The sequence below is a fragment of the Protopterus annectens genome, chromosome 10.part0 (genome assembly GCF_019279795.1).
Source record: "Protopterus annectens isolate FY-2018-M chromosome 10.part0, PAN1.0, whole genome shotgun sequence".
NCBI lineage: Eukaryota > Metazoa > Chordata > Ceratodontiformes > Protopteridae > Protopterus > Protopterus annectens.
Window position 1 is genome coordinate 404,585,033 of NC_056744.1, and position 144,179 is coordinate 404,729,211.

At 40.2% G+C, this 144,179-nt stretch overlaps 1 protein-coding gene across 1 annotated transcript; it reads left to right on the forward strand.

Annotated features, from left to right (window-relative positions):
* The first annotated feature begins 20,618 nt into the window (after positions 1–20,618).
* On the forward strand, positions 20,619–80,335 carry LOC122813159 (toll-like receptor 2). Its single transcript, XM_044085315.1, has 2 exons — positions 20,619–20,839; positions 77,581–80,335. The coding sequence occupies exon 2, from the start codon at positions 77,645–77,647 to the stop codon at positions 80,057–80,059; it is 2,415 nt and encodes an 804-aa protein (XP_043941250.1). The 5' UTR covers positions 20,619–20,839; positions 77,581–77,644; the 3' UTR covers positions 80,060–80,335.
* Positions 80,336–144,179: the final 63,844 nt, after the last annotated feature.

Sequence of the window (144,179 nt, forward strand, 5' to 3'; positions counted from 1 at the left end):
TAGATTTTACTCTAAGCATGACTTTTTTTTGTGAACTGAACACAATCAGATTCACCAATGTCCCAGACTGGGAGATAAGTGCATGAAGGAACAGGGCACCCCAGCTTTTTTGCAATCTAGTTTGCACCAATGTGGTATACTTGGCTGGTGACCATGGAGGCTGTTTAGATTACTTTTATTTTATTACTTTTATTGATAAACTGTGGTTGCATTTTCTGTAATAGGATGAGCTTCTTTATTTCTGAGAACAGACTCCGTTGGGCATGCACATACCAGTGCCACTACCAAAAGAAGTGGACACTAAGTGATCTTGCATCACCTTCTCCATGTTTGTCAGCATCGCTTAAAAAATATTGGAATAATGTAAAAAATAATGCAAGTTAAAGACGTAAAATATAGCAGCTTATTTCAGGTAGTAGACTGTCAGTTTTGATATTTTACTTTGTTTTTCAGTGGAAGATTTGTAGGCACTAGACATCAAATAGTCTGTGAGTTTGAATACATGGGTTGATGCACACAACAGGTGGACCTTGGAAAAACATGTTTTGTGTATATTAATGCAGATGTAATTTTACTTTAAAGATTTGTTTCAAGCATAGAATATTAGTTGAGTGTAAACACTCCAGTGTCCTAAGCAGGTTATCAGGACATGAGTGTCCCTTTGAGTTGTATTAGCTGCTGTTATCCAAACCACTAACATTTAAGCAAACAGATGCAGTGCATTGGTTGAAGAGGCAGGAAAGGAGCTTGTGTCCTGACATTATACTTTTCCCTACCCACCGGTGCAATGTTATATGGTTGCTATTTGCACTGGTACAAAATGATATATAAGGGCTGCCTGTAATTTGTTTCAGTCTGTCGCTTTAACTAAATTATTTATATCGGTACAAGTAACCTATTTTAAAAAATACTATTTTTGGCACAGTGCCTTGTTTAAAAAAAGAAACACGTGCACCTTCGCACGAATGCCCTGCTTTTTATCCCCACCCTGGTTAACACAATAACCTTTCACTAAATAGCTACAAGTACTTATGCAAACAAGTATCTGAAGTAATTTCACAATAGTATGAAATTAGGAGTGGCACGGACCTCCATAAAACATGAAGTACAGGGATTCACAGTTCTGAGAAGGTTAAATGATCAGTTTTCATGATTATCTATGAAAATATAGCTCTCTGTCTACTTTGACAATAAAGGGAATCAGCATAATACATAAAGGTTTCTCCACCCATCAGAGAGAGAAAGAGTATATGACAACTATGCACCACTATAACAATAGATGACAACCATAAACAGTGACTCAAAGGCAGGTTTTAGAAAACACGATGGACATAAATACTGCCTGGGTTAATCTGAAGTGCCTTTTATCGCCCAAGACCTGACAAGTCCTAGAGGAACACAGCCTGTGATTCTTTCTTTATAGGTGGAGAATTAGAGGGCATTGTAACCCTTTGCCTGTCTTAACAGCAACAGACAACATCACAAACAGCACAGCTTTATATGGTTACACTAAGATGACATCCACAGAAGCTGCTTACTTATCAGATTTGAGTACAATTTATGGCAGTCTGCTTTCACTGCTTCAGAGTCCAAACATCCTGGCACTCAGTGTCCTTCCGTGGGACTGGTGTGTCCTGGATTTCTGGACACTGAGTCACTGGTAATTTATCTTATTTGACATCCTCTACTATAGTGTGCAGTAAGTAAGCAGTTATTACTGGAAAAGTGCAGCATGTGACTGACAACATAGATAGGTGTGGCAGATTTAGTACTAAATGTTCCACTTTTATGTATTACTGTTGACTCATGCTAGCTGATGGAATGTGTATGCTGCGGTAGCTGTTTATCTCTTACCTGTCTCACACCGGAGTAACAACATTCATTTTACATTTTTTATTCAATGTTGTTCGATATCATGAGCCATTATAAAAAAAAAAAAAAAAAAGTATAAAGAAGAGGTTGGTGCTGAGGGACTGAAGTGTAAAAAGTGTTTTTTTTTTCTATCAGATATGAAATGTTACTTGAAAAACTACACCTGCATAAGTTACATGTTATGCAAATTCCCAGTTTTAAGTTGCAGGTTCAGAAACTGTTGAGAAGTTGCTAACTGAAATTCAGTTTCAGTGCTGAAGCAATTAAACAAAAATAATTCAGTAAAACAAGTATTTGTCAGTACCAAATGATGTGCTTTAGTACGGATGCATAGCAATAAGATGTGAGAAATGACATAGCAAGAATTTATAAAGTGCAGTATGTATGAGATGTGTTGTTTATGTATTCATGCATTCTGGAGAGCTGTAAGGCAAAATACTTTCAGGTCGTTATTGTTGAAAGCTTTGTAATGTTGGATTGCTAAAGTGAGACAGTGAGAGAATAATCACAGATTTAAAAATGGACATACAGAGTAATAGCTTCATTTTTGGCAGCTACAAGTAGTATTTTCCATCTTGACTTGTCAATTTCCATTCTTTGCATGAACTAAAGGGGAAAATGCCAGTTAAAGGAAAATTGGAATAGCATATTTCTTTCTTAGTTTGCTACATATTGAATAGGAAAGGAAGGCATGATAAACTGGACAGTAGAGGAATTAGAACAGGATCAGGAGAGTTGTGAGGCATGATTCCATTGTATTCTTTGCACTAAATTGCACTATATTGTCACCGTGTACAAGATGCGATTAGCACCATACATTGTTGGGCACAGGTCAGGATGTACAGGTTGCCATGCAGTGCTCGTCACCTACACTCTAAAACTGACACACTTTGTGTTTGCATGTCATCACAACTTCTGTTTTGGAAAAACAAAAACTGAAAAATGGAACCAATTCTAAAATATAATTCACTGAGCCTGATTGGCTTAAATAAAGAAATAGGTGTAACCGTTTTTTATATTAGGATTGTTGCATGTATTTCTTAATTATAACAACTTAAATTAATGCAGAAAAGTGTCACTGCTACAATATGATGTGACTGACTGCCTGCCCAACTTTAACCGTGCAGTTCTGAAATAATATTTAAATCCTTCTTTGCATTTCCATTGTATCACTAATATAAAGTGTCATTAAGCTGTTAGGTAGCAACAATATTTTTTTTATTAATAGTAATATACTGATCTTTGCTTATAGACCAAATGCTATATGATCAAACGTGGAATTTCTCATGATTGTGACTCTCAGCAGGCAGTGTACCAGTTGTTACAAGCCAGTCTGAAGGCAACCCCACCACCTCCTAACCCCCATAGCCCTCTAAATAGCTTAAGCAGTCTTCAATCATCCTCAGATAGTATACCAATGATGCTTCAAACCTAACCACTTCTGGAACACATACAGCAGCTAATAAATTTAGCACAAAGTGTGCAATTATTTTCCAACTTTGAATCACTCCTTGTGTAAAGCTTTATATATATAACAAAGACAGCAGCGACTGCTAGTGACTTCAAAGCATGAGGAGGCTGCAGGAAGTAATTGAATGAGTGGGGCTTGTTGGGATGGGGTGAAGCTCCATTACAACAGGTCCATGACCATTACTCGTAATCAAACAACAGTGGGGTTCATCACTTTCATCCACAGACTATCTCAATACCCACTTATTAAAGCCACTTTATGGACTATAAACACCTCAGATATCTGACTGCGATCAACAAGGCCAGTCTTATGGAAACTTGTATGAAGGACTCCATGGCCTCCTGTTCCATGCTGGTGACTCCCTGCACCACCTCAATTCCTCTTCCTCAGTTCCTCCATTCTGACCTCATTGCATCAAGATAGAGGACTTATTTCTTATTTTTACACAGTTTGTCTTACCTTTTAACTTATTCTGCCACCCTTTTAAACTCTCAAACTAGCTAAAGTTTCACTTTAATATGTAGAGGAAGAACTGAATTAAACCAGGACCGCAGAGGCCTCTAGCCTCCCAGAAGTCATAGGGTTCTAGATGCTCTTTTTTTTAACTCTTTTGATCCAATAATAGCCTGAACAAAAATCATGGGTAGATAAATAGTAGATAAGTTCAGTCTTATTTTTGTTTTTAAGAAAATGTTTTTCTACGGCTTCATGTTTAGAGCTAAAATGTATTTATTTATTTATTTATTCATTATTTAATTTGAATTTCTTTACCAGGCTGGAGCACCGATCAGTTCTGACCAGTTTTCAATCTCAGCCTCTCAGTTTCAAGATAGTAGTTACCAATGAACAGAGATGATAAATGCTTGCAAGGATATACAACTCCTATCTATGATTAGTGCCTGCTTTACCACATCACCAAAAAAGATTGTTACCTCATATGTGTCACTCTGATGTTAGATTTGGATGAAACTAAGAGCACAGATGAGAGTTGGGGGAAGAAACCAGAGCACCTGGATAAAACATACTCAGAGTCAGGGAGTACATGCAGACTCCACACAAGAGACATCACAGTCACAAACTCAACCAGCTTAGCAAGTACAACAATGCCTCCTGCTGTGCCACTGTGGCGGTGTTTACACACACACAGCTTTTCTACACAGCTGCACCCAGTCAATTATTGTGTACAGTGCTGTTGTTTGTGATGCAAAGTGGAAAAAAATGATGGCAAACTTACTTATGGAGCTACTGCAATCCCACACATACTCATGCGTGCATGCACACACACACACACACACACACACACACACACACACACACACACACACACACTCACACACACTCATATGCATACACACATGCGTGTACACATGCACACACACACACACACACACACACACACACACACACACACACACACACACACAGATACACAAACGCATGTACACGCGTGCTTGCGTGAACACACACACACACATGCAGACACACGCATACACACACACACACACACACACACACACACACACACACACACACACACACAAGTGCTTGCATGCACACACACACACACACACACACACACACACACATATGCATACACATGCGCACACACACACACACACACACACACACACACACACACACACACACACACACACACACAGTCTGGTACTCAAAAAAAAAACACGCACACACACACACACACACACACACACACACACACACACACACACACACACACACACACAAACTTTATGAGGAACAGACCAAAATATCATGAAAAATCAGCAATATTCTGTAAAACTGCAGACAGTTGAGTGGATCTACACTCTTCATCCACTTATATATTAGGAGGGCGCGTGTGTGTGCACACACACACACACACACACACACACACACACACACACACACACACACACACACACACACACACACACACACACACACACACACACACACACACACACACACACACACACACACACACACACACACACACACACACACACACACAGTATGACTATCAGTTACAGCTACTTGAATGGCCATCGATTTCAGCCATTTGTATGACAGAACTTTACTTTGATTGTGATCAAATAAATGAATAAATACATTCGTAAGTGACAGTTATTTGTGTATCTTCTCAGCTAACAGCTATCAGAATACAGTGTGCAACCTATTGCCCCCACACACACACACACACACACACACATACCTTTATATCTTAAGAATCAAGGGGAACGCTAAAAAGTAATGAGAGTCAAAGGAACCAAAGTGGGGGCGATAATGCCATTATATATTTAGAACATTGATAAAATAATAGACACCACATTAGAATGTTTTTTATGAATGCAATTAATTCTGAAACTGAAAAGTCTGATATTATTTAGTGACTGTAATCTTCACTGATTTGCCAAAAAAGATTTTTACAAAGAACAGACACAAAATATGAAACAAAATAAAAGACATTCTGTAAAACCAGGGATGATTGATATTGAGTACGTATGCCCTCTCCCCCCTCAAACACACATATACATAGTAGCATTGTGACTACATTGACCAGCATAGCTCACAGTTAGGAAAGCAGAATGGATGCACAACTCAGAGAGACATTGTAAGAAGGGTTGTGGATTAGTGATTGTAATTATCCAGTACAGTAGTGTGCATTAGTCAGCACAATGATCTAGTGTAGTAGTGTATATGCATCTGCCAGCAGATAGTGTCACCTGACTCAGTGCATCACTGTGGCTGGGTTGTGTGGCACTGACCACAGTGAGTCAGTGTAGCAGTTATACTGCACAATCATCCAGTGTGGCAGCATGCATGCATCTAACCACACATCTCTCAGTCATTCAGTGGCGCAGTGTGGCTGTATTGGCTGACACAGCTTGTAATGTGGCTACATTAGTTTGCACATGGAGACAGTGTGGCAGTGTTAATGCATCTAATGGCACAGCTTCCAGTGGTTGCATTAACAGGCAAAGTGAACTGGTGAAGTAGTAGTTGATGCAGCTCTTGACACAGTTCTTAGCTAATATTATGGGTTTATTAGTCTGGGTTTATTAGCTGAGATAGCTCCCTGCGAGCTAGTGAAGTAATGTGACAACATGAACCAATGTAAAATTTACTGAGGCAGTGTAGTAATGTAAGTCTTACTAGGTGTATTTTGCCACATTCCACACCAACTCTAGTCCATAAAACTCCACTAGTCCTACAAGTTAGACTCACAAAGTAGAAAAAGACTGTTGAACAAAACACAATGATGAAAAATTCAAACAAACTGTACTGAGTCCAGTGAAAGAGATATCAAAACAGTTTGTGTAGTTTTCCATTTTATGTGATGCCCTTAACAAAAGTCTGTTCATATACTTACTTACACATGCATATGCACATGTTTGCACTCACACACCTGAGCAATAAATATTCTGAATACTGGAAGATAACTGAATTACTGGCACTGCCAGTTAAAAAAAAAAACATGTATCCTTACAAAAAAAAATGTTCCTGTACTCATAACAAACCTGTTCAGGTGCCCATTACTTTTTTTCTGTCACTTTTAGTCAGGCTGCCTCAGTGACTTGAGAGAGCCTGAGACATCAGAAATGGCTCCTTGCTGCTTCATACAGCAGGTCAGTGTGCTGCTTTTTGTGCAAAGATTCTGCCTTCAGTGAGAAGTAGGATAATATAATGGCAGGCTATTTCAAAAACAGCCTGGCAAGTGGAATAACCTGATTTCTTTTCTCACTCAGAGAAAGATTCAGAAAGCAAAGTGCAAAGGAAAGTGGCCAGGAAATTGAAAGCAAGTTTGGAAACAGAAAAGCAAAATAACCAAAATAAATTGTTAATAAAATTTATTTTGGCTTTATTTTCATGAGGGGGCTATAGACCAGCCACCAGTAATATAAGCTGCCCCTGGAAGGCAGAATAGAAGAAAAATAATTCAGAACATGAAACCCAGAGCATTACAATGAAAGACTGATCACAAAGAAGTAAAAAATAAATAAATAAAAATAAACTGAGTAAAATTTCTTATTTAGATATGATAAAGCCTACAGTTAGAAAGAAGACTTGCCAAATATGAAATGTGTGAGCAATTTGTAATGAAGGAAGAGAAAGAATGACAGAACAATAATACAATAGAATGAATGACAGGTAATAAAGAAGAATTTTATTTATTTATTTTCATTTTGATTTCTGGGAAAGTCCAACTGAGTTGTTACAAAAAAAAAAAAATTCAGCAGAGGCTCAAGGAGAAATGCTGCATTTGCAAAAAAAACACATACTAGCCAAACATCACTTACAAAGAAATAATAATAAAAACGTGCAGACATCAGAGGTTAAAAGTATATCAGGATGGAAGGGGGGAGTTTAGTTTTTAGTTAAGTTAGAGTTAGAATGACAATGGAAATAAGTAAACGTTTATAGTAGAGTATGTGGACAAGATATATTTTGGGAGAAAGGGGGGGGGGAAGTAGATAGAATGAGCTGGGTTAAAGGGTGAAGTAAATAAGATTGAAACCAACATTTTCTGACTATAGTGAAGCTTACATTTAAAAGGGTTATTCAAAGGTGATTTAAAACACATCAAATTAGAGATACTATAGGGAATATGCTAATGAAAAAATCTGAGACTCAGACTACAAAAGGTACATACATTTATATAAACTAAAGGTAAAATGACTTTTGATTTTGACATGAAAGTAAAGGAAAATTAATGCAAAATGATGCAAATGTACGATGAAATGAATCATACTATGGAATGAAGAAAACTGACCCATCTAGGCTAGATATAAATAATAACTATGTACTGATGTTGGTAAGGAATGGAAATATTAATGCACATGATATCAGATTGTATTTACAACACAGAAGTAAGAGTTCAGAAGAATTAAAATTGATTTTACCAATTGTTTTTAAACAATAGGATGTAAATTTAAAGTCTGTTGAATTGTGTGATAAAGCACTCATCATCCAAAGTTTTTGCAACAAACACGGATCCTGGTACCCCAACAAGTCGGCCAGTAACACAAATCGGAGTACGTAAAATAATTTATTTAAATAATAATAATAAATAATAAATTATTTTACGTACTCCGATTTGTGTTACTGGCTGACTTGCTGTGATACCAGGATCCGTGTTTGTTGCAGAGAGTCAGTTTTATTTTTCATCAGTTTGTTTTAGTGTTTATCATCCAAAGTTTTGTCAGGGTACTTTAACAATGCATTATTTTAAAAAGGCACCCAAAGCAGTGTTGTGAATGTGGCAAAGAAGGGAACCAGTGAAGAAGTAAAGAAGGGGCAATGAAAGAATATGTGAAAATAAGTACAAAAACTGTGCAAGTACAAATTTAACGTGCTGTCGTTAATCTTTAATTAAATAAAGGCAACTAAGAGACAAAGATGTGCTTTAAGTTTAAGATGACATTTATACAACTTTTATTATTTTCCAGGGTGAAATATTTAAAATGAAGGGAGTGGAAGGACTAGAAAGAAAGTGAGGTGGGGTAGATTATCAATGATACATACAAAGGAAAATAAACATGCATGGGAATATTCCTAGCAATAAATACAGAGGTAATAACAACAGAAAAACATATGGGACTTGTGAAAAGATGCAATTTCAATAACAGAATAAGTGAAAATGTCAGGAATCTGCACCCCTACAAATGTGGGGAGCACAGAACTGAGTGTTGGAAAATGTCTGATTTTACTCTCTGGCAGTCAGTACATAGGTTTAAGGCTATGAGTTATTACAAATTGCTTCCTGTAGTCCAGGGTTTAATTCCTTTAACCTTTATTTGCCTAATATGTGACTTCAGCAGGGTACTTATACATTGGTCTGGAGCAACTGGGAAGCTGGGCTAGGCTCCTCTATGGTTTCCTTGACTACATGTCTACTAATAACCAGGGAATCAATACACCTGAAAATAGGATGAGAAGATTTAACTGTTATGTAAAGAATACAAGAAACAAACAGAATAGTGATCATAGAAAGTTAAAAAAATATACACTAGCAGTCAGAAGAGAGCAGGCAGTAATAACAGAAGAACAGTGGGAACTTGCACATAGTTAACATGGGCAGTGATAAGTAAAACAGAACAGTGAGATCTTGCCAAGAGTCTACATTTTCCCTCGGAAAATTAAATGCATTCAACATTATAGTGATGAAACTTGTTTTCTCTTACAGTTCTTTTTTAATTGAAACCAGAAAGGATGATAGTGAGTGGTGTGTGGAAGTATAATGTAAAAAGATATTCTTGAGACTGCTGCCAGAACAGATTGCTATGTGATGAAGTCTGACATTGTTTTGGTTTGCAAATTTACCATTTTTTTTATTGAGACATTTTATTTAAATGTGTTCTTAAAATATTAAAAATTATATGTTAGGTAGAAATTAAATGTGTGTTTCTTTGTGTAAGGCCTATAAGAAATGAATAGGTCTACTTCACGATGTCGAAAGCTGACAATATCGAAGATTATATTGTCAGCACCACAACATCAAAAGAGCAGAACATCGTGCAGGTAAATGAAAATCTGCATAGGGGGAGATTTCCATTTACCTCAATGTAGTGCGGTCTTGGAGTTGGAATATTTAAGTAGGGAGGTGTGGGGGGTACAGGGGGCTTGCTCCCTACCTATACTAGTTAGTTTTAATTTTTGTTTGCTTTTTGTTTTTTAAGTGTTATTCGATGTTTTACTAAATCGATCACTAGAGGTCAACCTTTAGTGCTTTGATGTAGTAAGATTTCGATAACATGATATAGACGCAAAATTAATTGCTTGCGAGTAGTAAGAGTACCTGGACAGTGATCACTGTATTTAAAGTTACAAGGAAGGTCAGTTTAAGTTTTTCTAAACAGAGATGTTAGAAAAGGCCGCTGTGAGAATAAGCCTTTATCTATCTATCTATCTATCTATCTATCTATCTATCTATCTATCTATCTATCTATTTTTACATGCTTTCATTGTTTTGTTCCATTGTTCATTTGTTCTATTAAAGTGTTATTTTATTTGAACATTTTATATTTTTTTTCTAGGAGTTGTAAAGGTTCCATTTTGGGCAAAAGGAAAAGGTGCTTTCTTTCAGAGATTAATTGTTGATAATTAAGATAACAAGGAAAATAGTTCAAGATTTTCTTCACATAATTTCCAGACCACACAATGAATAATGAAATCTGCTTCTTTTATAACATACTTTACATTGTTGTCTTTTTGTTTTGTTTTATTACTGTACAATTTAATTTGCTGTTTTTCTTTATGCTTTTAAAGGTTTTAGTTTAATGCAGAAAGAATTCTTGAGTTTCTTTTTGTGAGACATAGGGGAAATAAATGCTTGTGAAGTCTGGAGGAACTGAAAAGTAGTCTTTATTTTACAGAACCCAGGTAAAAAGATGTTATGGCTTTCTTCAGCCAGCTTCTAGAAATGACTGTTGTATCTGCTTACTTGCTGGTTTCTTGTTTCATGTTTTACCATGGACAGTGTTATATGACATTTCTTCCATTGACTGTAGGTTGCAGATGGGAGTCCTTGGCTCAAGGGCATATCTGGAATTTATTTACTTATGCATTTATTTATTTATAGCTTAACATCTGGGTAGGTGGGCTGGTCAGAAAAACATTTTCAGCTTCAACCCAAGCCCATTAGGGCAAAAGTATCAAATTCCAATACTTGTGGTAAATTACAATAATAAAAACAATTGAAAAGTATTTACAGAAAAATGTGTGCAAAATCTTGGGCCGGATTCTGTAAAGCTTATAGAATCTGGCACATTATGTGGGTATCAATGCAAAACTTGCAGATGACATTGTAATATGTTAATATATAAGTTAAGAAACTCAGAATAGCTCAGCATACAATGCAGTATTGCATTTGCAATGTCACACTATAAAAATGCATAAGTAAACTGTCATTAATAAGAACTGTTTGTCCAATCACATTGTACAGTGCCAAAGTAAAGGAAACATGATCACAAATTAAGAATCTTGACAGTTGTATAGAAATATAACAGAATCTGTACAATAAGGTTAAGGACAACTGCTGAATGTAACTGTCTCTGTTATGATAACAAAAAAAAACATTAAAAATGCCAACTATCCCAATATAAGCCTCATGTCATTTGTGACATACATTTTCAGGAGTAGACACAGAAATATCTCAGACAACAATGGATATTTCCATATGTCATCCACTAACTTACAATATGTGCTTCAAATGCAATGCTATTTGTAGTATATATTTATATCACTTTTTACAGAAAACTCAGCGACAACTATGGTTATCTACATAATACATGTACTATTAAATTATATTGGCTTGGACTTAAGGATTCCAATGGAATCTATACATTTTCTAATTAAACAAAATAAAGAAAAGGGGTAATCACAGCCATACCCTCATAGCTAACACTTGCTAACAGTGGATTTGGAATTTGCGTGGGGAACACAAGTAATGCACACACCCAAGGAAAGTGGAAGATAGAAAAGAAGATCTGGAATATGGGTGAAAAACAGGGACACACAAGAGGAATATTGGAATTGGAAAATCTGAGGGAAAGTCAGAGGGGAATGGATTTTTTTTAATGGGAATAGGCCTCATTTAAAAAAAGAATTGAAGGAAAGATAAGCATAAGAAAAGAGGAGGTGAGGGTCACCATAACAGGTACACCCATAGAACAAATAGCACAACACAATACAGACAAAGGTTGGAAGAAAACAATAAGAACAGGTACATTACACAGCACACTGCACAACACGGGCAATGGAAAGTTGTCATACCAGGTGAGGATGCACACTAGCCATGGGTAAATGCAGAAAAACATATCTACCTATGCACTATCATGTTACAACATGTCACAGACTGTGCAGCAGTCATACTTGGATATGTATGAACAATGGTAGATGTGTGTTCCAGGGTAATAAAGTAGGATTACAGTACATATTGTATAAATAAACACATATCCAATTAGTCTATCAGCAGTGCACGTGTAAGCCAAGCAACATCATAGATGAGCAGATGCAGGTCTAACAATGGTAGATAACTCCACCAAAGGACAGAACCAGACCTACAACCATGCATGTGAAAGGCAAACAACCAAGCACAATGCTAAATAGGAGTACTGCAGAAGAGCAACAAACACTGCTATATACACAAGTAAGTGTACACAACCAAAACAAATGTGTATATGTTACACAGATATGCCATGTCAAAGGCAACACATGTGTAGATGTGTATGTATGTCTGTCAGTGGCATAAATGGAATGCACATGAAATCAATGTTGATATACATAAATGCACCAATGACATGTAATAATATGTTAAAAAATGTAACAGGTCAGCGTAATGAATTTAGTAGGTTGTGGACATGGATGTGAACAAATAGACTGAATAACACACAAGTGCAAAGAGAATAAGGATGTATTGCAAGCATAATGCAGGACTTGTGTGCACATCTTGCATTGTGCAATGCCCATGCATGTGCCATATGTTCACTTTTTCAGATTAATAAATGGCAATGGACAGTAGTTTTAACAAAAGCAAACCTCCTTCTTCTTTTTGGCTTTTCCCGTTAGGGGTCATCACAGCGGAGCAATGGTGTGCAGAATGATTGCAACTGCAAAAAAATAATAGGGAAATATAAATGTGGAGGGAGGTGGACAACCTGGGTCCTCATCAGGGTAAAGCAGGACAAGGTAAGTTGACACAATGCAAATGCATGCATAAAGCATACAGGGTGCTATACTCATAGAAGCCACACAGACATACATTTAACAAAATGGAAAATGTATTTCAAACGGCCAGATCATCTGTTGATGCCCACAGAACTAAACATGTATAAAACACACATACACAGTAATGTGCAATCATGTCACATCAACATTCATATGTAAGCAAGCTAAAAATTAAAAGGACATAAACACATACTGTCATGCAAATGTCAACTAAAGAAACACATGTATGTCAACCACCCTGGTCATTGTGGAGCAGAGGACACTCCTGTGAACAGCAGTAAATAACTGAATGCTCACATGTCAATGGTACATTTGAGTGTCAGTATGTATCCGACTATGTGCACACACACATACAGTCACTGATGTCCCTAAGTCATGGGTGTGGAAATGCTACATAGAACAAACATGCAGTAATGTAATATAATACTTTGTACAGATTAACTTTACATTGCTGTTTGATGCAGTCAGAAAAAGGAGGACTGCACATAGTCAGGATATACCTATATATGATCACACATGGTATCGGTATCGCCAAACCATGACACAACACCACATCATGACAGTGGGACATCATGACAACTGTCATCCAAAAAACATGTGGAATGACATGTCTCTCTGTTGCACATATCTGATATGGCAAAACACAATTCCAAGGCATATGACACTGTTAGTGATGGAGTATGGACAACATATGTTGTCTGTCAGTTGTCCCAATAATACACGTCTACAGGCTACCTCTTGCAGAACTAACCGCAGGTTAACTGCCACAGTGCATGGACAGTTTAATGTGTTAATGTGTATCCTGCACACATTGAAATCAAAGTAAATGTCACACGAGAATAACATACAAGTATGACAGGTACATGGTATGCATGCACAAGAGGGCATATAAAGTCCAATCAAGAAATAGGAATCACCATGTTGGCAGCATACACAAGTGGAGCGCACAGACAATACTTACTGACTGGAGGAGGGTCTACTTCATAACACTGAAATTTCATGACATTGAATTTCATAACATTGAGATCAAAACATATAAATCCCAAAACATTGAAAACACAAAACAATGAAAATTTAGAACATTGAAAGTGTGCTTCATAACATTGAAAGCTACAATGCATATGTAAATAACATCCTCTCCACCTATAACAACACCTAACTAACAAACTAACTTTTTACTACATTTCTGCAAGGGGGTAAAGCCCCCCTGCCCCCCATGTGGGGAGCTCTGCCCTCCACCCCCCATAAATTACATATACCACCTCCAAGATCACACTACAGTGGAAAAAAGTTAATTTCCTAACCTCACTGTATCCATACACTGAGGTTAGGAAATTAACTTGTTTCCACTGTAGTGCGAGCTTGGAGTTGGTATATTTAATTTACGGGGGGTATATGGGGAGTGCAGGGGGGCTTGCCCCCCTGCAGAAATGTAGTAGAAAGTGTGTTTGTTAGTTAGGTGTTGTTGTAGGTGGAGGTGATATTATTTACTTGTGCAATGTAGTTTTCAATATTATGAAGCACACTGTCAATGTTCTGAATTTTCAATGCTTTGGGTTTTCAGTGTTTTGAATTTTCGATGTTATGGTCTCAGTGTTATGAAATTTCAATGTTATGAAGTAAACCCCTAGAAGGACCAGGCCTATGGAGATAAAACTCCTGAATTATCTGATGAGCTATTACCCTGTATGAATCCTGCAGGGGCCGTCCCATATCCTCAAAGAAGATCTACATTATGTTATTCATCTGTGTTTGGAACACATCAGTCATGACCTCCCGGATCTCCTCCTAAAACTCATCTTTAGCCTAGTCATGTCAATGTCTCCTCTGGGGTGCAGGCAGGATGGCTCAAGCAGGGTTGGGTCCAGGTTCTTGGCATCTTTGTCATCATCCTTGGAAGACTCTGGCAGTGGCCTCACATGTGCACGTCATTGTCTTTGGATCAGAGAAGGTTCACAGTTACCATGCTCTATAAAGATTAATTTCAAAACACAACAGAAAAGAAAAGCATGTCTGTCATGCAAAACAGTCCCATGAATATCATAGCACAACACAGTATGATTATGATGACAATTTCCATCGGGACTGAGACACGTCAGTTATGGACAGAGTAGCTATGGTCCTATATGTTGTACTCCTTAAAAGGAAAACAGTGTTCTTTTCTGAACAATTCTATATGCTTAGACATACACACACATGGGTCATTAGGTTTGTAAAAATGTATGAATGCACAAATCAACATAGTGTACTGTCTGCACTCAATTATTTATATGAGCAGCCACAATGTGTTATTGTCAAATTGAGGAGAAAGTGATCTGACAATATTGTGAACAAAAGACAAGTCATATGACAAGCATCTGAAACAGGCAGCAGGATATTTAGCTGAACACACACCAATATAATAAGTACAACACTAAAAACAATGTGATATGTTTAATCAACACAACTGTTGACATATGAGAATCTAATCTATCTGTTACTAACAGTATGGTATGTATACAACTGTAAGCATTATCTACAAAAAGAATTAGCAATCAGTAGTCTGAAAAAAAAACATGAATATGCTTGCTAATACTGAACTGCTGCAATCAAACGTGTATCTGCTCAAGTGTCAGACAGTGCAATCCTAGAAAATTCCCTTATTTAACTTTAGCTGTACAATATATATTTTGTAACACTATTGTTTGTCGTTCAAACCTGTAGACAAATCTGTGCTTGTTCACAACGAAGTGCACTATTTTTAATATTTGTGCTTGTCTCAAAAATCAAATATAAATGATGTACTGTTTTCTGGAGCTTTTCTCCCTGGGCCTCTGCTGAAAATGAGCCACAGGCCCAGTCGGACTATTTCCGGGTTAAAAAAATGTAATAAATAATAAATAAATAAAAATAAAAAATAACATAGGCTATAACAGTGTGTTTAAAAAAACTCCCAAGGGGTTGGAGACAGATGCTAATGTTGACCTGCAGGGTATGCTGAATATGAACTGCTGTAATCAATTGGGTATTCAGCTGTAGTGCTTGTTTCACTGGCTGCTCTCTGCCAGACTACTGCTGATCTCTGTCTGCATTTGATTTTGGACTGAGGTTATTCATTTAGGGTTTGATTACTGCTATTTTTGGTACTTGCGTATTATCGCAACCAGATTTTTTCACGGCAATAGCGGTTGCTGTCCGATCCTGAATTATGTTCGTTAATGTTGTGAAAATGTTGTTTTGTGTGTTTTCTTCACCACTACATCTTCTTTTCTGGGGTGTTATCAATTAAATGTGAGAAACAGAGTGTTGCTGTTTATGTATGCATTTTACCCTGTCTTACACAGTACTGCATTGACAGGGACCTTTTTATCCATTCCCAAAAAAACTCATTTCCCGAGAGTCCCAAGGATGTCATAGTTCTTTGGTGGTAACCCTATTAGAAGGGCTGGGGAGGTTGACAGTGGAGTGAAGATGTCGGATGCCATGATTTTGGAAATAGCGGTGGAGCATGAGAGAATTCTCAGGGAGATAGGAAGCAGTGACACAGTTTGTATAGAACCTACATTGAGGAATGTTGCAGTGTACTGCACCTACTTGCTTTCAACAATCATTTTTTTATTTCTTTATTTTGAGTGGATGAAATTGGGGGGCAGCCTCTTGACATAGTTTTGCATAGGGGAATGCAGCCTTGGCCACCAGTACTGTGCTATGTACTGGTAAACGTACAATTAAATGGCATCATTAATTTATTTATTTATTTTATTTATTTTTATTTTACATTTGTTGACCGGCCTAGTCTAACTGGATATATTTCCATTTTCAGTAGAGGCCTGGGGAGAAAACTCCAAAAGTAGCACAAGAAGTATCATATTCAGTTATATAACAAAGAGTAGAAAGGAAATTAGAATACAAGAAAGGAATCTTTACGAGAAGTACTTACAGTAAGAAGGATTAAATATATAGGATAATATAAGTCATTTTAAAACATGATATCTGAGGTAATTTAAAGTTCCTTGGTAGATTAAATAAATACTGGAAGTTATATTAATCTTACTAGTGACAGTTTCTGCTTACAGAGGGGTAAGCAGTATAACATTAGGTGACAAGAGGCAGAGTGTGGAGATAGAAGTAGGGAAGGCAGAAGATTAGTCAGGGTTACTGCAAGGACATAACCAATGTGTTTTTACGTGTCTTTTGAGCTTTTATTTAAAGAGTGTCAGTGAAGGTAGTAGACTTAGATCAGTTGGTAGAAGGTTCCTGTTTTTTTTCCAGCAGTGTTGGAGAAAAGGGAGTCACTTGCCAAGTTATTGGACTTGCTTATGCTAGCAAGCAGTTTGCTAGATGAGTGTAGGGAATTGATATTATTATAGGGGGTAATTCTGTCAGTTTAGACTTGTATCACTCTGAAAATGAAAATGTCATGGTTTTGAGACAGCAGGTCTGAAGACAGTCAGTGCTAAAGTGGAAATGAAATGTCAGTGATTGAAATGTGAAGTAACTCATATGTTTGCACCCTAGCGACTGCACTACAATGCAACTGAGCATGCCTTATAGTAAGTACACTGAGAAGCATCATTGTCAGTTAACAGTCACGGTTGCAGAAGTTAATTTTGAAAGAATGATGGTAGCTGTCAAATTTGTTCATTCACTTCTTGTTTATATCTTGGGTTAAACAACACTGGCATGAAATTGTTTTTTGGGGTATGCAAACCCCATTATTATTAGTCTGTGACTGTTTCTCATCTTCCTACCTCATACACAATGTCAATAGTGGTTGCTGTCCGATCCTGAAATATGTTTGTTCACTTGTAGTGGTCAGTGTAAACTGAAAGTCAAACATCCTTACTGTAATGTATGCAGTGCATGTCTGTCTAGCCTTATTTCAGATGACAATATTATTCTGTAAATCAAATTTACACTTTTAGGGAAAAAATGGGCATGTAATAGTAAGAATACTAAGAATTAATACTTTACACATGCTTTTACCGTTAACAGGAATATTTTCGGACCAACGTAATGAATTAGGGCAGGTTGGAAATCTGGTTGCAATAATGCGCAAGTACCCTATTTTATTTATTTATTTATTTAACATTTGTTGACCGGGAATGTCCGACTAGGTTCCACAGAGCCTGTTTTCAGCGGAGGCCCGGGGAGAAATGCTCCAGATGCATGTCTTTGGTATCTTTTTCCTATATTGTATTTTGATTTCTTTTAATATTTTTGTTCTTTTTGGAGTTTTAAGAGGTCTTAGTTAGTGTCAGTAAGAAAAGTTAGAAAATAATTATTTTGCAGACAGTGAATAACAACCAGCTAATTAGTGGGAGGAAATGAGAACTTGCACTTCTCATTTAGCTACAAATATTTAGTGGCGTCTTTATTCAGCTGTAGTGCTTGTTTGACTTGCTGTTCTCTGCCTGACTATTGCTGATCTCTGTTGGTATTTGATTTTTACCACTAACCCACTCTGCTGCTGTTGTACTTTTAAACTTGGTGGCTTTTGAGTTGCCCATCCCTACTATAGATCTGATTTTGGACATTACTCCAGGATATCTATCTATCTGAAGAGTAGTTTCTTTGCAACTGCTTGGTAATAAATGTCAATAAAATACTTGCAATTTCAGGTTAGTCAGCCATAAGTGACTTTTCTTATACACTGAATGTCATTGCAGAACTTTTCAACTTACCAGATACCCAGGTGTTACCCATGGCTACTATATAAAAAAATAAGGCTCATGGTGTACCTGCTTATTTATAATAACTTATGGGAAATTAGATGTACAAAAGGTTTACCTACACAAACATAAAGCACTGTCTTTTGACTCACCTTTCATCACAAATTATATAGTGAAAAATGAAATGATGAGCCAAAAAATAATAAAAAAACACAAAAAATCTTTTTTGCAAGGGGACCCTCCAATGTGGGTGGCAATCCCCCCCCCAAAAAAATTATATATATATATATATATATATATATATATATATATATATATATATATATACACACACACACACACACACCAACTCCATGGTTGCACAACAATGCAGAAAAGAGGGAAAAACAAAAAAATTGTACTACTACCTTGCACAATACATTACACTACAATTAAACTCACCATGATGAAACACACTGTCACACTAAAAACACACAATGGTAGAGTCAGCAATGACTCCCAGGTACACCTCTACAAAATGAGGCAGCAGTTTACCTGTTTATTTTCTTAACTTCTTATTCAAATAGTGTGTGTGTGTGTGTGTGTGTGTGTGTGTGTGTGTGTGTGTGTGTGTGTGTGTGTGTGTGTGTGTATATATATATATATATATATATATATATATATATATATATATATATAGCTATCCACCTGAAACCTAGGGCACTTTGTGATGTTGTAAAGTGTATATTCTATTTTCTATATACATAATTTGTTGTGTATTTGTGCCCAGATTTCTAGAAACAGAATGCAAGAGCCTCACTGGGCAATGTCTGGTTACACAAAACTAGCTAAAAATAATTAAAAAAAAAAATAAATGTCAAACAAACGAGTGCCACAAGTATTTCTGCAGCTGCAACTGGCTTGATGTAAGATTTACAACACAGTGTCACTTGTTTGGTAGTAAAGTGAAAAATATACTTTAGCAAGTCTTGAACATTAGGAAAACTAGTATGATACTTTCCATAACAAAAAGGAACACTTTACATCACTTGATATTTTCTGAAAGTTACTTTCTCAGTGTGCATTTAATACAACTATAGTTTATAGCAATAACTATACACTTTGCATTTCTGTTTTGATTTAGAACAGTTTTAGGTTAAATGTATTGTGGTTTTAGTGACTAATTCACCATGTTATAGTTTTTTAAACTCACACTATAACATTATAAATAAATCTGGTTCTCCGTGAGGTAAAAGTAATGCATTCTGCAACAGTTCAGACACTGTGCAAACCCACAAAAACCCACAAGGGAGGCCCCTTTTCTCCCCGGGCCTCTGCTGAAAGTGGACCTACGTCCAGTCGGACACTCCCGAAAGTTAATAAGCTGGGAAGGAAAGCTAGCTGTACCAGAACATATATGTCATAACATTTATAAATATGCTATTTAATAATATTTATAAATATTTCATAAAAATGGGTGCATGAAAAGCTGAAAGGTCCCCAACTTATTGAACAGAATTAAACACCGGGATGAGAAAAAGGAAAAAGGCTGGCCCAAATATTATGCTAGTCTTGTTACTAGAAACAGACTTAACAAACAAAAGAAAAGATTGGACTTTTGTATAAAATTGCACTGGGAAGGAAATAAAGCAGAATTCAGAATGATGTTACGCAAGTGATACTGTCTCAGTTTTCAGCAATGGATACAAACAAAAGTATATTTAAAAATATTTGATGACAGCAACCACACATCATGTTTTCAGTGTGCATTATCTTGGAAGAGATGACTGTGGTTAATGATGTGCACTTAATTCTTGTGGGCGGACAAGCTGGCGTTTTAAACTAGTCACATGATTGGGATATAACCTGAAGCAATTTTGGTTAACAGTGTAAATTTTGTTTTAGAGAGTTGCATTTCCTGTTCACACTGTCAAACAGCTTGGTTATCCTGTTATACTGTACAAACAATGAGACTACTGCCAGTTATATAGGTGAGAAAGCTTTTGCAGACTCATCAGAGAACGCAGGTGAATGCTACTTGTCTTCTGAAATATATCACGGAACATGTGTACAGCACGGATTTGTAAGCATTATACTCTGTGATGGTATCCTCCAGCTAGCTCCTGCACCTTAGCTATCTGTAAGTATATCTGTTTAATACAATGCATCCTCTTTTATTTTTTACTTACTATTTATTATTTATTGCTTTGTAACCACGATAGAGAACAAATACAAAAGGACCATTTCATCTAAAACAATAGCTTTCTTTTGAAACTGATACAAATAGATTTCCAATGCAGCTTTCATCTCATGCAAACCAATTCTTTTGGATATTTATAATGTTGTTTTTGCAAAATGTTATCTTGGCATGTATTAAAAAGAGCAGGTATTAAGACTTTCTAATATTTCAGAACTTTTTTTATCTTAACTTCACCCTTACCTGTCCTCACATCTGTGTATGCATGTTTATTAAGAATAGGTTTCCACACAATATATAGCAGTCCTAGACACAAACAGTATAATGTTCAAAAAAGACTACTCTAATATACTTAATCTGGTATTTCAGATCCAAAGCTATCATGTTTAGCTCACACGCAGACTTTAAATTCTCTGTTGATATGCATACACAAAGGATGATTCTTTAGAGCTAAACCATAATATTTATTATGAAAGTCTCATCTGAATTATGTACTTTTACAATGTACAATATGCCAACATAATACACAATTCCAGACAGGTAAGGAAAAGCTATACTATACTACTGGAGTCTTAAGCCTAACCTTTTAAGATGAACAAATTGTCTCATTCAAGTTGTTATTCCATGAAACTCTTTTTGTGTTTTTTTTTTTAATTCAAGACATTTACAATTTGGTAATTATTCTAATCATTAAAGTAACTTTTCCATCTACAAGCTACATCTGAGTTTAGATGAAATTTTGTGATCCTCTTCTGAATTCATGTGCGCAGACAACTGAAATATGACAGCTCTCTATGTGTCCTGCTCTGTCCTGGCCTTCTGACATTCACAGTCCACAAAGCTGAAAGGTTGTCCTCATCTAGAAAGTTGCTTACCTGCTGAAGGAACACATTTGGGGTGCACCCAAATATGTAGTGACCCCCAAGAAAATGGAGCAATAGAGCATATGAAAAGGTCCAAAGTCAGCATTAGCTGACATCTACAGCAAAGTGTCTTAAGAACCTCACCACCACCAAGCTGCAGAAAATATATGTCTGTCCTACAACTCCGTGGACTGAGGTTCAAGCCTGGCCCTCAGTCAGTGTCTGTGTAGAGGTTTACATATTCTTCCCTTGTTTTCATGGGTATTCTACAAGGAGTCGCTTTTCCTCCTCAAATCATGCTGTTTAATGGCTACATTCAATTGCCCATAGGCATACTATATTACCCTCCTCCTTATGATCCGGGTTGTAAATGAAAATGGTGCGAGAGGGACCAGTTCACTTACCCATTTAACAAATAAATACAAAGAAAATATATAAAAATAACAAATGTATGTGCTGTGTACACCTTTGTATCATTTATTTTCTTCTTCCAGTTCTGTGGCTGAAAAGGGTACATCCTAAATGATTTTACTCACCTAGTTGACAAATTAATAAATAAATAACATATTGTTCTGCATTTCATAGATTTATACTAGGCTATCTGCCCTTTTGAGCCTAGTCAATTATCCCTTGTAAGCCTCAAATTCTGCACCTTGTTTGCAAGGCAAACACTTTAACCATTAAGCCACCATCCTAACCCCTTTTACCATTTCATGGGTAAGACTCTGGCATGAAATAGAATAGTGCACTTTCAAATTCATTTGCAGCGTACTCACAGATAATAATTAAAAATATTGTATGAGGACATTGTTATTCATCCCTGTTGCACAAGTAACATGTACTCAAGTGACATATTTCATAGGCCGATCTGTCGGATACCATTGAGGAACTGCAGAATTTTATTTTGCTACAGTGTTTATTATTCAACTATAGTATATGTTTATAAGGAGACCTCATTAGCATTCATTTATTTTTGTGGTTTTTGGCAACCAGATAATATTGGAGTTCCTTTACAGAGGAAACTTTGGAAAATACCTTGTGCACGTGGCAGCTAATGGGATTCAAGTTTAGATCTTTCTGTTATACTAAAAAAATAAAAAGCAAAAACCCACACTGGAGTACAACAGAAATAAAAACTGCTGTACTATCTTTAAGTGTTCTAAACTTTACTATATCCAGTTTTTATCTAAAACAGACCATCAGAAATACACAATATTCAAACAAATCCCACTATTTAAATATAAATACACCAATCACATCATATCCACAAGTAACACATCAAAAATCTATTAATGTTAAAAAAAAACTCAAATAGATACTCCCCCGGATTCTCGATGTCCTGCATGATTAGTGCAGGAGCCCTAGCAGGCAATATGTCTGCTGTGCGATCCAGGAACAGCCTGCAGGGCCGTGCACGAGAGCTCCTGCACTAATCATGCACGAACTAAGGCCTGGTTTACAAATCACCTCATTTGCAGGAGAAATTCATGCAAATGAGGTGATTTTGCAATCCAGGAAGCTAGCAATAGTGCGTGCAAGACAAGTGCTATCTGCAGAAATGTACTCGGTTAGTAACCAAGTACATTTCTGCAAAATCTGAAATGGAGCTATGACAGCTCCAAATAAAGGCTGCATATCATTGAGAAAGCATGCCAATGGCCAAGTATAAGACCACTGGCATTACAAACAATAAAAAAATAAAAAAAAACAACTTTTAATTTTTTTTCGCCGATCTCGGCTGTTTAAGCATAGTGCAGCAGCGTGCAAATGGGATCGGGGGGAAAATAATAAAATAAACCTAAAATAAGCATTCTAACTAAAATCAGTATTCTGCCATGCAAGTCAATGGCAGGCAGAAGACAACCTGGCCAGTGAGTAATGGTTTACCAAGAGGGGAGGCTCTGTGTGAGACATGTAACTATGCATTAGCAGGCAATCCTATGCAAATGAGGGGAAGGACAGTGAATCCCAGTTTTCCCCAGCATGCAAGGCAAGTCCCAACAGTGTAGGAGTTGAATAGCTGGGTGTAAGACTAAGATATAGGTGACATCATGGGGGGGGGTGTCGGGCATACTGTAATCAGATTGGAGCCCTGTGGCTCGGGATTGCTCCTAGCTTAGCATAGCTAAGCTAGGGGGTGTGTCTAAACCTGCCTCGCACTCTTCACAAAGTCTAAGCGGGTGTGCACACCGCGCACTGGGTTCTAAAGAAAAAAAATGTAAACCAGGAAATAGCAGCTCTGTCCACATTTGAGCACTCTGTTTGCACAGCGCACCCCTGGCCTTAAACAGGAAGGCAATGGTAAGGGAAAACAACAGTAGGACAGTAATCAAGGAGAACTAGCTTAGCTGGCAGGTGAAATGTATCAGAATCAGCCAATTACACAGGCAGCAGACCAGCCCAGCCCAGAACACTACTATAAACTAAGCAAACACCTTCCCCTCTGTTTTTTTCCCACACTCTACACCATTGGTGTATATAAGCAGGGAAATTTAAACAAACAAACCTACAAAATGAGAAGGGTTGCAGCAGGCAACATAAAACAACATGTGCAAGAGCCTGGGGGTGGTGAGGATGTGAATGCTGCTGAACAACCCACAGTGAGGAGACGGAGAAAAGTGTACAGACCCAGGGTAACCTACCAGGGGCTACATGAGCTGGAGATAGTGGAGCGCTATAGGGTAGACAGAGACCTCCTGCAGCAAATTGTTGAGCTGTGACAGCCACACCTGACACACCAAACTGACCGAGGGGAACCCATCCCAGTGGATACCAAGGTATGTGTAGGCCTAGGCATACTAGCCACAGGTACCTCCCAAAGCACAACTGGGGATATCATGGGGATCTCACAAGCATCAGCATCCAGAGTATTCCACCAGTTCCTAGATGCCATGCCAGCACATGCCAGTGAGAACATACATTTCCTCAACACACATGAGTTGTTGACCAGCAATATGTGTCTCTTCCACCAAATAGCAGAATACCCTGGGGTCGTGGGTGCTATAGACTGCATGCACATATGCATCAAAGCACCACCCAGTGAGCAGGGTAGGGCCTACATCAACCACAGGGGCATCCCCTCCATCAACTGCCAGGTCGTATGTGATGTCCAGGGCATTACAATGAATGTGTGTGTTGGCTGCCCTGGAAGCTATGACGATTCACACATATGGCATCTGATGCAGCTGTACCAGAGATTTGCCAATGTGGACATCCCCTATGGTCACCTAGTGGGGAATGCTGGGTACACATTGGAGCCGTGGCTGATGACACCCATCAGAAATGCACACACACCTGAACAACAACGCCATAATGAGGCACACAGACAGGCCAGACATATAACAGAGCATGTGTTTGGGATGTTCAGGTCATGGTTCTGGTGTCTGGACACATTTGATGGAGCCTTGCAGTATTCACTAGCTACATGTACCCAAATTGTTATGGTATGTGCTATGCTACACAATATGATCCTGTGGAAACAGCTGCAGCAGGAACAGCATGGGGCAGGGCCACACAGCCCCCCCCCCACCATTGCCAAGGCCTGCACAGGCACAGAGTGTCTTGAAGGAGGAACAACCTGAGCCTGCCCCAGTAGTCAAAAGGAGGTGTGCCCAGTATGCCCTGGCCTTGGCAAAGAGGCAATGCATAGCACATGCACTGACACAGTAGGGACCCAGGGAATGACACCTCTCTCTGACATGCACATACAGTAAAAGGGATGCCAAACATGACACTACCTGTGCTCAACCATGTATAGGGAGTGTACTATGTGCATCTGACATAGGCAGCACTCTAGCACCATCCGCAAGTCTGGCACACCCTCATGCTAAGTCAATCAACCTACCAAATGCCAAATGGAGTAGAATGTGTTGTTACCTGAGGCTATGGTATGGATGTGAGCATGCAAGGGAATTGGGTGGCCGAATGTTATGGCAGCAGACAGTAGACACCCATAGTGGCACCATGACATCTGTAACACATACTGGAGTCACCATAGTAGCCAGTACTACACATGGTGACAAAACCCACTGCAGGAAATGGGCTGAGTGACATGTGTGTCAATAAGACCCACACATGCCAGTCAGGAAGGTTCACATACCCAACAACAGTCTCAGCCAGCAGGACAGGTGTAGACAAACCCAGACCAGAGCCTGTGCCATGGCCCCAGAATGATGGCTATGGTTAACCCCCCCCCAGGCCTGCACAGACAGACCACAGCAGGGCAGGCAGTGGAATGTTAGTTCTGAAGGGTAGGAAGTCAGACAATAATATGTAGGGCAACCAAAGCCACGATCTGTACACTGGTATGCCTCTAGTCAGTATGATAGTTAGCAATACAGAATGAAATAGAATACCTTACATACCAGTACAGTCATAGCAAATGTGTACAAGTGTGAAGTGTGCCCCCCACATCCTACATAGTAATGCAATAACAGTCAGGTGTGCCACCCAACCCTGTGTAGAAATAGTCAGGTGTGCCCCCCATCCTACATAGTAATGTAATGACAGTCAGGTGTACCCCCCACCACTCCTGTGTAGAAATGCAGAAACAGTCAGGTGTGCCCCCCACTAAGCAGAAGTGTAGTAACAGTCAAAGCCAAATGATCGATGGATACCCTGCAGAGACAGCATGCCACCTGTCGGTGTACAACACAAAGGTCAGCACTGCAGCACAAACTACCTGGACATGATCCAGACATTCAGTACAGATGGCCATACTGGGCATGCTCACACACAACACAAATGAAGGCAATGTCAGTCAACAACATACTTAAAGGTCATACTGGGCATTCTCACACACTTAAACACATGAAGGCCATGACTGCAAACACCAGTGGACCAGACATATCTGGCAGTTGCAGTTGTTAGTGCAGACACTCATCAGTATGCACCACTCATGCCTTGCACACACAGTGGATAGGAATACAGACATGTATGTCAGGGCAACACACTATAATAAGCCAAAGGTAGATGTACATAGATGTGTGGAAGAGGGTGACTGTGACAAGGAGCCATCCAGGCCTGTTCCACCCAGCACACAGCCAGAGGGCCCCAAACACATGAGGTGCAGATGCCACTCACTGCAGATACTAGCCACTAATATCTGTCAGCATTACAGACTATGTGGTGCACGTGCCAGCTGTGCAACATGACTGTACAAGGAAGTAATCATCTAGCAGCTGTATACACGTACCAGTGACATATGACCCTGTGTGTGCCCGCATGTGGCGTGTCAACCTCTAGATGAATGGGTTATGGCCCATGCACACACCGCCCTCCCCATAGCCCTATTATGACAAGCCTGCTGAGGTCATCCAATGTGAAATACATCTTTGGGAGAGTAGTAGCCCAGTAATCTCTGTAGAGTGTGTTGTAACTGCATACTGCTGTAGTGTGATAAAGTACTTACATAGGAGTTTTAATCCCAGACTTGGCAAGTGTGTGTTTGTGTGTCTCTGACTGTGTAGAAAGCAATGCTTTTTAGGGTACTCACTCTCCTTACAATTCATATACTCAACTTTGCCAATGCTGCTGATGTCACCAACCTAGAAATACACCTCTGGGAAGAATGTAGCCCAGTAATCTTTGGAGCATGTCCTCTAATTGCGTACTGCTGTAGTGTGATAAAGTACTTAGGAGTTCTAATCCCAGACTTGGTAACTGTGAGTGTGTGTGTGTCTGTCCATGTCTGTCTGTCTCAAGGGCAGTGCCTTTTTAGGGTACTCATACTCCTTACAATTCATATACTCAACTTTGCCACGGCTGCTGATGTCAGCAACCTAGAAATACACCTCGGGAAAGTTGTAGCCTAGTAATCTCCATAGCATGTCCTGTAACTGCATACTGCTGTAGTGTGACAAAGTACTTAGATATGAGTTCTAACCACAAACTTGGCAACTGTGTGTGTTTGTTTCTGACTGTGTAGAGAACAATGCTTTTTAGAGTACTCACACTCCTTACAATTTATATACTCAACTTTGCCAAGGCTGCTGATGTCACCAACCTAGAAATACACCTCTGGGAAGGCTGTACTCCAGTAATCTCCATAGCATGTCCTCTAACTGCATGCTGCTGTAGTGTATTAAAGTGCTTAGATAGGAGTTCTAACCCCAGACTTGGCAACTGTGAGTGTGTGTGTCCGTGTCTGTCTGTCTCGAAAGCAATGCCTTTTAAGGGTACTTAATTCATATACTCAACTTTGCCAAGGCTGCTGATGTCACCAACCTAAAAATACACCTCTAGGAAAGTTGTAGCTCAGTAATCTCCTTAGCATGTCCTGTAATGGCATACTGCTGTAGTGTGATAAAGTACTTTGATAGGAGTTCTAACCCTAGACTTTGCAACTGTGAGCTTGTGTATGTCTCTGACTGTGTAGAGAGCAATGCTTTTTAGGGTACTCACACTCCTTACAATTCATATACTCAACTTTGCCAAGGCTGCTGATGTCACCAACCTAGAAATACACCTCTTGGAAGGTTGCAGCCCAGTAATCTCTGTAGCGTGTCCTGTAACTGCATACTACTGTAGTGTGATAAATGCTTAGGTAAGAGTTCTAACCCCAGACTTGGCAAGTTTGTGTGCATATTTGTCTATTTCGGGTACTCACACTCCTTACAATTCATATACTTAACTTTGCCAAGGCTGCTGATGTCACCAACCTAGAAATACACCTCTGGGAAGGTTGCAGCCCAGTAATCTCCATAGCGTGTCCTGTAGTGTGATAAAGTTGTTAGGTGTTCTATCCCTGGACATGGCAATTTTGGGTGTGTGTTTGTCTGTTTCTGACTGTGTAGAGAGCAATGCTTTTTAGGGTACTCATGCTCCTTACAATTCATATACCCAACTTTGCCAAGGCTGCTGATGTCACCAACCTAGAAATACATCTATGGGAAGGTTGTAGCCAAGTAATCCCTGTAGCGCATCCGGTAACTGGGTACTGCTGGAGTGTGGCAGTTCTGGATGTTTTGTGTGTGTTCCAATGTCTGTGTATGGAGCAATGCAGCATAGGTTAGTCACACACAGTACATTTGAAATGCCCTAATTTGGTAATCCTGCTGATGGCATCCATTGTGAAATACACCTTTGGGGAAGGAATACTCCAGTAATGTCCGTGGCGCATACTATAACTGTGTAGTGTAATAAACTAGTAAGGTAGGGGGTTCTACTCCAAGGCATAACAGGTGTGTGTGTGTGTGTGTGTGTGTGTGTGTGTGTGTGTGTGTGTGTGTGTGTGTCTGTGTGTGTGTGTGCACGTGTGTGTGTGCATGTTTGTAACTCATATCCTATGTAGAGATGGGTGTGAGTGTGTGACACCCATGGCCAATGTGGAGCAGGTTTTGCATATTTCTTATATGGTGGCCCTACTATATATCATAATGTCAACTTTTCTGGGATAACAGATGTAAAATAGCTGAGAGGCTGGGGTGCAAAGCCATACCCATACATGTGACATCAAGGCCAGGCAATGACAGTTAGCAACCCCAGTACTACTCAGATTACACTCTCTACCCATGTGTCATACAAACACATGCCTAGGCAACAGCCAATATGTGGTAGTACACTGCATATTGGCCACCAATAGTGACTATGGAGTGATAGCAGTGGGCTACAGAGGGCATGTCACCTTGCCCATCTGTCCAATATGCACATACATGCAGACAGTGCACCCCCCATATTCCCCAATGGACACCTGCACCACCTGTGGTGCCTTCATATGTGACCCACAATGAACATACCATGCCTGACGACATGCCCTGTATGGACATATGCCACTGGTATCAGGAAATGCTGTTAGCGTGCTATCAATGTAGGTGCAGGGTAAACCTGCTGCCCATTACCAGTTCCTGCCACAGGTGGGCAGGACTGGCACATCTGATGATAATCCGTGTTCACAACATGTGCCTGACACCCCATATACAGTTCCACATGTCACTGTACATGCATGTGGGAGGTGTACACATCCTGGACATCATCCATGTCATGGAGTAAGGAACACATACATGGCAGGCAATGCACAGCATTGGCCACACACAATAGTCACCCAGGTGACTGGATGGGGGATACAATACCCACCTGTGTGGGCAAATGCAGAAACTACAGTGCTAAGCCACAATGTAGACCATTGTCATGTGGCCTGATGCCAAGGTATAACCATCACCTACCCTTGTATAACCTGCTGGCACAGTTGACCACCACACACCCGTGCAGACATGCACCCATGCATGTCAGTACTGGCACCCAGTGTGTTTGTGTGTGTGTTGTACGGTGCGTATGGCCACATTCACACTCACTACAGCCCCCATGGGCATACTGAAGCATGCTGTCCAATGTCTGACACCTCCTCATACTCTTTGCCCTTACGACCTCCGTATGACACCGTGTGGTGCATGTGATACCTGCACAGTGATGTGATGTGGCAATCCCACTACTGATGAGTTGTACTCCTGGCCCAGCCAAGTGTGTCAATGTGTGTGTGTGTCTCTGTGAGTCTGTGGCTGTGTTGATGCTGGCACCTGTTCATGCAGACAGGCATGTGTACATCACCTACCTTATATGTACAGTATCCCTGTTGCAGATGTCACTCACCATCACATATATGTCCTGAGTGCTCTACAACAGGTACCCCATGTGGAGCATCCAATAACTGCATTGAACTGTAATAACACTCCATAGTTGTCAGGGGTTTGGTACCCTGTGCTGGTAGGTGTGTGACACAAACATGCTACAATTTTACTCTCCGACCCCTCCCTGACAGGTATTTGCCTCTGTCTACCTCACTCACCTCCTCTCTGGTGGATGTGGAGCCCCACACCTGCTATGCATAGGCAGCAGCATGTGTATTTTAAGTGATGCTCATGATCAGCTAATGGCTTCTGCATGAATTGCAGCCTTTCCCTAGCTGATTGCATGTGGGACAGCTGTGGTAACATTCCCATAGCCAATTGCATGGAAACACACTCAAATATCTAGGAACATCATGGTGGTGTTGGCCCTTTTCATTCACTGTGAACAGGAACTAGATCTGTTGTTTGGCAAACAGCATCTCAGATGGATTGTGGATTTACTTCTAACAACATACACTGTAGAATAAGGGCAACAAACAGGAGGAGGATGTGCCTGACCTGACTACAGTAAGTGCTGCTATACTGCATTTGGAGTAATGTTGGTTTAACAGTGTTTGTCTGGATATGGATGTCGTACATGTTGCAATACCTGCCATGTCAGTTCAATGTTTATGAGGAATCCCCATCTGCAGGGTCATCTGCAGACTGGCCATTGTTATGCCTTTGGTTTCATGTGTTATCCACGGAGAATCTATCTGTGGACTGCAGAAGGTAGTGTGAGGATTGCAGTCTGTAGATGGTGAAGGCCATGACAGTTACTGACTTCATATCCCTCATAGGACATATGTTGTAACAACAGTAAATGTATGAGGGTATCACAGCAAAATGTCAATAGTGGCCCTGTGTGCTTCCAGCCACACCTCTGTCAACCTTTGTACATATGTCGTGCATGAAGTGGTGCATATGTGCCATACACCATTATTAGTGTCATCATATCTGATAACAAGCCAGTGATATATCAGACTTCTACACATGTTGTGTACAGTAGGGGTTATATTTGATGACATAACCTGGACATTCTGTGGATGATTGTACAGTACTGAGGTCTCTGTACTTATGGTGAATGTCAGCAGTGTGTGTGTTGTTAATATGTACTTTAGCCTGTGTATAGACTGTGGTAGATGTCATTGTTCTAGCTCCCCTCCTATCTGATATTACATGCTGCTCCACTGCATGGTACCGTATTGGCGTACATGTTCATACAGCCATACACACACATGTCTATATATATATATATATATATATATATATATATATATATATATATATATATATATATATATACATGTCATATATAGATATGTTGTATCTGTTTACAGATTAATATATTTCCACACATACATCTAGATGATGGTATACATTCTCTGTATTGTTGCATTACTGGACTGGATGATATGTTTGTGAAAACAGCAATGTTATGCATGTATGCCGTGGCTTAGTGGTAACTTACTTTGTGTATAGTTTGCAGGGTCCTTGGTTTGAACCTTGCGGGAGCTGTTTGTTTTGTTGCTGGGCAGAACACGACCCGTTAGATACAGACAGCTTAAGACAATTTTTAGCAGTTGTAAGTACTGTCTACACAGGTTAAGCAATATAGAAGCTAACTGACTGTAAGTTACTGTAAAGTTAAGTTGACTGTGCTTAGCTCCACACAAACTCACACAAACCCGCTTACAACTGCTTTAAAGTATTTTAATCACTCTGTATCCAATGGCCCATGTTCTGCCCAGCAACAAAATGAGCAGCTCTTGCAAGAGCTTGAAACCAGGACCATGCACACCATACAAAAAGTGATTTTCCACTAAGCCATGGCAGATATGCACAATCATGATGTTTTCACAAACATATCATCCAGCCCAGGCATTCAACACTACGGGGAATGTATTTCACCATGTAGATGTATGTGTATGTGTGTGTGTGTATATATATATTTATATTTAAATGGATATAACATATCTATATATGTAGATATAGATATAGGAATATATACATATATGTATGCCAATATATACATATATACCTAGATACGCATACATCTATAGATATATATGCATACATCATATGTCCACATATATACAGCAATAAATATATATATATATGTGTAAGAATATATATGGTTCACCTTTCAAAGGGGGAAAATAATTTCTCCGAAAGTTGGAAGGTTGAATGTAGGTTTTCAACATTGCACAGTCTTGGAATAGATGCATTGAATGTGCAATGAGCGAATGTTACTATGCATTCGCTCACTGCAGATTCTGCATTTTGTGTGTGGATTGCACTATAGTGGGGATCAGGAAAATGTCACTTTCCCCACTGTAGTGTGATCTCAGAGTTAGAATATTAAAGTGGGGGGCACAGCCCCCAGATGGGGTGCAGGGGGGCTTTCCCCCCTGCATTCCGATATGTATTCCAACTTGTAGTTCGGAAATCAGTGAATCTGCTTTTCGATTTGCTGAGTTTTGAACTTTGGTGCAATTCGAAATTACTGATTCGTCCTTTCGGTTCGCAGAAAGGGCCGTGTGGAGAAATGATTGTCTCCCTTTCAAAGGTAAACCCATATATATCTATATAGGTATATATGGACATACATCTGTAGATGAAATTGGGAACATAACCAAAACATATATGCCCACGTGCACCATTAATGGGTTTGTGAGACCCAAACAACATACGTCTGGCACGGATAGGTACCCCTGCCCCCCACACAGCCAAACATGTCTGGCAGGCAATACACTACCAACCTCAGCAGATCCCATAACCAGGACCCTACATGACAAGGGCAGTACATGTTAACAGTACTCCATCCCACCTGTAGGATGTCAAGCTGGCATTACTAACATATCATGCAATACAGTCAAGTGAAGTGTGATGCTTGGGGGAACCCCCTGGGCAGGCACAGTAAGTAGCTGGGATCCCTCATATGATCCAACAGGCCTACACCTGACAATGGATTCAGCAATGTTGGCAAGGACAACCACAAATCCACCATGTCAGCTGGGAACTACCACCCAGTAGCCTGATGAGCCTGGTCTGCAGAGACATGGAACATATCAACAATGAACCCATGGCCAATGTCACTGTGAATCTTTAAACCCTGGACCCCGCCAATATTAGACTTTTCAAAGGCAGAGAATGCAACCAGAATCTGGTATACCTCCTTGACACAATCATGACAGGTGTAGATGAGGGTTAAGAGGTGCACACAGCCTATGTAGATCATAGCAGACTTTTGTACTCCATCCCATATGTAGGAATGTGTGTAGATGTTAAGGGATCTACCTCCGTTCACAGAATATGTTTCCCCAGGACTGCTTGGCAAATGCCAACATTCCACAGGTGCCATCCTGTGGACATACAGTCCTTCACAGGTCATAGATGTGTCAATGCCCTCCTCCACATTGTAGAGGTGTGCAGTAATACTGGGGTTGCTATAACTCACTGTGTGTGGCTGTTGTGGACACATCCACCATCATTGCAGTTACTGTTGTGTCTATCCCCCCACATAGCTGTCTGTAATACTTTACAGTGTATTTTATCAGGTTGGTTAGTTGTTGTTTACACCATTCACAGTAGTAGAGCGCTTCACACCCTCCTAAGGGTAGGGCTATGCCACCGGCATTGGCACACTCATGTTACTGAGGTGAGGAACGCAGCAGAGTGGGGAAAGGGACATACACCCTGCTGTTGGCATGTTCAATGTCATTCAAATAGCAGACTGCATATATACCAATGTGTGGTTGTGCCTATCCTGTCTTCGTGGGATTACATGGGCAACAGATGTGTTACCTGCATGGGGACATACTTCCATGTGTACAGTCTTGTATCTATACTGCATCCAAACCAAAGGCTCTGTGTGTTGTACCCAACCATGCCATGTGTACCACCCACTACACTTACTGGTGTCCACTGTAGAAGGCCTGCTGGCACCACTACACCCATCAACCATGACAACCACAACACGATCAGAATAGATAATGGTGAAAACAATACATTGTTAATTACAGCTATAATGCATCATGGCTGCACAGCTACACCTTCCAGGATGTTAGCATTTCACTTTACTGCTGACAACATGCTACACAGCATTCCATTGCTACACTTTTGTACAGTCACCCTGTGCATCAGCACCAAGTTAGTCTGTCCCTGCATTGATGTTATAGATGACAGGATGTGGCACAGGTATCATCATATGCGCAAGGTGTGTTGTTGGTTTGCCAGAGGCCTAGGCTGAGCCATACAATTGACAATGTGTCTGTGTGTGTGTGTGTGTGTGTGTGTGTGGGGGGGGGCTGAGTAGTGTTATGGGCCAATGGTGATGTCATGTGTAGCTCTCAACTGTGGGCCTATCCATATGATAGCCAGAGGATTGGCTGTTAGGTTTTGTCTGTGCACCACACAGGTATTGTCCCAGATATATCAGTGGCATTCTGTCTGTTGAGTGGTATTAGTACATGGCTACATCCATTTGTATTTCAATGTCATATTCCTGCATAAGGGTATGTTGCAACAAATCCTGTAACACCAGCAATTTCCAGGGTGTGTAATAGCAATAATGCAAATATTGCCCTATGTTCCTGCCTCTGTCCTCCACATATATGCCAGTCTTTGTCCTGCTGTGATACAGACAGGGGTTGTTAGGTAATGGCCTATCATTATTTATTGCTAGCATTGCTGCTATCATCCTAGTCATGTCATGGACTCCCACACCAACTGTTGGGCAAAGTCCATATATATATGGGAGCAACAGCTAGACAACAGATATGTGCCCTTGTACATTCCAGATGTCAGTGTGTGTGGTACACAGTGTTCCTTGCCCTTGTACAGCCATTTAGGGGGGGAGGGTTCAATGCCATTAACCTAGGCTGTGACACCTTTTCAGGGATATAAGTGTTAAGACAAGGTGTGATAGTGAGATGTTAGGCTAAGCAATGTTATGTACAAGATACTGTGACATTACGACAAGTGCTACATTTCCCCCTAGGGCTTGACTACAGGGTGTAATTGGAAGCCTCTGAACTACATCTGTTATTGTTGATTGTTACTTATCTTGAAAGCAAATCCTGTGTCTACTGTTGTACTAATTGAAGGCCTTGGCCTGGACAGCATATTATGGTATATATCCACATTGCTTGCATCTACTGTTTTGTGTGGGCCTTGGATTCATCACTGATTACATATTTCAAACCTTATGTGGTGTAAGTACTGGCATACATTATTCTATAGTACACAAATAAAGGTTATCTGTGTATGCATACCTGTGTGTTGTGTCATGTCCTTTGAATTGTGGGTGGGTATATGTTTAATGTCAGTATTCTCATTTGTGGGAATGGTTGCCACATTACACATTTCACAGGTGCCAGTTACAGGGCTTGTGGCTGAGGGATATACTTTGCACCCAGTACTTCCACACTACTTCTGCACATGTATGGCTACTAATAACTTTTGTCTGTGTATATGTGCAGGTACCTGTATATATATATCTACATATATGTATATATATATATATATATATATATATATATATATATATATATATATATAGAGCTGTCTATCTGTCTACATTTACAGATATATAACTGTCTATATATCCATGCATGTGCGGCTCATATTTTGGCCTGTACCTCATTCTCTTGGCAATTGACATGGATGATTGCAGCACTGAAGTCAGTAACTAGTGTTTCAGACTTTATCTCCTTCTACATATGTGTTCTAATACATATAACTGTGTAACTAGCAACATTTTAAGTTTATTAGAGCAGTAGTTGATGTATATCCCTATTTGTACCCACATTGTGGCACACTTTGTCCAGACTTCTTGCATTAACAGGTTCTGTGGTATGATATTAATACATTTCCTGTACTGTTGACTGATTGTGCTGGATGATATGTTTGTGAAAACATCAGGGCTATGTATGTCTGTTATGGTTTAGTGGTAAGGGTAAATCCCTTTGTGTATGGAGTGCAGGGTCCTCGGTTTGAGCCTTTCGAAGGCAGTTTATTTTGTTGCTGGGCAGAACACAGGCTGTTGGTTACAGAGTGATTAAAGCACTTTAAAGCAGTTGTAAGCAGGTTTGTGCGGGTTTGCATGGAGCTAAGCACTGCCAACTGCCAGTTACAGTTTCTTATAGTCAGTTAGCTTCTATATTGCTTAACCTGTGTAGGCAGTGCTTAGCCCCATGCAAACAGGCTGAAACCCACTTACTGCTGCTTAAAAGTGCCTACTACAACTTACCCCATGCTAATTTCTTTAAATGAAAAGAAAAAGGGGTGATAGGAAAGTGGTGAAAAAGGGGCACAAAGAGGGAAAGACAGTAGGCAAGATAGCTAGGGATATGCGGAAAGGGTGTAGGGAAGGTCCATAGCTGTCCATTTCTTCTACAGCAACAGCTGTGCATATGCAATTAATTTGGAGGTACATTTGAACACTCCAACCCCTGGGAGAGGGGTGAGGACAACTACAATATGTTGTGATGCTAATTAGACCAGATTACATGTGTCCAGTGGACATGTGTGCAAAATGGACAGCTATGTATGGGGCATGATTTTTTTTTTAGGAACAGATTGCCCTTTTTTTGTTTTTTTTTAAGGTGAGAGTGGGATGTTGGGGAAGGAGAGTAGCATGCTCAGGGAGGATAAGTTGGGTAGGATGACAGAAAAAATGGACAAGACAGCATACAGGGGCTGCATATGACACATGTGGGGGGGGATCTTGGATGGGGAGGGGTGTTTGGAAGTCGCAAGGCCATGGGCCCCCAAATGGAAACAGTGGGACTGAGGTCCCCACCCATGAGCAGTGACCACTGCACCTTCACAGCCCCAAAGGTGGGTCCCAGACATGCTGGTGCCCAGTGCCATGGCCAGCTGATGTGGGACAGGTGGGTCCACTGGGACCGGCCTTCCCATACGAGCTATGTTGTAGCAGGTTTATGACAGATATGGGTTAGTAATAGTCAACAGCATTCAGGATTAGTTATAACAGCATGCATAGGTATTCCCATTAACCCAAAACACCAGATTTAATACAGTTGCAGAGCAAGCAGAACATGCATATATGGAACAACAGTGGCCATTACAACAGCATGCAGGTTTCATTGATGGAAACAAGCCACCAATATGGGTGTATTTTAACATGGCACATGCATAGAAACAAATGTGAATATTTATAAACCATTAGGACATATGTCCTAACATACGTTTGGAGTGTACACATACCAGCTGAGGTGTGTCATTGTGTTATTTTTCATATATGGTAGGGGTGAGAGAGAGATTCAGTTAACAACTAATATATCCTTGTAGTTTTCACAACATTCTTAGTCACTGCACTGATCTGTCACTTACATGTATTATTACACTATCCAATGGCCTTATATTGTACACTGATATGTTTATAGATTATTATATATGTGACCTGTGTCTTACATACAGGCGTGACAAGATGCACGTGTTAATGCTACATATGTTGAGAATTGCTTTCATATGCTTTGGGTGAGGTGTTAGAATGACAGGTTTGTTTTCATATACATTCTCTGAGTATGTACATGTCTATCAGTTATATGTCATTAACAGCTGCCTACTTTTCTTGGATCATCACACTGATTTTTCAGGGGAACAGATTTTTCAGGCTGGTCATGTGGGCCATTTATCTGGACATGCTGGACAGATTGGAACAGTTGTGGGGTATGAATATTTGTACAACTTTCTAGCAAATTCTGTACAGTTGCTGGGTGTAATTATGCATACAGCTTTCTATCTGAACATTGTAACAAAATCTGTACAGTTGTGGGGTATGATTATGAATACAACTTACTAGCACTCCCAGGATTCAAACCCCTGCTGTGTGTGACAAACAAGATTACACTTAACATCACAGTACACTGTGCTATTAGGGAATTGATGTGAGACTTTCTACTGTTTTCTGTGTAAGTCTCCCTCACTTGTACAATATGACTGACCTCTTGGCACTTCCAACATTGTTATACAGAACTTCATACACATTTTATCTGCATACCACAGTGTGGGTAACACTGCGTAATGCAACAGTACTATGTATAGTATGCAACAGTTCAACAACATATGACAGAAGAGTAAACAGAAGCACTCCAGGGGTTATACCTTTACTCACAGGATATTACACATTTATTTCTACTGGTACGACACTTTCTAAGGCTCTTATATTTATTTGTTATGACAGTACATGCTGAATGATTACTAACCTGCCTCACGATGCAGCCTTTGCAACCTAGCATCATCAGCTTGCTGGTTCGCAGCCCGCTCATCTGCAGCTGTCAGAGAAATACAGTGGTATACACAAGCTAGGCAATTATTAACTACTTAGTAGAATGAGTATTTACTCAGTACTGGGGCATTAGGCATCTGCCAAGACTCCTGGATCCACTGCTCCAGTACATCCCCCCTCCACCACTTCAGGTCAGCATGGTGGTGCCTGACCTGCTCACCAGTCCGGGGGATACCTGTGGCACTGGTGAGGTCACGGGCGAGACTGTCCCAGGCCTCCATTTTATACTGCGAGCCCTGGTACTGGCCCTGCAGTAAACTCTGCTCATGGTGTTTTACCAGGAGCCATACCATCAATTTTGCCTCCTGGATGCCCCAGCTCTGTGCTCTAGATCAAGTGCCTTCACCCACACCAGCCAATCTGCCTGCAGTAGGAAGCTACAACCAGTTATGGGAAGTATTCCCAACTGTGGGGTTTAAATATGGCCAATTACCCGCACTTTTCCGTGATTGGCCAGTTTTGAAAAGGCTAAGCTATGGGCACACCTGCTTACCTAGGGTTGGCAGTGTGTAAAGAGGTATATCACTAGGCAGATTGAATTGGCTCTCCTACACATTGTTTACACTTACTGAGTTGAGCTGTGCTGCAGTTAGCATTGCTTAATAGTTAATTAGCACTATATTTGCCTTTTGGCAGTGATTTATTATTTATTATGGGTTATATATGTGTCTGGTATCCATGATTCATGTGTACATACACTGTATGGGGTCCTGGGGACTTCTACGCTTTACTACAATAACACCTCAGATCTATGCTTACTGCAGTACTCCAGTTCACATATTTATGTTCTGTGGCAGGTTATACAACATCACACTGTACATAGATTCAGTTCACGTTTGGTTTGATTTTCCTGTGGTGAGGATTAGTTTGCTGATACCTCATTTGTATGTATTGTTATGATGGCTTAGTGGTTAACTACTGTGACTGTGGTGTAGAAGGTCCTGAGTTCGAGCCTTGCAAAAGCTGTTTATTATGTTACTGGGCAGAACATGAGCCGTTGGGTACAGAGTGATTAAGGCACTTTAAAGCAGTTGTAAGCGGGTGTGCGTGGGTTTGTGCGGAGCTAAGCAATGGTAACCTCCGGTTACAGTTTCTTACACTCAGTTAGCTTCTACTTTGCTTAATCTGTGTAGGCAATGCTTACCCCCGTGCAAATGCACTTAAACATGCTTACTAGTGCTTATATATGCTTACTTCTGCTTATTCGTGCTTAAACCAGCTTACTAGTGCCTTATTCATTATAACACTGACACTTCACATGTGCATTTAATGCAGTACTCCAGTTCACATTTAAATGTTATTTAGTAGGTTATATAGCAAAAAAATGTTCATATACAGATTTCACATGGAAAATGGTATGTGCTGCAGTGGGACTTGAACCAGGAATGCCTGCTCGTTAGGCAGATGCTCTGACCACTACACTATTGCTGTCTGTTTATTTGCATATATCTTCCTTGTTATCCTCTTCAGCCTTTTACACTGCTTTAACCGTAGCTAAGCGATGGGCACACCCGCGCATCTACGGTTAGCTGTACTCTGGAGTTTTAAAAAAAATACAGGGGGTTTCTTCTTTTTATTTTTATGTCCTGTTGCTGTTGTACACATGGGGGACTGTTGGTGGGGATATACAGACACCTATGAGTGGTCTTGCTCAGTTATTTACACTTTCTGCTGTTCTGCTTTGCAGGGGCGTGTTTATTTTGAGAGCTCTGCTCTCAGACATGCCCCCTGCACTCGTCCACCCTCCATGTAGGATTAGGTGTTCAGGCAGTGCGCCTTCATTAATATGCATGGCACGCTGCTGTCCTCCTCCTAAATGGCCACTTCAATGCAGGACTAGACTAGTCCTGCATGGAAGATTAGTGAATACGGGGGACTGTCATGAAAGAAGGTACTGCCAGCACAGTTATCTAGACTTTTGTAAATAATTATAAGCCATTTGTGAATATCAACATGATTCATATAAGATGCTTGTGTTACAAATGTATTAGAACTGTATGTCATGTATATATCAAACTAGGTTTGTACAGACATGTGTGCTGAAAAGATATTTATAAGTGCTTATGCTTAAAATGTAACCACAGCATGCCCTACTGGAATAGAACATAACTGTACATGCACTGTTGTAATTGTTTAAATGTATATCTTAACAGTGGAAACTGGAATACAGGAAGTTAACTTCAGAAAAAACAGCTGAAATGAAATTACTTTATGGCAGCAAGGAGATATGATGTCTAAAACTGGGGAGTTTTCTCTATTGCCTCGGAAGTGTTTTATTGTTTTATGACTTCAACAATTTGCCAAAGATCTGAGGAAAAGCCTTATCTATGTATTTTTACAGGTAGATGCTAAATGCTACTAGCTGCCATCAATGGTTGTTTTGAGACCTGGAAACTAGGAGTCAGATGACAAGAAATTATGTAATTTTGCAAGCTAGCCCAGCAGTAATATTTGAGATATTAATTTGAGAGTTCTCTGAGTGAGTGACAACATTCTGTATTCTGTCTTGGACCTGACAGGATCCATTCACCACACCTCTGCCTTGCTCTGAGTAAGTAAGTCTAGGGAACAGTAAAATTCTCTTAGATATTGTCAGGAATATATCAACACTTATCTTTTTCTTTATTTATTTGAGACTGTCCTGCAATGTTGTTCATAGGTAAGTACTAGGCTATTGACCCAAGGGCTTACGTAAGCCTAGCCAACAAGGTTCCCTGGCTTGCGCCACCCAAGAAAGTTATTTTCCTGTGCCACTGTCGAGCAGAGACACAGAAGTGATCCCCTGGGGTGTATTTCCTATTTCCCATCCACTCATCAATATTTTTCTTGAAGAGTGCTAATGAAGAACTTTGCTTGACATAGATGGGTAGCCTGTTCCAGAGTATGGGAAGTCTCTGGGACAGGAATCTATCCCTCCAGCATGTCCTGTTTCTTGTGGTGACAAGCTTTAGGTCCCTAGAGCATGTAGCTTGGAGGGATTGGGATTTATTTAGGTGTAGCATGTCAAACAGCTCTGGGTTTGACATAGCTTTATATGTTAGGCAGAGATCACCTTGGAGTAGGCAATATGCTATAGAGTAAAGCTGGAGTTTTTTGAGACGGTCAGTGTAGGGCATTTGTTTGAGTCCTGTAATCCTCTTTGTGAGGTACTTCTGTGGCCTTTCTGGCTGCTGCAGATGTCTTGTGAGGTACATTCCAAAAGGGGCATTGTACTCTATAATGGGTCTAATGAGTGTCGAGTAGAGTGGAACAATGACCTCTTTTTTCCTGGATGAGAACCCTTTTATGATGAGGTGTGCCATGTAGAAGGACTTCCTGACTACTGTGGCAATGTGACTATCAAAGGAGAGACTACTGTCCACCTGGGTCCCAAGGTCTGTTATCACACATTTGGTGTTAAGCAGATTGCAGACTATGTGGTAGTTCATGGGTATGGAGTTTTTAACAAAGGGGATGACACACTGCACTTTTTGGCATTGAGCTCGAGTCCATGGCTCTGACACCAGGCATCTGTCTCAGCGAGGCCCTTCTGTAGGATGTCCGCATTATTTGGGGACTTGAATATGGCTCCTAGTTTGCAGTCATCTGTGAACTTCATTAGCCAGAGGCCTTCTGTGTTAGCCTGTACTTCAGAGAAGAAGATACCAAACAGGAGAGGTCCCAGGATGGAACCCTGTGGCACTCCACTTGTCATTGCTTTGAGGTCAGATTTGGAGTCTGCAACTTTTACAGTGTGGGATTTGTCAGTGAGCCAGTTGGCAACCCATCTTGTGATGTAGGGATTTATACCTTGTTTTAAATATTTCCTATGATTTTGAACTCTGATGCCACTGTAATTATATACTGAGTATTTTCTTGTTCTTTTGTCATTTATTATTAAATCTATTTAAACCTTTCATTGTGGCTGTTCTTTATAGAGCTATTTAAGTTCTGAAAGTACTTGCATATTTATTCGGTGACACTGTGGGCCACTCCTAACAGCCTTGCTGGTTGTCAAATTAACATTTGTATTAATAGGAACATTACATAGTAAGATTGGACACCCTTTTTAAGGGGCTTAAAGTAGCTGATAAGGAATGACTGGTGGCAGTGGAAACTAATATATAGTCTGGGCAGAGTGAATCATAGCTAATAAACCTGCGCCAGCCTTTCTCAGGTGTGTGTGTGTGTGTGTGTGTGTGTGTGTGTGTGTGTGTGTGTGTGTGTGTGTGTGTGTAAATCAAACCTCAAATAGTGTGTGTGTCAACTACTTGGGCAGGGACATGAAGCACTGGCTGGACAGAGAGTGTGCTGGAGGTCTTGGTTTGGTCACTCACCTGAGATCTCAACTATATAGATGTGCCAGTAGGGAGTCAAACTGGGGATCTGTAGAAAGAAATCAGCCCCAGACTGACTGTGGTCCCTGTGTGCTCTTATCGGAAATTGCACTTGATGCAGACAACTGCATCTAGAAATACTGTGTGTGTACCTTGTCATCCTTCCAATGTACGTCCCCCACTATTGCCAGTGGTGAGGATTGAGGCTCACTGATTACTGGTTCAGTGGTGGGCCATCACATTTATTGGGTGGCAGTGGTGGATCACCAGATCACATATTAAGATTCAGTGGTGTGGATACTGAATTACTGTAGTCTGTAAACAGTGGTCACTAAAGAAGGTGTTTGTACTCTCAAGCAGCCACACATTCAGAGTTTCATATCACAATTGTTTTATTTTTTTTGCTAGCTTAGTTAGTCAGGGACAGCAGGCGAGGATGTCATCAGAGGAGTATGGCAAGCTGACAAGGAGCCATTTGGCTGAGATGTACCAGGCTAAAGGAAGAGTATGCCACTAAAGCAAAAAAGCAAAAATCCTGAGTCCACACTGCATCACAAGACCAGCAACCAGAAGACAACAAAGAGCAAGACTGGGGGGATGGGAAACTCTTCTCAGAAAATGGACAGTTCAACTTTGCCTCAGAGGGCTTAAAAATCCGTCTGGAGTTAAAGAGACTTGAACTGGAGGCTAGACATTTGGAAATAGGATCAGCAGAGAGACTGTGGCATTTGGAAACTGAAGAAAAGGAAAAACTGAAATAAATGGAATTAGAATCAGCAGAGAGACTGAGACATCTGGAAGCTGAGGAAAATGAGAGGCAAAGGCAACATGAAAAGATGATGCTGACTCTTCGCCAGGGTCATGGAGATAATGGGGAAGGGAGTAACTAAACCTCAGAAGCAACAAAGGTCAGTAAATTTATTCCACATTTACAGAGGGTGATAATTTTGATAGTTTTATTCATATATTTGAAAGTGTATGTAAACAGTATAATGTTGTCCAAGGGCTCTGAGTATGGTTCCTGACCCCCTTACTCCATGGTAAAGTTGTAACTGCTATTTCTAAATTGTCTGATACTGATTGTGTAAGTTACAATACTGCTACAAATTGTTTATTAGAGTGTTTTAAGTTAACACCTGACACTTATAGATAAAAGTTTCGTGAGCATACCTAAAAGGCAGATGAAAGTGTGTGCGAATATATTGCTGAGTTAAGCACTTATTTTCATAGATGAATGAATGGGTGTCAGGTCTCCACTTTTGAAGGCCTGGCAGAACATTTGGTGAGGGAACAAGCCCTTAGCACTTTGCCTGAGGACATGGGAATCTGCTTAGCGGACAGAGAATGTAACACAGCAGATGAACTGGGGAAAAAGAGAGACCTAAACCTAGCAAGCAGGGTATCACTGCACAGGAAAGGAATACCCATTGCTGCTCATGAGTCTAAGGGAACCCATGGTGGAAGCCTAAACCACCCCAACATAGTCTGCCAGTAGCAGGGGAAGCCACTAGTTCAGGTACATATCCAGAACCGAGGGTTAAACGTTTTAAATGCAACCAGTGCAGCCATGTAGCATATAGATGTCCACAGAGGTAAGGTGGGGAACAAAAGGTGGGAGAGCCAGTAAGTGGGAATGACAGAATGCCAGCAGTAAGCTGTCTGGAGACAGTAAGGGTACCAAACTACCACAAGAGGTTATATCCTATCTTAGTAGATGGGAAACAGGCCACTGCTAGGACAGACACAGCCTCTGACCTAACCATTGTGAAACCTGCAATGGTTAAAGAGGAGCACAACTTGATTGGGCAGTCTACTCCAGTCAGAGCTTTAGGAAGGACCCCATTCTAAATACCTTTGGCTTGGGTTCACCTTGACTGGTAGGGTGGAAAAGGAAGCAAGCAAGTAGGTGTGTTTGAGGATATCCCTGTAGATGTCCTGATAGGGAATGATTTTGACAATACAGTATCTTGTGTGCATGCAGTTACATGCAGTCAGGCTTGGCTACAAGCATGTGGGTCTGGTAGCTTGTGGGGGGGCCCAGACAGACCGCACACTTGACTCCAGGACTGGTGAGGTGGTTACTTCAGAGAGGAAGCTATCCTGTAGCAGTGAGACTGAAGGTGAGCCACAGCTGCTTGTGGGTCTTGATGTTACCTTGGACAGAGTGACTGCAAGGGCAGAGGAGAGTACTAGTTGTACCCAGCCTGACAGTGAGGCACCTCTGTCAGAGATTACCAAACTTCCTGTGGAAGGGGAGCTGGGAAGAGTTACAAAGAGAGAGTTAAAACAGCCTCAGCTCTCAGACCCTACTTTACAAGGCCTGAGTGAGGTAGCTAGTGAGGCACCTGATTCTTAGGTAAAGGGGGAATCTGTATACCGGGACAAAGGGTTACTGTATAGAGAGTGGACCCATGAGGGAGGGCTAGAGGGAGAGAGAATACAACAGTTGGTAGTGCCCACAGCCTATCATCTAGCACTTCTAGCCTTAGCCCATGACATTCCTTTGCAGGTCATATGGGCATAAAGCATACCAAGAGACACATTATGCAGAACTTTTATTGGCCTGGGATTTCCAGGCATGTAACAGGGTACTGCAGGACCAGTGAGCAGTGCCAAAAAGTAGGTAAGGTCGGAGACAAGGTCAAAGCTCCTTTGGTGCCTTTGCTTGTGATTTAGGAGCCATTTCAGAGGGTAGCTATGGATATTGTGGGACCTCTGAGTACCCCAAGTTCCACAGGAAAGAAGTATATCCTAGTGGTAGTAGATTATGCCACCAGATACCCTGAGGTGGTAGCCCTGTCCTTCATTGAGGCAGAGAAGATGGAAAATGCTTTGTTAGAGATTTTCAGAAGGGTAGGTTTCCCCAAAGAAATACTGACTGACAGAGGTACCAATTTCACTTCAGACCTGCTGGCTTGTCTATGGGAGCACTGTGGGGTGAAGCACCTAAAGACCACCCCCTACCACCCCCAGACTAATGGTCTGGTGTAGAGGTTAAACTCAACACTAAAGACCAAGCTGCAGGCATTTGCAGACCAATTTAAGAGGAAGTGGGATAAATATGAATATTTTCTTATTTTATTATTTGATATTAAATATATTTAAACCTTTCATTGTTGCTGATCTTTGTAGAGTTATTTGAGTTCTGAGAGTACTTACATATTTACTTGATGACACTGTGGACCACTCCTAACAGCCTTGCTCTTGATCCAACTACCATTTGTATTCATAGGTTCATAGGTAGGTACTAGGCTATCTGCCTGAGGGCATTTATAAGCCTAGCCAGAGTGTGTCGGCTTTCGCCACCCCATTGATTAATTAACTGATCCTCTGTCAAGCAGAGCCAATTAAGTGATCCCAGGGGTGTATTTTCTGTTACCCATCCACTCGTCAAGATTTCTCTTGAAGAGTGTTAGTGAGGGGCTCTGCCTGATATAATTTGGAATTTTGTTCCAAAGCATGAGGAGTCTCTGTGACAGGAATCTATCCCTCCATCATGTTCAATTTATTGTTGTGGTGAGGTTTAGCTCACTGGAGCACGTGGCTCGCAGTGACTTGGATTTCTTTAGTGGAGCATGTCCATCAATTCTGAGTTGGACATGGCTTTGTAAGTCAGGCAGAGATCACCTCTCAGTAAGTGATATGCCACTGAGTACAGCTGGAGTTTTTTCAGTCGGGCTGCATAGGACATATGTTTGAGACCAATAATCCTGTTGGGGAGGTATTTTTGTGGTCTTTCCAGCAGTTGGAAGTGTCTTTTGAGGTACATCCTAAATGGGGCATTGTACTCTATGATGGGTCTAATGAGTGACGAGAAGAGGGGCACTATATCCTCTTTATTTCTAGATGTGAACCCTTTAGTAATTAGATGGGCCACATAGAAGGATTTCCTAACTACTTTGGCAATATGATTCTCAAAGGAGAGATTACTATCTACCTGGGTCCCCAGATCTCTTATTACCTCTTCTGTATTAAGGGGGCTGCCACCTATGTGGTAATTCGTGGGTGTTTTGTTTTTCCCAAATGGGATGACTATGCATTTTTTGGCATTTAGCTTGAGGCCATGAATTTGACACCAGGTGTCCATCTCAGTAAGGCCCTTTTGGAGGATGTCCGTGTCAGCCGGAGAGTCAATTATGGCTCCCAGTTTGCAGTCATCGGTGAACTTGGCTAGCCATAGTCCTCCTGTGTGTGTCTGTACTTCTGAGAAGTATATGCTGAAAAGTAGGAGTCCCAGGACTGAGCCTTGCGGAACACCACTTGTGACTGGTTTAGAGTCGGATCTGGAGCCTGCTATTCTTACTGTGTGAGTTCTGTCTGTAAGCCAGTTGGCAACCCATCTTGTGACGTAGGGGTTTATGTTCAGGATGGTGAGTTTTTCTGTAATACACGAGTGGGGAATGGTGTCGAAAGCCTTGGTGAGGTCAAGGTAGGCTATAGCCTTGGTGACTGTCTCAAAGAAGTCACTCAGGTCTGGTAGGCATGATCTGCCCTTAACAAAGCCAAACTGGGTCGAGTCAAGTGCTTGGAGGTTCCCAATGTCTTTGTTAATGAGTTCCATGATGATGCACTCCATAGCCTTGCAGCCCAAACTAGTCAGGCATATGGGGTGATAGTTACCAGGGTCAGTTGTGGCCCTTCCTTTGTGGAGAGGAATAACCATTGCTGTGCACCATTCTATGGACACATAGCCTGTGGAGAGGCTGAGGTTTAACAGTGTGTTTAGGTGGGGGTTAGTTCATTCTGTAGTTCGTGCAAGACGCAGCCTGGGACACCATCTGGTCCCATTGACGCTGTGTTTTGGCTTTTGAAGGGGCTGTTTTCACCTGTGCGTCTTTGATTTTTGGGACACTACACTTTTCCGGTATTGTTGTGGGCCCTTTTGGAGGTGAGAGGAGGGTGAAGTTTGTACTGAATCTATCTGCCAGGAAGTTGGCAATATCAGTAGGTTCAGTATATTTTGTGCTGTTTTGCACTAGTTCAGTGCATATCTGTGAGTTGCCAGTTAGATTTTTAACATAGCTAAAGAAGGCTTTGTGGTTATCTTTTGAATCCTTGGCTATTTTTCTTTCGAAGTTAGCCTTGGATGATTTCATGAGGGACCCCGGTTTCTTACTGATACTGATCAGGGATGTCTTTCCTTCTTGGGATTTGCTTTTTTCTGAACTAGTTTCCTCTTTCTATTGTATAGCCTGTTTATTGCAGGGGTCCACCAAACTGGTTTCCTTCTCTTAGAGGAATGAGTCTTGGTTTTACTAGAGATGGCATGATCCATGCATCCTTGTAGGTGCTCATAAAGTGCATTTGTAAAGGTTTCTGCATCTTGGGCAGCGTTATCCTTTAGTGTGAGAGCTGTGAATTTACCACCTCTGTCAAGTAAGATGAAGTTTGCTTTAGAAAAGTTTTTTACTGTGGTTTCCTTAGTTGGGGTTGGTGGTGGGGTGTGGACATCCAGAGTGATTAGTTTATGTTCTGATCTAACCAGTGACGAGTTGATCTCTGGTGTGAAACACCTGTTGCCCATGTTGGTGATGACCGAGTCCAATATGTTTTCACCTCTGGTAGGGGAGTTTACCAGCTGATCCAGAGCATTTAAGTTGATGAATTCCAGGAAGCACTGGGCCTGGGAATTTGTACTCAAGCAGTTTTCCCAGTGAATGGTAGGTTAATCGAAATCACCCAATATCAGTGTGTTTGGTAGGATCTTCATGTTTTCTAGTGTCTCCAGAAAGGTGGAGTGGTGGTCCTGGGTCATGGAGGGTGATGTGTAGCAGGCCACAATTTGCATTGCAGATTTGCCCGATGTTAGTTACACATGGATGATCTCAGAGGTATCATGTTGCACCACTAATCTGGAGGTGTAGGTATCCTTGATGAATATGGATACACCCCCTCCTTTTGTGTTTCGGTCCGTGTTCTGTGGCCGAAACGTGTGGTATGAGTTGTAGCCCGGTAGTGCTGGGGTGTTCTCTGGAGCCTTAAACCAGGTTTCAGTTACTGCACAGATGTCGACATTCTCCATACTGAGGAGTGCTTCGAGCACGTGCATTTTGAGATTTAAACTCCTGGTGTTGAGTAGCATATCCCTCAGTTTTTTGTTAATTGTGCTGTTTACGGAGGTGGGTTTGACTTTTGAGCCTTGCCTAAAAAAGGCACTATGGGGGCAGCAAGAGCCTTGGCCAGTATTCAAAAGCTTAGGGGTGACAGGTGCAAGCCGTCTCTTGTGAAGCAATGCGGCTTGTCGAGCATGTCGTCCCAAACTGACAGACACTGGATTACCTTTGAATGACACCAGAAGCTTAACCAATTGTTGAAATTGATAATTTGTTCTGTAAACTGAGGTATCATTCTTGGTGAGGGCAGAATGTTACTCAGGGTCAGGGTCATACTGGCCTGGGCTACCTGATCAGAGAGCTCTTCCATGTCTCTTTTCATGTAGTCCAGGGAGGTACGTCTCAGGTCATTCACACCAACATGAACAATGACAGAGTCATATTTGTACTTGTTCTGGAGTGACCTGAGTGCTTGTGTTATGTGGCAGATTCTGGCTCCTGACAGGCAGCTAACAGTAACCTTCTGCTTGTCCAGCCTAGTGAGTGGGACGTCAGTGTGCCTGACTATAGAGTCACCTATTACTAGTGTGCTAGGTATGTTATTTCGCCTTAAGGGCTGTGACTGTGCGGCACACTGATTTTGTGTTTTATGTGTTGTCTGGTTTATGACGGTAAGTGCAGGTTGTTTGGGTGTCTGCTTTGGAGGTCGCTGATACATTTGCAGGTTTTTATTTAGAGCCTCTGAGTATGATTTTGTGTATTTATGTGTATTTTTTGCCAGTGCTGTTTTAGTAGGTCTGTGTGCGGCTGGAGTTGCGGTGCAAGTGTTAACCTTCTCCTCTTGACTGTTGGTTCCAGTCTTGGGTGGAGACAGCTTAGCTTCCAGTTTGGCTGTATAATTGCATCTCTCGTATATGTTAGTGTTTTGTGGTAGGAGGAGAGGGTTGTCTGTGTACATGAGGCAGTTGTAACATTGCCTCAGGATACCCAGATACACCAGCTGAACTGGAGAGTGCACCTGAAGTTGCCCTTTGGTCATGCCTGAATAGTAGGGTGAGCTGCTTAGTCACTTGGTTGGTGAGGTAGCTAACGGACACTGCCTGGTGCGCAAAACTGTGCAAAAGCGTTTTTTTTTAGTAGGGAAATGAGAGATAGAAATTAGCCCAAAATGGCCAATAAACTACTAACTTCTGGGCTGGAACCACTCCTCCAGGGACAGATAGGTTGCTCAAAGCTCTCCTCTCTCACAGGTGAACAGAGAAACTTCCTTCTATCCAAGTAAGGTATGGGCAACTCAGAAGCTAGTATTATAGCCCTGAATTCAGCACTAGCCTGAAAACTGGACTATACTAGCTTAGAAAGGTGGGAAACAAAGATTTTTTTTTCGTTTTTTTTGAAAAGATAAGGCAAAAACAATAAAAATACACTTAAAACAGCTTTAAACGACTACAAACGATCAGAAAAGGCTATTGCACTTTAGTGTGTAGCCTACAACAGTTAAATTATTTAAACAAAAAACAACTTTTTAAAAGTGCAGGCAGTCAAATAAGTACAATATGTGAAAAAAAAACCAAGCCTTTAAATCACAATAAATGCTGGAAAATCTGCGTTTAGGCAGAAAACAGTTAAGTACATCAAGAAAGTAAAGAAAACTGATACGTAATTACTCCAAAGTCTCTCTCCTAGAAGTCTTGTATCAGTTTAAGGCTTTCTAGTGCTACCCAGTAGGTTAGGTACAGGAAAGGTGGGAAACAAGCGCAGGTGTGGTCTTTTAAACTAGAAAGTTGAAAGAGACAGACAAACTGTCCAAATGGTCAATAAACTACAATTTCTGGGCAAAGAACCTCTCCTCTCATGGTAGACAGGCTACTTAGTGCTTACCACTTCCACTGATAAGCTAGAAAACTTTCCTCCAACACAGAAAGGCTTGCAGGGCTCAGAAGCTTACCAACAGTCCTGGATACAGCAACTCTGTATCTAGACTAGGCTAGTTACAGGAAAGGTGGATAACAAGTGCAAGTGCAGCTTTTAAACCAGAACATTGAAAGAGATGGAAAAAACTGCCTAAACAGCCAATAGCTGCAATTTCTGGGCCAGGAACCACTCCTCTTGTGGTAGGCTACCTGATGCTTACCACTCCCACTGATAAGCTAGAAGGCTTCCCTCCAACACAGAAAGGATTGGGGGCTCAGAAGCTTACAAAGAGTCCTGGAATACAGCAAATATGTACCTGGACTAGACTAGTTACAGGAAAGGCGGGGAACAAGTACAAACATAGGCTTTTAAGCCAGCAAGTTGAAAGAGATAGAAAACTGCCCAAACGGCCAAATAAACTACAATTTCTGGGCCAAAACTCACTCTTCCCGTGGAGGATAGGCTACCTAGTGCTTACCACTCCCACTGATAAGCTAGAAGGCTTTCCTCCTACACAGAAAGGGTTGGGGGCTCAGAGGCTTACTAACAATCCTGGATACAGCAACTCTGTAACCGGACTAGGCTAGTTATAGGAAAGAGGGAAACAGGCTCAAGTGCGGCTTTCAAACCAGAAAGTTGAAAGAGATGGAAAAAAACTGCTCAAACAGCCAATAGCTACAATTTCTGGGCCAGGGACCACTCCTCTTGTGTTAGATGGGCTACCTGATGCTTACCACTCCCACTGATAAGCTAGAAGGCTTCCCTCCAACTCTATAGTCTGGCACACTGATGTCCCTCTCATCAGGTTGAACAAGGAGAAAATTACAGTCAGCTGCCTGTCGGGTGCCAGGATCCACCACATAACGCATGCACTCAAGTCACTCCACAACAAGTACAAATATGACTCTGTCATTGTCCATGTTGGAGTGAATGACTTGAGACGTACCTCCCTGGACTACATGAAAAGAGACATGGAATAGCTCTCGGATCATGTGGCCCAGGCAGGTATGACCCTAGCCCTGAGTAGCATCCTGCCTTCACCCAGAATGATACCACAATATAAGGACAAAATGATTGACTTCAACAATTGGCTAAGCTTCTGGTGTCATTCAAAGGGATGCAGTATCTGTCTGCCTGGGACAACAAGATTGACAGACCACGATACTTTGCCAGAGATGGTCTGCACCTGTCGCCTCTGGGATTCAGGTTACTGGCTAAGGCTCTTGCCACCCCTATAGTGCCTTTTTTAGGCAAAGTTCAAAAAACAAAACCACCACCATAACAGGTACAAGCATGCAAAATCTGAAGGTAATGATACTCAATGCTAGAAGTCTAAACCTCAAAATGCACTCTCTTGAGGCACTCCTAAAAATGGAGAACATCGATATCTGTGCAGTAACTGAGACCTGGTTCAAGGCTCCAGAGAGCACCCCTGCAATACCAGGCTACAACTCTTACCACACTTTTCAGCCACCAAAGCAGGACTGAAACACTAAAGGTGGAGGAGTGTCAATATTCACCAAGGATATTCACACCACCAGGCTAGTTGCCCAACACAATGTGTCTGAAATTCTCCAGGTGCAACTAACACTAGGTAAGACTGCAATCCAAATTGTAGCTTGCTACAGATCCCCCACCATACCCCAAGATTCTCACTACAACTTTCTAAACATACTGGAAAATATTAAGATAGAACCAAACACCCTAATACTGGGTGATTTTAACTACCCTGCCATTAACTGGGAAAGCTACTCATGTACCAACACCTTTGCCCAACGGTTCTTGGAATTCATAAATTCCAATGCCCTGGATCAACTAATCCATAGTCCCACCAGGGGCTCCAATATCCTAGATCTGGTCATTACCAACATGGGAAATCGATGCTCCACACCTATGGTCACCCCTTTCGTTAGTCACGTCTGACCATAAGCTAATCACCCTTAACATCCACATCTCGCCCCCACCCCCCAGTAAGGAAACCTCCATAAAAACTTCTCCAAAGCCAACTTCATGCTACTCAAGTCAGAAGTGACAAACTTCATGACACCCATGCAGACGGGAGCTGAAAGTTCAACTGCTGAATCCTACACTAAGGCACTGTACGAGCACATCCACTCATGCATAAATCGTGCCATCCCAAATAGAACCAAGATGCTCTCATCCAAAAAAATGAAGCCAATCTGGTGGTCCTCTGCCATAAACAAACTTTACAACAAAAGGAAGAAACTGTTGCAGAAAAGAGGAAATTCCCAGGATGCAAAAACTTCCTTACCAGCCTCAGTAAGAAACTGAGATCCCTCATAAAATCCTCCAAAGCTAGTTACAAAAATAAAATTGCCAAAGATTCCAAAGACAACAACAAGGCATTCTATAACTATGTCAAGAATCTAAATGGCAATGCTCAGATCTGCTCTGAGCTAACAGAATGGCATTAAATATACAGATCCCAAAGATATTGCCAATATCCTGGCAAATCGATTCAGTGCCAACTTCACCCCCCCTCTCACCCCCTAAATGGCCCATCTCAATACCGGAAGATTGCCAAATTCCAGTAATAATGGCCACACAGGTAAAAAAACTCACTCTTTAAAGCTAAGAATACAGCATCCATGGGACCAGATGATATCCCGGGCTGTGTACTACATGAACTAGAATATGAACTGGCACCTCACCTAAGTGTCATGTTTAATCATAGCCTCACCTCAGGTTTCGTGCTCACTGAGTGGCGCACAGCTACAGTTATCCCACTCCACAAGGGGGGTTTCACCTTGGATCCCGGAAACTACTGTCCCATCAGTCTGACAAGCCTTATCTGTAAGGCCATGGAGCGTATTATCATGGAACTTATAAACAAAGACATTGGCAACCTTCAAACACTGGACCCCACCCAGTTTGGGTTCGTGAAGGGCCGATCTTGTCTCCTGAACTTGATTAACTTCTTCGAATCAGTCTCCAGAGCCATGGACAAGGGTAAGGTGGTCCACACAGCCTATCTCGACCTTGCCAAGGCCTTTGACACCATCCCCCACTCTGGAATCATAGATAAACTTACTAAGCTGGGCATTAATCCCTACGTCACCCAATGGGTTGCTAACTGGCTTACTGATAGAACCCACATTGTAAAAGTAGCTGACTCCAAATCCAGCTCCAGACAAGTGACAAGTGGAGTACCTCATGGTTCAGTCTTGGGACCGCTCTTGTTTGGCATCTACTTCTCTGAAGTACAGGCCAACACTAAGGGACTCTGGATAACAAAGTTTGCAGATGACTGCAAACTGGGAGCCATTACTGAATCCCCAAATGATGTGGATACTCTACAAAAGGGCCTTACAGAAACAGATGCTTGGTGCCAGAGCCATGGGCTCAAGCTCAATGCCAAGAAATGTATAGTTATCCCCTTTGGGAAACAACATGTATCCGTGAATTACCATATAGGTGGCAGTACACTAAACACCGAAAGTTTGATAAGAGACTTAGGGACACAGGTGGACAGTGGTCTCACCTTCAATAACCACATCGCCACAACAGTCAGGAAATCCTTCTATGTGGCACACCTCATCACTAAGGACTTTTCATCCAGAAAAAAGGAGGTCATTGTCCCACTGTACTCATCCCTCATTAGACCCATTATAGAATACAATGCCCCATTTGGTATGTACCTCTCAAGACATCTGCAACAACTGGAAAGGCCACAGAAATATCTCACTAAAAGAATCACAGGCCTAAAGCAGATGCCCTAAGCTGACCGCCTTAAAAAACTCCAGCTATACTCATATCGTCTATTCAGAGGCAATCTTTGCTTAACATACAAGGCCATGTCAAACCCAGAGCTGTTGGACATGCTACACTTAAAGAAATCCCAATCCCTCAGAGCCACACGCTCCAGGGATCTAAACCTTGTCATCACAATAAACAAAACATGCTGGAGGGATAGGTTCCTGACCCAGAGACTCCCCAGACTCTGGAATAGATTGCCCATACATGTCAAGCAGAGTGCCTCTTTGGTCCTCTTCAAAAGGAACCTTGACGATTGGATGGGAGAAAGGAAATTCACCCCAGGGATCACGTCAGTCACCCTGCTAGACAGGAGTCCAGGGAAGTAAATAGTGTGGGAAGAAATAGCCAGGGAATTGTTATGGCTAGGCTTGTATAGGCCCTAGGGCTGATAGCCTAGTACCAACATATGAACCTATAAACCTATGAACCTATGAACATGGAAAGGCTTGGAGGGCTCAGAAGCTTACAAAGAGTCCTGGATACAGCAAATCTGTACCTGGACTAGACTAGTAACAGGAAAGGCAGGAAACAAGTGCAAACACAGGTTTTTGAATCAGAAGGTTGAAAGAGATGGAAAAGCTTTCCAAACAGCCAATAAACTGTAAATTCTGAGCCAGAAACCACTCCTCCTGTGGTAGATAGGTTACCTAATGCTTACCACTCCCACTGATAAGCTAGAATGCTTCTCTCCAACACAGAAGTGCTTGGGGGGCTCAAAAGCTTACCAACAGTCCTGGATACAGTGAATCTGTACCTGGATTACACTAGTTATAGGAAAGGCGGGGACCAAACGCAAAACAGGCTTTTGACCAGAAAGTAGAAAGAGATGAAAAAACTGTCCAAACAGCTAATGAACTACAATTTCAGGGGCAAAACCCACTCTTCTCATGGTAGATAGGCTACCTAGTGCTTACCACTCCTACTGATATGCTAGAAGGCTTCCCTCCAACACAGAAAGGCTTCGGGGGCTCAGAAGCTTACCAACAGTCCTGGATACAGCAAGTCTGTATCTGGTCCTGACTTGATTAATAGTAACATTACACAGTAAGATTGGACACCCTTTGTTAAGTGCCTTAAAGTAACTGATAAGAAGTGACTGGTGGCAGTGGAAACTACCCTATAGTCTGGGCAGCAGGGGGATTAGCTAGTAAACCTGTGCCAGCCTTTCCCAGATATGTGTGTGTGTGTGTGTGTGTGTGTGTGTGTGTGTGTGTGTGTGTGTGTGTGTGTGTGTGTGTGTGTGTGTAAAACAAATCTCAAAGAGTGTGTGTGTCAGCTACTTGGGCAGGGAGGGTGTTGGAAGTCTTGGCTTGGTCACTCACCTGAGATCTAAACTCTATTGCTGTGCCAGTGGGGAGCCCTACTGGGGATCTCGAGAAAGAGGGAGAAACCAGCCCTGGACTGACTGCGATCTCTGCATGTTCTTAAGGGAAATTGCACTTGATGTAGAGAGCTGCATCTGGAAATACTGTGTATGTACCTGTCATCCTCCCAATGTATGTCCCCCACTGGTGCCAGTGGTGAGGATTGAGGCTCCTTGATTACTGGTCCAGCATACCTCTTAACCTCTTAGAGCAAGAAATCTGGACAAAACCATAAATAAAAATGGTACAAAGGCCCAAAAATGGGGACATATTTTAAATATTGCTCTTACAAACTTAGAAAGTTGATAAAATAACAGGTTTTACATTAGCATGAATTATCTATAGGGTATGAAATGTGAAACTCAAATGTCTGTCATTATGTCCCAACTTCAGTCCTTAATGATTTGCAAATAATTTGCCAGAAAAAACACAATTTTATGAAAAACAGACCAAAAATATGAAGCAAAAAATCTGGACATTCTGCGAAAATCTGTACAGTTGAAAGGTATGCATAGGGTGTCACAGATACAAATAAAAATACAAATTATAATAAAAGTACATACGTTATTTACATCTTAGCACATTTATTACTTGGCACTTTCTATTCTGTCTTTGAGAAAACATATTATATTGATGGCTTCATTGAGCCCTGGGTGTTCAATCAAAAAAAAGGTACTTATAAATGTGGTCTTTGTAATACTTGTAGCTGTATTAGCAAGGGTCCTTTCATTATTTTGCCTCATACAGGCAGTATCCTTACTGCTACAGGGAGGTATATGTGCACTGCTACAGGTGTTGTTTACCGAGTGTTTGCTTAGGATGTGAGGTGTTCTATGTTGGAATGACCTCTAGAACACTAAGTAAGATCATTAAAGAAAATGTATATGCAATAAAATGTAAAGATATTAACAATGCACTTTATAAGCATAATATAGTTTGTTCAAATTTTTTAAAAAATTCTTGTTTTTTGTTCTAGAGCAGGTACCTGAGGTTAAAAGGGGAGGAGACTTTTAACAATCATATAGAAAAAGAAAAAAGGAAACCATTCTTGTCACATTCCCTGTACTATGATGCTTTCTCCTACTTGTAAAATTGTATATAATAGTTTCTGTGTATGAAATTTGTGTATCCTTTATTTATTATAACCCATCCTGTATCACAACACTTCCCTAACTTGTAAAATTGTATATTTATTTATTTATTTGTTTATTTTTCTATTTCACATTTGTTAACCGGGTTAGTCCAACTGAGTTTGCAAACAAACCCATTTTCAGTGGAGACCTGAGGGGAAAAGCTCCAACAAACATAAGTAAAGATAAAGTGACAATATACAAATATTAAATATCAATTACAATACAAAATAATTGTAAAAAAGAAAAGGTTATTAACTATTTGCATTGCATTGATAGTAAGCAACCCATTTTCAGTGGAGACCCAAGGGGAAAGAGCTCCAGCAAACATAAGCAAAGATAAAAATACAGGGCAAAAACTATTAAAAATAACAATGCAAATACGAAATTAATTATAAAGAGAAAAACAAAAGAAAAAATTATGAACATTAAGGATCACATTAAGGATAACATTAACTGATAGCAGTGGTCTAAATTTACTACGTATAAGAGTAAAAATAAAAAGATAATCTGTACAGAAATCAAAAAAAAACGCTTGACAGTCCTGTACTCAAAAACTTTTATTCGGGAAACCACAAAAGTTAAGTGCTTTCGTCAGCAACCACAGGCTGACTTCATCAGAACATTTCCTTGACTTTTTACAACAGACGCCATTGCTACCAGAAGAGTAATAAAGCCAGTGATGCAAGAAAAAGGTGGTGCTCGATTAGTACCCAGCAAAAAGTATCAATCTGTCAAGTTTTCTGTTGGTTCTTGGTTTCGAAAAACATAATCTTTGTTCAAAAGAAGGAAAATGTACAGACATTGATAGGAAGTGGGAGGAGAAAGATAAATAGTGTGGAGAATGGGAGGGGGAAGAGAAAGGAGGGGCTATAGTAGGGCTGTAGTAGTAGAGCTGAGGGTTTAGGAGGTTAGTTTAAGCAGAAGTTACTAACAGAGAAAGAAAGTTAGGAGATGCAATAGGTTATACAGTAGGTCAGACTAAGACTACGTGTGGTCAAGGCAACGGCATAATTTCAAGTTTAGAAGGTGGGATTTAAGCTCCTTTTTAAAACAGGGAAAAGAAAGGTTGGATCTAATATGGAGAGGGAGTTTGTTCCAATTTAGTGAGACAGAGTGTTTGTAAAGTAGTTTGCCAATATTCCTTTTGGGTTTATAAACTGAGAGAAGATGCTGATCAACACTTCAGGGAGGTATATATTAGCTCTCTGAATGATTTATGTGTTTCCTTCATTTATTGTAATAATTATTGTGAATTAATGTGGAGCTATTCTCCCTGGGCCCCCGCTGAAAAAGGACTTGTGTCCAGTCAGACTTTTCCGGCAACCAAATGTAAAATAAAATAAGTAAATAAATAAATAAAAAATAGCAATTTAATTTGTGAGCAGATGAACACCTAGGACTCAATGAAGCCATGAATATAACATGTTTTCTCAAAAATAGAAGGTTAAGAATAGAAAGTGCCAAGTAATAAATGTGCTAAGATGTAAATAATGTATGTACTTTTATTATGATTTGTATTTTTATTTGTATCTATTTGAGTTTTTTAATGTTAATAGATGTATTTGATGTGTTAATTGTGGATATGATGTGATTGGTGTATTCATATTTAAAGAGTGGGATGTGTTTGAGTATTGCGTTTTTCTGATGAGGTCTGTTTTAGACGAAAAGCAGATATATTAAAGTTTAGTACGCTTAAAAATACTACAGCAGTTTTTATTTCAGTTGTACTCCAGTGTGATTTTTGTTTTTCATACATTTGAGGTTACCATACATCGGACATTCTTATTTACTGAATTTATTTCTCTTATACTGTTGCATACATTATTATTATTACTACTATGAAGTGCTCTTTTCATATGAAGTTTCAGCTCTTTTTGCAGCTGTTAACTGATAAGTTTGCAGAGTACAAGGTGCAATTCTCAATCTGTAGCAAATTATGTTAATGTGGCAGCCTTATGGCAAGTAGGCATGGCATTAGTGTACAACCCAATCATCAAAGCTTTTCAGACGCCTTGGGCTGGCTGGTTGAGCAGCAGGTGAGGAGGGTCCCTTTTGATGACTGGCATAGTTCCCTCTAGAAGGGGGAGGTACACTACCTATGCAGAAACCTTGGGTATGCCTGGAGGAAGTTGTCAATGATTAATTTCTAAATTACCAGTCTCACCCTCATAACTGCTTGCAGTGCATTAAAAGTATGCTATCCAAGTGATCAAGCTGCTAATATTGCCATGCTAGAGGTAACAGGTAGACTATACAGGAAGGGGATCATAGGTAAAATAGTACAAAGCTAATGGTTGCCATTGTAAAGGACCAATTTAAGGGTTTAAATGTACCCATAAAACATTAAGCTGTTGTCCTGCGTAGAAACAGAAATATATTATATAGTACTGTTTGATGTTAACTATTAAAAAATGTAACACTATTAAACATGGTCTCCTATGTATCAACATGCATTAGCCATTACAAAATAAATAAATAATGTATTGATTAACGCTGTAGCATTTTGGAAGTGTGATTATATTACCCTCACTCTCCTCTCTAATTAAATAATACTAAAATAAACAGTGAGTGCATGTCATATAGGTGCCTTTTTTGATGTCAGAGCATGTGTGTGTAAACAAACCTGTATCATTTGATTCTAGACATCTACCTCTGCATCAAGGGACTGAACTACTGGAACTGTGAAACTGTGATACATGAGACACACATCTCAATACTTTTTACAAGCTAGGCTGTCCTTGAAGGAGGACTCTAGGTGTATAACTGGCTTAGACATGTGACTTGTTTCATCTGGTGCTATAACATAAACACATAAACAAGGAAATCTTTGCACCTAAATGCTTCTCTATGTTTGTCACATAGGTTCATAGGTTCATAGGTAGGTGCTAGGCTAACAGCCCTAGGGCCTATATAAGCCTAGCCAAAAAGGTACCCTGGCTTTCGCCACCCAAGAAAATTATGTTCCTGTGCCCCTGTTGAACAGAGCCACAGAGGTGATCCCCCAGGCGAATTTCCTATTTCCCATCCAGTCATCTAGATTTTTCTTCAAGAGTGCTAATGCGAAGCTTTGTTTGATATAGCTAGGTAGTTTGTTCCAGAGTATGGGAAGTCTCTGGGACAGGAATCTATCCCTCCAGCATGTTCTGTTTATTATGGTGACAAGGTTTAGGTCTCTAGAGTGCGTAGCTTGGATGGATTGGGATTTCTTTAAGTGGAGCATGTCCAGTAGCTCTGGGTTTGACATAGCTTTGTATGTTAGGCAGAGATTGCCTCTGAGTAGGCGATATGCAACGGAGTAAAGCTGGAGTTTTTTGAGAAGGTCTGCGCAGGGCATTTGTTTGAGGCCAGTAATCCTCTTTGTGAGGTATTTCTGAGGCCTTTCCAGTTGTTGTAGATGTTTTGTGAGGTACATACCAAAAGGGGCATTGTACTCTATAATGGGTCTAATGAGTGACGAGTAGAGGGGAACAATGACCTCTTTTTTCCTGGATGAGAAACCTTTTGTGATGAGGTGTGCCACGTAGAAGGATTTCCTGACTACTGTGGCGATATGATTATCAAAGGAAAGACTACTGTCCACCTGTATCCCAAGGTCTATTATCACACTTTTGGTGTTAAGTAGACTACCACCTATGAGGTAGCCCATGGATACAGAGTTTTAACCTAAGGGGATGACAATGCACTTTTTGACATTGAGCTTGAGGCCAAAGCTTTGACACCAGGCATCTGTCTCAGTGAGGCCCTTTTGTAGGATGCCCACATCATTAGGAGTTTCAATTATGGCTTCTAGTTTGCAGTCATCTGTGATCTTCATTAGCCAAAGACCTTCTGTGTTAGCCTGTACTTCAGAAAAGTAGATACCAAACAGGAGAGGACCCAGGACTGAACCCTGCGGTACTCCACTTGTCACTGGTCTGAAGTCGAATTTGGAGTCTGCTACTTTCACAGTGTGGGTTCTGTCAGTGAGCCAGTTGGCAACCCATCTTGTGACATAGGGATTTATACCTAGTTTAGTGAGTTTATCTATAATTCCAGAGTAGGGGATGGTGTTGAAAGCCTTGGCAAGATCTAGATAGGTTGTGTGAACCACCTTACCCTCATCTACGGCTTTGGTGACTGCTTCAAAGAAAGAAGTCTATCAGGTTTAGGAGACATGATCTGCCTTTTACAAACCCGAACTGGGTGGGATCCAGAGTTTTGAGATTACCAATGTCTTTGTTTATAAGTTCCATGATGATACGTTCCATGGCCTTGCAGACCAGGCTCGTTAGGCCAATGAGGTGGTAGTTCCCGAGGTCTGTGGTAGCTCCCCCTTTGTGGAGTGGGATAACCATCGCTGTGTGCCATTCAGTGGGCACAAAGCCTGAGGTGAGGCTATGATTGAACATGTTGCTTAGGTGGGGTGCCAGTTCATTCTGTAGTTCATGTAGAATGCAGCCTGGGATGTTGTCAGGTCCCATGGATGCTGTGTTCTTGGCTTTGGAGAGTGTGGTTTTTACCTGTGCAGCCGTGATTACAGGAACTTTGCATTCTTCCAGTATAGAGATGGGCCCTTTAGGGGGTGACGGGGAGTAAAGTTAGCACTGAACCTATCTGCCAGGATGTTGGCAATATCAGTTGGTTCTGTATATTTAGTGCCATTGTGCTGTAACTCAGAGCAGATCTGAGTGTTGCCGTTGAGATTCTTGACATAGCTATAGAATGCTTTGTGGTTGTCTTTAGAATCAGTGTCAATTTTGTTTTCATAACTAGCTTTGGAGGATTCTATGAGGGATTTCAGCTTCTTACTGAGGCTGACCAGGGTGTTCTTCCAGTCATGGGACTTTACTCTTTTTTGCAACAGTTTCTTTCTTTTGTTGTAGAGTTTGTTTATGGCAGGGGACCACCAGATTGGCTTCCTTTTTTTGGAGGATAGCATCTTGGTTCTGTTAGGGAAAGCATGATCCATACACTTGTGTAAGTGCTTATAAAGTGCATTTGTGTAGGATTCAGCAGTTGTTCCGCTATTGTCCATCTGCATGGGTGTCATAAAGCTTGCCACTTCTGTCTTAAGAAGCATGAAGTTGGCTTTGGAGAAATGTTTTAGGTGGTTTCCTTAATGGGGGGTGGAGGCGGGATGTGGATGTCTAGGCTGATTAGCTTTTGGTTGGATCTGACCAACAAGGAATTGACCTCTGGTGTGGAACACCAGTCACCCATGTTGGTAATGACCAGGTTTAGGATATTGCTGCCCCTGATGGGGGTGTGGATAAGTTGATCCAAGGCATTGGAATTTATGAATTCCAGAAAATATTGAGCAAAAAGCATAATTCTAGAGGCCAGTAAGAAACAGCAAACTTGCTAGATTTGTAGCTCACTTTTTTCCTGACATTACTTAGTGCCATGTTCCTTTATGAATAAAATGTCACACTTCTGGTGCATGGTCTGACTTCTGCAAGGAGTGAAATGCAATGATCTGCAGACCACATAAAGGAACAGACCTATGGCATGTAGCACTGGGATGCTACCATATGGCAGTGGGCTGCCACTATATGGCAATGGGCTGCTACCTTGCCTTAGCCACAAGACACTTTCAGTGTGAGCCAATACTTTTGTCTTGATTCATCCTAGCTGCCTGGCGAAATATCTATGAGGCTGGCTCAATGAAAGTAATTTTCTCTGATCTTAAGTACAACATGAAAAATCAGATGTTTACCGCTACATAGTAACCAAAAGTTATTAGATACTTATCTTCTGGTACTTCTACATGAGCTTGAACTTGTAACTTCAAAATTAAAGAGCGATTTTACTCTGACAAAGTTGTTAGTATTCTGGGGGATGTACAGAACTGCCTGTCCTACTTTAGCACAATATCTGTAGTAGACTGAGCCCCCTAATTTGATGTTAAGATTCAGCAGTTTCTGCACTATGTTTGAAACAATGGCAGATAACTGTCATGTACTTGAAACCATGTCATTTTTGCACTCCAGTGGCAAAAGCTGTTGCGTCCCCAAACAAAGCTGTGCATTCACTGAGCATATAATAAGTCTACTACAGATATTGTGTTATATCAGGACAGGCAACTCTTTACAAACCACAGAATACTAACAACTTTGTCAGAGTAAAATAGCTTTTTACTTTTGAAGTTAAAAGTGCAAAAAGTATAAGCATATACAGAAATACCAAAAGACAAGTATCTAATAACTTTTGGTCACTGTGCAGCAGTAAACGTCTGATATTTCATGTTGTACTTAAAATATCTAACTCTAGTGATATTCTACTGTTATGCCATATTTACTACCTAATTTCCTCTCTGATCCATTAACTCAAAAATGTTGTGATGTCACTTCTACTTGTTCCACTGGATTACTGATTGTGTCTTTATATTCTAAATAAATTGTTTCCTAGTTGTATTTACCTATGTATAAAATTATAATTTTATTCATGTACTGAGAAGATTTTCTCTAGTTACCTCAAAAACGCTCTAATGTCACTTCTACCTGTTTAACCACTGGATTACTGATTGTGTTTTTTGTATTGTAAACTAATTGTTTCTTAGTTGTATTTTACCTGTGTATATAATTCTACTTTTATTCATGCAATGAGGAGCTTTTCTCCCTGAGCCTGCATTGAAAACGGGCTCTGAATGGCCCAGTGAACATGCCCGGTAAACAAACTGCAAATAAATAAATAAATATAGGAATTGGGGATTAGACTTGAAAACTAAGAGATATTTTTATATTCCTGCATTGTTATCATTTTTGAGATGTCCACTCACCTTTGGTAACCTCGCACAGACTTTTTGGTGTCTTCATCCATCGCCTTGTAGCACCTTTAGAACAACAGGAGGCTTAATTCTCCCTGTAGTGAGGACTATGTTGCTCCCATCAGTCAGACAAGGAGAACATTTCACTTCTTTAACCCCTTCTTTTTGCAGGTGAAGTGGTGCTGTAATGGAGTCACCATGTCTCCTTCGTATTGTACCTTTATGAGCTGAGGCTTGGATTCATGGAGAATTGGATCTCCAACTGCCCCAATCCCTCAAGGTGTCAGTGCTGTGGTAGACATCACAATCCTTTGCTGTGAGAAAACAGAGTAGTTCACATGCTGTTTCATTTTTTCCCATGCTCCCAATTATTTGTACTGGTTTACTAGGTCCATTATCAAAGCCATGTTGTTGGTGCTCTCAGTGGCTACACTGCCACTGACCCATGAGCTGATAATATTCCTAGAAATTTATAGCCCCAACTGCCCAAACTTAATCTAGCCTGTAAAGTTAAAAACATTCATTTTTACGGGACTTTTAAATCTGCATGTGCTAACAATGTTACGTAACGTCAGTGTTTTGTTCATGTCCTCATTACACATCATTGACCAGCGTTTTAGCGCATTAGGTAATAGCTCTTCTTCAGGATGATGTCAAGGGCCATTGCACTGCAAAAGCAAAAGTGTGCAATAATAACACCAGTAATACAAATGTCTAGCCAGTTAGTAGTTACCGATAAGCAATGAAAGCTTACTGATTTATTCACTGTATTGTACTTATTGGATCATTTTTAACTTGTGCCTGTCGACCATTAAGCCTCCCCTTGACCAGATATAGTGTGTCCAAAGAAGCCATCATCAAGGCTGCCCTGAGGGTGCTTTATGCTCGCACTAGCATCCCAGCAGCAAAAGCTTTTCTATTTGTATAGCCTAATCTTGCTCATGGATTTGACATGAACACTTGAGTCAATGCAAAATTTAACATTTGTTTACAAGAAAAACCCAACTTGGAATGAGCCAATTTTTAATGAAGGCCCGGGGAGAAATGCATGTCTTTGTAAGATGTGAGGAAAACACAGCACCCAGAGGAAAGCCATATGGACGATATGCAGACCACACACAGGGCGCCCCAGCTGAGAATTGTACTGGAGAATCTCTTGTTGTGAGGCAACAATGATAACCACTGTACCACGGTGTTAATCTACCTGGATCATTTCCAGCCACAGCCTGTGTCAAGAAAGCAGATGCAGCATTGCATTGCATAAAATTCCCAGCACGGTGGCAATGCAAGGCATCTCACAAGAAAAGTGTCCATAATACATAATACTGTGCATCTTGTTATGGGATCTACAAATAGTTACAGTATAAATACTGTGATAAAGACCGTATCTGTCAGCCAACAGTGGTGTAAGTACTAAACACGAAACTTTGAACAGTATATCTGAAAATATATGATAACAAGTTTCACATAGCAGATACAGTAGGCAGATGCAACATCTAGGAGATGACAGGATAAGGAGATGTTTACAAAAGCAGCAAGAATACTTCATATTAAAAATCAAATTAGTGTGGATAGTAGATGAAGATGAATAGGTAGGGCTTTCCAATCATCACCACAGGGTAAGTTACAGATGCAACTGGTGAAAACTGTCGACAGGAGACTATACCTGAAAGGAGAGAATTATGGGTGTGGTCTTTGCCAAGATACAGAGGATTATTAATATCCAGGTGAAGGCACTTTTAGCCAGCAGTGGTTGTACACACTGTGATTAGGGACAGGGAAAGGTATAAGAATCTAAAAATAAAGATGATATTGTAAGTCTTTGGAGGCATAGATTATAGTGAGTTCAGGAAAGGGTTAAAGATTATAAGTGTCTAGAGAAAAGCTGAAGTGGTAAACAAGCTATGAAACTGATCAGGACTATAGTACATAGGACTATGGGAAATATCCTGAGGATATATAACATATATACCTGCCCCATATTTGTTGACTGCTTGCTTAATCGAGTCCTGTTATAATGACTGTCATACATCAAGATCCATTTTAGTGTATCATAGAAATGTGAAAACGACCTACCTGTCTGTTTCTGAGATACAAGGTTTGTATAGATTTAATGGGACTCAAAATAATAGGTGATTGATGATCAGACAAGGTTTATAAATATAAAAAAAGAAATATATATATATATATATATATATATATATATATATATATATATATATACACACACACACACACACACACACACACACACACACACACACACACACACACACACACACACACACAAACATATATAGCTAGCTAGCTAGCTAGATAGATAGATATAGATAGATAGATACAGATATATACATCTACAACTTCTTTAACCCATTTTTACTCGTGGAGTAAGGGTGTCATTTCAATAGTGACAATCATTCAGAGCCAAGGTTGACACTGCTGGGTGGCTAGCCTGGACTGGTAGTTCTTCCATATCACACACTCACATGCAGTCTTGCTGGTCATCAGATAACAAATAGCCTCACCAAGTCATTTGAGAAAAGAAAATGTTTTCCTTGTAATTTAGTAACTTTTTATGGCAGACAGTACCTTGGAATAAAAACGTTTTCCCAGCAGTTCATGTAGCAGTCCTTATTCTGTCCAACACCTACTAAGGTATTTACATGTATGAGCTTGGATGGGTCTCAGTCTTTCCCTTCAATGACCTGAATGGTACCAAGAAAATGCCTCCTTCAGCTTGCACATGTAAGTTTCTCCTGGTCGCAAACCGACCTGTGCATTTCCCTTGTCCTACCTGAGCTAATGCCCCATATCATTCTTTGAAGTGTGGAAGGGGGAGGCAACAACTTACAGGTGATCAAACCTTCTTTTCCCAAGTTAATGGAAGTGACAGCTGTTGGTCAAGTCTCACATACCTCCCATGGTGTGGGATTGACAGTAGTTAGCTGAATCTCATGTACCATAAGGTATGTAAGGTGATAACTGTTCGCTGATTCTCATGTACCTCCCAAGGTATGGGAAGTGACAGCTGTCAGATGAATTTCAGGTACCTCCCAAGGTATGGGAAGTGACAGCTGTCGGATGAATTTCAGGTACCTCCCAAGGTATGGGAAGTGACAGCTGTCAGGTGAATTTCAGGTACCTTTCAAGGTGTGGGAAGTGACAGCTGTCAGCAGAATTGGCATGTACCTCCCAAGGTATGGGAAGTGACAGCTGTCAGATGAATTTCAGGTACCTCCCAAGGTGTTGGAAGTGATAGCTGTCAGCAGTATGGCATGTATCTCCCAAGATATGGGAGGCAACAGCTGTCTGCTGAATCTAATGTGTCTTCCAAGGTGAGGGAAGTGACAGTTGTCAGTTGAATGTCATGTACTGCTACAAGTTTGTGAAGTGGAATTTGATTATATGGTGGTAAGGAATATACACATTTTCCTGCTGCTCCACATATGAAACTAATTTTTACTTGGCATATGACCGCACCACAACATTTGTGCTACAAATAGTATCATCATCATCATCATCGACCCCCTTTCTTTTCATTGTCTACAGGAGGTTGGGGTACAGTGTCAGCTGTTGCCATCTCTCTCTATTCAGTGCCACTCACCTACTTTCTTCAACACTCATACCAGACTTTTGCAGGTCTTTTCTCACAAAATCCATCCACCCCTTTGCTGACTGCCCTCATTTCCTCTTGCTTTCTTCCTGTCAAAAATCTTCTTCACCAGTTTGCCTTTTGATTTTCTGCACATGTCCAAACCATCAAAATCTGTTCTCTTTGACCTTCTCTGTAATTGGAGCTACTTTGGCTTCTACTCTGATATCCTCTTTTCTTCATTTGTCCCACAGTGTGCATTCTACAACCTGTCTCAGGCACTTCATCTCCATCACCTCAAGCTTACTCAACTACGCTGCCTTTACTGCCCAGGTTTCTGTATCATACAGTAGAACTGGTCATACCAGTCTTTCATACACCTTACTTATTAGCTTTTTTGTCATTCTTCTGTCATATTCTACCTCTGACACTTTGTACCAATGGCTGCAGCTCCTCTGATTTTAGTTTTGACCTCCTCGTTCAGGCTTCCCTTCTCCCCAGCCGCTCTTTCCAGATACCTCAAGCTGATAACCTGTTCTACTATTTCCCTTCTATTTAAATTCTCAGCTTTTTATGATTTCCACCATTTGCTGCCATTACAGCTGTCTTATCTGTACTCAGTTTTATCGCATGTGCCTTCAGTTTTGCATTTCATTCCCCATCCTTTGCTAAAGTCCTTCTCAGAGTCTGCCTGTAATATCACATCATCTATATACAGCATCTTTGTTGATCTGTCCCCTCCAACCAGTTTGCTAATGTATTCCATCACCAGTATGTGCAGCAGAGGGCTCAGGGCTGAACGCTGTTGCACACCTACTCACACTGGGAACCTCTCTGTGAGACAGAACACTCTTTATACACAAGTCATTGAGTTTTTGTGCATAACTTTCACTAATTCTACCAATGTTTATGGGACTTTGAACAACTGCAAGACTGTCAAACTCAGCTTCCTTGGGACCTTGTCATATGCTTTCTCCAAGTCTAGGAATGCCATGTTGGACTCTTTCCTCATCTCCAGCTTCTTCTCAACTATCTGTCTGACTGCAAACACTGGGTCAAGTTGTGCTGCATAGTGATCTGACTCTGAACTGCTCATCTCCCATCTTACTTTCTCCTGTTCTGCATATCAGTTTATCAGTCATGCTCTCCGAACTTTCATGCAATGTGACAGGAGCTTGATACCTCTGTACTGCCCACAGTTGTGAATGCCCCCTTTGTTCTTGAACAATGGCACTAGTATGCTTATTCTCCAGTCATCTGGGCTACATCTTTCTCTCCACACAGATATGAATACCCTCAGGACCCATTTCTCCCCTGTTTCACCCAACATTATCATATCCACTGTGATCTCATCTGAGCCTGCTGCTTTTCCTGACTTCATTTTCCTTTGTGCTGTTCTTACTTCTATCATGGGCTCCTCCTCTTCTCTCATTGTAGGCTGTGTCTGAGGCAGTATATCATCTGTGGAGTTTTCTTCATTCAGAAACTGCTGGAAGTACTCTTTCCATCTGCCTTTGCTGCCCTGTGGACCAGTGAGCAGATTACTGTTGACATCCCTTATGAAGGATGTATCTTTCTGTCTTTGCTTTGCAACCTGATGTGTCATCTACTGAGTCACTTCCCAGAAGCTGGTAGAGTGCCACGGATGCCTCGTTCTTTGCTACTGCAACTCCTTTCTTAGCCTCTTTATTCGCCAACCACTATTCTTTCTTAACCTCGTCTGTCTTTTCTATATCAAACTTTTCCCTGCACTCTTTCTTTTGATGACTTCCTGGACTTCTGCATTCCACCACCAACTTTCTTTATGCACCCTATTTCCATACCTGACTCAGCCCCATATCAGTTCTGTAGTTCTCACACATGATATTTTGAGGTGCTGCCATTCTTCTTCAATTCCACCTACTTCCTCTTCTTCGTGAGGTGCTAGAGCCCTGAGTAATTCCTTGAACTGTTTTTTTTTTTTTCACACCAGTGAATGTCCAGGCCTTCAGTATGGTAACTGTAGACCTTAGAGTCTTCACTCTGACCACTGTTCGCAACCAATTGTGGCATGCAGTGGTTTATGCTCTGGGTTGATTGTTTCACTGGGGATGACTGCAATCACTGATTCTACCCCAATGCCCTTTCCTTACTAGGAGGAAGTCTACCTAAGTTGCATGTTGGTCACTCTTGTATGTGATCTTGTGACCATCTCTCTCCCTGAACCATGTGTTGGCCATTTGTCAGAGAAAAGTCTAGAATGGCCTCTCCTTCTTTATTCCTGTTGCCTCACCCATGTGTACCCAGGCAGTCCTCATATCTTGTTCTGTCTGTCCCAATATGTGCATTTAGGTTGCACATTATTAACACCATTTCCTGCTGTCCTGCTTTATCTAGTAGGTTCTGCAACCGCTGTCTGAATGCACTCTTTTCCTCCTTATCACAACCCTGCTGTGGAGTGATACAAAGATATTGCACATGCATTTTGCACAAGCCCTTGGCTTGTCATTTACTTCTTTCATACATGTGACCAGAAACACAAGAGGTAGCAGAACGTGGCACTATGTTGGAGGACTACAGACTGTGACAGAATGATGGAGGACCACAGCATAGATATCGTATCTGTAGTCAAGCCGTGAGAGTTCCATAGTCCTACAGTTATTGTACTGAAAATTTTCAAGAAATGGCAGAGAAATGTATTCCCCTGACATGATGCCTGCCCCCTCCAGTTATGGCATAGTAAAGGGAATGTGCAAAGATCTGACAGATGACAATTTGCTGATGATCTCTATGAAAAGTAGCCTTTTTTTACATTTTTGAACAGTCTGTCACTTGCACATTTATACATATATTATTAAAATAGCTGTCTTTATGTATGGTACATTTGCAGTTCATACATTTAAAAAGGAGGTGTATGCAATTGTACTTCTGAAGAGTAATTTTAAGAAAGAATTGCCTCCCCTGAAAATGTTACTTGTTTGCTTCAGCATTAACTTAAATATTCTAATTGCAGAGCTTGCTGAAAATATATATATTTTCTTTGTTATTCAGTGTTTACTGGAATTCTGGAGTCTATAATACTGATTTCACTTTATTGTTATGAAAATATTATTTATTTATTTATTTATTGACATTTGTTTACCAGGTCGGCCCAAAAGTAAAAATTTCGCCTTTCAGCATACACCCTGGAAGAAAAACAGTTTCACAAAGCAATAAAAAGATCGAGTAACAGGCTTATAACACATGCTAAAGCAACAAACATTAGTAAAAGGCTTATAACACACATTAAAGTATCAAACATTATAACAGGCTTATAACACACATTAAAGCATCAAACATTATAACAGGCTTATAACACACGTTAAAGCATTCAACATTAGTAACAGGCTTATAACACGTTAAAGCATTAAACATTAGTATCAGGCTTATAACGCATGTTAAAGCATCAAACATTATAACAGGCTTATAACACACATTAAAGCATCAAACATTATAACAGGCTTATAACACACATTAAAGCATCAAACATTAGTAACAGGCTTATAACACGTTAAAGCATTAAACATTAGTATCAGGCTTATAACGCATGTTAAAGCATCAAACATTATTACAGGCTTATAACACACGTTAAAGCATTCAACATTAGTAACAGGCTTATAACACATGTTAAAAAGCATCAAACATTAGTAACAGGCTTATAACAAACATTAAAGCATTAAACATTAGTAACAGGCTTATAACACACATTAAAGCATCAAACATTAGTAACAGGCTTATAACACACATTAAAGCATTAAACATTAGTAACAGGCTTATAACACACATTAAAGCATCAAACATTATAACAGGCTTATAACACACATTAAAGCATTAAACATTAGTAACAACAGATGGTGGGATTTCCATAGCACGTGCAGGTATATACTGAATAAAAAATGAATGTTGTACTAGGTCCGTTATTCCAGTCTCTGACAAATTAACTGTTTAATGTTATGTGGAAACAGTGAGAATGGTATAGTTAGGATAGCATTAGACCCCATATAACTGCATGACAAGTGATTATTTTGTATGGAACATTGCAAGACAGTGATTATGGTGCCAGTTAATAAGAATGGATGAAAGCAGAGAGAGAGAGAGAGAGATAACATGTGCAGTAGTGTAGGATGTTAGTAGTTATGGATTCATTGCTGTTTTTTAACCAGCAATTAATCAGAGTAGGCTACACATATAAAAAACATTTGTTAAGCTTTATCTTACAGTGCTGTGTAACTAAGCAAGTCACTATTTTGGCCAGCCATATGGCTCTTTTCTACTTAAGTGTTTGCCTCCTTCCTCTGTAACTAAAGCACACTGACTCTTACATTCATCTCTCTGACCCTAATTTTTACAAGTATACCTTGTACCTTTCTGGCTTGCTACACTCAGACATAGATTCCTGTTTGAAAGTTTTCCTTACTTGTCTGCCATTTGAACAAGTAACCCTTGTAAAAATCTTCAAAATTGTATACTGTTGGTCTGTCTTTCCTGCTAAACATAAGTAACATTAAAGTGCTGAGTGCAGGATTTAGGCCCTTACATTAAACTTACCTCTGGTGTGATGTCTTGAGTCAATCAAGGTCTCTCAGCACCTCACCCTGCCCCCAAATCCCTCCTGCCCCGGTGCTGCTACATTTATTAGTACTAGACCACACCCCACTTTTTTAAACCAATCAGTAACAACTTGTCACTCAACAGCACCACCCTCAACCTGATACTACCAGTCCTCTTACTCTATTATTCCTTTTGCCTATGTTTCAAGCCTCGTTCAGTACTATGCTATCACCCAAAATACTCTTATTAACTCTGCTACTACCCCTGTTACTCATCCCATATCTCCTTACCACCTACGAGTATCAGGGTAACCCAGGTTTTCACTACCCTAAATTCCAAACATCCATCCCATCTGCAACAGATAATAATGCATCCTTACTCACCTCCCTCATGCTTACCTCCTTAACCCCTAAATTCTACCATCTTACTAGACCTAGTTACATTAGTCCTAAAACTAGACACTATTACAAAACTTTATTCAAAATCTTAAAATTCATACTCAGGATACACTACAACCTCACAAAGGACGGCGACATCCACCCAAACCCTGGTCCATTCCCACCTATTGGCCCTAATCCCCCTACTATATCCCCTACCACCATAGCTCCAACAAATAGACCTCCTAACTCACTGCTGGCCTGCAATCTAAACATTAGGAGCATAAATAACAAAACTCAGCACCTGCATGCCCTCTTAGCTGTTCATTCCCCAGATATATTATGCCTAACAGAAACATGGCTGAAGCCTGCCACCAAGGACCATGAGATTCTGCCACCAGGGTATAGTATGTTTCGACTAGACCGTACCACCAGAAAGGGTGGGTGGGGTAGCCATACTTTAAAAGTCTACCCTATCTGTCAGCATAGACACCCAACAACCACCTCACTTCAATAATGCTGAGATTCTTGTCTCAAAATGACAAATTAATAAAAAAAAATATATAAATTTTGTCTGTGTCTACATTACCCAGGGAGGAACACAGAAATGTTAGAAGACTTCTTACATTGGGTACCCAATAAATACCACCAAGAAACAATTGTTCTTGGGGATTTCAACATTGACTGGAACGCTTGGTCTTGTGAAACCCCCACAGCTTACATAAACCTCTATGGATTTAGTAAAATCATAACCTCCCCCACCAGGACAGGAAAACCCAATAACAATGAAAGTACCTTAGACTGGCTACTCATCAATGCCCATCTTCAATCCTATAACTCAGGCACTTTGCCTGATGACCTAAGTTACCACTGTCTCACATATGTAATCAAGCTCAAAGTAGACTGCTCCTATCAACCTACCTATAGAACATTAAGAAACAACAATAATTTTATTCTCACCAAGTTTCAAAATGAACTTAAGGCATGCAGCTGGTCAGCACTAAAATGTCTCTCCCTAGATGAAGCAGTAGAATACTTTAACACCAAATTCCTTGCTATTCTTAACTCCCATGCTCCCAGCCACTCTATTAGAACCAAAGTTAATATTGCACCATGGCTTTCTAAAGATACCAAAACCAAAATTTCACTCTGAGACAAAGCATGGGCCACCTACCAAAAAACAAACGCCCCACTTGATCAACTAAGATTCAGACAGCTAAGGAATGACACCAAAAACTCCATAACCTTAGACAAAAAGAACTACTACTACCATCTACTGCAAAAACACCAAAACAAACCTCAAAAGTTCTGGGCAGGAATAAACAAACTACTCCACCCCCCCCCCCCAACCTTCCCAACAAAAATCCCCAGTGGACATTGCTAATAACTTCAACAGCTTCTTCACAAAGACTATCCAGACTCTAGACAGCCAATTCTCTCCCAATGGCTCTAATTCTAATGCAGCCACACCCAGTACCCAACATACTTCACCTTCTAACCTGTTCCTACTCAACTTATTCATGCCTTCTTAAGAAACTAAAACCCACCACCCTGGCTACCAACCTCCTCCCAGCAGACTATCTGCAAAAAGCTGGTGACACCATAGCATACCCCATCTCAATCAACAGAGCTATATCTGAAGCAACTGTACCCACTATATGGAAAATCTCCTATGTCATACCTCTCCATAAAGGAGTCAGTTCCACTGAACTGTCAAACTTTAGACCCATAGCTATCCTGTCACCTCTAGCTAAAATTCTGGAGAAGTGTGTACACATACAGCTCATGCACTACCTCACACAGAACAAGCTGTTGTCCAACTTTCAGCATGGCTTTAAGCCACACCACAGTACTACCTCTGCTCTCCTCTCTTTCTCTAATGTCATAATCACAACCACAATAATAACAAACCATCCTCAGCACTCTTTCTAGATCTATCCAAGGCTTTTAACATGGTAGACTACAAAATGCTTATAAATACCTTGAAGACCTTCTCCTTAAACAGCTATGCACTCCAATGGTTTCAATCCTACCTGCAGGGCAGGCAACAGGCAGTCCTAAGGTAGGAAAAGCTATCATCTCGCCTACCCATCACATTAGGAGTCCCCCAGAGCTCGATACTAGGACCCCTTCTTTTCTCCATCTTTATCAACGACCTCCATTCAGTTATCTCAGATGCTACCTGCATTCAATATGCAGATGACTCCACCTTGATTTGTTCTGACACCTCACCAGCTACTCTATTCACATTAACCCAAAATACCTTCAATACAGTGAAATAATGGCTCTCCAATCAACATCTAATCCTAAACCCCAACAAAACTAAGCTGCGCCTCTTCTCCCCCACATGCAGGACCCCCCTGCCATCCTTCAGCATAACTGCTAACAATGGCACTATCATCTCCCCAGAAACCTAAACTAAACTACTGGGTGTCATAGTTAATAACAACCTGAAGTGTGATGTGCATATCAATCAAACTATCAAAACCATTAATAAAAAACTTGTTCTTTACAGAATCAAACCTTTCCTTACCCCACTCTCTAGAACTGGAATTGCCCGTTCCCATCTACTATCAACTCTTCTCTACACCTCACCTCTATTCTCCAACTTAAACAAAACAGATCTTAATAAACTATCATCCTGCTATTACCACATTGCCAGATTTGCTACTGGCACAGCCTACCGGACACACCACAGTCACAACCTAAATCACCTAGGATGGCTTGAACTGCGTAGCCTAATGCAGTTCAATCAGCTAATAGTGGCACTTAAAGTCCTTTACCAACCAGAAAATACACCTACACTAAAAAATATTATCAGCCATTACACCATCCCCCGGCCACTGCAATCATCCACTAGACTCCTAGTTTAAACATACAAATCCATCTACTCAGCTGGGGACTCTCTGTTTGCCAACTCTGTTGGAAAAACATGGAATAGACTCTCAGCTAACTTGACCCTAGAATGCTCACTAACTCAATTCAAAAACAAACTCAAGAAATACTTCAAAACTCATTGGTTATGTCCTTACACTAAGCCTGACTAGTGACCTCTCTATTACTTGGGTGCCTTACCTTCATCTCCTTCTAACTTTTTTCTACCACACCATTTCAGGAAGTGTCAATTGTATAACTGCTGCTCAGTGTGTCTTAAACTTGAATGTAATGTTATGTATGTAAAACTTTGAAAATAATGTTATGTTTTGTAAAGTGTTTTATAATAAGTTAGTACTATATGTACTAAATGCTGGTGTTGCTTATGACTGTAATCTGCTTGAAACTAGCATTTACTAAATGTTCAATGTGTATTATCTTGGAGCTTTTCTCCCTGGGCCTCCACTGAAAATGGACATATATCCAGTTGGACTATTCCAGTCAACAAATGTAAAATAAATAAAATAAATAAATGGACAGGTTATAGATACAAACAATGAGGAAAATAGAAAACTTGTGCCTAATGGGTAAGCTAAGTTACAGAAGGAATATAAGAGAAAGGATGTAAGGAAGTAGAGAGTAATTAAAGGAGGTGGTCAGTTAGTCAAGGATGGAGCAGGAGACATAACCACTTATTTTTGAGGTATTCTCTGAGGTGGACCCTGAAAGTTTTACTTGTGTTAAGTCGCTTGATTTTAAATAATAAAGGGTTCCATAGCTTAGTGGTGTGTAAGTATGAAAGCAATCACCGGCATGGTTATTACATTTGGTTGTTAAAAGAACTAGCTTATGAGTTGAATGAAGAGCGTTATTATCAGGCAGAGATGAAGGACATTAACTAGGCTAAGGATAGTGAGTTGGACTGTAGAGGAGGTTGTGTGATTTCACAATTTGGGATACAGTTAGGGAGTGTGGAAGCGCAAGCCATGAAAGTTGCTTAAGTGCCAGGCAGTGATGAGTTTTATAAGGTTTGCTGGAGGTAAAGTTTGCTATCTTATTGTAGCTTTGTTTTAGTAAATTGGTCTGGGTGACAAGTAGGTTAATCAGAACGGGGACAGTATACAGCAAGGCTTGGCGAAGGAATGTTGATGTGACATGTTTTGTAGTGGAGCGAGTAAAGTAGGGTGCAGCTCTATGTAAGACTCCCAGTTTTGGTAAATGTTTTTTACACCATCATTTATATCTATGCTGCATTTTAGGTATGATCTGATAGTCTGACAACCCTTTAGTGTTATCATTTTTTTTCTTCATTGGTACTAACCACAAGTTCCAACTGAAAAGCCCCCAAGACTGGGTCAGCTCACCTGACCCTTTACCAGTATATGCCATGCAAAACAGTATTCTACTATAGTTTTCCATCACAGCTTTTTTGTAATGCAGTTGTTTTTTTATTTCACACATAAAACCCAGCTAAACCAGAGGTTTCATTTTACAAATTGCCAGCAAAGCATAAGGGGTTTAAATGACTTGTTCAGTGTCACAAAGAATTAAACCTGTGTTTCCAGCTCCACAAACTACCCTCTAAACTATATACTAAAGTGTTCATCTTTTCTGATGTCTGTATTTGCATTTTTGTTCATAGTATAATGCTTGTTACATGCTGGATATATCACATGTAACTGCCCATGTTATTTTGTTGGAAAACATGTTAAAACAATTTACCACAACAGTGGCTATCACTAGACTGTACAGTAGCAATAACTCGGCAAAGTGAACTAGAAGGGATGGAAAGTGATAATGAACAATCAGTTTTCTGCAGGATGAGGAAGTAAATTATAAGAGGCTAAGGATCCAGATGGTCAGTTATCTGAGACAGTATCTAGAGGATAGGGCTACTGCTGTCATACAAGGATAAGTCTTGGATGGTAGTCAAGGCAATGCTGTTGATCTGATTGTCATATAAAGAACTGCTAAACATCTGGAATCCAAGTACCTTAATGAAAACAATAAATAAATAAATTAGGGACATTTCCAGGGCATAGCAGTCATTAAAGATGGATGGTCAATAATTTTGTGTTAGTTAATAATCAGAACTGCAGTCTACTTTAGAAACATTTTGATATTTTATGGATGGTTGTCATGTGGAGGATTGCTTGAATGTTAACAAACTGTTTTTATTTTTCTTAGGAAGCCAGAGACTTTCAGCTGCTCCACCTCTGACATAAGCGACACTAGCGTCACAGAAGACAGAATGACAAAGTGGATAATTCTCACAGTTATCTGTTTGGTTGCCTTAATATGGGTCCCAATTAAACATGTTTCTGCAGACAAGAAAGAGTTTAACATGCATATTGTCAGATGTCATGCAAGTGAGCTAATATACAAAATCTCAGACTGTTCCTTTGGCCCAAATACAGAAGAACTAGATTTATCAAATAACAAAATCCAAGGAATATGTAAAGATGACTTTAGAGGTCTAAAAAATTTGAAGAAACTAGAACTTCAGTTTAATCAAATTGAAATGATAGATGATGGTGCTTTTCAAGATCTTATTCAATTGAAATATCTTGATATTTCAAATAACAAATTGTTTAACCTTTCTGTTTTGCCACTCAGCTCAACATTGTCTCTAAAATACCTGGATGTTACCAATAATCCATACCAAGACATTTACCTTGGGGTACAGTTTAGTAGGCTGACTCAGCTAAGGACTTTAAAGTTTGGAAATCAGAATATTATCTCCTTGAGGACAAATGATCTACAAGCAATCCATGGACTAGTCCTCAAACATGTTTCTGTTACAACAGGAGACCTACAAAGTTATGAATCTTCAGCTTTAAAAGTATTTAATAATCTAGAAACCCTTACTTTAGAATTAAACATCAGGGAAAATGTGCAAATCCTACCTACCTTGTTAGAAGATGCCTCAAATGCATCAAGAGGACTGCAGATGATAAATGTTAATTTTACTAGTGAAGGAATTACGTCTACTTTATTCTCCCCCTTAATAAATTCAACGCTTACTAGCCTTGCTTTCCAGAATATCTTTATAAATGATGTATCTGTAATATCATTATATGATGCTGTTTTTCACTCCATTATAGAAGAACTTGTTATAGATACAGTAAAATTTAAGAGCATTGGATCCTGGGTCACACAGGTATCACCAGTTTATGACATAAAATTAAAGAAGCTTTTTATAGGGAATATAGACAACCCCAACTTCTATGGGTTTTACTCATTAGAGTACATTGTTGAACTTTTCATTCAACTGGCTGAGTTATCCTTAGTGAAAACAAGTTTGTTCTACTTGCCATGCAAAATATCAGAAACAATGGTTAACTTAGTATATGCAAATTTTGCAAATAACCTTCTTACAGAATATACTGTGTTTCCAGACTGTGAAAATCCATTTCCTTCACTTCAGAAATTAATTTTAAATAACAACAAGTTTACTGACATACAGTCTCTCAGTTACCTCACATATCACATGAAAAACCTAAGCTTTTTGAGTGCAGATTTTAACGCTATTACCGTAACTGCAAGACTTGACTGTAAATGGACTAAAAGTTTAAATAATCTGGTCTTGAGGTACAATAACCTTTCCAATAATATATTTGACTGCCTTCCAGATTCACTGGAAAACTTAGACCTTAGCCATAATAATATCACTGTATTATATAACCTTGACAAGCTAAAATCCTTGAAAGAGCTTTACTTGACTGGAAATCAAATAATCTCTTTCCCATCACCTCAGATGGTGCCTTCTTTAAAAGTTCTTTATATTGACAATAACAAAGTAAGTAATATTGACATAAACCAGTTTAAAAATTTTATGCTCATTGAACTAAAAGCTGGGAATAATCCATTCATTTGTCATTGTGAAACAAGTACCTTATCTGATTTGCTTAGCAATTCTACGACTGCAATTTTAGACTGGCCTGATGAATTTATATGCCAATCACCACAAGACGTAAAAGGCAAACAGTTCAGTTCTTTATATTTTTCTCTTTTGCAGTGTAAACCTGGTCTAGTTATTGGCATCATTGTAGCCTGTGTTGTCATGGCAATAATTATCATAGTGTTGCTTTTTATTAAGTTTAATGGGCCATGGTATGTACGTACATTGTGCCTCTGGCTAAGAGCCAAAAGAAGTAATGACATCGATCTTGTCCAAAGAAGTTTAGAGTACCATGCTTTCATATCGTATAGTGAGCATGATTCATCATGGGTTAAAGAAAACCTAGTACCGCAGCTAGAAAACAATGATCCTCCATACCAGGTCTGTATTCACGACAGAGACTTCAAACCTGGAAAAACAATTATTGCAAACATCATTGACTGCATCTCAAAGAGTTACAAGACAATTTTTGTTCTGTCACAAAATTTTGTGCAAAGTGAATGGTGCCACTACGAATTCTTCTTCGCCCATCATCAACTTTTTGATGAAAAGAAAGATTCTCTTATCCTTTTGCTGCTGGAGCCAATTCCCGCCAACTCCATACCAGACAGGTTTTGTAAGCTACGGAAACTGATGAACAAGAATACATACTTGGAATGGCCGCATGACACAGGGTGCCAGTCTGTCTTCTGGAAACGATTAAAAGCTATTCTGGATATAGAATTCAAACCAAACAGTATGCCAGAACACAACCCAGAAGTATAAGTGATTAGTAAAAAAATGAAAACAGGACACATTGGATACATTAGTTACCAGGATTACCTCAATACAAACATAACAAGTCTTGTCTGGTTTCATACTATCACACTCCCTATTTTATTTAATGCAGTGCATAAAATTGTGCTTTACAGGCACATTATATAAACTGGTACTCCTACATCCCTTACATCATTAACATTTTAAGATGGTGTTGTTCCTATGATTATTTATTACTATTTATTGATTAGAAAAATATATCTAAATATACATGTATGTACATAGACACACACACACACACTTATATATTTATATATATATATATATATATATATATATATATATATATATATATATATATATATATATAGTTTCATCAAGTGTAGAGTTTGTTGAAATCAGGACTGTTGAAGTATTACTACACTACAGCTGGGAATAGGCAAAACACCAAACCCAGCTGTACTGCAGTCTTGCACAATCACATTTCCACTTCATGATGTTCCATTCGTCTGTGTTACAGCTGTTCAACTTTCTACCATTTCAGTTTTCTGGGTTCATTGTTCTGAACATCAGTGTTTTGAATAGACAACGTTCTGAAAGGAACCCTTATACATATCTAGATAGATAGATGGATAGCTAAATATGTGGTGTGTGTGTGTGTGTGTGTGTGTGTGTGTGTGTGTGTGTGTGTGTGTGTGTGTGTATGTGTAGGTACATGGGATAAACCTGATGGACAGAAGTGTATCTTTTCATGGGTAACCTGGGATCTGTCTGGTTAAGTGACTTGCTCAGTTTCACACAATAGACAAATGGAGGTGGAACAAATCAAACCCTGTAACCTGGATTACACAAGGTAGCTCATTAATAGCTCATACATAAACTTAACTCACTGTGTTAACTGTCATATGCAGATACATATATAGACATGATGCAATGGTGTAAACATATATGCATATACGCAAACACACATGCATGTGAGTTTTAAGCAACATAAATTAAAACTGTGTAGATATTATTGATGAAAATGGTGCAGCATTATAGTTTTATACACATAAATGCACATGCATATAAACAGCATTATTAAAGAACCGTTTTAACCCATTATTTTCAAACAAGTGCTATTTTTCCTACAGTTATCTGACATCCAAGTAAACCACACAACAGACACTGAAGCTTTGTGTTTGGTATAGTAAAACTCAGGCATGGCCTGACAGGCTAATAAAATTAATTATATAATTATTTTTAAAGAATTCTTCTTGTTCCCTAGTCTAAAAATGTAAATAGGTCTTTTACTTGGTAATATGAAATTCTTAAGAAGGAGAAATGAGGTGCTGAAAGGTCTACATGAGAATTACAATCAGCCATGAATTTCATGGCAACAAGTATTCCTATTTGGAAAAGTGCTATCCAGAAGTCAATATGCTTACTTCTGTTTAATCACAACACATTGTGTTACAGTAGTATCTGCGGTGCAGAAAAATACGTGCATAATCCGTTGTTATACTTCAGGTGATATAACTTTGTAAACAATGTCCTTATTCTAGATGAGGAAATTTTTGTTTTGTTTATGCCAACACAGACATTAGTCAGAAACACTAAACCTTGAAGTTAACCTGAAAAAATTAAATATGACAATGGAATAAACTGAAACGTTTGCAAAATAAGTTTTACACAAATATTAAACTTATTTCAGCATTTTAAAGTGTGATGTTCTGAGTCATTTATTTTCTTTTAAACTGTTCATAATTTTACTTGGCTTACTCTTTCACTGTTTGAAGGAAAAGGGAAGAGTAAATAAATGCATCAGTAAACATTAATCAGTATGGTGATCTATAAATATATTTATATAATTTGTACTTATTCCAGTTATGATTTAGTGTTAGGATACTTTTGAAGAGCATCTCTTTTGAGTTTTTTTTATATTTGTTTTTGTGTGTATGTGCATGTGTGGAAATATGCATGTTTGTGTGTGCATGTCTGTGTGCATATGTGTAAGCGTGTATGTGTGTCTATTTGTCTTTCTTTGCATGTGTGTGTGTTTGTATACATGTGTGTGTTCATTTATGTGTTTCTGTGTGTGAGTCTTTGTGTGTGTGTGTGTGTGTGTGTGTGTGTGTGTGTGTGTGTGTGTGTGTGTGTGTGTGTGTGTGTGTGCATGTGCGTGCGTGCATGAGTGCGACCATGTGTCTCTCTGTCTGGATGTGCACCTGTCTGTCTGGATATGTGTGTGTGTGTGTGTGTGTGTGTGTGTGTGTGTGTGTGTGTGTGTGTGTGTGTGTGTGTGTGAATGTGCATGTGTGCACAAAAAACATCACCAAACATGGGAAGCTTTTTAATTTTGAGTTAAAGAAGTAACTAATTAAAGAGCAACATGGCACAGATTACATGATCACAAAAAGAAGTCATGCTAAAGGTTTCCTTTCTTCAGATGGAATAAAGTAAGTGCTTTGATATAACCTTTTTGTTTATTTTAACTAGGTACCTGAAATTATTTTTTTCAGACTTTTTTTCAGTCACAACAGAGGCCACAAATACAATGGCAAATGTAATATATACAGGCAAGTTAGTGTTGGCAACCAACATGGTCTTGGGAGGGAACAAAAGTAAACGTAAACAGATACAAGGTGATGATCGAAACCATATTCAGACAGTGACTGAGATTAGTACTGAACTCTGACCTGTGAGGAAGAGATCCTGCCACCAAGCCTCCATGCTACTCAAAGGCCTTAATGGTAGTCGAACAAGGAAAGGAATTACACGCACCCTGCAAGCAGCTTATGCTTAATGCATCCTGATACAAATGTCATATGTCACAAACCCACTTAATATCAACCTTTATAACTTCTCACAGCTAATTAGCAACATAACCCGCCCCTCAAAAACTCTTTCCAATGGTAGCATTCTAGACTAGATCTTAGTATCTCACCCTCATTATTTCTCTGATAGTGGTACACGCCCAGACTCCCTTAGTGATCACCTACCCATCTTCACATACCGACTCCCTGTACCTTTACAGAGAACACATAATTATATTACATACCGACTCCCTGTACCTTTACAGAGAACACATAATTATATTACATACCGACTCCCTGTACCTTTACAGAGAACACATGATTATATTACATACCGACTCCCTGTACCTTTACAGAGAACACATAATTATATTACATACCGACTCACTGTACCTTTACAGAGAACACATAATTATATTACATACCGACACCTGTACCTTTACAGAGAACACATAATTATATTACATACCGACTCCCTGTACCTTTACAGAGAACACATAATTATATTACATACCGACTCCCTGTACCTTTACAGAGAACACATAATTATATTACATACCGACTCCCTGTACCTTAACAGAGAACACATAATTATATTACATACCGACTCCCTGTACCTTTACAGAGAACACATAATTATATTACATACCGACTCCCTGCACCTTTACAGAGAACACATGATTATATTACATACCGACTCCCTGCACCTTTACAGAGAACACATAATTATATTACATACCGACTCCCTGCACCTTTACAGAGAACACATAATTATATTACATACCGACTCCCTGCACCTTTACAGAGAACACATAATTATATTACATACCGACTCCCTGTACCTTTACAGAGAACACATGATTATATTACATACCGACTCCCTGCACCTTTACAGAGAACACATAATTATATTACATACCGACTCCCTGGACCTTTACAGAGAACACATAATTATATTACATACCGACTCCCTGCACCTTTACAGAGAACACATAATTATATTACATACCGACTCCCTGTACCTTTACAGAGAACACATAATTATATTACATACCGACTCCCTGTACCTTTACAGAGAACACATGATTATATTACATACCGACTCCCTGTACCTTTACAGAGAACACATAATTATATTACATACCGACTCCCTGTACCTTTACAGAGAACACATGATTATATTACATACCGACTCCTGTACCTTTACAGAGAACACATAATTATATTACATACCGACTCCTGTACCTTTACAGAGAACACATAATTATATTACATACCGACTCCTGTACCTTTACAGAGAACACATAATTATATTACATACCGACTCCCTGTACCTTTACAGAGAACACATAATTATATTACATACCGACTCCTGTACCTTTACAGAGAACACATAATTATATTACATACCGACTCCCTGCACCTTTACAGAGAACACATAATTATATTACATACCGACTCCCTGTACCTTTACAGAGAACACATAATTATATTACATACCGACTCCCTGTACCTTTACAGAGAACACATAATTATATTACATACCGACTCCCTGTACCTTTACAGAGAACACATAATTATATTACATACCGACTCCCTGTACCTTTACAGAGAACACATAATTATATTACATACCGACTCCCTGTACCTTTACAGAGAACACATAATTATATTACATACTGACTCCCTGTACCTTTACAGAGAACACATGATTATATTACATACCGACTCCCTGTACCTTTACAGAGAACACATGATTATATTACATACCGACTCCCTGCACCTTTACAGAGAACACATAATTATATTACATACCGACTCCCTGCACCTTTACAGAGAACACATAATTATATTACATACCGACTCCCTGTACCTTTACAGAGAACACATAATTATATTACATACCGACTCCCTGTACCTTTACAGAGAACACATAATTATATTACATACCGACTCCCTGTACCTTTACAGAGAACACATAATTATATTACATACCGACTCCTGTACCTTTACAGAGAACACATGATTATATTACATACCGACTCCTGTACCTTTACAGAGAACACATGATTATATTACATACCGACTCCTGTACCTTTACAGAGAACACATAATTATATTACATACCGACTCCCTGTACCTTTACAGAGAACACATGATTATATTACATACCGACTCCCTGTACCTTTACAGAGAACACATAATTATATTACATACCGACTCCTGTACCTTTACAGAGAACACATAATTATATTACATACCGACTCCCTGTACCTTTACAGAGAACACATAATTATATTACATACCGACTCCTGTACCTTTACAGAGAACACATAATTATATTACATACCGACTCCTGTACCTTTACAGAGAACACATAATTATATTACATACCGACTCCCTGTACCTTTACAGAGAACACATAATTATATTACATACCGACTCCTGTACCTTTACAGAGAACACATAATTATATTACATACCGACTTCCTGTACCTTTACAGAGAACACATAATTATATTACATACCGACTCCCTGTACCTTTACAGAGAACACATAATTATATTACATACCGACTCCCTGTACCTTTACAGAGAACACATAATTATATTACATACCGACTCCCTGTACCTTTACAGAGAACACATAATTATATTACATACCGACTCCTTGTACCTTTACAGAGAACACATAATTATATTACATACCGACTCCCTGTACCTTTACAGAGAACACATAATTATATTACATACCGACTCCCTGTACCTTTACAGAGAACACATAATTATATTACATACCGACTCCCTGTACCTTTACAGAGAACACATAATTATATTACATACCGACTTCCTGTACCTTTACAGAGAACACATAATTATATTACATACCGACTCCCTGTACCTTTACAGAGAACACATAATTATATTACATACCGACTCCCTGTACCTTTACAGAGAACACATAATTATATTACATACCGACTCCCTGTACCTTTACAGAGAACACATAATTATATTACATAACGACTCCTGTACCTTTACAGAGAACACATAATTATATTACATACCGACTCCTGTACCTTTACAGAGAACACATAATTATATTACATACCGACTCCTGTACCTTTACAGAGAACACATAATTATATTACATACCGACTCCCTGTACCTTTACAGAGAACACATGATTATATTACATACCGACTCCTGTACCTTTACAGAGAACACATAATTATATTACATACCGACTCCCTGTACCTTTACAGAGAACACATGATTATATTACATACCGACTCCTGTACCTTTACAGAGAACACATGATTATATTACATACCGACTCCTGTACCTTTACAGAGAACACATAATTATATTACATACCGACTCCTGTACCTTTACAGAGAACACATAATTATATTACATACCGACTCCCTGTACCTTTACAGAGAACACATAATTATATTACATACCGACTCCCTGTACCTTTACAGAGAACACATAATTATATTACATACCGACTCCTGTACCTTTACAGAGAACACATAATTATATTACATACCGACTCCCTGTACCTTTACAGAGAACACATAATTATATTACATACCGACTCCCTGTACCTTTACAGAGAACACATAATTATATTACATACCGACTCCCTGTACCTTTACAGAGAACACATGATTATATTACATACCGACTCCCTGTACCTTTACAGAGAACACATAATTATATTACATACCGACTCCGTGTACCTTTACAGAGAACACATAATTATATTACATACCGACTCCCTGTACCTTTACAGAGAACACATAATTATATTACATACCGACTCCCTGTACCTTTACAGAGAACACATGATTATATTACATACCGACTCCCTGTACCTTTACAGAGAACACATAATTATATTACATACCGACTCCTGTACCTTTACAGAGAACACATGATTATATTACATACCGACTTCCTGTACCTTTACAGAGAACACATAATTATATTACATACCGACTCCCTGTACCTTTACAGAGAACACATGATTATATTACATACCGACTCCCTGCACCTTTACAGAGAACACATAATTATATTACATACCGACTCCTGTACCTTTACAGAGAACACATAATTATATTACATACCGACTCCTGTACCTTTACAGAGAACACATGATTATATTACATACCGACTCGCTGTACCTTTACAGAGAACACATGATTATATTACATACCGACTCCCTGTACCTTTACAGAGAACACATGATTATATTACACACCGACTCCTGTACCTTTACAGAGAACACATAATTATATTACATACCGACTCCTGTACCTTTACAGAGAACACATAATTATATTACATACCGACTCCTGTACCTTTACAGAGAACACATAATTATATTACATACCGACTCCTGTACCTTTACAGAGAACACATAATTATATTACATACCGACTCCCTGTACCTTTACAGGGAACACATAATTATATTACATACCGACTCCCTGTACCTTTACAGAGAACACATAATTATATTACATACCGACTCCCTGTACCTTTACAGAGAACACATGATTATATTACATACCGACTCCTGTACCTTTACAGAGAACACATGATTATATTACATACTGACGAGCTGTACCTTTACAGAGAACACATAATTATATTACATACCGAGCTGCTGCAGCTTTACAGAGAACACATAATTATATTACATACCGACTCCCTGTACCTTTACAGAGAACACATAATTATATTACATACCGACTCCTGTACCTTTACAGAGAACACATGATTATATTACATACCGACTCCCTGTACCTTTACAGAGAACACATAATTATATTACATACCGACTCCTGTACCTTTACAGAGAACACATGATTATATTACATACCGACTCCTGTACCTTTACAGAGAACACATGATTATATTACATACCGACTCCTGTACCTTTACAGAGAACACATGATTATATTACATACCGACTCCTGTACCTTTACAGAGAACACATAATTATATTACATACCGACTCCCTGTACCTTTACAGAGAACACATAATTATATTACATACCGACTCCCTGTACCTTTACAGAAAACACATAATTATATTACATACCGACTCCTGTACCTTTACAGAGAACACATAATTATATTACATACCGACTCCCTGTACCTTTACAGAGAACACATAATTATATTACATACCGACTCCCTGTACCTTTACAGAGAACACATAATTATATTACATACCGACTGTCTGCACCTTTACAGAGAACACATGATTATATTACATACCGACTCCCTGTACCTTTACAGAGAACACATAATTATATTACATACCGACTCCTGTACCTTTACAGAGAACACATAATTATATTACATACCGACTCCCTGTACCTTTACAGAGAACACATAATTATATTACATACCGACTCCCTGTACCTTTACAGAGAACACATAATTATATTACATACCGACTCCCTGTACCTTTACAGAGAACACATAATTATATTACATACCGACTCCTGTACCTTTACAGAGAACACATAATTATATTACATACCGACTCCTGTACCTTTACAGAGAACACATAATTATATTACATACCGACTCCTGTACCTTTACAGAGAACACATAATTATATTACATACCGACTCCTGTACCTTTACAGAGAACACATGATTATATTACATACCGACTCCTGTACCTTTACAGAGAACACATAATTATATTACATACCGACTCCCTGTACCTTTACAGAGAACACATAATTATATTACATACCGACTCCCTGTACCTTTACAGAGAACACATAATTATATTACATACCGACTCCCTGTACCTTTACAGAGAACACATAATTATATTACATACCGACTCCTGTACCTTTACAGAGAACACATAATTATATTACATACCGACTCCTGTACCTTTACAGAGAACACATAATTATATTACATACCGACTCCCTGTACCTTTACAGAGAACACATAATTATATTACATACCGACTCCCTGTACCTTTACAGAGAACACATAATTATATTACATACCGACTCCTGTACCTTTACAGAGAACACATAATTATATTACATACCGACTCCTGTACCTTTACAGAGAACACATAATTATATTACATACCGACTCCTGTACCTTTACAGAGAACACATAATTATATTACATACCGACTCCTGTACCTTTACAGAGAACACATAATTATATTACATACCGACTCCCTGTACCTTTACAGAGAACACATGATTATATTACATACCGACTCCTGTACCTTTACAGAGAACACATAGAGAACACATAATTATATTACATACCGACTCCTGTACCTTTACAGAGAACACATGATTATATTACATACCGACTCCCTGTACCTTTACAGAGAACACATAATTATATTACATACCGACTCCTGTACCTTTACAGAGAACACATGATTATATTACATACCGACTCCCTGTACCTTTACAGAGAACACATAATTATATTACATACCGACTCCCTGCACCTTTACAGAGAACACATAATTATATTACATACCGACTCTCTGTACCTTTACAGAGAACACATAATTATATTACATACCGACTCCCTGTACCTTTACAGAGAACACATAATTATATTACATACCGACTCCCTGCACCTTTACAGAGAACACATGATTATATTACATACCGACTCCCTGTACCTTTACAGAGAACACATAATTATATTACATACCGACTCCCTGCACCTTTACAGAGAACACATAATTATATTACATACCGACTCCCTGTACCTTTACAGAGAACACATAATTATATTACATACCGACTCCCTGTACCTTTACAGAGAACACATAATTATATTACATACCGACTCCCTGTACCTTTACAGAGAACACATAATTATATTACATACCGACTCCCTGTACCTTTACAGAGAACACATAATTATATTACATACCGACTGCCTGTACCTTTACAGAGAACACATAATTAAATTACATACCGACTCCTGTACCTTTACAGAGAACACATAATTATATTACATACCGACTCCTGTACCTTTACAGAGAACACATAATTATATTACATACCGACTCCCTGCACCTTTACAGAGAACACATAATTATATTACATACCGACTCCTGTACCTTTACAGAGAACACATAATTATATTACATACCGACTCCCTGTACCTTTACAGAGAACACATAATTATATTACATACCGACTCCTGTACCTTTACAGAGAACACATAATTATATTACATACCGACTCCTGTACCTTTACAGAGAACACATAATTATATTACATACCGACTCCCTGTACCTTTACAGAGAACACATAATTATATTACATACCGACTCCTGTACCTTTACAGAGAACACATAATTATATTACATACCGACTCCTGTACCTTTACAGAGAACACATAATTATATTACATACCGACTCCTGTACCTTTACAGAGAACACATAATTATATTACATACCGACTCCCTGTACCTTTACAGAGAACACATGATTATATTACATACCGACTCCTGTACATTTACAGAGAACACATGATTATATTACATACCGACTCCCTGTACCTTTACAGAGAACACATAATTATATTACATACCGACTCCCTGTACCTTTACAGAGAACACATAATTATATTACATACCGACTCCTGTACCTTTACAGAGAACACATAATTATATTACATACCGACTCCCTGTACCTTTACAGAGAACACATAATTATATTACATACCGACTCCCTGTACCTTTACAGAGAACACATAATTATATTACATACCGACTCCTGCACCTTTACAGAGAACACATAATTATATTACATACCGACTCCTGTACCTTTACAGAGAACACATAATTATATTACATACCGACTCCCTGTACCTTTACAGAGAACACATAATTATATTACATACCGACTCCCTGCACCTTTACAGAGAACACATAATTATATTACATACCGACTCTCTGCACCTTTACAGAGAACACATAATTATATTACATACCGACTCCCTGTACCTTTACAGTGAACACATAATTATATTACATACCGACTCCTGTACCTTTACAGAGAACACATAATTATATGACATACCGACTCCCTGTACCTTTACAGAGAACACATAATTATATTACATACCGACTCCTGTACCTTTACAGAGAACACATGATTATATTACATACCGACTCCTGTACCTTTACAGAGAACACATAATTATATTACATACCGACACCCTGTATCTTTACAGAGAACACATAATTATATTACATACCGACTCCCTGTACCTTTACAGAGAACACATAATTATATTACATACCGACTCCCTGTACCTTTACAGAGAACACATAATTATATTACATACCGACTCCTGTACCTTTACAGAGAACACATAATTATATTACATACCGACTCCCTGTACCTTTACAGAGAACACATAATTATATTACATACCGACTCCTGTACCTTTACAGAGAACACATAATTATATTACATACCGACTCCCTGTACCTTTACAGAGAACACATGATTATATTACATACCGACTCCCTGTACCTTTACAGAGAACACATAATTATATTACATACCGACTCCTGTACCTTTACAGAGAACACATAATTATATTACATACCGACTCCGTGTACCTTTACAGAGAACACATAATTATATTACATACCGACTCCCTGTACCTTTACAGAGAACACATAATTATATTACATACCGACTCCCTGCACCTTTACAGAGAACACATAATTATATTACATACCGACTCCCTGTACCTTTACAGAGAACACATGATTATATTACATACCGACTCCCTGTACCTTTACAGAGAACACATAATTATATTACATACCGACTGCCTGTACCTTTACAGAGAACACATAATTATATTACATACCGACTCCTGTACCTTTACAGAGAACACATAACTATATTACATACCGACTCCCTGTACCTTTAGAGAGAACACATAATTATATTACATACCGACTCCTGTACCTTTACAGAGAACACATAATTATATTACATACCGACTCCTGTACCTTTACAGAGAACACATGATTATATTACATACCGACTCCCTGTACCTTTACAGAGAACACATAATTATATTACATACCGACTCCTGTACCTTTACAGAGAACACATAATTATATTACATACCGACTCCCTGTACCTTTACAGAGAACACATAATTATATTACATACCGACTCCTGTACCTTTACAGAGAACACATAATTATATTACATACCGACTCCTGTACCTTTACAGAGAACACATAATTATATTACATACCGACTCCCTGTACCTTTACAGAGAACACATAATTATATTACATACCGACTCCTGCACCTTTACAGAGAACACATAATTATATTACATACCGACTCCTGTACCTTTACAGAGAACACATAATTATATTACATACCGACTCCCTGTACCTTTACAGAGAACACATAATTATATTACATACCGACTCCTGTACCTTTACAGAGAACACATAATTATATTACATACCGACTCCTGCACCTTTACAGAGAACACATAATTATATTACATACCGACTCCCTGTACCTTTACAGAGAACACATAATTATATTACATACCGACTCCCTGTACCTTTACAGAGAACACATGATTATATTACATACCGACTCCCTGTACCTTTACAGAGAACACATAATTATATTACATACCGACTCCCTGTACCTTTACAGAGAACACATAATTATATTACATACCGACTCCCTGTACCTTTACAGAGAACACATGATTATATTACATACCGACTCCCTGTACCTTTACAGAGAACACATAATTATATTACATACCGACTCCCTGTACCTTTACAGAGAACACATAATTATATTACATACCGACTCCCTGTACCTTTACAGAGAACACATAATTATATTACATACCGACATCCTGTACCTTTACAGAGAACACATAATTATCTTACATACCGACTCCCTGTACATTTACAGAGAACACATAATTATATTACATACCGACTTCCTGTACCTTTACAGAGAACACATGATTATATTACATACCGACTCCCTGTACCTTTACAGAGAACACATAATTATATTACATACCGACTCCCTGTACCTTTACAGAGAACACATAATTATATTACATACCGACTCCTGCACCTTTACAGAGAACACATAATTATATTACATACCGACTCCTGTACCTTTACAGAGAACACATAATTATATTACATACCGACTCCTGTACCTTTACAGAGAACACATAATTATATTACATACCGACTCCTGTACCTTTACAGAGAACACATAATTATATTACATACCGACTCCTGTACCTTTACAGAGAACACATAATTATATTACATACCGACTCCCTGTACCTTTACAGAGAACACATAATTATATTACATACCGACTCCCTGTACCTTTACAGAGAACACATAATTATATTACATACCGACTCCTGTACCTTTACAGAGAACACATAATTATATTACATACCGACTCCTGTACCTTTACAGAGAACACATAATTATATTACATACCGACTCCCTGTACCTTTACAGAGAACACATGATTATATTACATACCGACTCCCTGTACCTTTACAGAGAACACATGATTATATTACATACCGACTCCCTGTACCTTTACAGAGAACACATGATTATATTACATACCGACTCCCTGTACCTTTACAGAGAACACATGATTATATTACATACCGACTCCTTGTACCTTTACAGAGAACACATAATTATATTACATACCGACTCCCTGTACCTTTACAGTGAACACATAATTATATTACATACCGACTTCCTGTACCTTTACAGAGAACACATAATTATATTACATACCGACTCCCTGTACCTTTACAGAGAACACATAATTATATTACATACCGACTCCCTGTACCTTTACAGAGAACACATAATTATATTACATACCGACTCCCTGCACCTTTACAGAGAACACATAATTATATTACATACCGACTCCTGTACCTTTACAGAGAACACATAATTATATTACATACCGACTCCCTGTACCTTTACAGAGAACACATAATTATATTACATACCGACTCCCTGTACCTTTACAGAGAACACATAATTATATTACATACCGACTCCTGTACCTTTACAGAGAACACATAATTATATTACATACCGACTCCCTGTACCTTTACAGAGAACACATAATTATATTACATACCGACTCCTGTACCTTTACAGAGAACACATGATTATATTACATACCGACTCCCTGTACCTTTACAGAGAACACATAATTATATTACATACCGACTCCCTGTACCTTTACAGAGAACACATGATTATATTACATACCGACTCCCTGTACCTTTACAGAGAACACATAATTATATTACATACCGACTCCCTGTACCTTTACAGAGAACACATAATTATATTACATACCGACTCCCTGTACCTTTACAGAGAACACATAATTATATTACATACCGACTCCCTGTACCTTTACAGAGAACACATGATTATATTACATACCGACTCCCTGTACCTTTACAGAGAACACATGATTATATTACATACCGACTCCCTGTACCTTTACAGAGAACACATAATTATATTACATACCGACTCCCTGCACCTTTACAGAGAACACATGATTATATTACATACCGACTCCCTGTACCTTTACAGAGAACACATAATTATCTTACATACCGACTCCTGTACCTTTACAGAGAACACATGATTATATTACATACCGACTCCTGTACCTTTACAGAGAACACATGATTATATTACATACCGACTCCTGTACCTTTACAGAGAACACATAATTATATTACATACCGACTCCTGTACCTTTACAGAGAACACATAATTATATTACATACCGACTCCCTGTACCTTTACAGAGAACACATAATTATATTACATACCGACTCCCTGTACCTTTACAGAGAACACATAATTATATTACATACCGACTCCTGTACCTTTACAGAGAACACATGATTATATTACATACCGACTCCCTGTACCTTTACAGAGAACACATAATTATATTACATACCGACTCCCTGTACCTTTACAGAGAACACATGATTATATTACATACCGACTCCCTGTACCTTTACAGAGAACACATAATTATATTACATACCGACTCCCTGTACCTTTACAGAGAACACATAATTATATTACATACCGGCTGTCTGCACCTTTACAGAGAACACATGATTATATTACATACCGACTCCTGTACCTTTACAGAGAACACATGATTATATTACATACCGACTCCCTGTACCTTTACAGAGAACACATGATTATATTACATACCGACTCCCTGCACCTTTACAGAGAACACATGATTATATTACATACCGACTCCCTGTACCTTTACAGAGAACACATAATTATATTACATACCGACTCCCTGCACCTTTACAGAGAACACATGATTATATTACATACCGACTCCCTGTACCTTTACAGAGAACACATGATTATATTACATACCGACTCCCTGTACCTTTACAGAGAACACATGATTATATTACATACCGACTCCCTGTACCTTTACAGAGAACACATGATTATATTACATACCGACTCCCTGTACCTTTACAGAGAACACATGATTATATTACATACCGACTCCGTGTACCTTTACAGAGAACACATAATTATATTACATACCGACTCCCTGTACCTTTACAGAGAACACATAATTATATTACATACCGACTCCCTGCACCTTTACAGAGAACACATAATTATATTACATACCGACTCCCTGTACCTTTACAGAGAACACATAATTATATTACATACCGACTCCCTGCACCTTTACAGAGAACACATGATTATATTACATACCGACTCCCTGTACCTTTACAGAGAACACATAATTATATTACATACCGACTCCCTGCACCTTTACAGAGAACACATGATTATATTACATACCGACTCCCTGTACCTTTACAGAGAACACATAATTATATTACATACCGACTCACTGCACCTTTACAGAGAACACATAATTATATTACATACCGACTCCCTGTACCTTTACAGAGAACACATGATTATATTACATACCGACTCCCTGTACCTTTACAGAGAACACATGATTATATTACATACCGACTCCCTGCACCTTTACAGAGAACACATAATTATATTACATACCGACTCCCTGTACCTTTACAGAGAACACATAATTATATTACATACCGACTCCTGTACCTTTACAGAGAACACATGATTATATTACATACCGACTCCTGCACCTTTACCGAGAACCCCTTATTTTATTACATACCGACTACCCTGCACCTTTACAGAGAACACCTAATTATATTACATACCGACTCCTGTACCTTTACAGAGAACACTTAATTATATTACATACCGACTCCCTGTACCTTTACAGAGAACACATAATTATATTACATACCGACTCCTGTACCTTTACAGAGAACACATAATTATATTACATACCGACTCCCTGCACCTTTACAGAGAACACATGATTATATTACATACCGACTCCTGTACCTTTACAGAGAACACATAATTATATTACATACCGACTCCTGCACCTTTACAGAGAACACATAATTATATTACATACCGACTCCTGTACCTTTACAGAGAACACATAATTACATTACATACCGTCTCCCTGTACCTTTACAGAGAACACATAATTATATTACATACCGACTCACTGCACCTTTACAGAGAACACATAATTATATTACATACCGACTCCTGCACCTTTACAGAGAACACATAATTATATTACATACCGACTCCTGTACCTTTACAGAGAACACATAATTATATTACATACCGACTCCTGTACCTTTACAGAGAACACATGATTATATTACATACCGACTCCCTGTACCTTTACAGAGAACACATGATTATATTACATACCGACTCCCTGTACCTTTACAGAGAACACATGATTATATTACATACCGACTCCCTGCACCTTTACAGAGAACACATAATTATATTACATACCGACTCCCTGCACCTTTACAGAGAACACATAATTATATTACATACCGACTCCCTGCACCTTTACAGAGAACACATAATTATATTACATACCGACTCCCTGTACCTTTACAGAGAACACATAATTATATTACATACCGACTCCCTGCACCTTTACAGAGAACACATAATTATATTACATACCGACTCCCTGCACCTTTACAGAGAACACATGATTATATTACATACCGACTCCCTGCACCTTTACAGAGAACACATGATTATATTACATACCGACTCCCTGTACCTTTACAGAGAACACATGATTATATTACATACCGACTCCCTGTACCTTTACAGAGAACACATAATTATATTACATACCGACTCCTGTACCTTTACAGAGAACACATGATTATATTACATACCGACTCCTGTACCTTTACAGAGAACACATAATTATAGTACATACCGACTTCCTGTACCTTTACAGAGAACACATAATTATATTACATACCGACTACCCTGCACCTTTACAGAGAACACATAATTATATTACATACCGACTGTCTGCACCTTTACAGAGAACACATGATTATATTACATACCGACTCCCTGTACCTTTACAGAGAACACATAATTATATTACATACCGACTCCCTGTACCTTTACAGAGAACACATAATTATATTACATACCGACTCCCTGTACCTTTACAGAGAACACATAATTATATTACATACCGACTCCTGTACCTTTACAGAGAACACATAATTATATTACATACCGACTCCTGTACCTTTACAGAGAACACATAATTATATTACATACCGACTCCTGTACCTTTACAGAGAACACATGATTATATTACATACCGACTCCTGTACCTTTACAGAGAACACATGATTATATTACATACCGACTCCCTGCACCTTTACAGAGAACACATAATTATATTACATACCGACTCCCTGCACCTTTACAGAGAACACATAATTATATTACATACCGACTCCCTGTACCTTTACAGAGAACACATGATTATATTACATACCGACTCCGTGTACCTTTACAGAGAACACATAATTATATTACATACCGACTCCCTGTACCTTTACAGAGAACACATGATTATATTACATACCGACTCCGTGTACCTTTACAGAGAACACATAATTATATTACATACCGACTCCCTGCACCTTTACAGAGAACACATAATTATATTACATACCGACTCCCTGTACCTTTACAGAGAACACATAATTATATTACATACCGACTCCCTGCACCTTTACAGAGAACACATGATTATATTACATACCGACTCCCTGTACCTTTACAGAGAACACATGATTATATTACATACCGACTCCCTGTACCTTTACAGAGAACACATGATTATATTACATACCGACTCCCTGTACCTTTACAGAGAACACATAATTATATTACAAACCGACTCCCTGTACCTTTACAGAGAACACATAATTATATTACATACCGACTCCCTGTACCTTTACAGAGAACACATAATTATATTACATACCGACTCCCTGTACCTTTACAGAGAACACATGATTATATTACATACCGACTCCCTGTACCTTTACAGAGAACACATGATTATATTACATACCGACTCCTGTACCTTTACAGAGAACACATGATTATATTACATACCGACTCCTGTACCTTTACAGAGAACACATAATTATATTACATACCGACTCCCTGTACCTTTACAGAGAACACATAATTATATTACATACCGACTCCCTGTACCTTTACAGAGAACACATAATTATATTACATACCGACTCCCTGCACCTTTACAGAGAACACATAATTATATTACATACCGACTCCCTGTACCTTTACAGAGAACACATAATTATATTACATACCGACTCCCTGTACCTTTACAGAGAACACATAATTATATTACATACCGACTCCCTGTACCTTTACAGAGAACACATAATTATATTACATACCGACTCCCTGTACCTTTACAGAGAACACATAATTATATTACATACCGACTCCCTGTACCTTTACAGAGAACACATAATTATATTACATACCGACTCCCTGCACCTTTACAGAGAACACATAATTATATTACATACCGACTCCTGTACCTTTACAGAGAACACATAATTATATTACATACCGACTCCTGTACCTTTACAGAGAACACATAATTATATTACATACCGACTCCCTGTACCTTTACAGAGAACACATAATTATATTACAAACCGACTCCCTGTACCTTTACAGAGAACACATAATTATATTACTACCCGCAACCACAAAAACTTCAACCCAATAGTTTTCTCTGACTCTCTAAAAGTAGTTGACTGGAACATTCTAAAAACTTTACCTCTAGATAATGTTGTGGCCCACTTCAACACAACCTTCTTAAACCTCCTAGACTACCATGCTCCTTTAAGAACTAAAAGAATAAAACTAAAAACCACCCCCTGGCTAACCAAAAACACACTTACAGCCATGCGACATAAAGATAAAGTCTGGGCACTTTACCAGAAAAATAAATCTCCACTCATCCATAATGAATTCAAAACACTTAGAAACAAAGTAAAAAGGCTTGTTATCACCGATCGACAAAACAACTTTTCCATAATCCAAAATACTAATAAAACAAATCCTCAAAAATTCTGGAAAGGAATCTCTACCCTTATCAACCCTGGCAAAACAGTCAACCCCAGCCCAGATCCCAATGCTACTGACATGGACTTGGCTACACAATTCAACTCCTTTTTCATTAACTCTATTTCCAAACTAACCTCCTCATTCTCCGACACCAACACATCCTCGACCTCACCCCCATCCTCCTCTACCAACACCCTTCCCTCCACTCCCATCACCACTCTCACTTCCACTCCAATACCACCATCCTCTAATACCCTACCTCCCCTTCCTCCACCTTTCTCACTAAAACCTATTCCCACATCTACCATAAAAAAACTCCTCCAGAAACTAAATCCATGCTCTAATGCCCCAGACAATATTCCTTCATACTTCCTTAGCATAGCTGCAGAAGCCATTGCCTACCCTATTAGTATTCTAATCAACCGCTCTATCCAAGAAAGCACAGTACCCCAAATTTGGAAAAAAGCCTTTATCATACCTTTGCATAAAGGTGGCAATAATAACAATACGACAAACTTCCGTCCCATAGATATCCTGTCTCCCATCTCTAAACTCCTAGAAAAGTGTATCCATCTGCAGCTCCTACCTTACCTCTTAGACAATCACCTGCTGACTCCAACTTAGCATGGTTTTAGACCCGGCCACAGCACTATGACAGCCCTCCTCTCCTTCTTAGAAACTATAAATAAAGACCGGGACTCTGGTCACATTGTTTCTACCCTGCTACTGGACCTCTCAAAGGCCTTTGACACTATCTCTCACAAACTACTTTTAACTAAACTCTCCCAGCTTAACCTATCTCCTTCCTCATTGAACTGGTTCTCTAGTTACTTATCTAATAGATTTCAAGCAGTCAAATGGAAAAAAGCCACCTCCTCATTCCTTAACACCCCAACTGGGGTCCCCCAAGGTTCCATATTGGGTCCCCTTCTATTTAACATATTCATAAATGACTTCCACAATTCTATCCCATTCTCTAATATCATCCAGTATGCAGATGATTCAACTATTATCTGCTCTGCTACATCCATCCCAGTTCTCCAAAAGCTTACATAAGACGCATTCTCAATCACTGAACAATGGATGAAAGAAAACCACCTAGCACTCAATGCCTCTAAAACCAAATTAATGGTATTTACTCCCTCTAAACTCATCTCTAGCAACACAAACTCTTTCTCAATCACTAGCAACAACAACATATCCTTGGAATTGGTGCCAGAGGCTAAGTTACTTGAGTTCAAATTGATAGTCAGCTTAAATTCAACTCCCACATACACTTAAATATCAAAAAAATGTATCAAAAACTAGGCATGCTCTACCGACAAAATCACTTCCTTACACCCTCTACTAAAATCACTCTCTCTTCCACATTTCTTATCCCCTCTCTTCTATATGGACCCCCACTCTTGACTAACCTACAATCTTCCCTCAAAACACAACTTTCCTCATGCTACAACAAAATAGCCAAATTCGCTACTAGTCATAAAGCATCTACCCACCACTGTTCTTCTCTCCACAAACTAAGATGGCTAGAACTACCCAACCAACTCATCTATTCGCAACTTACTCTTGTTCATAAGCTCATCTTTAAACCCTTCTTTTGTCCATCCCTTTCCTCTGCCTTTAAAATGCACCTCCCCAACAGAGTACTCAGATCTAATAACCAAAACCTAATTGAATTATATAAACCAACTCGACCCCCAGGAAACAATCTCCTATCCTATGGTCTAGCATGTCTCTGGAGCTCCCTACCACCATCCATTCGTACCACTTTCAACCACTTTATATTCAAAAAATCTTTTCACTCTCATCTACTATCCCAGTGGGAATGCTCCTGCACCCATCCATCATATCTACTATCCCAGTGGGAATGCTCCTGCACCCATCCATCATATCTACTATCCCAGTGGGAATGCTCCTGCACCCATCCATCGTATCTACTATCCCAGTGGGAATGCTCCTGCACCTATCCATCGTATCTACTATCCCAGTGGGAATGCTCCTGCACCCATCCATCATATCTACTATCCCAGTGGGAATGCTCCTGCACCCATCCATCATATCTACTATCCCAGTGGGAATGCTCCTGCACCCATCCATCATATCTACTATCCCAGTGGGAATGCTCCTGCACCCATCCATCATATCTACTATCCCAGTGGGAATGTTCCTGCACCCATCCATCATATCTACTAACCCAGTGGGAATGCTCCTGCACCCATCCGTCATATCTACTATCCCAGTGGGAATGCTCCTGCACCCATCCATCATAATTCTACACTTCCTCCTCCTCCTTTCCATGAACCTCCTAGCTTCTGCCTCTTCTAACATTTGTTTCCTTAGCTACCTAAGACACAAGGCTTCTCAGTATCCCTATTGAAATGTTCATTTTCTAGTCTGTTTCATCTGTAATGTCACCTGAATGTTATACTCAAACTGTATAAATCTGTAAATATAGTAATATGGATCTCCCTTTTTCTAGTTTGTATCATCTGTAATGTTTATCACCAGTATGATGCTCTAACTGTATTGTAATACATATCTAAAAAATATGTGACCCTGTTTCTGGAGCTTTTCTCCCCAGGACTCCATTGAAAACGGGTTCATCTTGGCCCAATGGACTATCCTGGTAAACCAACTGCAAATAAATTAATAAATAAATAAATAAATATGCAGTATAATTGACAAATGTATTGGAAATCCCTGTTAACTGAAAATAAAAGCTACACGTATATGCAATGTTAGTGAAGATTTACTTGGTTAGCATGCAAGGTTAATAGCATAGCTGCTTAGTCACTAAAGTGATGTGATTGAAAATTGCCATACACTGGAAATAGCCATACAGCCCAACAACTTAGTCATGGCAGATTTCAACTATCCTTCCATTGACTGGGTGACATACAAGAGCATGAACATGTTCATCCAGAGGTTCCTGGACTTTGTCAATACAAATGCCCTGGAACAGATAGTCTGCACCTCCACAAGGGGCTCAAATATCCTAGACATAATACACACCAACATGGGGGGGCACTGCACTCCCCCCTGTGTGATGCCCTCCCTGGTAAGGTTGGACCATTAATCAATCTTGTTTGAAGCAACTATTGAACCTGTCACCACCACAGGTACAAAAAAACTAAAACAATTTTCTGAGGCAAACTGCAGCCTACTAAGTGATGGTATAAAAAGTTTTATAATCCCTACAATCACAGACAACAATGCCTCCTATGCAGAGGTGTACACAAATGCCCTGTATAAACACTTAAACAACTGTACAGACTCGGCTATACCTGACCAGATTAAAACCAGGTCCTTCTGAAAAAACAAGCCACCCTGGTCGACCTCACGTATAAACAGGTTATATAATAACAGGAAGAAAGTGATGTCTAAGAACAACAGAGAACTAACTCAGCGGAGGACGCCAACTTGCCAGCTGACAGATTTGGTACAAACTTCACCTCTCTGTCCCCACCAGCTATACCCCAAACCATACCTGACACCAGTCCTCTGCCTAGTAGCTCCAAAGATAAGATCACATCTGTGCTCGCCAAGGCCAAAAATATGGCTCAGTGGGACCAGATAACATTCCATGTTGCTTATTAAGAAATCTAAAATAGGAACTAGGGGACCTACTTGGTGTTCTCTTTAACCATAGCCTGAGAGCTGGCTTTGTTCCAGCAGAGTAGAGAACAGTGACAGTATTCCCCTTGCACAAAGGGGGGCCATCAACCGACCCTGGGAACTATAAACCCATAAGTCTAACCTGCCCCATATGAAAAGCCATGGAAAGAATCATCATGGACCTTATCAACAAAGACTTAAGTGAACTTCAAACTCTAGACCTAACCCAGTTTGGTTTCATTAAGGGTAGATCATTCTTATTAAACCTAGCAGACTTCTTCAAGAAAGTCACCAAAGCCCTGGATGAAGGAAAGACAGTGCACACTTCCTATCTTGACCTAGCCAAGGCTTTTGACACAATTCCCCACTCAAGTATCATTGAGAAACATCCCCAGCTGGGGATAAACTCTTATTTCACTAGATGGGTAGCTAATTGGCTCACCAACAGAACAAATACTGTCAAAGCTAGTGACTCCAGCTCTACCAGCAGACCAGTCACCAGTGGCATACCACAATGATCTGTGCTGAGCCCTTTACTGTTTGTAATCTATTTCTCGGAAGTCCAAGGTAAAGTAGACAGCCTTTGGCATACCAATTTCACTGATGATTGCAAATCAGGTACAGTCACTGAGTCCCCCAACGATGTTAACATATTACAGGAGGAGCTAACACAGACAAATGACTAATGCCAAAGCAGCTAGGATCTCAACCTAGCTTGTTACATTAATAGAACATGCTGGAGAGATAGATATGTCTCCCAGAAACTGCTGCATCTCAAGAATAAACTTCCTATTCACGTAAATCAGAGCTCCTCACTGACCCTGTTCAAACGCAACCTAGATAACTGGATGGGAGACCACAATTTCACCCCTGGGGGTGGCACGCATGTCCCTCATGGATGGGATAGCTGGTGTTGAGCACAGGCTTACTCTGTTCATAAATTTGTTCTATGAACTACCCAAAAAGAACAAATGGGGATTCTTGTTATTAACATGGCTAGGCTTGTAAACACTCTAGGGTCACTAGCCTAGTAACATCCTATGAAACAATAAAGCCATGGTCTGAAACTAAATGCAAAAAAAAAATGCAGAATTCCCCACTAATTACAATACTGACACCCCCCCCCCCCAAGTTCATACTCAGTGGGGTGAGATCTGTAAACGCAGTTACATAGCAATCAGAACTTCAACTACCAAGTCTCCAAGAAAATATAGGGTCTCCAAACCATGACTTGCATGGATAAACTGAAATCCTGTCATTGTACTCTGCATCATATAGGCTGCTGAGAGATAACTTGTGCCTGGCCTACAGGGCAGTCTCTGACCCTGCCCTGATGGCTATGCTGCACATCCACAAGTCAAATGGCACAAGAGTGTCTCATTCTAGGGATTTTAACTTAGCCTGTGAAATTAAGAGAACATGCTGCAGGGACAGATATATCTCCTGGAGACTGCCGCTACTCTGGAATAAACTTCCAATTCACATGAAACAGAGCTCCTCATTGACCCTATTCAAGCACAACCTGGATATATGGATGGAAGACACTACAAATGTCCATCTAACCAAGGACAATTAAGGCACCTCAGGATTAACATGGCTCAGCTTGTATGGGCTGTATGGCCACTAGCCTAATACTTCCTATGAACCTACAAACCTGTATTTATTTCTTACTTCATTGCAATTCTTTATTTAAGTTTATTGTTAAAAATGTACTTTATATTGTATAATGTGCTACATTGTACAAGCATTTTTACTTGAAATGCTCTTTTAACAAGATTTTGAAATACTGTTTTTTTATTTACTTTAACTCTGATGTTAATTTATATTTTATTATTTTTATTATCATCTAAATAAAGATCAAAGAGAACAGATTACATTAGTCTGGGCACATGTGCAGAAAAGCAGAAGACAATCTGGTGAAGAGGATTTGGGAGAGACAGGAAGCAGGTGATAGAAAATGAGGGCATCCAGCAAAGAGGTGGATGAAATGTGTAAGAGAAGATCTGTGAGAGTCAGACATGGGTGTCAAAGCAGGCAGCAGTGTGGTACTGAAGCAAGAAAAATGGCGACAGTTGACACCCCTACCCCACATAGAAAAATGAGAAAAGGGGGTTGATAATGATGATCATGGTGATCATATCACCATCATCATCATCTAATGTATATTATTTTAAATTAGTATCTTAACAGTCTTGTTCCAGCTCTATCTGGAAATGTGCTTTATTTGATATATACTGTACTTTTTTTTATTTCTTGAATTTCATCTATTGTTAACTTGGTAAGACAGCTAGACACATAGTCTCTTTTCAGGGGCAACCATAATTTAGTGGCTGGTTAAGTTCCTTGCTCAGGCAAACTGTAGGCAGATGTAGGCTGGGGAAATCAAATGAAGGAGCACTGCAGGGCCCAGGTCTTCAAGCAAATAGTCTCAAACCTCTGACCCAAACTGCCAGATGACAGTCTTAGAATATATGGGTAACTAACCTCATATGTGTTGATACACTCTGTAATTGGCAATTAATTTCAAATCACCAAGGACTAGCTGACGCATGCTTTTTTGACTCAAGTAAATCTTCAGAAACAGAACATATGACTGGGCGTTATAATAAGGAGTCTATAAAAAACGATCAGTGGAATGGAAATTAAAGGAGATTTTTATTGGCCCGGGACAGGATAGCATTTTAATGCCTGTTGTATATACTTACCTTAGTATCACAGGTTCTTCTATGTGTTTTCATTATCTTTTCTTCATTCTATTCAGTTTCTTTAATTATTCAGTCTAAATCTTTTCCTAAGTTCTCCATTTTTCAGTTACTCTTTATTTCTTTTTTTATCTTTGTTTTTGTTAAACATTTAATTGTGATGTTCCTACTAAATTTTAACATTTAGAATTACTTGTGCATTTTAACATTAACATTTATATATATTTCTTAGACTGGCCTTGAAAATGAGACATTTGAGTTTGAGAGATGTTCCTGGCATTATATTTTAAATGCATTGACTATTTAAGGCGCATACTTACCTTTTAAGGCGCATTTAAGATGTAGACCTTCCAATCCATATAAAATCTGTGGCAGCTCCGCTGTAATTGCCTCGCGGGAAAGTATCCGTGCCTCATGCCATATGTATCTCAACAGCTCGCCATCCATATTCAGCTCGATCACCAAGGAATCAGTGGTGCACATGGTGTAGAGATCTGTGCAAGCAACTTTCAGTGTAAGAGCTGTGTCAGTGCTGTGGACTGTCCGCAGCAAATTCCTTGACAATTAAAAGCCTTAGCACAACCTTGAGTTGTGTTTATTTTTAAGACACGCCTTTATGTGATGTTGTGTACGGTGCGCAAACATGCCGTATATGCCTTAAACATATCATGAAAACATCTGGTATATTATATAAATGTAATATAATGTTTTCGATTTATTTGTTATTTATGCCTGTTTTGTACAGTTGTACAGTAATGCTGAGCTATATCTAAATACATATACAGATAACATCAAATTTATTTTAAAAGGAAAGCGTGGATAATCATTTTTTTTTTTTGCTTCCTGCTGGTTTGCAAGTGGTGAGTGGACATACACTGCCATGTAAAGTAGACATCTGCTGAACTCTAAAAGTAGAATCCAGATGTATTCATTGTTTGTAAATTTGTTGTGGCAATGTGCTTTGCTAAACCCATGCAGAAAGCTTCTTATATATTAACAAGGAATCTAGTATATATGTCTTGAGGATACTATTACCCATTTACTATCAAGTGGCTAGAAGTGTTGAGTCATGACCTAGTTGGTAGTTGGTTCATTTTTTGGGTTTACATTTTGTTGTGAATTGAATGTGTTATTGATTTTAAAATTAAATTAAATTTAAATTAAAAATTGTGCATTTGGAAAAGCTGCCACGATGATAATGGTCAATTAAACTATCATCATGGTCCTCATCATTTAACGTTTTCAGATTTTAGAAAGTACAAGTTACAGTATGAAGTGTAAGTGAGATGGCCTATATAAAGGCCTATAGGAGGGAACTTCACAGCATTCATTGGAGTCTTCACTCGGCTGTTGATATGCCTAGTGTTGTTGGAGAGGGAATGTGCTTCCAGGCACAGTGGTGGGATGTGCAGGAGTCCAGAGTTTTTGTAGGACTCCTGATTAATAATTGTAAACCTCAGCTACTACAGATCGATTACCAGGGCTCAGAGTCTAAGTCTGAGGTCTGGGATTGGTTGACCAGGGAACTTAACAGTACTACTGGTATCTCCTGCATTGGTGAGCAGTGTTGTCACCATTACAATGATCTGAGGTGTAGGAACAGGGGAACCAAGACGCTCTCCTCCAAAAAAAGGAAGCCAATCTGGTGGTCCCCTGCCACAAACAAACTCTACAACAGTAGGAGAAAACTGATGCAGAATAAGGTGAAGTCCCAAGGCTGGAAAAACTCCTTTATCAGTCTCAACAAAAAGTTGAGATCCCTCATCAAATCCTCTAAAGCTAGCTATGAAAACAGAATTGCAGCAGATAGTAAAGACAGCCACAATGCCTTCTATAGTTATATAAAGAATCTCCATAGCAATACCCAGATTTGCTCTGAGCTACTGCACAATGGTACCTCCTATACCGAGCCAACAGATATTGTCAATATACTGACCGACAGATTCAGTGCCAACTTTACCCCTCCATCCTCCAAAGGATCAAACACAACACCAGTAGATTGCCAGGCACCCAGTATTACTGCTGCATAGGTTAAAACAGCACTTTGCAAGACCAAGAATACAGCTTCCATGGGACCTGACAATATCCCTGGCTGTGTTCTACATGAACTACAGAGTGAACTGGCACCTCACCTGTGTGCCCAGTTCAATCACAGCCTCATCTCAGGCTTTGTCCCTACTGAATGGCGCATTGCTACAGTCATCCCTCTTTACAAAGGAGGAACAACTACAGACCCTGGGAACTATCACCCCATTAGCCTGACAAGTCTGATATGCAAAACTATAGAATGCATCATCATCATAGACCTAATAAACAAGGCTATAGGGAATCTCCAAACTCTGGATCCCACACAGTTTGGTTTTGTAAAGGGAAGATCATGCCTGCTGAACTTGGTCAACTTCTTTGAATCAGTCACCAGAGCTGTGGATGAAGGCAAGGTGGTTCATACAGCCTACCCTGATCTGGCCAAGGCATTTGATACCATTCCCCATTCAGGAATCATCGAAAAACTCACTAAGCTAGGCATCAACCCCTATATCACTAGGTGGGATATAAACTGGATCACAGATAGAACCCACAGTGTGAAAGTAGCAGACTCCAAGTCAGACTGCTGACCAGTCACGAGTGGAGTCCCACAGGGTTCAGTCCTGGGTCCTCTCCAGTTTGGTAGCTACTTCTCTGAAGTCCAGGCCAACACAAAGGGTCTCTGGCTGACAAAGTTCACATAATATTACAAGTTGGGAGTTACTATTAAGTCCCCAAATGATGTTGACATCCTACAGGAAGGCTTCACTGACACCAACGAATGGTGTCAGAACCATGGCCTTAAGCTCAGTGCCAAAAAATGTGTCATCTCCTTTGGGAAAAACTTGGTTCCCATGAATTACCACATCGATGATAGTCCACTGAACACAGAAGGTGTTATAAGAGATCTGGGAACACAGGTTGACAGCAGCCTCGCTTTTGACCACCACATTGCCACTGTGGTCAGAATGTCTGTTTGGTATTGGTGAAACAAACAAACATTCAGAGTGAGATTATTAGAGCATATTAGGGACATTAAAAATCAAAAAGAGGACAAAATGGTGGCTTTGCATTTTAAAGAAAAACATAATAGTGATGCTTCATTGTTACATGGCAGCATTTTGTAACAACTGAATTTTAAAATAGAAGATGGGCATTTACTTAAAGAACATCTTCTTTTTAAAGAGTATGTTTTTATTTTGAAATACACCACTTTAGTATCTACAGGTTTGAATTGTGAAGTTAATCGGAAAGTATTTTATCTAATTGTATAATGGGATAATTGTCCTGCTGGATTTGTATATAAAGTTTTTTTTGGATATGGTTTGGTACTCCTTGAAAGTCTTTGGCCAAAGTGCCAGAGAATATTAAAGTTTGTTCTGAATCTGTAGCCTGTGGTTTATTACTTGGAATGCAGTTTATTGGCAAATCTATTAACCTTGCTAATAATGTATGAGCACACTATGTAAAAATGTTCCCTGCAGTTGTGCCTCTGTACCACCAATTGTTAGAGCTTAGCCCATATTGTCAAATGCTAACAGGTTGAGAGGTATGTATGTGCAACATCATCTATACAATAGCTGCAGTCACTGTACTCACAACTGAAATTGTAATATATATGTACAAGTATGTAAAAGTAGTCTGTGTAGTAATATTACCTGTGAAGTTACTAATGGTAGTTTTTTCTCTCTCACCCCACCTCTTCTCTTCTTTAATTTATTAATGTCATTTATTATTATGATTTGATATTAATATATTTTTGTAACTACCTCTTATGTTGGCTTTATATATAATTTCATATTGTTTTGCTGTTAAAATACTTTAATTTATATTATTTATTGTTGTGCTCCTCATATTCCTTTCTATTTATTTTGATTAGTCATTATCTTCTATTGTATTTATAATATTTGTTTAGTTATGTTTATTTTCATCTTGTATTTATATTTAATTTTCTACAGTGTGACATGATAGGCTGGTTCCTGGTGATTTACCAACCTTGGCTCCCCCAGATGTAGCACCAGGTCCCAGCACATCTGTGCCATAGTTTGGTGGTGCCCTCTCTGCTGCCCCTGCACTCCCTGCACCATCAGGTAGTTCTGCCCCACAGGCTGGGGGTGGCCACCCTCTGGGACTGGAAGTGGAGGGGTGATTATTTCACCCATGAGGAACTGCCAGGCATGATGCATAGGTTGCTGCACCACACTGTCACTGCATGCCTACACCAGATGGAGTGCATGCTGTCCATCTTGGTGAGCCAGCCTCACCCTGAGCACCAGTGTCAACCACCACTTCCTCAGGATCAGTGAAGGAGCAGTACTGACAGTCTCATGGGTGAGTATTTGAGTCACACTGCTAACATGTCTGATATCCATGGGACTGGGATTTCACAACACCCTCCCCAACCAAGGTGTTCACCCCCTCTTGTATCACACACCAACCCTGTCTGCTGTCTTGACTGTCTGCAAAAGCATCCACACCTTCCCAACTTACCTCCCCCACACATACCTATGTCTTTTCCTCAACATTCCACTCTCAACTTGAAGGAAAAATGGGCACCTGTCCCACAAAAAAATATCATCCCATACATAGCTCTCCATTTTGAACATGCCCACTGAACACACTTAATTTGGTCCAATTGGCTTGACAACACACTTATGTTGTCATCACTCCTCTAAGGGGTGACAGTCCTAAAAAGTCTGTGAAAGTGCACAGTTGTTGCTGTTCAAGAAATGGATAGCTATGGTTCTTTCCTACACCCTTCTTGCACATACCTACCTGCCTTTCACTATGTTTTCCCCTGCTTGCACCCTATTTTACTACTGTCCTATCTCCCAATTTTTTCTTTTCTTTAAAGATTTGTTTGTATGATGCAGCGCAGCATGCTGCTTTGCTTAGCTATGCTAAAAAGTGCTACCTTGATATACTCTTTTGAAAAAAATATTAATCATATTCATAAAGTACACCTGTACCCTATTTTGAACCCATGAACATCACACCTGCAGAACAGTGGATCAACCCACCCAGCCACACAGCTACTGATTAACGCAGGTGTTTTAATCAAAACAGTAATGCCCAAGTTCCCATCATTAATCATGTTTAAGTGATGTTGCTCATTGTGCTGCACCATGCAAATCAGCTAAGAGATTAATAGAAAAAATAGTACTGTAATTCGGACTCTAGTACAGAAATACATCACTATAAAGCCATACACATAAGAATAGACATATGTGAGGTATCTAATAGCAGGTAACTCTGCAATTATATGTACAACATGTAAAAATACACTTGCTAAAACATTAATGGAAAAATAGGATTTTAACTGGGACTCTGGTAGACAAATACAGCACTCCAAAGTCATACACATATTAATAGATGTAAGTGAGGTATGTAACAGCAGATAACTGTGGAATGATAGCTACAACATGTATAAATACACCTACTATGACAGTGGCTTTGTAGCTCAGTCTGTAAAATGTATTGAGAACATTACATTTTGGTATACATGATGCCACAGTGGTATGGCGGTAGCATTGTTACCTCACAGCAAGAGGTTCTCCTGTTCGATTCTTGGCTTGGCTTGGGAGTGCCTTCTGTGTGGAGTCTGCATGTCCTCCCCATGGTTGGGTAGCGTTCAAAAGACATGCGTGCGTAAATGGGCATGCCTTTGTTGAAGGTTGGGAGTTGAGCTGGCACCTCGGCATTTTGTAAAAATCTACTGTCAATCATTAGCGGACTGGAGTTCTGCTGTGGCAATTACTTACCGGGAAAAGCCAAAAGACAAACAACAACAACATTGTGGTATACGTGGCCCTGGGTTCAACTACAGCTGCATCTAGCATTGAAAATACATGTATGTGGATATCAGCATTATAAATTGTGATATGTATATTGGTCTCATCACCTATTTATCCACCCAAAGCAGTACATATGGAATGTCTGCTTATAAATAAAAGAAGTCAAAGGCCTACAGATAGGACTACTCTTAACTACTTCTATTACAAAACTAGAAAGTGCAGAGGTCAGGTCATGCATTAACCTGAATTCTCAGAGGATTTCAAAGTGTGTACTGAAATTGTGGCCCAGTAATATTAGACTACAGCCCACAATGATTTGCTAGTGATATTACCAACAACAACAGCTGCACAAGCAACATAGATATATGGAGGTTGTGCTAGACGCAAGAGTGGCCAGCACACACATAACAGAGGACTACCATGATGTGACACATGACTTGGCAGTTGTCCAACTATGTGACATAATGGTTAATGTACCACCTACCTTTTTTCTAGGATACATCAAGCATTTTGCCTTTTATTCTGTTAGTGATACCTTTGGCTAACATGCTTATGTTAAACAGATAACTTAATTTCCAGTGGGATGGGTTCCCTCTATCTAGCTCTGCCTATATAATAAGGCTGCCACAGGTCCCACACTTACTCTTAAAGCTTGTTTTCCTGCAAAGTGTTCATTCTCACTGCCTATGCCTATTGTCTACAGCATCAGCTTCAGCCTGTAGCACACATATCTGTATATAAAAAGTAGCTGCTACAGACATTCTCTCTGTGATGATCTAGTATCTTTACTCCAGTAATTTCCACCCCAACATATGAGAAAGGTGTTGTAACCTACATTGAGGCCTTAAATCTTGTTCAATATTTGCATGGAATTGGCTGATTATACTGCAAATCAGCTGTGTAGGTTGTAATTAGCACTTCAAAAGCATAGACTGGTTCAGAGGCAATCACTTGCTAATGAGAACCATGTTAAAAAGGTAAACATCCTGCTAGGTGAACCATTGTGTATAAGAGTTACTTTGCATGGTGAACTCATTGGCACAACATTTATATATCTGTACCTTTCAACAGAAGAGTATTGTACTCCATCAGGTATGTAACCATTTTGTTTCCAACATGATGCATATGTTTGAATATAGTTAGGGGGAAGGGGGATTACATCATTAAGCCTTTCTTAGAACAGTACTGGTGACATGTCATTGATCTCCAGATATGTTACACCTACAGAGGAACTAGAGTGCAGTAAGGGTAGAATGTTTTGTGTTAGCTAGGTACACCAGTCCCCTGGAAATTTCCACTTGATAGCAGTTGTAATGGCACACTGCTTTTTTTGGCACTGTTGTTTTTATATATTACAAGGGGGGATTACCTCAAGGGGGCACACTACAATGGACTCCTGTGTTGGGTGTGTGATCATACATCAGTATCTGCCATGCAACAAACAGGAATAGTTGACTCTTATACAATGGACTCCTGTGTTGGGTGCGTGTTCATACATCATTATCTCTCATGGCACAAACAGGAATAGCTGACTATTGCTACTATTCTAGATGCATCCACACCCTTTGTATGTTTGCACACTGTTGAATATGAGATGTGCAAACAAGCAGTGAATACTGCTAGCCATCCTTTATTGCTGTATCTCTACATACTGTACTCCCACGTATGTGATCCCGACATGTTGTCTTTCAGGAAATATGTATTCCTGATGCTGGGGCTCTTTTACAGATGATGAAAATGACATCATCCTGGAGGCCTTGCATCAACAACATCAACTCCTGCTGTGCAGGGGGAAGGCAAACAGGAAACAGCAGGAAGCATTGTGGGTTGACCTGGACTGCAATATGAATGCTATCGGTCACAGTGCAGGACAAATGAGCAGGTGCGATACCATGCCACTGATATGATCAATGCCGCACTCAGAAGAGAAGTGGACATGGCCAGGGGTCATGGTGTCACTGGTGGAGGGCCTGCAACAGAACAACCACTGTCAGCCACTGAGGAATTCCTGGTGAATGTAGGAACACAGGACAGCTCCCAGGCATCCATCATACAGTATGTCGTGGATGTGGGTGCCACCATTTCCATGCAAGAGAAGTTGTCAGTTATGCTTAGTTGGATCAGCATTAGAATACTGTAGCATTCAGTGTGTCAAGGTGTACAAAGTTTTATGTGGGTGTCAGTTTTTTTTGGGGGGTTACCAGCACTTTGAATGTCATGCCCAGATTGTGGCCAACATACTAATTAACATAGTAGCTACTGTAAATGTGAGATATTTGGACATATTACCTTGTTATGGTACAACATGCGATGCTATTTACATTATCTTTCTCTTAAAATTTCACAGGACCATCAAGAATCAGACAAAGCCATGTTCCTGCTCCTGGTAAGCACAACACTGTTTTGTTAGAGATGTAGATTTAGTGCAATGTATTCGTTAAAGTGTCATCCCAGGCTTGCTAGCTGGATTGATGTACTGTCTGCATGATTGCCAGTTGCACAGATATTTTCTGACTGTACACAGTTTATTCTCATACCTATGCCTTGTAGATGTGACCACACTGATAAAGTTGACAGTATTGTCAGGACATTACAGATTGCCATATGTGTCAACTGGGCAGAGTTTTGCCAAATGTCAACAGTGTATATCATTGCTGCTCATGAAATTCTTGTTTAAAAAGCTTTTATTTACAAGTAACTACAGATGTTTGTTAGAAAATAATGTCCTCATGTCCTACTATATGAGGTTGGGAGTTAAACATGTCTGTGATAGTGAAAGCTATGTATACAGCTTAACATATAGTGCAACACAGTACTGCAGAGCATAGTAGTGCAGGTATTAATGTATTGCTTTCCCCTTTTTATTACAGGTAACCAGGGGGTTAGTCCCTGTCCCCTTCATGACCTGATGTCAGTGTCTCTTCAGACTCTGATGATGATGGTGGCCAAAGTGAGGCACAGGAGGGGGTTGCATTGGCTGAGTCTGTCACAGAGGTTTACAGCCTCCTTCTGCCCTCATTGTCATCATACACAGTCAGTATGCCTGCACATACCCAGTCCTCTGAGGTCACATATATTGGACAATCAGAGGGTGGGACATTGAACAGGATAGTGTGGCTACTATGGCTGCAGTGAATGTCAATACTGGCCATTGCCAAAGACATGATGAGGTTCCACACCAGCAGATTGATAGGGGTGCTCGTAGGAGGCCTGCTGTCCCTCCACCACCTATTGCAGGTGTCTTATCATGTGTCACTTGGAGTATGTTTAGGACCATCATGGAGACACAGGCATGTTCTGAAAGGAACTCCAGATGAATGCTCAGGGTTATGGATGCAACATAGTCTGACATCAGTGACTGGCTCCACCACATTGCTGATAGCCTGGATCAGTTGACTGAAGCAGTGGAAAAAATATTGGTCTGAGACAGATCGCACACTGTTTGTCTTGAAATGCACATTGTCTGTGATGGAATATCTGGTTGGAGCTGAGTGTCGAACCCGTGGATGTAGATCAGCAACTACATCTGCTGAGAGTCCATGTAGCCATGCACAATCACACTCCTATAGCTCTCCGGAGAGGAGTGTGCTGTCCACACCAAGACATAGCAGGGTATGGCTTAGTGGTCCTGGGTGTTCCCATGGAGGACACTGTCACAGCAGACAGCAGTCACCCTCAGGTAGTAGTCACAATTCTGACTTTGGGCATGGAGGTGCCACTGCAACTCCTGGCAGAGCCAGTTCTCATGTTTGGAGGTGGAGATGGTGAACTGTCAGCTCTGCCATGCATGGTTCAAAGCTGTCCTACATATAGACACACAGAGTTAGCACTAAGTTTGACTGTGTTCATACAGACACACACCACTGTCACAATCAGGTCACCTACAGACACACACAACATATTTCCATGATCCATCATGCCTGCTTCCCTTCCTGACCCACACACATATACTTTTGCCAACGTATTGGGTCAGGCTAGGCTTCCTGTACCCCCACAAAACACCCTGTGCAAGGGATGACACCTGTGCCACATCTCTGTCATCCTTGTCATCGATGCAGGGAAATGAAGCCATGTGTCTGATGCAACGGGTGACTATATAAATTACTTTTTATTTGTGTCATCCATTGTTGCCTTTGACATGCTACTTGTACTGGTCACTGACAGATATTGTAAGCTGCCATTTATAATGAGTAAGCCACATTATTTTGTGTACATTACTTTAGATGATGTTGTAATGGCTGTATACTTACACAATGAAGGGTGTCTCATGGAACTGTTTATGTTTCAGTTTCAGGATTGTTTAAGATACACCTATGGGTACACAGCTATAATAAACCTATAAATGACAGCGCACAGGATGGAATGTCAGCACAAAAGAAAAATGTCTTCAGAAAGGTAAAGCAGTATAGGTGCATGACTCCATAGTTTCATATGTGTATAATAGGCTAACAAGAACAATGGCTTATTTCAGCCTATTCATGCATATCTAACCTCTGGCAAGGTCTGATACACTTGATAAGTGTAAGCAAAATTTTGGGAGCTGAGACAGCTACAAGCCTTGGTGTGGGAGATGAACCATCTACAATTTCCCTGTGTCCATTACAGACATTTATCCTAAACCAGTTATGATTGTCTTGTTCTGCATCCCATTGTGTAACTTGCACATGATGTGCATTACAGTGGAAGTGTGTTTCAGATGAATGAGGAGCCTGTTACAAATAGGGTGTAGTGTGAGGGTTACATACCTTTGTCTCCAGCATGTCCTATTTATACCACAGTCAAGGTGTAGGTGTGTAGAACAGGTAATTCTCGTGATAGTCCTTTCCTGGATATGCAGGAGGTACACAGCGGGATCTGACACTTCCCTTTATGGTAGCCATATACCTCCCCTCCAAAGCATGTAGGAGACAGAACACACAGTTATGGCCTTGATGCGGTTTGCATAGGACATGTTATGTACACTGTGTATTGGTTTACTGTGGAACCTCTGTGGCTGTTACAGTTGTTGGATATGACTGTGTAGTTACATACCAAAGATGGCATTGCACTTAATGACAGATGTGATGAGTGCCAAATACAGTGTAACAATGACATTCTGGGATTTACATGCCATACTTTTTTTTATAGGTTGTGCAACAGTGAATGAATCCCCAAAGGCTAGATCACTCTCTGTGCCCATAAATCTTTGACTACTGGGTCAGCTGTTGGAGGTGTGTGGACAATATGATATTTACAGGGGTGGATGACTTCCCAAAGGATAGTATTTGTATTCTTTGGCATTTAGTATTTGTCAATGGCTCCGACAACAACTGAATGTGTGTGTCAGCCTATACTGGATAAATGTTGGTTTAGTGTGGGATTCAGTGACAGCTCCTAATTTGCAATCATCTGCAAATGTAGTCAGTCAGAGGACACTGACAGTGGCTGAGACTGCAGAGAAGAGAATTCCTAGAAGGGGTAGTCCCAGGAATGATTTGTGAGGGAAGTTCACTGGTGACTTGCCTCACTGTAGTGGTGGACTACCCAATGCTATCATCCTGGATAATTGCTGTCAGACACTTGGCTATCCACTTGCTGACATACTAGTTTGTACAGTTTGTAAATAACAGCTACAGTTTTTTAACAATGCCTGATGGCCTAATATTGCCAAATGCCTTGTCAGGCTAGGATAGGTGGAGTGAGTCATTTTCCCCTCATCCATTGCATAGTTTAACACTCAATGAGGTCCACCGGTTAAGGTAAGCATGATCTGCCCTTGACCAAAGCAAACTGAGTTTGGTCCAATGTCTGTAGGTGTACTACATTGTTACTGATCATTTCCATGATAATTCTTTTGATGGATTTAAATATCAGACTACTGAGACATCTGGGGACAGTGCTTCTCACTGCATGGTAGCTGTCTTGTGTGCAACTCAGTATTGCAGTTAATTCCATCATGGTTTGCAAGAAAATAGTCATCCAAGGTGTCTGTGTCTGTACAGGGCACAGGCAAACAATGGAGGGGAAAGTAATACATACACCCTGTGAAGATAAGGAGGGAGTTTTACACAGTTATTCTGTAGCTGGACACTAATCAGGCAGTGTGTACTGAAATGACTCCATTACCTTATGAAGAATGCTAAAAGGAAGGAAGTCCCCTGAATTGCTAGTGCCTGGCTACTACTACTGTTGGTCTCATGACAGCTTCTCTCTCCTGGGATACCATGCTCCTATACTTTTTCTCTCACTAGAAGCAAAATGTTAGTACTAAGCTTAAAATGAGAAGCAGGCCACAGCCTGTTTGTTCATCCACATAGTTGTCCCATGTCACACAAGGCTCTGTAGGCTTGTCATACCCTTTTCCAGGTAGATGCCTTGATTAGCAACCAGAGCAATCATTTGAGTTTTGCATGTATAATGCCTTGTATTCCAGGGTTGTTAAGATTTCACTAGAGTACTGACCAGATGGTGATTAGGAACACAGCTGCAGAATCACAATATAATGTTCAATGTCAGGTGACATAGACATCCAAGGTTGCTCAAACAAGCACCACAGCTGCAGTGATCCATGTTAGGTGACAATTTCACAGCAATTCATGCAGCCTGACGTTCAAAAGCTTAATGGTGAACATCTCTGTGACATGGATCTGAAGTCTACTGCAGAGGAGTGGCCTCCTTTGGTCAAAGTGTATCTACCCCCCACATGTCCTAGGTAAATCATACTATACATGTATGTTACTGGAACACATGTTTGTGTTCCCAATCCCATATCATCTCACAGAATATCCAGTATGTTGTCTGGTTACTTGACAGGCATTGTAGACTTGTAAGGCCAAAGTTATGACTGCAAAGTTGAATGAGTTCTCTGTGCATGCACAGACAGCCGCATCTTCACTGCAAGGATGCAGACAGTGTGTTTGAGGCTGTCAACCCCAAAGGTGTAGCAACATGACCCTGACTTTGCTGGAGTTGTACTTTGTCACATTTGTAGGTATGCTACTGCGACCATGCCTAATAACAGGATTATAGTTTATGCAAGGGCCATATGCCTGGCAAAACATCATACTCACTCAACCATGTTATGGCACACTGTCAGGTGCTGTTTTACTTTGGGAGAACTACATAAAGGTGATAACATGTTACTTTTCAGCATGTGTCAGGCCACTGCCTAATGATGGTCTGTTCTGACATACATACAAGCAAGACTCTATTGCTAATGGCATTAGCAATTACTGCTGACAAGATGTGGAAAGTGTCCCCACCCCTGAAGCCCTATGCCACACAAACACAATGTGTGAGAGATGTGACTATATTACAAACATAGATTCCATGCTGTCTCACACACCAGTCAGTATATATGACAATGAGCAGTTTGCCAACATGCACACCTTACCTCCTACTCCACCCATACCCACATCACACACACCTGCATGTGTGCAGCTCCTTACCAGAGGAGGTGGAGTATACATATTCATTAAAGACTGACACACATCGAGATTGGTTAAACAAATACCTCAGAAACCCAAATGCAAGCTCACTACACATAATCATACCTCTGCAGAACACAGTTCACATAATAGCTCATGCACCACTGTCTCATGAGTCAAACACCTGAAGCAAAACACAAAAGCAAACACATTATTCATAGGTGATTACATCATGAGACACACTGATGTCCTTCTCACCAGGCTACATAAGGGAAAGGTCACAGCTCTCTGTGAGGTGCCAAGATATGTCATACCACACATGCACGCAAGTCTGTCAACATCAGGTAATGTTATGATGATGTCATGGTTCCTGTTGGTGTGTACAGCTTGAGACATACCAAACTAGACTGTATGCAGAGATATGAATGAGCTTATGGACTCTCTGTCTCCAGCAGGTACGCTCATAGCCTTCAGCTGAATTTGACCTTCACCTAGGATGATGGCTCAATACACACAGAAAATGACTGAAGTCAATAATTGACTTAGTTTGTGGTGTCATCGTAAAGGAATCCACTACATGTCAGCCTGGGATGACTTGCTCAACAGACCTTGATGCTTTGCCAGAGATGGTCTTCATCTGTTACCCCTAGGATTTTATGTACTGGCCCAGGCTGTTGACATCCCCATAGTGCATCTTATAGGCAGTGTCTTAAAGGAAAACTTTCCAGTGAGAAAACTCCGTCTTCAAACAACATCATAGTTATGCTACTACATGCTAGGAATGCCAGCACAAAACTCCAGTTACTGGAAGGTGTCCCCACCTTGGAAGATGTATAACTGTACAACTGCATAGACTCAGCTATACCTGACAGGAGCAAAACAAGCTCCTCGTGGCACAGCAAACCTGCCTGGTGGACAACTGCCATTTGCACAGTCACAGACACATGGTTCAAGGCTGTGAACACCACCATAGCCATACCAGGCTACACATCTTTCCACATGCTTAGACCTCAAACTGAAAGTGTACATGTTAATGCAGGTGGAGTATACATATTCATTAAAGACTGACACACATCGAGATTGGTTAAACAGTGTGATTCCCTGGAGAATCTGCAGATGCTATTCACTGTTGGAAGGGCACCTAATCAAGTCATTGCCAGCTATAGGAACAATGCTATGAATCAGGACACCTGTTGTGTTTATTTGAATTTACTTTTCAATATCAAGATACATCACAACACCATGGTTTGGGGTGACTTTTACTACCCACCAACTGTGTCGGTTACCTGTGCTCAAACTCACTTGCCCAAAGGTTAGTCCATGTCCTTAACTACAATGTCTTGAACCAGTGGTGTGACTTCTCCATAAGGGGAGGCAAAGTAAAACATCAGGTGCTTACCACTATGGGTAACCACTGTAGCACTTCCACTGTGTGGTCCTCCCTGGTGAGATCTGACCACAAGTTTGTCTCATTAAAAGTAAGTATCACACCTGACCCCCCCCCCCTTGCAGCAAATACAATAATAAATCTCAACAAAGCAAATTATAACCTCCTATGAGCTGGTATAAATAGCTTGACTGCACCTCCCCCGTCAGATGGAAAAGGTAACTATGCCAAGTGCTACACCAATGCTTTATGCAAGTACCTGTACAACTGCATAGACTCAGCTATACCTGACAGGAGCAAAACAAGCTCCTCGTGGCACAGCAAACCTGCCTGGTGGACAACTGCCATTAGCAGACTGGACAATAAGAGGTAGACATTGCTGTGTGACAATAGTAGTTAAGAATCCCCCTAAATTGGAAGTACACCTTCCTCAGCTAAAGCAAGCAAACAGTGTTGTGACATCCTGCAAAAGAAAGTATATGACAAAATTAATCTCCTCCACAAAGGACGACCACAAGGCATTGTGTAGTTACATGTGTAAGCTAACTGGAAAGGCCCAGTTTGTAGGTGAACTCATGCTTAATGATACCACATATAATTTATTTAGTTATTTATTTCCAGTATGATTACAGGGGAAGTCCACTGAGTCAACATGGCCCATTTTCAGTGGAGGCCCCGGGAGAAAAGCTCCAAGAATGCATTAAAAAAAAACAGTTTACATACAGGATTTACAAGAAATGCAAGCAAGGTCTGAGAATGCATTAGCAGTTTACAAATATGATTACAAGAGGTACAAGCTAGTACCAGAAACAATTCTGTAGAACTGATTAAATTAAGCTTTTCCATTGAGTATACGTTAGCAGAAATTTATTGAAAATGAGTGTTAAGGTTGTATAGATATTTGATATGTATTGAGAAATTACAGGAATTTGAGAAATTGTGGATATGCTTTACATGCATATATTAGAGTAGAAAGGAGTACTCTATATTTACAATATCTACAAGTTGAGCAAAATCTACATGTTGAGCAAATATAGCTGTAGGAGAAGAAGAAGTAAGGAGAGGAAAAAAGCCGCAGGAGAGTGCAGGGAGATTTGATAGAGATGAAAGAATATGTCTGAGGGAGGTATATAGGGATTATGTGCCAGTAGGGGGAGACTCTTATGGCTTGAAGTGATCGAAGCTTAAGTAAGGAGGGATTATGTGCTGGAGCCTGTAGACATAGCTAACCTGTTGTCCAACAAGTTCTGTGACAACTTCACTCCCCCGTCCCCACCAGACGTACAACATGACATCTCTACAACCTGTTCCATACCTTCTATATTAACAGAGCAGGTCATAAATGGCCTCTCTAAGCAGGAAACACAGCATCTATTGTACCTGCTAACATCCCAGGCTGTGTCCTACATGGGATCCAACAAGGATTACTACCACCATTGGGATATCCTTGCAATCATAGTGTAACCACCAGCTGCATCCCAGACAACTGGAAAACAGCAACTGTTATCCCCTTGCACAAAGGTGATGCATCCACTGACATTGTGAACTATAGACCTATTAACCTCAGTAGCCATATCTGTAAGCCCATGGGGCAAATAATCATGACCCTCATCAGCAAAGATATATGTAATCTACAAACAGTTAACCCAACACTGTTTGGATTTCTGAAAGGAAGATCATGCCTGTTAAACCTGGTGGACATGTATGAGGCAGTCACCAAAGACCCGGATGAGGAGACATCTGTGCATACAACCTCCTGGACTTAGCCAAGCCAAGTGGCACTATCCCCCACTCAGGCATCATTGAAAAAATCACCCAAGTAGACATCAACAGTGATATCATTAGAGGGTTCATTAAGTGGCTCACTAATAGAACTCATACTCAGAATAGGGGAAATCCACCTCCAGTAGCTGATCTGTAACCAGTGGTGTTCCACAGGGCACAGTCCTGGGTCCTCTACTGCTTGGAATCCATTTAACCAAAGTGCAAACACAAAGTGAATGTCTGTGGCTGACAAGGTTGGCTGAAGCCCGCAAACTGGGAGCAGTCATAGAATCTCCCAGTTATGTCAATATCCTATAAGAGGGTCTTCATGAACAAATGCTTATTGACATACTCATGGCCGTACACTCCATGTAAATATGTATGCAGTATAATTTCCATTGGTAACACCAATGTTCCTGGTAAGTAGCACATCAATAGCAACACCTGATGTACATACTCAGGGGTGATAGACCTGGGTGCACACCCCTGGCCAGACAGGTTTACACCTACTTTACCATAGATCACCATGTCTCCCCAGTAGTAATAAGGGAATTATATCTTGCTCATGTCATAACTGAGGGCCCTGTCACCTGAAAATGACATAGATATAACCTCCATGTACTCTTTCCTCAGCAGGGCAATATTTGAGTGCAATGGCTATTTTGTCACTTCCAAGCACCAGTGGCAACTGCACACAACACAAAGGTTCTTCACAAGGGAACTTCAAGCCTCCAACATCTGTCCTATGAGGATCATCTGAAATAAATGTCATTGTAGCTTGTGTCATATAGACTACTCAGAGGCGATCTCTGTCTTGCATATGGGGCAATGTCTCATCCTGCTTTACTGGAAATGCTGGATATCTGTAGGTGGACTGGTAGATGGATTACCCGCTCTAAGGACATTAACCTGGTATGTGGCATTACTAATACATGCTAGTGGGAGAGATATATCTAATAGACTTTAACAAACCTTTGAAACAGATTCCCAACTAATGGCAAACAGAGCACCTCATTGGCCCTCTTCAGAGGCAATCTGTATGATTGGATGGGTGGACATTTCAACACAGGGCTTCTGCCTGTGTCCCTTGTGGACAGGGGCAATATGTGCTGATCATGTAAATAAGGATAAGAACTTGGCTAGGATTATAAGGACCCTAGGGCCATTAGCCTAGTAAATTCAGTGATCTTATGATCCCATGCTCTGATGTAAAATGATCTAACATCCACACACATAAACCTGGCTACAGTGAGGATAGAACCATTATCAATTAATGTTTACAGAACACTGCAAAGCACCCCTATCTAATGGTACACACTGCAGCTCACATTACTTAATGCATGCACCACAACTCAAGTCTGCTATTAATATCCCTTTATGTACTAGATGACATCAGCAGGCCTTTTTGTGGTCAGAAATATGGAGCCCCACATCACCTGCTACAACCAGAATTCTGCAAAACCATACTTCTTTCTAAGTCAGTGTGGTGATCATATTTATTTTGTAAGGAGATGCACACACACACACACACACACACACACACACACACACACACACACACACACACACACACACACACACACACACACACACACACACACACACACACACACACACACACCAAGTGGTCTGGAGATAAATCAGAACCCCTACCTATCTATTTTTACACACTACATATCACAGTACTTATTGCACATGCCAAGGCTAAAGTTTAATATTAGAATGGCAGTTGGTAGTCTTAAGGTAAGTGATATCAGCAGGCCTTAGAGATTCATAGGTCCATAGGTAAGTACTAGGCTATCTGCCCAAGGGCATTTATAAGCCTAGCCAGAATGTGTTGGCTTTTGCCACCCCCTTAGATTAGTTCCCTGTGCCTCTGTCCAGCAGAACCATTAGTTCCCTGTGCCACTGTCTAGCAGAGCCACTGCAGTGATCCCCGGGGTAAATTTTTTGTTTCCCATCCACCCGTCAAGGTTTCTCTTGAAGAGTGTTAGTGAGGAGCTCTGCCTGATTTATATTGGAATCCTGTTCCAAAGCATGGGGAGTCTTTGGGACATGAATCTAGCCCTCCAGCGTGTCCTATTTATCATTGTGGTGAGGTTTATATCTCTAGAGCGTGTTGCTCTCCGGGATTTGTTTTTTTTAGGTGGAGCATGGCCATCAATTCTGGGTTGGACTTGGCCTTGTATGTCAGGCAGAGATCACCTCTGAGTAAGCGGTATACAACAGAGTACAGCTGGAGTTTCTTGAGTTGGGCTGCATAGGGCATCTGTTTGAGGCCAGTAATCCTCTTGGTGAGGTACTTTTGTGGTCTTTCCAGCTATTGCAGCTGTCTTGTAAGGTACATCCAAAATGGGGCATTGTATTCTATGAAGGGTCTAATGAGTGACGAGGAGAGAGGCACAATAACCTCTTTTGTTAAAGATGAGAACCCTTTTGTGATTAGGTGGGCCACATAGAAGGATTTTCTAACCACCTTGGCAATATGATTATCAAAGGAGAGATTCCCCAGATAACTTATTACATTTTCTGTATTTAGGGGACTACCACCTATGTGGTAGCTCGCGGGTACTTTGTTTTTTCCAAAGGGGGATGGCTATGCACTTTTTGGCATCTAGCTTGAGGCCATGATTTTGACACCAAGTATCCGTCCCAGTGAGACCCATCTTGAGGATGTCTGTATCCGCCGGAGAATCAATTATGGCCCCTAGTTTGCAGTCATCTGCGAACTTGGTCAGCCATAGTCCTATGCTTGCCTGTACCTCTGAGAAGTATATACCGAACAGGAGGGGTCCTAGGACTGAGCCACTTGTAACCGGTTTAGAGTCAGACATAGAGCCTGCAACTCTCACCATGTGGGTTCTATCAATGAGCCAGTTGGCAACCCATCTCATGACGTAGGGGTTTATGTTCAAGCTGGTGAGCTTGTCTATAATACTAGAATGGAGAATGGTGTCAAAAGCCTTTGCGAGGTCTAGGTAGGCTGTGTAGACCTCCTTTCCCTTGTCTAATGCCTTGGTAACCATCTCAAAGAAGTCCACCAGGTTCAGGAGGCTTGATCTGCCCTTAACAAAGCCAAACTGGGTAGGGTCCAAGGTTTGGAGGTTCCCAATGTCTCTGTTAATGAGTTCCATGATGATGTGTTCCATAGCCTTGCAGACCAGGCTAGTCAGGCTTATAGGGTGATAGTTCCTGGGGTCCGTTGTGGCTCCACCTTTGTGGAGCAGGATAACTGTTGCTGTGCATCACTCTGTGGGTATGTAGCCTGTAGAGAGGCTGAGTTTGAACAGTGTGTTTATATGAGAGGTTAGTTCATTTTGGAGCTCTTGTAAGACACAGCCTGGGACACCGTCCGGTCCCATTGAAGCTGTGTTTTTGGCTTTGGATAGGGCTGTCTTAACCTGTGTGTTGGTGATTGATGGGGCCTTACATTCTTCTGGTATGGTTATGGGCCCTTCAGGGGGTGAGAGGGGGGTGAAGTTTGCACTAAACCTGTCTACCAGAATGTTGGCAATATCAGTCGGTTCAGTGTATTTTGTGGCATTCTGCACTAACTCAGAGCAGATCTGAGAGTTTCCACTTAGGTTACTGACATAGCTAAAGAATGCTTTGAGGTTATCTTTGGAGTCATTGACAATTTTTCTTTTGAAACTAGCCCTGGATGATTTAATGAGGGGTCGTAGTTTCTTGCTGATACTGATCAGGGCTGTCTTTCCTTCTTGGGATTTTACTCTTTTCTGTACTAGTTTCATCCTTTTGTTGTATAGCTTGTTTATGGCAGGAGTCCACCAGACTGGATTCCTTTTCTTGGAGGAGTGAGTCTTGGTTTTACTTGGGATAGCACAATCCATGCATTCCTGCAGATGCTCATAGGGTGCATTTGTAAAGGTTTCAGCAGCTTAGACAGCATTGTCCTTTAGCATGGGGGCTGTGAACCTTTCCACCTCAGTCTTAAGTAACATTAAGTTTGCTTTTGAAAAGTTTTTCATGGTGGTTTCCTTGACTGGGGGTGGGGTTAGAATGTGGATATCCAGAGTGATTTGTCTATGGTCTGATCTAACCAGTGAGGGGTTGACCTCCAGTGTGGAACACCGGTAGCCCATGTTGGTGATGACCAGGTCCAATATGTTGTTCCCTCTGGTGGGGGTGTTGACCAGTTTATCTAGGACGTTCGAGTTTATAAATTCTAGGAAGCATTGGGCAAGGGAGTTACTACTTGAGTAGTTCTCCCAGTTTATGTTTGGGTAATTGAAATCACCCAGTATTAGGGTGTTTGGTAGGACCTTCATATTTCCCAGTGTCTCCAGAAATGCAGAATGGGGGTCCTGGGCCATGGTGGGTGATTTGTAGCAAGCTACAATTTTGATTGCAGTTTTGCCTATTGTTAGTTGCACATGGATGATTTCTAATGCATTGGGCTGCGCTACTAACCAGGAGGTGTGGGTATCCTTGATGAATATGGAAACACCCCGCCTTTTGTGTTTCCGTCCTGGTTCATTGGCCAAAAGGTATGGTCTGAGTTATAGCCTAGTAGTGCTGGGGTGCTCTCAGGAGCCTTAAACCAGGTTTATGTTACTGCACAGATGTTGATGCTCTCTATACTGAGGAGTGCCTTGAGTGTGTGCATTTTGAGGTTTAGACTTCTGGCGTTGAGTAACATTACCCTCAGTTTTTGGTTACTTGTGCTATCTATGGTGGTGAGTTTGTCTTTTGAGCATTGCCTAAAAAAGGCACTATGGGGGCAGCAAGAGACTTGGCCAGTAAAAGCCTAAGGGTGACAGGTGTAAGCTATCTCTTTTGAAGCAACGTGGCTTGTCGAGCATGTCATCCCAGGTGGACAGATACTGGATCCCCTTTGAATGACACCAGAAACTTTGCCAATTGTTAAAATTGATCATTTTTTTTCTTTATACTGTGGCATCATTCTTGGTGAGGGCAGGATGCTACTCAGGGTCAGGGTCATACCAGCTGTAGTCCAAGGAGGTACATCTCAGGTCATTCACACCAACATGGACAATAACAGAGTCGTATTTGTACTTGTTCTGGAGTGACCAGAGTGCTTGTGTTATGTGGCAGATCCTGGCACCTGACAGGCAGCTAACTGTAACCTTCTCCTTGTCCAGTCTAGTTAGTGGGGCATCAGTGTGCCTGACTATAGAGTCACCTATTACTAGTGAGTTGGGTATGTTATTTTGCATTAAAGGCTGTGATTGCATGGCACACTGATTATGTGAAGTATGTGTCTCATGGTTGGTGATGGGGTGTGGAGGTTGCTTGGATGTCTGCTTTGGAGATCTCTGTTGCTTTTGCAGATTTTTATTTAGATCTCTGAGTATGTTTTCATGTATTCATGTGTGTTATTTGCCGGTGTTGGTTTATTAGGTCTATGTGAGACTGGAGGTGTGTTGCAAGTATTACCCTTCTCCTCTTGACTGTCAGTTCCAGTCTTGGGTTGAGAGAGCCTTGCCTCCAGTTTGGCTGTATAATTGCATCTCTCACATATATTAGTGTTTGGTGGTGGGAGGAGAGGGTTGTCTGTGTACATGAGGCAGTTGTAACATTGCCTCAAAATGCCCAGATTCACCAGTTGGACTGGAGAGTACACCAGAAACTGCCCTTTGGACATGCCTGAATAGGTAGAGTAAGCTGTTTTATCTGATTGGCTGGTGGGGACGAATACAGAGCCTTGTCCTTCTGGACAGTATAGTGGGGTCTAGTGCTAGGGTTAATTAGTGCTTGCTATGAGTTTTAAGCAATTGCTTGACTGTGAAATGAATGGTTTGAGTGCTAAAGTTGAAGGTTTATCTAGTTCCAAGGGAAAAATTGAAGAGCAGACTTTGTGGAGCCGAGAAAAGTTTAACTCTAGCTAAAATGCATTTATTATAGCAGGGAAGTGAAAGAGATAGAAATTAGCCCAATGGAAGATAGGAGTTTGGAAGCCTGCATCAACTGCAAGAGCCATGGATAAGACAGGAGTTTGGAGGCCTGCATCAACTGCAAAGCCCAAAAAGTGCAGAACCATTGCAGTTTGGCAGTTAATGAAGGATTCTCAATTGTTTTACAGGGAAATGCATACACAAATGCACCAAGTGGCCTGGAATGAAATTAGACCTCCTACATATCTAGTCTTATACACTACAGATCACAGTACTTATCACACGCACCACGGCTGAAGTTGGACATTAGAATGGCAGTTGGTATTCTTAAGGTACATGACATCAGCAGGCCTTGTGGAAGACAAAAGATTGCAGGCCTGCATCAACTGCAAGGGCCAAAAGGTGCAGAACCATTGCAGTTTCATAATCAGTGAGGGGATCCTCAGTGGTTTTACAGGGAGATGCACATACACAAGTGGCCTATTGTGAGATTTAGCACCACTACTTCTTTAGTCTTACACAGTACAGTACTTACTATATGCTCCACAGCTGAAGTCTGACATTAAAGTGGTAGTTGGTAGTCTAAAGGTACATGACATGTCACTGTGGGATTCTAAGTGGTTTTGCAATGAGATGCACACACACACACATAAACACACCAAGTGGCCTGGAGTGAGATTAAAACCCCCTACCTATCTAATCTTACACACTACAGACCACAGTACTTACTGCACGCACCACATCTGGAGCTTGTTTTATACATTACTGCAGGAGAACTTCTTGTGGAGTATATAAACTAGGCTTGTGTTGAACAGTGTGTGTGGCCTGCAGAGTGACATTGCTTCTCACTGTCATCTGCATCTAGCAGCCTAGCAGTCAGATGACTGTTTTTCATCCTAGCAATGTGGCAACAGTAGTCATTTTGATCATATGTGGCTGTTTGCATTTGGATGGACAAGCCTGTGGGCAAAAACAATGTGCCCTGTCAATGCGTGAGTAGACAACATTATACATTACACCACCTGTTCACCTGTTGGTGTAAGTGTGATGACATCCAGCAGTCAAAGGTGGCTATAGGTAAGTGAATTATCTACTGTTGAGCCTTACTTTTGGTCCTTTGAACAACAGTATATATGTGTCATAGTGCAGCTATACTCAGCATTATCATCGTATATAGGACAATACAGACATACACACATATAAACATATATATTTATGTGTATAACAGGGACGTATATAAATGGAGGTGTGTGTGTGTGTGTGTGTGTGTGTGTGTGTGTGTGTGTGTGTAATATATATAAAGTGTTACTTAGATATATGGGGAGAGGCAGAAGTTTATGTGTGTGTATATAAAAGTCATTGTGTGAGGAGCAACAGAATTGTGCTCTGCTTAACTAAGTGTATGAGTTTGTCCAGTGGGATTTTTGCTAGTTGTACACTAACTTCAGCACACCTACCTGTAAACCAGTTCAGGATTTTATGTGCTACACAAAACGACATCTGTCACTGTACCTACACTGCTGCACTTAATTCAAGTTGACTACAGATTTTTAAAGTTGTCTGATGGAATTAGTATGTGACAGGGGTTAATAATATTACACCGCACACAGACTGACAGTCTGTAAAACAAAACATAATAATACCTCACATCCAAAAGAGGTAGATACTTTGAGATTAGAACCATGAATGCCATCACACAAGCTAACTGGCCTAGTCCTTTGAGCCACTCAAGCTGCCTGACTGACAGGGGTCATTCATCACACAGTCACCTGCATACACATGTACATTGTTATTCCTGTGTTAAATAAGACATACAATGTATGATCAGTTTCTATGTTACTGTCCTGAGACTGACTGGAATGCTAACATACCATTGATGAGTTGCTGTTACAGCAGTTACAAGGGAGCACTGCTTTGTTGGGGATGGAGGAACAGCACCACATGTTCTTCTGGGATACACAATATTGTGACTATCATTTAACCCCACTGTCTAATATCTTCCTTGACTGATGTACCACTAATTTGTTGCAATAGGACTGCATGAATTTTCCATGCATGAGGCCTAGTGAATAGTATTGGAAACATGATAGTGGAACAGGTATCTGTAGTCCCACGTGTATGTCATTTATGTCCAAGTAGCCCACAACATTTACTTGCATAATGTACCAGATCTATACATACAATGTCATACCATAATAATAATTATGTAGGTTATGGACTTACCTTGCAAATGAAGCAGGTGATACAACTGTAGTTCAGGGCTGACTCTGTCAGATGCAAGCAGTACACAGCCAATACGTGGATAGGTACAGGATGTGTGGATTGCCTGTCATCAATTTTAATTTTTGTATGTGAGTAGGAGTAAGGTATTAGTCCCTAGGTTATCAGTGAATGTGGTATGCGTTGTCTCTTAGCCAAATTCAGGGCATATTGACGACACATACATCTGCCTACAGGGACATCAGCAGGGGGTTCGTCCTCCGAGTCCTCCTGTGACTGTAGCTGTGGTGACCTAGGCACTGGTGGGGGGCTGTGTATCTCTTCCCTTTGCTGATCCTGTTGCAGCTGTTTCCACAGGATCATCATCATCAGCAGTAGCAGCAGCAGCCCCCTTTTTCCCATTTTTCTACATGGGATCAGGATATCATATTAACTGTCACCAACTCTTTTGATTCAGTATCACACTCCTGCCTCCTTCAACACTCATGCCTGACTGTCACAGATCTTCTTTCACACAATCCTTCCACCTCTTTGTTGGACATCCTCACTTCCTCTTACCTTCTTCCTATCTGCCGCAAATCTTCCTCACCAGATTGTCTTCTGCTTTTCTACACATGTGCTCAAACCACCGTAATCTGTTCTCCTTGATCTTTCCTGCAACTGGAGCTACTTTGGCTTTTGCTCTTATGTCCTCATTTTTTCATCTGTCCCACAGTGTGCATCCTTCCACCTTTCTCAGGCACTTCTTTTTCAACAACTTTAGCTTCTTCAACTGTTCTGTCTTTACTGCCCAGGTTTCTGTACCATACATGTCCTCCCCGCAGTTGGGTAGTGTTTGAAAGACATGTGTGCGTAAATGGGCGTGCCTTCGTTGAAGGTTGGGCGTCGAGCTGGCACCTCGGTGTTTCGTAAAAATCTACTGCCAATCGTTAGTGGACCAGAGTTCCGCTGTGGTAACCCCTTACCGGCAAAAAGCCGAAAGACAAACAACAACAGTAGTACTGGTCACACCACTGTCTTGTAAACCTCACTTTTCAGCTTCTTTGTCATTCTTCTGTCATAGACTACACCTGATACTCTATGCCAGTTGGCTGCAGCCCCTCTGATTTTAGCTTTGACCTCTTCGTTCAGACTACCCTTCTCCTCAACTACCCCTCCCAGAAACTTGAAGCTGTTTACCTGTTCCATTATCTTACCTTCTATCTCTTTTCTCAGCTTCTTTTGATTTCCCCAATTTGCTGCCATTACCACTGTCTCATCTGTGCTTAGTTCCACCCCATGTGCCTTCAGATTTGCATTCCATTCTCCTATCCTTTGATGAAGTTCTAGCGCAGAGTCTGCCTGTAATGCCACATCGTCTGCATACAGCAGCTTTGTTGATCCGTCCCCTCCAACCTGTTTGCTAATGTAGTCCATCACCAGTATGAACAGCAGTGGGCTCAGAAATGAACCCTGATGTACACCCACTCCCACTGGGAACCCCTCTGTGAGGCTGAACACTGTTCGCACTTGAGTCATTGGGTCCTTGTATATTACCTGTATTAATTCTACCACTGTTTCTGAGACTTCAAACCACCACAGTACTGCCCAGATCAACTTTCTTGGGACCTTGTCATATGCTTTCTCTAAGTCTAGGAATGCCCAGTTGGACTCTTTCCTCATCTCTAGCTTTTTCCCAATTATCTGTCTCAATGCAAACATCGGGTCAGTTGTGCTGCATCCTGATCTGAATCCAAACTGCTCATCTCCCATATTACATTCCACTACTCTGCGTATCTGTTTATTAATCACCCTGTCTAGAACTTTCATGCAATGTGATAGATTTTGCTGCCTCTGTACTGCCCACAGTTGTGAATGGCCCTTTTGTTCTTGTACACTAACATAAGTATGCTTATTCTCCAGTCATCTGGGATAAGTCTCTCTCTCCACACTGCTATTAGTACCCTCAGGAGCCATTTCTCCCCTATCTCACCCAGCATCTTTATCAGATCTGCTGTGACTTCATCTGAGCCTGCTGCTTTACCTGATTTCATCTTCCTTAGTGCTGATCTTGCTTCTTCTAGGGTGGGCTCCTCTACTTCTGTTATTGTAGGCTGTTTCTGGGGCAGTACAGCTTCTGTGGGGTTTTCTTCATTCAAAAGCTGCTGAAAATACTCCTTCCATCTGCCTATGATGTCCTGTGGACTGGTGAGCAGGTTGTTGCTGGCATCCCTTATGAAGGGTGTCTGACTCCCTTCTTTATATTTCTGTGTTTGCCTTGCAACCTGATATAGTATCTTTGTGCCACTTACTGAGTCACCTTCCAGAAGTCGGTACAATGCCTCCAATGTCCTATTCTTTGCTATTGCAACTTCTTTCTTAGCTTCTTTGTTAGCCAACCAGTAGTCTTTCCTAGTCTGGTCAGTCTTTTCTGTCTCCCACTTCTTCCTACACTCCTTCTTTCTTTTGATGACTTCCTGGACTTCTGCATTCCACCACCAGCTTTCCTTATGTACCTTATTTCCATACCTGGCTCAGCCCATATCTTTTCTGTAGTCCTAACACATGCTGTTTTTAGGCGCTGCCATTCTTCTTCAACTCCACCTATTTCCTCCTATTCTTGGGGTGCTAGAGCCCTGAGTAATTCCTTGAACTGTTGTACTTTCTCTCCAGTCAACTTCGAGGTCTTCAGCCTGGTCTCTGTTGACCTTAGAGCCTTCTCTGACCACTGCTTGCAGCTGATTGTGGCAACAAGTGGCTTATGCTGTGGGCCGACTATTTCACTGTGGATGACTTTGTAATCATGGATTCTACACCAGTGTCTTTTCCTTACTAGGAGGAAGTCCACCTGAGTTGCATGTTGACTACTCTTGTATGTAACCTTGTGACTGTCTCTCTTTCTGAACCATGTGTTGGCTACTATCAAGCCATTTGCCAGACAGAAGTCTAGAATGGCCTCTCCTTCTTTATTCCTGTTGCCCCACCCATGTGGACCCAGGCAGTCCTCATATCCTGTTCTGTCTGTCCCGATATGTGCATTCAAGTCACCCATTATCCACACCAGTTCATGTTGTCCTGCTTTATCTAGTATGTCCTGCAACTGCTGTCTGAATGCGCTCTTTTCCTCACTATCACAACCCTGCTGTGGGGCATAGGCTGAGATTATGAATACTGCCCTATCATTACACTGGAGACTGACTGCTATAAGTTTGTCATTAATTATGATGATATTCCTTACTGCCTTCTGAAGCCTCTCTCTCATCATGATTCCTACACCATTTCAAGCCTGCCCTCCACCTGAGTAGTAGACTCTGGATCCCAAGCCAAGTGACTTTGCTGCACTGCCCTTCCATCTAATCTCTTGGATACATAGGATATCCAGCCTCCCCTGTATCATCATGTGGAGCCCTGCATTGCAAAGCACACGCTGTGAATATATGTGCACATGTGGCTGGAGAGTAATGCAGGGCTCCACCAGATATATCTAGGCATGGGGACCATGACTTCAGAAGCCCAAGTACATACTCTATGATGTTCCTAGTTTATGTGTGTGCCTCATTATGGTATTCTTCCCTGTTTGTGTGTGCATTTCTGATGGGTGCCATCATCCACGGTTCTAGGGCATAGCCAGCATCCCCCCAATAAATGAACGTGTGGGATGTCCCCCCTAGCAAACATCTGGTACAGCTGTGATGTGCGCCAAATATGGGAGTCATGATAACTACCAGGGTTGCCAGCACAGACATTCAGGATAATCCCCTGGGTATAGCACATGACCTGGCAGTTGATGCAGTGGTACTCCTTGTGGTTAATGTAGATTCTACTCTGCTCACCAGGTGATACCTTGATGTGTACATGAGTGCAGTCTGCATCACCCAGTACATCAGGGTAGTGTGCTATATGGTAGAACTGTTGAATATTGCTGGCCCTCACCTACGGGGATAAGGAAAAGATATGTGCTCACTGGCATGTAATAGCATAGCATTCAGAAAATGGTGGAGTATCCTGGATGTAGATGCCTGTGACACCCCCATCATCTCCCCAGTTGGTTTTTGAAAAGTACCTGTAGCTAGTATCCTAAGGGCTATACATACCTTTGTTTCCACTGGAACGGGTTCCCCTGTGTTGGCTCTGGCTCTGTGTTGAGGTCTGCAGAGTTCCATGAGTTCTTGTAGTATGTCCCTGTCCACCCTGTAGCACTCTACAATCTCCAGCTCATGTAGTTCCTAGAAGGTTACCCTGGGCCTGAACACTCTTCTCCTTCTCAGCCTAGGCCTATGGTCAGCTGCACCAGCAGCACTGACTTCAGGATTTAGCACATACAGATGTAGCAGACCTGCAGCAGTCCCTAGCATTATCTCAGTTAAAATTCTCAAGCCTATACTCCAATAGTCCAGAATATTGGGGGAGAAATCATAATGTAGGGTGTATGCATACTTTATGCAGGTCTGCTGTAGGGCCGCCATGTGTGAGTTGCTAACTATGATGCATTTCACCTACCTAGAATATAATTAACATCATTTAATGGCTCTACTTTAGTGTGTGACCTGCTGCTATCATGTGCCATGCCGCACATCATAGCTTATACACAGTAGTAAATATTCACTGAATATATCTGCTTTACAGTCATTGCTGCCTACATCATCACTGTCACATGGGTAGTTTGCTCACCTGACATTGTTACTCTATACACTGCGCCATGCAGAATAGTTTATACAAAAGTCAAAATTCATAATTGAATATATCCAGTTTTAGTTACTTGCTGCTATGTCATCACTGTGACCTGGGTGGTCTTTCTGGGTGAACACGCTCAGCTATGCTGCATGCACAGCAAACACGTGCACCGGGTACTAAAAACATCCTAAAATTAACAGGGCATGCCCCTGATGGCATCCACATCCAGTGGAAATACCAACATGGTGTGGGAGCCTACATGAAATGGTTATGCGGATACGCTTACTCCTTTTTTGCTATTCAAGACATCTACCTCATTTGCATACATATCCATGCTGGCAGCCTGGAAACTACATGGTTCATAGCCATATGAACTGGGTAAGAGCACCAATGCACCATTGTACAGACCCAATACATGGTCCTATAATAAATTTCTGACAAATATAATGATTTGTTTCCTCTTTTTTTTTTTATTTTTCTATTGAGCATGTTTGTGCACTGCGGCATATAGGGCAAAAATGCAGAGATTATAAAAAAAATATTATTCATTTAACTTATTCCCTTCCTCTTTCTGACATCCACAATATTAGTTTCACACATATTTGTATGTGAGATAACATTTTCAGAGGAGGTATGTCCATATTTAGTTTTACAGCCCCTTCTGTCTGTGTAGACTCCTGTATGCGAAAAAATTCTGTGTACACTAAGGACACTGACACAGAGTCTACACGGATGCCTTTCTGCTTGTTGGATTGCTCAACCTACCTCATTTGCATAAGATTCACTTGCTTATGAGGTAATTTGCATTCCTGGGAATTTTCCTCATTTGCGCATGCTTGCACGCTGCTAAGCAGCACTTACCGAATCTAAAACTGTTCACACTTGTGTATGCATTGCACCTCGCTGAATACAAGAAAACAGTTGTGTAGGTTTTACTGAATTTCCCCATAGTTCTTGAACTACTTGCATCACACATAACCCTAAGAAGGAGACTAGCAGGTTCATAGGTACTTACCAGGCTACTGATCTGGGAGGATCTTAGGAAGCCTAGCCTTACATTTTATGGTAGTTTTTAGCCTGTATATTTTGAATACAAATAACCCAGAGTCAGGTAGAACAAGTACATGTTAAGCAATTTACTTGTTAACCGTATCTATGATGGACATGGGTACTAAACCAGCAGCTTCCCAACCATTCATCCAAATTACATTTGAATGGAGTAAGAAAAGCACTTAATTTTATGTAGAGTGGAGGGTGGTTCCATAGAAGCGGAATTATCTGTGATACAAGCTGATCTCTCCAACATGTTCTACTTATGTTGTAAAGGAGAGTGAGCTCCGTAGAGCAGGTGTTCATGCTAGCGTTGGACTTGTGAATATGCAACAGGTCTGACAGCATAGGGTCTGACTAGGCTCTATACACAAGGCAGAGGTAACCTCTTAGTAGCCTGTATGATACTGAAAAGACAGATAAGGCTGTCAGACAGTCTGCATAGTTTTTGAGATTCAAGCCCTTGACTTCTTTAAGTGAGAAGCATTGTGGTCACTCCATTTGTGACGTGTTAGATAGGTATATACTGAATGGAACATTATATCCAGTGATCAGCCTGATGAGAGCCAAGTACAATGGAATGAGTACATCCCTGGACATGGACACAATGCCTTTAGGTACAAGCTGTGTGATGCACAGCAACTTCCTTACAGCAGTAAATATTTGATAATCAAAGTACAAGTCATTGTCAACATAGATTCCCAGATCTCTGGTGTGTTGTCAATGTGACAGTTACAAGGAAAGTCATGACTGACAAAGGATACAACTATACATTTATTTGCATTTAGTTTTAGTCCAGGTTTAGACACCAGCTATTTGTTTGAGAAAGGCCATCCCGAAGGATTTTGGTTTCCTCTAGGGGGATTATGAAGGCAACAAGTTTACAGTCATCTGCAGACTTGGTTAGCTGTAAACTCTTAATATTTGCCTCAACATCCAAGAAGTAATTACTGCACAGGATTGGCCCAGGGACTGAACCTTGGGGTAATACCTCTAGTGACAATTCTTCTGAAGGCAGTAGAATTACCCTCCCTAATTTCCTGGGTTTTAGTTGTGAGTTGTTTCTAGCCAGTTCCTGGTTTTTAATATGACTATATTTCAAATTACGAGAAATTACCTGTTATTCTTTTGCATTTTAGGGACTAAAGATTTGCACTGTGTATTTTTTGTTTACATCTCGTCACTACTCTGCATATTCTGTGCTTCATACAATTCAAGAAAACCATTTTGCTTTTGATAATATCGACATTTGCAAATGGGATGAAAAGGCTGTATAAACCTGCATTTTCCAAGTAAATATACAGCAAGGGTGTAAAGAGTGAAAATATCCATAACAGATACAACTTTGTTTTCAGTAAAGCTGCAGCAAAAATATGAAGTGATCCAAGCTGTAGAGAGCAACTATGTTTTTTTCTGAACAATTGCAGCACAGCATGGGTGAGTGAATCTGCTCCTTGAACAAATGCAGTAGTTGAGCTTAATTCTGTAGGTCTCAACCATCCATCTCCAAAATGCATAATACTACCTTCCATAATGTGAGATAGGTGGCCAAAATGTGGAAAACTTACTAATATGCAAAGTTGTTTTGACGAATTAATACGATTCAGTGTTATTGCCTGCAGACAGTACATAAATATATTCTTAAAAGCAAGGGTGTGGCAGACCATCTCAGAGTCAATGTGGAACATGATGTTTTCAAGTCTCAAAACAAAGAATGCTCTTCATAATGATGTGCAGTGGAAAAGTATGCTTACTTTCTGCCAAAAGTTATATGCCCAAATTTGAATTAGAACTTTCTTGTTATTAAAGCAACTTTTCTGAGGGACAGTCTACTTGAACTTCAAAATTTGGCAATGCACTGTAAGCAAATTTCTTTACTTAATATACAAAGTATGATTTGTCTAAAATAACTCTACTAAATTGATTTTACCAGCACTGTTTTATTCCAGAACAAGTTTCAACTTTCAGAAGTAAAAGCCACTTTGCTTTCTATGTTCAGAATTCAGTGGTTCAGTTCAGTCAGTTAAAACTATGTGTTCTTCTAAAATTGCATACATTTTGTGAATCTTTGAATAGATTGCATAGGAAAAGAAGAGATACAACATGTTTCCAGAAATGGAAAGCTCGTGTATTGACTTCACCTTTGAGCTGTTTTGCAATTTCTCACTGAGCTTAAAAGTCAGAGGTCGATAGATTACAGTTATCTTTAGTTAATATAATGTTAGAACTATCTGGTTAATAATATTTTATAATGCCATCTGCCTGGTTAGTGTAGTTATATCAAAGTCTAGATTTAGAATTAGCAACATTTTTTTGGATTGCCTAAAATCCATAAGGTCTTAGACAATTCGCCTCTCAGACCTATTGTGGCCAGTGATAAAGGGAAGACTGAAGCTATGGTGATTTTTGTTGACATGTTTTTACAGCAATTAGTACAAGAAGTGCCTCTTATATTAGAGATACATTTGACTTTATACAGAAGATAGAAAAAATTGAAGTATGAGACTCAGATTACATAGTAACGCTGGATATACAGTCACTTTACACAGTGATTCCCAATGAAATAAGAATTTATTTAGTAAGGTTAGAATGATGTAATTCCAAGCTATTTTCAAATGATAAAACTGATCTCATCACGGAAATACTTGACATCACTTTGGGTACAATTTTGTGAATTTAATTACAAGTTTTTTGAACAGACCAATGGGGTAGCAATGGGGGCCGCTATGACCCCCAGTTATGCTAATGTTTTTTATAAATCCTTGGCAAAGGGAATTTATTCTTAATAATGCTTTTTCCAAAATATAATTTATTACAAATATTTTATTGATGATATCTTTTTAATTTGGAGGGGTGAGTCAAATACCTACCAAGAGTTTCTTCTCTTTTTGCACTGCAATGCCTACATTTCTTAATAACAAAAAAAAAAAAAAAAGAAAGAGAAGAAGGAAAATGCACCGTTTACGTTCATAACTTTATCACATACAAGAACAACCAAAAACACTTTACTATAAAACATGTCATTTATATTGTGAAATGTTTCATAGAAATGTTGTTAAAAAATGTTTGACTTACAGTTACCTTTTTCCTCCTTCCTCCCCTCCCCTCAGAGTCCTTCCAGACATTAATGACAATAAGTCAGGCAAGTCTTTCAGTCAGTTCCAAGCAAGTTTAACATTTTACAGTAAAAAAGTCCAATCCTTCCACTTATTTTTTACAACCATGTGTCACAAACATGATTGGTGCTTTGCAGTCTCACATTTGTTCACTAATTTCCACTTTGCTGGTCTTTTCCTATTCATCTCCATCTCCCAACTTTAGATTCCAGTTTGGTTCTTCTGGTCAACTCCAGTGCTTTACTCCTTCTCTCAAGCATTTTCTGTGGAACCGTGGAAAAGGTTCCACTGGCAAAGTCTCTCTGTGTGCTTTATTATCAGGAAAATGAGAAGCAGAGTTCCCTTCTACACGATGCCTTATTTTATGTTGGGTAAGCATTTGCATTTCCTCCTTAGCCTGTTCTGCATCAAAGAATGACTTTGAGCCTCCAGAAAAAAAAATTCTAAGGATGTCTGGATACAGCAGCTTGAATCTCACACCTGCCTCTTAACATTCCCTGAAAACTGAAATAAATTTGTTTCTGTTCTGTCTGGTGTACAGAAAATAATCATTTTCCACAAGCACTCTACTGTCTCCAGCTTTTAATACCTTGCCCTTTTGCCACAGATGTTTGTTTGTTAAAGGTAGGTCATGCCTCTACAAACTGGCCAACATTTTGACAAGGTCACAGAAGCATTAGACAAATAATAGACTTTTCATATAAGATACCATATCCTTAAAAATGAATAAATAATAGTCCTTGACCTTGCTAAAGCTTTTGAGACCATATTATTTGCCAGCATTACAAGCAAAGTCTCTAGTTACAATGCCAGTCCTTGCATTGTCTGTTGGATAGAAAATTGGCTTTAATAACCAATTCACATGGTAGAAGTAGGCGGTGCATCCTCTAGACTTAGAAGTGTTACTAGTAGCATCCTACTCTACTATTAATGCTTTCCAATCTCGCATTTATTCACTAATTTCCATGTTGCTAATCCTTTTCCTGTTAATCTCCATCTCCCAACTCCAGATTCCAGTTCGAGTCTTCTGGTGAACTCCTGTGCTTTTCTCTGTCTCTCAAGCATTTTCCTAGGGTTTACTATTGGGTCCCACTCTGTCTGGCATTTAAGTCTATAATGTAAAACTGAGCATGCAAGGTCAATGAATTACCAGTTTTGAAAAATGACTGCAAATTGGGTGTTGTTGATAATCACCCCATGATATACAAATTCTCCCACAAGACCTAGATCTGAAGGACCTGTAGTCTAGTAATCAAGGGTCACCCTAAATGCTAATAAGTATGTAATAATTTCCTCTGATATGACCATTATCCACTTCATCTTACCATATCACCACTTACCCTCCTAAACAGACTTCTTTATAGGAGGCTGAGTACTGTCATTGACAATGATCTCTGTTTTGATCACCATGTCTCAGGTGTTATCAGAAAGTCCTTTTGCGTTACACAATGTCCCTGTCATGCCATCTCTTCCAGCTCCTAGGATGTCATTTTCCCCTTTACTCCTCTCTCATCAGATCATTACTGAATACAATACTTCCATTAAAATGCACTTCTTTAAGCACCTGTACAACATTAAAGGCCACACAGCTTTCTAACTGGAGCTGTAATAACATACTATTTGTATATTATTTTCAATTATATAATCTATGCAAAACAAAAACTAGTACACACTGTGGATTAAGGTGCTTAAGCTACCATAAGAAATTAATATCTCTATCCCTCCACTGAGTATCTTACAAGCTGCTGAGAGATTTTTGCTTAGCATTTGGTAAAAGACTCTTTCTTTTCAACCTACTTCAACCTTATCATACGCAAACCATAAGGGAGGAAAACTATCATGGGAATGTAAAGCTAGGCTTCCTAAGATCATCACAAATCAATAGCTTAGTAAGTACCTATGAACATATGGGTCTGTTGATCAAACAGCTCAACAAATACCTTTCCCAAGGCTCTTCAATGTAAGTTCAGCAATACCATGCTGGCATGATAGATTTCTTATTCAATGCATCCCTCACCTTTGGAACAGACTTTCTCTGTTCATCAAGCAGAGTTTCTCACTGAAAACCTTTAAAGGAAACCATGATAACTGGATGGGAAATCTTAAAATCATGTCTGGTAATAATGCCAGTGATTTCCTATACAGGGGAAGTAGTCTATGGTCTGGATTCAATAAACTCCGCAGAGCCTACATGGAGTGTTTTCTCGTATGCGATACTGCTCATCTCAAGGCATCATGCCATGCATATTAATGATGTGTGGCACACATAAACATGGTTTCGCCCCTCACACGAGTGGTGCTGCCCACAAAACCTGTAGTCTTAATGTGGATCATATCTCCCAACCTTTTAGTGCAAGAAATCTGGACAAAGACTAAACTAATGGTGGGACAAAGAGCCAAAAATAACTGCAGAAAGTAGGTAAAATAATTGGATTTGTGTTAGCATGCATTTTCGAAAGATATGAAGTATGAAACTGAAACGTGTTTTACAAGGAAAAGTCCAAAAATATGATGCAAACATCTGGACATTCTGCAAAATTCTGAATAGCCTCCTTTTTGTTTTTTTTGAGATCAGTCTTTGCACGATCTGCGGCTTAGCACAACCATGTTTAGCTCCACTCACCTGGTTTCCGTGCAGCGTAGCAGCACACAGACTGGAGAAATGGACCACCCAGGTTGCAGACAGGACCCAGACAGCCACAAACATAAACTGGATGCATCCAAGTAATACTATTGGCCATCATACAAAATGTACAACATTTTCAAATGTTGCAAAACCAAAATATGCACACATTCAGTAAGCGCATGATGTGCAATTGGTGGGAAAACATCAGGATATAAAATGCAGTTGGCGGGAAATACTCATTCTACATTGAGCTTGAGCTACAGTAGACATGCCTGGTGCTGCTGGTGAGGGAGTGCACTTTCAGGTGCAGAAGTGGGGTGTCCAGGAGTCCAAAGTTTTTGTTGAACTCCTAGTTATGGAGCATGTGTCCTGGTTGCTGCAGTAGGACTATTCAGGCTTCAAATATAAGTCTGAAGCCTCGAATAGTATTGCCAGGGCTTTGACTAGTGTTACAGGTATCCTCCCCACTGATGAGCAATGCAGACATCCTTTTGATGATGTCTGTAGGAGGAAACAGGATACCCTCGACCATTGGATTGGGGAATTTAGTACAGGGGACACCCCACAGATGTGTAAGTATCAATTTCAGTGAGTAATTGTAAGAGTTAAAAATCTGCATATAGTCAAGACTGGTATCCATAATGGTATTCTGTTCTGCTCTGTTTTTTCCACAGCTGCTACAGAGCAAGCCTCGAATGTCATGTCCCATGCAGCATGTTTGTTAAGGATGCGAGAAACTTGTAAAATATATACATCAGAACAGTACTGTTCTAAATAGTATTAAAATAATAATAATATTTTTATAGTAATTTAGTAACATTAAAAGTTAAGGACCACTTAGCTGGCATTTAATACAGTTGTATTAAATTGAACATGCCTATCTCAACTGTAAAAGAAAGTATGCATGCCTTAGTCTGTCTGTAACACAAAGCAATGGTGCCATATTATCGAATAGCAGTGAACAAGGACCTCCAAACTCTAAAAGGAAACTATGCATGCAGTACTCTGTAGAACAAAAGAACAGTGCAGTATTAGAGAGTAGTCAATGGTTGTGGGTTCAAAAAAACACACTTTCCAAATATACAATACTGTTGGTTGTCATCATGATTGCAATGTAACTTCAAACCTCTATACCAGTGGCACAAATGGACTTCTGTAAACTGTAGTCAGCAAAACTGGACCATGCATATGTGCAATATACGCAAACATCAAGGACTGGTGGCTGCATTTTGTAGTATATTGTGCCTCTGTTATGAACTGGGTAGTCTTAAAAGTAATGCAGAAATTTGTTAGGAGTTTGTAGCATTAAAAGTAAAGGTAACAGAACAGAGTCAAATAATTCTATCAATGCTTTGTATGTGACATATTAAGTTACTAATGTTCTCCATTTTTCTCTCTCTCCCCAACCCTTTTCTCTATTTTTTTAAATTTTCATATGTTTTATTTATTTATTTTTTTAATTTTTTTATTTTTTGTTTTTTCCCACAGCACAGCGGGGTAGGCCTGTCCCATGGGATCCTCCTGTCCCCACTCCACCAGCTACAGCACCACTGCCCAGCAACCTGATAGCAACACATCTGCTGCCCCTGCACTACCCAGCCCCTCAGGTAGTTCTGCCCCAGAGGATAGGCCTGTGACTCCCTTTGGGAGCAGTGGTGGAGGTGGTGACTTTACCACCCAAGAGGAATTGCCAGGGATGGTTTGTAGGATTGTGCGCCACAGTGTGGGCGCACGGCTACACCAGATGGAGCACCTGCTCTCCATTCTCAGTCAGAATATACGTAGGAGATGTAGACTTTGGGCACTGCAGCCAGTGGTGCAGTTAGGTGACAGTGATAACAGTCCACTGGTTGAGGACTAGATTCTCACTGTCAACCAGCTTGATGTGCATGGGACCTAGATTTCCCACCCTCTACCCAACCATGGTGTTTACCCACCTCTTGTGCCCTTCACCATCCCTATATCTTGTCTCATTTGTCTTATTTGTCTTATCTGTCTGCAATTGCTTGGGGGATACCAATAGCAATGGTCAGAGCCTGGGCCAGACTATTCCATGTCTCTGCCTTGTAATCTGAGCCATGATAGTCCCTCTGCAAAAGCCTGGGCCCATGTTCATTCACTAGGAGTCCAACAAACACTCTGGACTCCTGGACACCCCGTCTTTGAGCATGGAATCTTAAAAGCTCTCCATGAATGTCTGCCATGCCTACTACAGATCAAGACCAATGTAGAATAATGTTTTCATACCAATTGTAGGTATTGGACTTACTGGGAGTGCACACTTTTTGGTTTTGCAACATTTGAAACTGTTGCACATCACTTACCATTGCACAAACACTGTGTGTGAGGGTGCACCCTAATCAGAAATCTGTTTGCGCAATGG

Coding starts and splice junctions, on each gene's coding strand:
- LOC122813159 (XM_044085315.1), top strand. CDS start 77,645: ATGACAAAGTGGATAATTCTCACAGTTATCTGTTTGGTTGCCTTAATA.